The sequence below is a fragment of the Trichogramma pretiosum genome, unplaced genomic scaffold (assembly GCF_000599845.2).
Source record: "Trichogramma pretiosum strain Unisexual culture from Peru unplaced genomic scaffold, Tpre_2.0 scaffold33, whole genome shotgun sequence".
NCBI lineage: Eukaryota > Metazoa > Arthropoda > Insecta > Hymenoptera > Trichogrammatidae > Trichogramma > Trichogramma pretiosum.
The window spans coordinates 1474701-1596596 of NW_019641610.1; the positions used below are offsets into that span (position 1 = coordinate 1474701).

Genomic DNA, 121896 nt, shown 5'->3' on the forward strand with positions numbered 1-121896 from the left:
ATGATTGACGTATTTCAAATTATAACACAATTATCTTGTTAGATCATTTGATCGAATTTATCGAAGAATTCATCTCAAGAGATTGAAATAATTTTAAGTAGGGAAACGAAAATATTCATTGTTCTGCATAAAAGAGTAAAAATATTAATCATCAAGGCAATTGCATATGATTGATCTGCATAATTTTTTAAATCTTTTTTTACCACTGATCGACTCCTTCAGCCGCATTAAAAATTGGGTGCATCTTAAACGTAGCAGGAACCTTTGACAATTTTACTTTTTTACATAATTAGATATTTTTTCTGCAATATCATTAGTTTGCAAGCAGAAAACAGACTAATCATTAAATCGCAAACTTCTCAAGCTAACTGAATCCTCATCATTACTCTGCATCATAGTGATAAAAGAATAGAGTGTGTAAACTGACCAATATTGCAGCATTAAATTCATCAAGTAATCAAGGCGCAAAAAAGTGTTGAAAAGAGATCGTGTAAAACATAAAATTTTGAATCGATCTTTTTTCTAGACATCAATTTTCACGAATTTCATAGAAAAAATAAAAAACTCCAAAGATTGACGCTTACGCTCAAAACATAAGATTTTCTAGATTTCATTGTTCTCTGGTAAAGTGTCAAATCCTGAAAACAATGAAAATATTCTGATTAAAAAACAATAATTATAATAGTAAAAAAATCTGCAAGAGTAGATAGGATGGGGAAAGAATAGTCTACATTTATTGAAGCTAAGGTCAAATCCAGACTTTGATACGAGTGTTCATGCACGCACGATCTGCATTTCTAGAATGCCAATTATCAAAACAGTCACGCGGAATTGTTGGTTAGTATATATAGCCTATAATTACGAATAATTGGGCACAGGAGGCTTACGCGTGCGCTTTATAAAGGTATACGTTATGCACGCATCCGTAGGGCAGCAGATTGAGCAACCGGCAACAACAGCTCGGAGTCAGTTTTTTGTCGGCGATGACACTTCTTATCTCACCCCAAAACCTCCAGAAAAGAAAGAAATCAGGTGCACGAGTACAAAACTATCGGGTAAGAATATTTACGATACTTTTAAATATAGATGTAAAACTTGATCTTTTGGACTGCTACAATATCTATCAATATTTAAAAAAAAATTTTCTTTATTAAAAAATGTACTAAAGTTATATAATATTGCTGACGACAATGCACAAGAACATTTTTTATGGTACCTATTTTAAGAATGTAAACATTATACATTATTACCAATGATGAATAAACCTTATTTAAGAGATACCAATTTTAGGTCAAAAGTAAAAATGTACAAAAAAAATTTCGGATTTTATGTTATTTTTTTCGAATATTCACTTAGAATACTTTATAAAAAAAATATTAAGTAGAAATCACAAAAGACTTTACTTTAATTTTTATATTTAACCTGACATGGATGTATCTTCTAACTTCAAAATTTTCGTCATATATTGTCATGAAAAATGGATTTTGAAGTTCAATTGATATAAAATATAATGTCGATATTATCGTTCAAAGTATAACATAATTATAAACACGACAGATTGAGGAATCTATTCTGATCGATATATTAAAACTTTTATTCATCAAAATCTTCATTATTCTTCCCACTGTGCTATGAAAAAAGCCCATCAACGAAAAAGCAAATACAGTACGAATCTAATTCTTGTCCGTCACATGTTGACATTCGTATGGAACAGAGGAACAACATTGTCATTTGGTTAGATAAATAAAGCACGTTGCCAAGCTATTTCATATACGCGAAAATCCTATTCAAGGGGGAGCATCTTTATACTGGAAACCACAGTCAGAATGACACGTTTTGACATATTTATTCGCCTGTTAGGAAAGTGCAAAAATGTTTGCACTACCGATACACAAGTTTCTTTGCAGTTTTTTTCCCAGCCATGCACGTAATTTGATTATGTACATTAATAGAGTCAGCGTGTGTCAGCAAATTGTCCATGCGCGTCTTTGTACTGGCAAGTGTGCAGTTGCACGTTCGTAAAATGATAAACTGCATTTCTTGTTGATTTTGTGGTCGGTATTAATGGTAAACAAAGCCATATAGGCATTTTTTATTTACGGTTTATTGACCGTGTGTATACAAAGTATTGTTTGAGCATACCAAACAATAAAACAAAAAAGGTAGTACCGTGGAGTTTTCGTTCATTTTCGCATGAAGTACGCAGTTTTCACAATTCTTGATTTTTTTCAGTTCAATAAAATGTTAAACAATACGTCAAAGCATTGCGAATAAATTAGTAGCGAGCATAAAACATTTTTGCCGTGTGAATGTAACTATAGCTGGTATCAAACTTTTCAAACCTTCGCTTCGTTTCCACAAATCTATCTGCCGTTCGCTCAATCTTCTTCTCCTGCAACTCCGTTTTGGAAATTTATTAGAGCTATAGAGGAAGCAGTTCTAGCACTTCGTCTTAACTATCCCTCAAAACTTTTAAAACACTCGCAGCTAGAATAGCAAGCGCCCACTTTTCTTCTTTGTTACTCTCTTTATAGCCACTCAACGTTGTAATTCACGTTTCATTACCCTTTTGTTCGTGATAATCATCGCATAAATTTCTACGCACACGTTCAAGAGAAAAAAAGTAAAGGTAAAAGCACGAATTTTACAGACGATTTTGTACGCACCTACATTATATAATAACATAAGATTATTGTTTTGTTCTTTTTTCGTCTTACATTCGACCCTTTGACCAAAGCATATGCTTTGTGGAGCAACAGTTGCTCGATGTAGTTATCATCCCAGAGCCTACCTTGGTTTCACTTAGCAAGAAACGGAATATCATTTCAGAGAAAGATTCAAGTTTTAATTGGTTTTCAACTTGATGTGGAACTTAAAAATATTTAATGTATAGAATTTTAGTAAAATATTAAAATATTAAATGGTACATTGTGAATCGAAAAGAAAATTTTACACTAAAAGGTTTTAAATTTCGAAATCGAAGGAATGAAATAATAGAAAGTTATAATTATTTCTATAACTACAGGAATTATATACATTTTCAAATATCTGTTTGCCATATTAAAACTTCCAAATTTCATCATATTTTTCAATAATTAAATACTTCAAATGAATTTTTTCACTCCTTGATTATATTATGTAAATAAAAGAATGAAAAATGTATTAAACAAAAATTCATTTACAAAAATAGCAATAAGTCATGATAGAATTTCGAAGAAAAATGAACAAAGACGCATCGCAGGTTGTAAAAGTCGTTACATTGCATAACATGTAGTTACAAAAACAAAACTTTTGAAAAGAAAATATGCCTCTTTAGCGTTCAGAAAAGGTTTTCTTCGGTACAAGAGAGCCCGACAAAACCCCCGTATGAAAGCGCAAAGCCTCACGAAAAAAGAGTTGAGCAGTATTCGAAGTTGAAAGTAAAAATTGCTTCATTCAAGAGTGAAAAACGTAAAAAAAGCAACTCGATGGCAATAGCAGACTATTGTAAGGGCACACGCAAGACCGCAATGAATCGCACCAGCGGCAAGCAACTATATATATATACACTTTGAGTTCGAAACGCACGAACGCGGGCACAATTCTCATCGTATTGTGCGCGCTCGGATCCACGCGACAGAGCTAAAAAACTAAGTATATACATAGACCATGTATACGGCCAAAGATGAAAGCGTCAAAGAAGGAGAGAAAATGGGAGTGAGGGAGAAAGACGGACGAGTGTCACAGAGATAAATTGAAAGAGTTAAGAGAGCATTTTTTCTCGCTCTCTTTCTCTCTCCTTTGCGAAGCAGTAAAGAGCAATTTCAAAGCTAAATATTTGGAACGTGCTTGTGTATACAATGGTAACCTTTCTTTTTGCACCTCGGTAAAAATGAGAAACAAAGACTTACTGTTATTTTCTGATTAATTGTCACTTTGTGGCTTATGCCGCTCTTATAATAATGTCATCATTTAACTTACAAAGCCGTGTTTTCCTACGTCAAACCTCTCCTTCTACATGTGAATAACTTTTTACATTTATTTTCTAAGTTCATTGATATAACAAAAAAAATTTAAATACAACAGTTAATTTGACTAGAGAAAAATTGTTGCTGTTTTTTGAGTTAATGTACTTTGTTAATCTACTTCTTTCTTTAAAGAAAATAGTTTGATAGTTTCATTGAAATAAACGAGTAGTGATTGGTCTTTGGATTTGGGTGCATATTACACATAGCATGAAAATAGAATAGGCATTTTACCGTACACCAGGGTCCAAAACGCTTTTTCGTAATACTATTGCATAAATAACTATTATATATTAATAATACCATCTCAACTTATATCACAAATGTTTTCCATCAAATGTTAGATAAAATAAATTTAATCATACAATCAAAATGAATAAACAAAAACGAGAATAGAATTATTTATTATTGTTTTGTCTATAAAACTATAAATTGTAATGAAAACCATAGCACATTAATATTGAAACGAACTACACTTCGATGTAATCACAAAAAATTATTCGTAAATATATACTACTTGAAAAACCAATATCACAGATCTTGAATAAAAGAAACTGATTCTACATCAGTTCATCAACTAGTATTCATGACAATCCTGTCCGCGATTATCAATTGCGCAGACCCCAACACACAATCAACTACTTTGAGAACAGGAGCAGCCACAGCAGCAGGGATTGTATAGTGGAAAAAGAAAGAAAGAGCGCAACAACGTGAGTCTATGGGTGCGGCGCAAGCCTGCAAGAATCAATCTGTTTTCAAAACCTATCCATCCCTCGACGTGCAACACACCATGCTACGAAGATACACACATAAATATGCGCGGTGTTCGTCTATCATTATATGCGATCTCTCTTTGAGATGCGTACACTTTTGACATAATATTGGATCAATACTACGGAACGTCACTACAAACGTCTAATCACGATAAGAGTACGTGAAAAATCCATAACTAGCTGAATAGCAAACCCGTCAACGTCAGGCCAGATGAATTTTCATTTTTTTTTCTCCCTCTCGCGATAATCACAAAGCCAGAAAATTTGTCTAAAAAAATTCGGACATCTTTGACTAATGAAAGTGAAACTAAAGCGTTTAACTGCTTGCCTAGCATAAATTTATGAGTACTTTAATTAATCGAAGATCCTCGCGTAAAAACGATTAAGTACTTTTCTATATTTACAAAGCTCAAACGCGACTCGGTATTCCACCGAAGCACGCGTGCATATCATACATGTATGTATAGTCTTATAGGCAGCCTCTTGTAAGCGGGTCCCTTGCGAAAACTTTCAATTTTGCAGCATCCCTCTATATTCGCACACACAGAGCGAGACAGCTCGTCGAATGCTTGTGCACGTCCGCGCGAGCTCGCTCCTAAAGCAACTTATACTGCACTCAATCTACGCGTTACAGTGTGTACGAAGAGAAGCTCGTAACGCGGCGAGATCCCGGATTATCGCACACAACACGTTGAGGCTCATATATATACACACTCACACACGTTTGCATGAAGACTCGACGCGACCCCCTTCTCCCAATACACAGCCGTTGTAAAACCTTTTCGACTGGCTGGAGCTTTAGTCCGGATAGTGCAAGGGGATGGTTGGCCCGAGAAAACAGGCGGCGCACATAAGTGGACTCCGAATCTACGCTTACGTACACGCACGTATATGCCGGAGAAATTAATTGTGTAGTAGTATATAGAACACGTGAATACGCACGTACGTACACATGTATGCTGACGGTACAAACCGTGTTACGGGCTGGAATACTCGAATGCGTGTACGGCATGCGGCGACGAAGCAGATTAGGGGCGCTCTATCTTGGTTTTTGTTGAATTTGCACAACAATGACCGGATCAGAGCCGTGGCGGCATGTGCGTAGTCTTCGTTGCCGGTTATAGCGTGCGCGCGCTTCGACGGACAGCCGCTTTATCATCGTACCGCCGTTGCTTCAGCACGCTTAATATACGCCTGTATACAATGTAACCTGGCCATCGTCGGGCTTTACCTTTTTTAATGATACATGACAAAGCTTCGAATAAATTAATGATACGGACAACTAGTTTATTATCGTGTCATTATTAAAAAGCAGTTTTGCACCCGAAGTTATGATCCCTGAAATCTCTCGATTAGGCAATTCTCTTTTCTTAAAAAAGTCATGAGCGATTTTGCCGTTTGCGCGGGCAACTTTCCGGGATAGCGATTGGATGTTGTAGTAAGTCATGAAATCGGTGTGAAGTAATTGGGATATTTTTAAAAGCATTTCAAAAATCACATATTAATGTCAATTTCAGACACTGTATTATAAATTAATTTCTTACACTTTTTCACTGTATTATAAAATAAGTTTCTCGTAGAAAATTTTGTATGCAATTTCAAAATCGATTCGAAATCCTGATTAATTTCATAAAGACAATTCGTTAATCTCGAACAAACAAGCCGTATAGAATCAGATAAACCCTGCAATATGCAAAGCAATCTCATAGACAAATCGCCTAAATTCTGACCCTATTACTTGCACATGGGCACTGATGTACACACTAGGCCTACGTATATATATATATAACCAACAGATCCAAAAAAAAATCGGTGTCAAAACAAAATCCGCGTGCAGCTATATACGCAGCGAGAGCTGCAGCCAAAGCGCGCACCCTTCGATATGTTTCAAGAGCGTATTCGAAAGCGCGCGCGCATTGACGGCTCTTGGCGAACCGCCGAGGGTCGTCAACTTAATCCAACCGATGCTCTCTGGTTTTATACAATTCAATGCGCGATAGCGTCCCCATATTCTTATTTGAGATGGATTTTATTTTCATTTCGTTCAGCTCTTTATCTCTCTTCCTATATCGTACGCGGCATACGCGAACTGGATTCGAGTTGTAGCCTTGTTGAGAACGTTTTTTTTTTTTTTGTACACGAAAGTATCAAGTCCAGTGACGCGCGATTTTAGCCATAGGGTTGAACTAAAAGTAGTATGGTCTCGCGTGTCCCTTACGTTATGCGATTAGTCATATTTTGATTTAATATATGAAAGACATTTGTTAATTTCTTCAAATGTTTTATATTTCCGTTGAATATAAATCATAATTGATACATTGTGGAATATCTAAATGATTTATTGAAATTTTCCATAAGTGCATATTTTTCATTTATAACTCGATATTATTAGATATTTTAGTTGCATTTATTTTGAACTAATTAAGTTTTTGCTTGGCCTATTGACCAAAAAGCGTCGGAGAAACTCAAAGAACGCTAGCTATTTCTTCTTCTATTTAGAAATCCTCAGCTACGTAAGCATTATCCACATAAATTATCGTGAAACTTGTTAGCCGCACTCATCGCACTTTCATCGGATGAAACAATACGCTTTTTAGCCACTTTTATTTCTTCTCGATACGGCGATAATATAATACGCATGCTGGAAACCAAGATTATGCGCACATGCATACTCACGACTCTTAAATCCTGAGCAAGGAATGCCAAAGTTGCCGTAAACCCCTTATATCGTATTTTATAATGGACCTACACTAAATAATAAGACAACCAAGGTAAATTCCATCCACGTAAACGTATAGAAGAAGCAGCGGTACACACGCATTCTCCAAGCGCCCCCGCAAACTCATGTACTTCCGTTTCGACATTGAACACAATAAGACAGGATTGTTTCAAGTTCTAATGTCCGTGCTTTTTTACATTATAGAAAATGCATACCAAATAAGTAAAATATTCAACGGTCTATAACATAGATGTTTCCACGATTCCTCGCAGTAAAAATTATTAGTAAAATTTAGAAAACTTAAGTTACACTAAAAAATTGACGAGTTTTTAATTAAATGGGAAGAAATCCCTCGAGAAGGATAAATAGTTTTGACGGATTGCAGGGTAGAAAGTTCATTTGACTCTCTAGCCGTATAAAAGTAAACCCATACATTTTTTCCGTGAATACAATTCAAACCTTTGTAAAATTAATTAAAAGCAATCTTTATGAGGCTGGACAACATATAAATATACGGCATCGCTTAAACCCTGCGTGGGTAAAAATTAATATAGCGAATTTCTCAGGGATTGAGACATCAAAGTAAGCGAGCAAACGCGCACGGACAAAGTGCAGGGCTAATTTCGTTGTTCCAAAGCGATTCGCGGCCGACCGCTAAATGAAATTGTTCTCAAAGCGAGAATAGAGAGAGAGGGAAAGCGAGGAACGCGGCAGCTCGTCTGTCCCTATATGTCATCGGCAACATCAGCAGCAGGACCACCGCAACCATGAACGTACGCTCATACGCACGTTTATTGAGCACATCTCGAGGGTAAGGTGTAGCCTGCGCAGCTCGTCTGTTTATACACACGCACACACGCACCTATGGATATCTATATCTTGTACATACGCATACGCGAACGCAAGCGTCACATGATGCCGGAATTACGGTCATTATTGTGCAAATGAGCAACTGGCTACACGACACCGCCATGCGTGGAGTATGGTCCTATGAGGATTTGCTATATCCATACTCCTGTATTATACCATTTGATGATGGACATTTACTCTAACTGGATAAATATGTACAGATCTCTATTCGTCAAATTTTATTATGGATATTAAATCAAAATAATGAAATTTAAATACAGCAATACTAATTATTGATATTGGTAAGTTACTTTTTTTAAAACCTCCCGCTGAATACAAAAAAAGCATTGTTAAGATCATTATAATATGACTATTTTTTGTATACTTCAAATATAATTATACCTTATTAAACCACAGAATTTTAAAAAGCCAGTTTCACAGTACAGTACTTCAGAGTACAATAACGTTTGACAAAGTAATCGCGTGCGTTGAAATTCACGTATATAAAATTTTCCATTACTGATTGTTGTTTTTTCTGTACTTACTTACATAAAATAGGTATACTATGGAAATTTTGAGCTACTAAACTGGTTGAATGTCGTTTTATCAAAACGAGCAGCTAATGAAACCGATTGTTACTTGTCAACCTTTTCGAATTCAATTTTTTGTTCACATACCAAATTTATCGACGGGAGTTAGATTCATTCATTTTATTCTATCTAATTTTTAAATAAACTCTTGCGTTAGATTGTAAAGAGTGTTTAAAATATATTTATGTTGAAAATTAATGCAAAATACCTAGGTACACGTATTCGTGCTCGCGGCAGACAAAGTATAGCTGCATAGTACCAAAGTTCTATCAAAAGCTGATTGCAGCACGTACACGTAAAAAACTTTTCATAGTCTTCGAAAGAGGGTTTGACTCAGATTTATCCATCTATCGATCTGACTAAGTTGCAAAATTTATTTATTTGCATGCGTGCATCCAAGAATCTGTTAGCCTTTGAATGACGTAAAATATTTTTACATTAAATTTTAGTTCATTTCTTCTGAATATGACTAAGGTCTAGTTTTCCTCAATTTCAAAATTACTAGGGTACTCGGAATAAAAATGTTAAATATACGACAATTGGCGACAATATATGATACACACATGTCAAACGAGAGTCAGAATACAAATAAAAGTTCATATTAAAAATATGAATCAAAAGACACAGTAGTGGGTACAAAAATGCGTTGCTTAGCTCAATATATTTTTATCACATTATGATCGAATGAGTAGAAAATTTTCATTCGAAATGTTGTTATTTTTGTATGAACTGGATGAAAATGTACTCTACTTATTTTTTGTGGCAATATACTTTTATCATAATAAATTCTGTGTGCCTTGAAGATCGCACGTACGAGATAAGGAGATATAGGGTTTATCTACATTAACAATCGCTCAACAAGACTAATCACTTGATCATTGTTCGATATAAAAGTATTACCGTTTTTTATAGAAATTAATAGCTTTTATCGAAATAATTAGAATGTATTGAAAATTTTGTGACCTAGATTATTGTAGCCCATTGAAGTGAATAGTCAGTTTAAATACACTTTATCAAAAAGTGCATAATTTAAAAAAGTTTCAAAATTTGATAACATTGCTTCGATGTAGTGAGCTGAAGGTACATTCAAACATAGTTTAGAGAATTTATATAAATTATACATATTAATGAAAGTTTAGTTAACTTACAAGCTAACGATAATAAAGAAGATCGATATCGCAATCGAAAAAAACATATTAACGTATCGAGGTTTCTGATTGACTCGCTCATTGGAATTGTAATCGATAAGCTAACTCTCAGTGTTACTGTTTGCGCGGAATGGAGCTGTTCGTTTTCGTACTTGCGTGCTTCGTCACGCTTGTATCAGTCAATGGAAGTTCAGGTAAGGGTTAATTTTTACTTTTATAAAATAAAAATTTCGTTTCGAAAAAAATTGTTTATTATTATAAACTACAAATTCCTATCTTCATTGTAAAACAATTAATCTGCTTAGGTTTCTAGTTTTCATATCAAAGTTTACCACTCCTAAGTAGATAGTATTTTCTTTGGTAGTAGTCAAAATTTATTTTAAAAATACTTAATATCATGCGATATGAAAATCTAAATAAAGATTTAAAAAGTGATAGTACAAAAAGAAAGTGTCATAAAAAATAACTAAGCTAAAGCTCATTACATCATCACTCACATCTATGAAAAATAAAAACCGATCACTTTTGACCTCGTATTTAATTTTATATTTTTTTATTATTTTTTATTTTATTCAATTTTTTTCAGTTCAACGTACTAGGTATTACGGAATCGGTGATACCGCAACTATAGGAGAGTATCATGGCGTACGAGACGATTATGATAGTCCAATATCTAAGTGTGAACTACGTCCAAATGGCGAAAAAGATTACTTAACATTGTATTCGAAAAATAGCAATGACGACAAGTATTATGATAAATTTGCACTTGATTATTATGAAAAGTGCAAAGTTTCTATATATTATTTGAATAAAAATGATACTGGGCTGTGGTCAATAAAAGTACTGCAGGAGTTCAAAAATGGAACAGAAAAAGAATTCATTGAAAATTATGAATTGTTTGTAAAAAACGTAAGAATAAATATTTTATACTTTACATTAGTTATATACCGTAAAATTGTTGTGATTAATTAAGATATTTACGTAAAATATTCAAGTTTATCTAAAAATTAAAAAGTTACTATAGGTATGGTGAAACACAATTTTTATACGAAAGAAAAAAAAGTAATGTTCTCACACAAATGAATGGATTTCGTAATTTTTTTTTATCTCACAAAAAGACTACTTACCCTCCAAAACATGGGTTCGTTTCAAAAAAATTTTCGTGGTCTAATCAACCAAAAATACGGGTATGATGCACCTTTTTCGAGTAAGGAGTGTCCACAAAAGTCGAATCAATGTTTCGGGGATCAAGTGGTCTCCTTGTTGGATTTTTATTATACGTTATTCTAATTAAATCCTTATCTCATCAATCTGTAAAATGGTGTTTAGGTATATGACGAGAAACCTTCCGTTCCAGATAGAAGTGTTGTAGTTTTTCCTGAGAGAGATTTGACAATTAAATTTAAAGATAATTTGAAAGAGGAAAAATGCAAACTTTTAAATCCGAAGGTAATAATGGTTGAGATAAGATGTGACAGTTATTTAATTTTTTTTCTTATTTTATCAACAGGGATTTTTAGCAGAAGATGCTCAAAAATTAGATTCTGGTTGCGGTTTTAAAATAAAAGTAACAGACGATTCTGCAGGAACTTGGACTTTAATTGCAGATATAAATAAGACTGTCAGTTATTACTCTCACAAGAGTGTTTATGTTCAGAATATGGAAAATATGAAAGTCAAAGAAGTAAGTGCTCATTGTTTCCATCGTAACAATTACTAAATATTTAGTTGAAAAAATGATTAGCTATAATTTTTACACAGATGAATTATACTTTGAGAAATGGTAAAACCGAAGCAATCGATGTAGGACCTGAAAATGTCAAATTTTGCATTTTCGAAGGTCCTCAAGGCGAAAAATATCCAATCAAATTTGGTAGATGCCATTATCAATTGGACGTTACAAAACTTCATGAAGGTACCTGGAAAATATATTACGCTCTTCAAGGATTGGAAAGTCTTGTGGAACAAGTAGTAAATGTACACGTATACGGTAAAAACGAAAAGTAACGATTAATAAGTCAATTTCAAAGTCCCATTGATTTACATGAACTTCCTCATTTTGAAGATCCCGTCAATTTAAAAAACGAAGTAATTTATAATGCAGATAATAGTATCAGTTTGTTGTGCCAAGTGAGTAATTTACCGGCGTTCTGTTACTTTATTACGCCCAATCGAACGATTATTCACATGACACCTGGAATTGGCGATGAAAAGTAAGTCTACAAATTTTTAATTCAATTTATGGACGTAAATAACTTTTTATACATTCAACAGGTACGAATATTATGGAAACGGTTCCAGCAGATACAATGATTTAGGATCAAAGTATGATTGCGGCATTAAAATTTTACAACCTAATCCTACTTACGATTACGGTTCATGGAAGTGTATGACTGAAATGGATGGTCGTATAACTGGAACTATTTTAAAGGTGCAGGGAAAAAAGACAAATTTTACAAACACAGCTGTTTCAGCAGAGAGCGTCAAAGCTAAAATAGGTACTTCGTATAAGGTAAGTTACATAGTATCAGAAAACACTGTAAAACTTAATCCAATAGATTATTACTTTGCAATAGATACATTTTTCACATTGTTTGTACCTAAAAAAATTTTCTTTTTTTAGTTAAAATGCGAGGCTAATGAAGTTTTAGATTATTGCTGGTTCCGTAGCCCTAATGGGTCGTATCATTCAGTTATTAAAGGGGAAAAAGTAAAATTACCCGCTTTAAAATATGTCGGTCTAGGTCTGGAACTAGGAGATTGCTCAGCTGAAGTGCCAGTAGCAAATGAATCAGATAATGGTCAATGGTCATGTCACGTGGGTATCGCAAATAGAGATGAGGTCGTTCGTACTTTTGACGTTGTTGTTTCTGGTACGTTTTAAATTTTAATTATCTATCATCATTAATTTTGAAATTTACTTAATTTATGCTTCTTAAAATAATGAATGAATACTTTAATTTTTTTAGAAACCGAGCTTGATGCTGAATCTTATTTCGTAAAAATTGAAAAGAAGAGTAAAACTGAACTACTTTGTAAACAGTTACCCACTTCAAACAAAGTCATTGATTCTTGCCGTTGGGTTAGTCCCAGAGGTCGAGGAATCAACAGTGATTTCATAGGAAGATACAAAGTTGAACACAACATTTCATACTGCAAGTTAACCATCGATGGTAAGTGCAATTAATTGCAATTAATTTTGTGGATAAAAAGATGAAGTATTTCATGAATAATTTAATGTTTAAAATTTATCAGTGATCAACTTAGTGGAAGATGTAGGAGTCTGGTCATGTTATACCCGATACGCAAACGTGAACGACAATAAAGAAGAACTAGTTGAAGAAGGAAGGTCTCAGATTATGGTTTATTATCAAAGTAGCTTTTCATCGTCGAAATTAATTGCAATCAATAGCAGTATATCTGTACTCACAGCTGTGTGTGTATCTGTCCTGATTTATTATCTTTGGAAGAAAAAACGCGCTTTGCGCCAAGAGCAAGATACTGTAATGCTCACAAAGCCAGCGAAATTTCCGTAGGTGAATAATATTTCATTTATTATAAAAAGTACTCAATGATTAGAAACACCATGATATTTTACTTTGTTGATAAAAATAAATAGTTTTTATAAATCGAATAGAACTATAAAAAGCTATAGATCTTTCATAACGATTCTTTATTATATTGTATATTTGCATTTTTTCAATAAAAAGCAATAAGATCAAATATTTCATACTTTATATTATTTGTCATCAACACCGTAGCACTTATTATATTTGATTAAGTAAATAATAATCAGGTAAAAATTAATTCGTTCAGCTTTTCTTTATTATGTATTTTTAATTTAATTCTCTCTGAGCATTTAAAGATTTTTTAATAATGAATTACGACGTAACACATTATACTTCAATTTTAAGTCGATATGAAAAAAATTATCAACACGAAGTGAAACATCTTCGCAGTCAAACTGGAGATTATACTCATATAAATTATATATATGTTAAAATTTCAATTGAGGCACTAAAACCTGTAGCACCACAAATCAAAAAATATACACTTTGTACAATACTTCAAAAATAGACTATTAACTGCATTTCATATTTGAATAAACATCGTTTTACACAATTATACTTTTATAATAATTCAGGATAATTAAATTCGATTGGATCCAATGTCAAAGAGTCATTTGAATTTGCTACTATCACATTTATGGGAGATATGAATTCTTCTACGTCACATGTTTCTGAAATAGTGTTAGCATCCTAGGAAAAGTTGAAATTAAAGTCATTTTGCGTGAATTTTTTCGGAAGTATGACGGTATGATATCTTACCCGTATTTCTATATTTTCTTCGAACGAAGTAAGCTGTTCATTTTGAGGTATATCTGCGCTTCGCAGTGGTAGATCAAATATATCTTCATTGAAACTCAATTCTCTGGATGAAAGACAATTTTCCTAGATTTTTCATAAAAATGAATTCAAAAACAAGTTTTATAATTATAAGCATAAACTCAAAAGCTTACTTACCTCCGCGTTCAAATTTGTATTCTTAGAGCAATGAGATCCAGTTTTATTTTTATTATATACTTTTCTCCAAAGATAAAAAAGATTTTCATCTGCAGGATTCCCCTCCCATTTATCAACATTTAACAAACATCTAAAAGTGCTTAATGTCAAAGGGTCAATCAATTTTTCTATTGATTTTAAAAGTGTATTTGATGATGATGAACGATGAATTCGTTCATCATCTTCTTTTTCGTCTTTTTGTAAACTGAGGTTTGTATTTTCAATTACAATATCGGATAAAGGGTAAAGTCCTGATTTTTGAAAACTTTCGCTCATTAACTCGTCCATACTAATATTATCAAATAATTCTTTTAATAAAAGAATAAAATCGATTGGTCTCACATAATCCATTTTATTTTCAATCTTGAAAATGTGAACTATTTTTTCCCAAAATTGTTCAATGAACTTGAACAAACCAATATCCAAAGGTTGTAAAAATTCCGTAGTATTATAAGGTAAAACAAATACAGTTATTTGTCGATTTTGAAAAAATTCTGTAAGAGGTTGAGTTAAAAATTGAACGTGAGAATCAAGGTATAAAATAACTGGAAATTGAGTATTATTTTTTACGAGCCAAGGATAAAAAATATCTTGTATATATTCTTTGAAAATTTCCGAATCTAGCCAAGCTCCATGACTTTGTCTAATGACCCAATTTTGAGGCGACTTTGTTAAATCATCCGTAGATTCAAAATCAAGAAGTATCATTGGTGGAACCATATGTCCAACAACGTTTCCTGCAATGAGCACTAAGCCTTTTCGCTCATAAATACGATTTATTTGAGAACTTTTTGGATTTAGAGGTAAAATAGTCTCACCAATATTAAACACTCGTGTTGGATCAATATCAGTAAGATTCATCACATGTAATTGATTTAAAATTCTATCAAACCACCTCATCAAAGTAATTTTGTTTGGTTCGCATTTTGACTTCACAGCACTTTTTTGCATTTTTTCTTTTAAATTTCCATGTCGGCGGTAAAAACATTCGCACCAATAATCACATGGTCTACCAGCATTGTAAATATTCTTTTTTGATAATTTTGCCAAAAGAGCAACACTATTTATTAAGTGGTCTTTTGTAACAGGTCGCTCCAAAGTAAACATATAATCAAACCATTTGATCAATTTTTTTTCATCTTCTTGAGATAAAAGAGGAGTAGATCCTGGCTTATGAATATCCAATGTAGAATATACTTTAATGTAAAGAGTTGATCTAGGGATTCTGTATTTTCTGCTAGCTTCATTTACTGATGCCCCTGCTTTAACGGCAGTGATAGCTTTTTCTAAATTTTCTTGGGTATATGAGACACGTATTCTTCTAGCTGATTTCACCATTTCAAATCTCAAATTCAAAAATTATTTTTTACATAGACATTGAAGTATAAAGTAATTTTCCGATATGTTAAAAAGAAAACATAGTTTTAAAAAATTGAATTTTATAAAATTATTTTACATCATTCAGCTTTCAAATTTAAAACACTTTTTTAATATTCAGTAAACACTTTACTTAAAAACTAAAATATTCTAAATTAAAAATCTTGAATTTTGTTACAGTACCACACGAAACTACTTATATACTCCTACAGTTTATTTTCGAAGTCATCGTTTTAATCTTTATAGTAGCTAATGTCACGACCCACATGCTTCTTGCACAATAAATGTAGCACTAATTTATGTCTTTCTCTTTCACTCACTTTCACAGAATACAACTCTTAAAAAATCTAAACTGCATGTGTGCATACGGAAAATCAGTGAGTAAAATAAGCTGAAACAAATCAGCTTTTCATTACTTAAAACAAGAATATTTTGTATGTGACGTGAACACGTACTAAACTCTGATAAAGAATCACAACAGAGAGAATGGAACTTCTTAGACTTGTTTGCTCGATGTTACGTAAAAACAGACCCCCACCGACAGCTCTCTTTTCCGCTGTAAGCTTTTATTCGTGATAATATATCAGAAATTTATATTAGATATATTTTGCGACAAAGTAAATGCTACAGACCAAAGCACGATTTCAGAAATTTACCTAATCTTTTAAAAATAACTGTCGATATTAAACAAAACACTTTTAAACTTAATTTGGACGTTATTATAAAATTTTATAACTAATAAGAACATGATATATTTTTTCATGTATCAAAATTCTTAGGAATCATTCAAATCTATAAAACGTATTTATTGCTTTACTTCACAAATTAAAAAAAATTAAAGTAAATATATTTGTGTCAACAGTGAATTTATGTAGTTATATTTATATGCTGGTTGATTTCAAATAACTGCATCTGTAATCCTACTTTATTTTTGATAATTATCGATCCAAGTAAAAGTATAAAGCCACTGTAAAAAATGTCACTTCCATATTATTTTCATGGCACTCTTTACAAAGCAATCATACATTTGCTTAATTTGTAAAAAAGTTTTGGAATTTAAAAGTCTTATTTTGTAACAACAGCCTATTATTTTAAATTGAAAGCAACTAAATATAAAATCGATACATTGGTAACTCAATTAATTTTAATTTATTATAATTGTATTCTGTCATTAAACTTTATTTCTGTACGGCATTTGCCTTTTATCTCCACTGCAGTTCAATGACATAAAATGAAAAGTACAATAACGAAAAAACGTGTAAAGTTAATTATTAAATTTTTGTAATTTATTGATTAATTGGTTTAACTCGTTTATATTTGAACTTGTTGAAGTAAATAAAACAGTGAATTCTAAGTAATTATTACTTCATTGTTTTAAGTCGCTTATATTTGTATTTTAAATCTTTATAAAATTCTTTAGTTTTTTAAAAAATTTTCTAAAGCACTAAAAACTGTAAGAATTTTAGTGTGTGAAGTACGCAACGCTATTATTTAAGATCGAGCTTTTTGGTATGGGGCCTTGTTTTTCCGTGAAAAATTGAAAAACATGATTATACCTTGATTTAAATACACTAGATTCACTCGTGGAAAAATTTCAACTCTTATACTAGCTCTCCAATATTCAAGTTGATAAATTTTACCTTACACGCGATTATGCTTACACATGCAGAAAAAAAATTGCCTTTGAACATTTATTAGAACGTTGTAATTCGTTGCCTTGCGCATGCAAAAGTCTAAAGAAACCGCTTCAGCTTACTCCCTAACTAACATCACCAACTTTGAATAACGTCAAATCACAATTTCAGAAATCTCCCTATGCAAAATTACTCAAAATTTTTTGAAAAGAAGTAGTAATTTAATATTGCTCATCAAAATGCGTAGAAAGCATTATAACTCAGATGACAAAGTATTTTCATAAGCAGCACGAAATAACTCATGGAGATTGGGCGATAAATGTAAAAGTGTACATAAATGTATGTGTGAGGATGAGTTTGCACACTTATACATAGATTCGAGAAACACACTGAACAGAGAGAAAACCGAGCTATATGCAGAAGCAAAGAGCAATTTATGCATAAGCGGATCATGCGGTGTGTGCGTTGCTTTAGCCAGACAAACTGGTGAAATAGTTTATTTACGCATGAAAGCTTACCTCGCGTATCAGGATACGCGCGAACAACCATATCGTTGGTGATGATTCACGCATACACATAGATGCATATGCATCGAACATTTTCACTCGAATACAATCGATTTCATTTTGAGAATTATGAGTTTGGAGTTTTTCGAACTATAACGATTAAGAAAATTCGAATATTTTGTTTCCCATGAATGCCGGTCAAAATTTTTTTTATTTTTATTGGAAAGCGGATTCCAAGGAATCAGATTATTATTATTATTTTTGTTTTTCATTGGTTTTACGTGTGCGTGTGAAAATATTGAGCTATTTACAAAATTTTAAAAAATTAGTTAAATTTTGAAACTGTGAATTATTATAGATGTGCTTCTGCGGAATGCTTTTTTCGATTAGACTAATGAGAAAATTAACAAAACAAATTTAACCGTATTCAAAATTTCGCAGATTTATTTATGTACGCGCGCTTACAATTATCCACGAAATACAACAGAGGCAAGGTCCTATGTGGTAGTGTCGTCACGTAGCAAAGCGAAAAGTCGATCGCGTAGCAGGAGCGAAGGCGTTATAGGTGTAGATATAGCAGGTTCATACATACGCCTCCGCAGTACCACTGATTTCCGTCGATCGTGCGAGCTGGAAGCTCGAAGCGCAAGCCCTCATAATCCGTCGTCGAGGAAATGAGTTTTGGCGACGGCATCGGCATGGCGAAGCACGAGCTAGCCCGAGGAATGCGATGGAACTCCCCGGAGAACTCATCCACCCACGGCCGGATTCGTCTTGGGGCTAAGAGAGCTCGAGCGAGCAAGAGAGCGAGAGAGAAGATTGCAATTCAAACTGACTAGATCGGATTGACAGGCCGGATGAAGAGAGTTTGTAATAGTAGCTCAGGGCGACATGAGCCTTAAAAGTACGTAGCTCAAAATGCAGCCTTGTAATGTCAAGTGATAACGATTGGGTCTTGTCAAATAATCAGTAAAATGTTTTGAGAATTTCGAGAAAAAAAATTTGGTGAACTCATTCGGACATGCACTAATACTTTTGGCTTGCACCTGTCCCAGTCCTAATGAGGGGCGCAGATTGATTTGAAATTATTGGGTTTCCTACATCCCCTAATAAGTATACAATATATATAACACAGTGTATCACACAGTAAAATACGTGATGTAGTACATGATCGTCTAGAGCACTTGATCAAATACACAGCTAAAGCAGAGCCAAGTTCATCAAACGCAAACAACACTCAAGAACTGTCTTTACCTACAACGTCATCTCTTGACTTCATAATTTTCATCAGATTGCATACTTCTCTGCACATATAGACCTCCTCTCTGGCAAGACAGGCGTAGCAATAGATATATAATATAAGTGCGCTTTCTCGTTACCCGATAACTGGAGCCCTTCAAAGAACTAAACAGTTTAGTCAAGCGTGTATTGCAGCTGATTTTCGAGACGATGCTAACACCTATTGTATGAGTTTAATTTGGATATCCAATAATGAACTTTGAAAAATAATTTAATTAGTTTGACTTGTCAAAAAAAGCTGTTCAAAAAAATCAGAGATTGACTAACACTCAGTGAATATAGCCACTTTTTAAAATACACTATAAAAAGCCCCTAAAAATATATTTATGTGGATGTTATTTAATTCTTAAAACGATAATGGATGAAAATGGGATACAGATTTTAATTTTCTCAAAAAGAAATTGAGTTTTCAAATATCAATACATTTGTTTCGCGTCTAATTTCTACTATCATAATTTTTCAGAATTCTGCAACATAACAAAAAAAGTTGAGTTCAGTAAAAATGTATTAACGTGGGTTTCACGGACACTTATAGCCTATTTACAATTCCAAATAAAATAGTGTAGCAAAAATCAATAAGTCTCAATTCAAATAATAAGTATATACACATAATTTTATTATGGTACATGCATTTTACATCAAATTGAGCGTCGACAATTTGCGGGCTTTTTCGATCGACATACTCCGCAAAGAAAAAAAATATATTACCATTCCTAGGATTATGCAAAATTCGCGACGAGAGTCATACCATAGAATCAAATTTTTCTGACAAATTCCATTTAGTAGCTGCGTGAAGATGACTCGATAGATTCTTTCTCGTCTGGCTTTTTAGCATAACGAAAACGAGGAATCGATGAGCTACCACATAAAAATGTCTCTGCTGGGTTCGACGTGACTACACAATGTATAGGACGTATATATAATAAACGACCGAGAAAAAGCTTGAAATGCCTGGGGTACAAGAAGGGAAAAAAGCGATTAGACGAGAAAAGGGTTGGAACCTCATAAAAGATGAAAAATCCGTTGCGGCAGAGAGAATTACTTTTTAAAAGAAAGAGAAATATTTCAATAAATACTGTAATTTAAAGTGTATATTTGAGAACATACAAGTACAATAATTATTAGTCAGATTAGTCGCCATTTAAACATGTATGAATTTTATACTGTCATTATTTATCTATTGATTTTTATTGGATGATTTTAATTATAAATAATGAAGACGAATTTATTTTTAGTAGTAAATAATTTCAAATATTTTCGTTCTAATAATTGTAGAAAACGATAGCTAATTAATTGTCATTATTATTTATTCACCTTCCTTTATATGATTGAATACAAAGACCTGCAAAGGACAAAATGGCCGTGCATAAGGTCCATTCAAGTTATATGTTGCATTTTTCTCGGCCATTTATATATTTTCGAAGACTATTAAGTCGAACGTCTAAGATTAAGCGGGCATGAGACTTTTATCAGCAAGTAACTTTTTCGTGATGCAAAGTTGTAAATCGTAACTCGAATTCAAGACCCATTAAGTCTAACGTTAAACTTTGCCTAGCATTTTTTTATTTAAGACGGACATTCATCTTGAAAAATCTTCATCTTCAAAACGTATGGATTTTCAATAAAAAAAGAAAGGTTAAAAATTTTGTTAAATCTATTCATTACATCTGTTTTATTTGAATTGTTTTATCGGTAAGAATTTTTGTTGTGTCTCGATGCATAACATTCTAACTTTGAAGAGTTGATGTATATATGACCTGAAAGCAAACTAAAAAAATTCTCTTTTTTTCATCTAGACGAAGCAATTAACCTGAGCGAGCTTTGGCATGCATCGAAAAGTTCACGCCCTTGGCTGTGCAGCTCGTAATATATACCGCATGCACCAGCACTATGCGTCGCGCGCGCGCATCTTTTATATTTATACCAAGTTTTCAAGAACATCGATCAATCACGCTGACACGATTGATCGCACGAGCGTATATGTATTGTATGAGCGAAACAGAGAGAAAGAAAGAAACGGGAGACGAAATGGGCATCGTGTGAACACCATGAGAATATTAAGCCTTGACCAGAACACGAAGGGTATATAATTATTACAGTCATTAGCCGTCTTCTTGCGCACGAATCACCTAATCTGAGGTCATCTTGTGCTTGCGCACCAGAGCCAGGGAGAATTTCGATATGCTACGTCTGATGAGCAAGCAGATGACAATAATTTCTCTAGGCCTTAGCTTCAAGCTAGTTTAACGAGATGCTTTTACATAAATTGAATGTAAGGCTTAATAGTATTCCAAGCTCCCCGTGTTTTATAGCTAATTTGATGATAACTGAACAATGATTGATAAAAACTGCATTATTCGTTTACATTTAAATTTTTTTAATTTTAACTTAATTTTTCGTCCAGGAATTTCTTAGTCTACAGTTCAGTCAAACTTGATTTGCACTTGACTGCCGTTCGATATCATGTAAAGATTGTAGAGTACGTTACTCAGTAACAGCAAAACTGCTACCAAGTAATTAATTTCGAGGTTTGAGGTCTAATTAAAGTTCATGTTTGCAACTTCAAAACAGCTGCACCTGTGATACATTGTTCGAATGAACATATCAATAATTCAATGCCATTAGCGAGAGGCATGAAGTAACCGTGGTATATCTGCCACAAACGGCTTTGAAATATGCATCGAGCTTTTGGAAGCAACAGATGCATGCGTCATTTCGATAATTCACGTACATCAGTCACGTGCTTATTATAAACGTAGATATACGAGTGCGTTATGTTGAATCTTGCGTCCGAGCTTTTTACATAAAAACGACATTTTTTATTACCAATAGCTATCTTTAAATGTTCAAGCATGCTTTATCACGCTTAGCTGTATATATTATAACGGAGAAATTTGAAACACAAGAAAAAACTGCAATTCTCGTTATGCGCACTCTCGTTATTCGAATGTTTCAATTACTTCAATATACACATTATAAAAAAAACGTACTTGTGCGTACAATTACATACTGCCCTCAAGTGAATCAAAATGACATAAAAACAAAGTTGATTTGAACATAAATAACTTTTTGCTAGCTGCGTTAATGCATGTCCAATGGTTTTTAGTCACGCGGTGTCGATAAGTGACTCGAACTGCATATACACACATTGGTGCATCGAAGATAAGACGCGCAATACCAGGACAACTATAGTGCCTTTTTGGTAATTAAGACTTTCGCATGGCCTGAGGCGTCCGCTTATCTCACAATATAGTCCAACGAGAAGCACGCATTCTCGGAAAGGATCAGTGGACCTCGAGTTCGATTTCATATGCATGCAATTTTCGAAATTCCACGAGTAATTGGTGATTTAATTACTCGGCATGATAAATATTTACGTAAAATGAAGACATGGGTGAAGTTTTAAGTAAAGTGCGCGAATAAAGTCAAAGGGACGAAAAAGGATGGTCTCGATAAAAATGTAAAATATTACGCTGGCGACTGGTGCGAGCATCTCGCTACCCACGTGAAATGCTGAACGGAGTAAAAATTAATATCGTTGACGTGCGCGTCAAGCGCGGGCATATTTAAAAGCGAGAACGTGTATACGCAAAGTACGCATAGGTATGCACAGTAGCCTGAGCTGCGTGCACCGAAGCGAACAGCAGCAGCAGTAAGAGCAGTGGCAACAGCGACTGCAGGCGTTATCGTATATCCGATTATACGCGAGCGCAGAGCCTGTGCGCTTATCCGCGCGCCGCGATGCAAAAAAGCCTCTCTGTGGCGGAGCCGCTCGAGCGCGATTTGATTTTCTCTTTGCGGACACGACGCTTTGAGTACGCATACGTACCAAAGCCGGCTGCGCATGCCGAGGAGCGATTGGCAAATAAAAACATCATTCCATCAAGGAGGTCTCAGACCGAACGTGCCAGATCACTTCTCGGCTACCACGATACCGATAAACCATTACTTAAAATTTTTAAGTACAAAGCGACGCATCTGCCGTGCGGCGTACTGCGGATGATTCTCGGGCAAGAGTTTTACATTTTAATCACTTCTGCGTATATAAATGAAACGTATATACACTTCTATAGAGTGAGTGACATTGATAACTGATTGAAATAAACGTGCTGTACATGGGATTTTAATTAATTTTTTATGAAAGACGTTGGGATTGGTCCTGAGCTTGAGTATGCAATAGCTTTAGCAAGTGTGCTCTTCATTGTATGAGAGTGAGTATATTTTATTAAGCGCAGTTGAAACAATAATTTTCAACATACCTTGTCAGTTATTTTCTTTAATTTGAGAAGAAAAATTTATTAAGAAGCAATGAATAAGAGTGTATCAACGAGTTTTATTTTCAATTGATTCGTTAATATTTAAAAAGAAAAGATCATCTAAAATTTTTAACTTTTGATTAATAAAAAAAACGAATGAATGCAGGTAGAGAAATGCTAGATACAGTATACACGGATTGAACAGACGGCTCGAGCATTTGTTGATTACTCGTCATCAATATAATAACAGCTTACGCTTATGCATATCGCAGACGTGAGAAGTTTATGGGTACCTGTACATGTACACTGTACAAGCACAAATATGTATACAATAATGTCGGCACGGATATAATAGAACAGCACAAGCTGGACCGAGCAAACATGCACAGACGGCTGTGCTCACGGCGATATGGCTGCAAAGTGCAAGGCCAAGCACCAGCAACTGCAAATACACACACGTACATATAGTGTATAGCGCATAGTAAACCGTACGTACGACACCCATCTAGAAGCAGAAAGATTTAGTCGATCGTATATGTATAAGTACGAGGTTTGGACAGCGTTAGCCGAAACTGCTCGCGTCCACGACGCTTCAAATAGCCTCCTTATACGCAGTTTCAAATACGTGATCTACCAATTCCGTTGTGGCACAGCTATACAGATAGCCTATTAAGTTATTAAATAGCCCATATAGTCCAGTAGTTCTCCGGGCGTAAAACTGCCTTCGCGTTTCGCTCATGCCATACCAGGGTACAACACACGTCGAGACGTGCCGTAGGCCACGCCGGAGTGATTTCACGTGCAGGCCAATGGTCTTATTGCAGTCTGTCTCGTGCGCGATAACCATCCATAATATACCATAGCTTTACAAGTGTATATGGTCCTCTCTCTCACACAACTGACAACACACATTGAAACACGCACACGCGCGCGCGAAAACGTCAAATAGAATATGATATTATTGAAAAAAAAGACCGATCAATTTTATTCAACTGAGAAAATGTTGTGTAAGCAACTGCGTGCGTCCAGTTTTTACAGATACATATTCCGTGTTATGTGCACTTATCATAGTATTTATATTGAACAAAATTCGAGGCGATGAAATTTTACGTATACACCGGTCAAATTTGAATAATCTATCAATCTTATTGGAAAGCACATCTTGATGAAACTGCAAATGCCCCATTTTTATCAGAGCTTCCGATTTGCATCAAAACTATAAGAAAGTTTATTTATGCTACACTACAAAAATGTTAAAATATCACTTGCTATTTTACTTATGCCACTTACTTTACGAAAAGGAAAATTCAGATTTTAACGGATACATTCATGTAGCATAATTTAGTTGCATTTTACCTTTGCGTACCATGTCAAAAATCATTCTATACGCATGAACTAAGTTAATATACAATTTTTAAACAAAAATTAGCTAACTTCATTCATCCACATTCCACGATCAATCGATCGAATCCATTAAAAAAATTTTTTTGCGATTCTTAAAAAATCAAAAAATTTAAGGAATGTTCTTAATTAACCAAGCACGAGAATTAATTGAAAAATATATTCATTGAATATTTAATGAATTCAGAAAACCTGAAAAAAAGTAACTGAACATCAAGACCATAATTCATAAGCTTTTGCTTCAAAACACCAATAATTAAATATACAATTACTATAAAATATTTTTCCACAATGTATTATGCATGTCGAAATCTTCAAATATAGTCCTAATACTTAATCATAAACTTCCAGCTTCTTTTGTCCAATATTGTTTTGGTTTTAGGAAAAATATACGTAAAAATCCTGGAAATCTCATGGAGTGAGCTTAAAAAAAAGTTAAAAACCTCATATTCGACGTATTTTTCAACGAAGAATACAATAGTGACCTTGAAAATAACCTCTAACCTGCAGCAAACCAAAATCAATTTTCAACACGGTGACCCCCTTATTTTATTTAAGATTCAAAAAGAGCTGAAAATTTCATGTTCAAATATGTTCTTTGTTTTTTTTTTCATGGTGATGGTGATTTTAAGGGCGCCACAATTTGAAAATAAACTCTTTAACTAAGCTTAATATTAGGTTAAATTTGGGCTTCATTTTCGAACTGTGACTCCCTTAAAATCTTAAATTTGAAAATTAGTATTTTTCGATGCAAGTGTCATAGTAATTAACATTTGTGACACGAGTATCATACTTCACAATTTTATAGCACTATGCTAAGTTCACTTTTATAACCCCTTTCCCGAGTCGTAAGTCGCACTTTTTCATATCGCGGAGTACGATGCGAAAGACGCCTTCGGCTCATGTTGCAACCCCTCGTTTTGAAGAAAAAAAATCCACACCCGTTGGATAAGGTACTATTAAATCAATATGTTTATTAAATAAAAAATGTCTCTTTTTAATTTTTCGTGATTGACTTTTAACTTTATCATGTAGTTTAGATTTCGCGCGGATTCTAGGTAAAAATATGGCTGCAGTTGAAATCGCAAGCTTTATTCAAAATGTAACTAGTACCAGTTAAAACTCCCTATACATTGCGAGCAGCCTATATTTTTTACTACTAATAGTCCAGAACTGCCAAGGTCCTCATAGGTGATTGTTAAAATAGCTTTTGATAGGCATTGACGAGTGAAAAAAATTACTTTGACTAAAATTATAACTTTGTACTTTTAACGACTCTTACTATTTCTAATTTCATATATTACAGGCCTTATAGTTTCAGACATGGCAGGGAGATGTATCTTAAAATGTGTGCAACCCAAAAATATTATACCACAAATATATATTCGCTGTGCCTCCACAGCAGGATTGTCTGGATTTGAAATCCAGCACAAAACACCAACTATAAAAAAAGTTATGCCGATTCCTAAAGCTCATTACGGTGGACGTCATACTGTCACTCTTTTGCCAGGTGCTGGTATTGGGCCTGAGTTGATGAGTTATGTCAAAGAGGTAATACTTACTCTTAAACAATTATGAGTGAAACATTTATTTGCATGTTCAACGGTATGAAACACATATTTTCGATTCATTTGAGCTACAATATATGTGAAAATAATAGTACTTATCACATAGTCTTTCAAAAAGCTATCAAGTAAGAATGAAAGATTATTGTGCCCTTTCTTTCAATATTTCTTTTATTTAAATTGCATTCTCGCCTAACTTATGATTCTTTCAATTTTGCACAATTTATTACTCTTACACAAAGTTACTTTTAGGTAAGGTAATCAGTACAAGAAGCATAATCCTTTGGAAATTGAAGGATTTTACTTGAAAATTTAAAAATCTTGTTATAACTTTTATTGCAAATAATGTAGTTAACACATAAATAAATAAAAAAACTAAAAAAATTTACTATACAAATAAAACTTCGATTAATTTATTAACCAAAGAAAATTAACCAAAGAAAAAACAATACAATAAACCAAACATGTTTTTAATACTGATAAAAACATAAACTTAAAACATTATTGAAAATAATATTCAACAATTGCCTAAGTACTCACTTTCAACATAAAAGCACACTATACAAAATAAAAACAGTGATTATGTAATCAATATATTTTGTACGATTTACTTATTTTCATTGTACCCTAAAATTTATCTGCATTAACATTATAATGTGTTTTAGATATTTAGATATGCTGGTGTACCAGTTGATTTTGAAGAAATTCATATCGACCCCAATTCAGACACAAATGATGATTTAGATTATGCCATAACTTCAATTCGTAGAAATGGAGTTGCTTTAAAAGGAAACATTGAAACACGAAGTAAAGATGTTGGAGTAATATCAAGGAACGTAGCTCTTCGCAATGAGCTAGATTTATATGTCAATGCTTTGCATTGTGTATCTTACCCAGGTGTCACTAATTCAAGACAAAAAAATATTGATCTTGTTATTATACGACAAAATACAGAGGGTGAATATGCTATGTTGGAACATGAAAGTGTTCCAGGTGTTGTAGAAAGCATGAAAGTTATAACACGATCTAACTCTGAAAGATTGGCAAGATATGCTTTTGAATATGCTCGAAGACATGGCAGGAAAAAGGTAGGTTGATAATTGAACAATATTGAGTATATTAGAAGGTACAAAGTTATTTTTTATGAATGATTCTCTTTGTTTAGGTCACCACAATCCACAAAGCCAACATTATGAAGCTCTCTGATGGTCTCTTTTTAGAAACTTCCAGAAAAGTTGCAAAAGAATATCCAGAAATTGCTCTTGGTGATATGATTATTGACAATACTTGCATGCAGTTAGTTTCAAATCCACATCAATTTGATGTTATGTTGACAACAAATTTGTATGGATCAATCGTTTCAAATGTTGTTTGTGGACTTTTGGGAGGAGCTGGTTTATTAGCTGGTAAAAATTATGGAGATCATTATACAGTATTTGAGCCAGCGACACGTAATACAGGTGCAAGTATAGCTGGAAAAAACATTGCCAATCCAATAGCAATGTTAAATGCTGCAGTTGATATGTTACGCCATCTTGGACACAAAAGTCATGCAGCTTTGATACAAAATGCAATTAATAAAACAGTAAATGCTGGTATTATAACCAAAGATTTAGGAGGAGCTTCAACTAGCAGGGATGTTATTGATAACATTTTGAAATGCATTAAGCAAGCTCAAAATTAAGAAGACTGACTGTCACAAAGAAGTCTCAATTTTATTGTAATCAATTTGTGATATCTAACAACAAGTAATTTAAAACTCTTGCACCTGTTCTAAGCATTATTTGATTACATAAAAATAATAATCGTGCAGTATTGATTTTTCAAAAAAAGAGAATATGCTTTATTAAAATATTTCATGGTCAAATTAGGTTTCCATGACATTAAATTAATTTAAAATAAGTATCAAAATTTATCTGAATACCTAAAATTTTGGAATTTTTATTCAATCTACTATACATTTTCTGTAAGTATTTTCATTTATCCATGAATAAGTTATCAACATTGTACTCAGTCAAGTATTAAACAACAGCAATAAAAGATGTTGAACATCTTATTTACTAATGTAAGAATAAAATAAAAACAAAACGAATTCAACTTTCTTACTGAATTTAAGTCTTTTACCCACTTGATAATTAAATAAAAATTATAAACAATGAGTAAAACATAGTTATTCCTACCTGTAACTGATTATGATCAGAGCCAACTATCTTTTCAACTATATTAATTTTTAAAAAAGTACTGATACTAAAACTAGATCAACAGAACTACAAATCGATAATGGTGAATTAAAATAACTTTTGTACTATATTAAACGATTAATTTAAATTATTTTTTAAATTTTATCTTACTAACTCAACTTCTTAGATGGGCACTGGCGCCTGAAAAGGCGTCAACTGTCGGTAGAAGATACTGAAGTAACAAGTAGTAGATTCGAAGATGAACGTTTGAATAAACATTTAAAGAAAATTAACGTTCGATCTATTCAAATTTACAACAATCAGTGTTCGCTATGAGGAAGTTCTCTTTTCCCGCCATCACTATTCAATGATTAACAGCTTTAGGGTTTAGATAAGCTAAGTCAGCTAAGTCATCTCCACAGGAATTACTGATAATTTAATTTAAATACTAAAATCTTTATTAAACTGAATCTTTATTAAACTCAAATAGTCCTTATACCTTCTTCAGACGCGAATTTTGAGCACTTATTACGACTAAACTTAGTGACAAAATTTAAATCGACTATAACTCTAACGAAAAACTGGTATCAACTGCAGACACTGCCTGATGTGGTAATATTACGAATGAAACGCGTCTGATTTTGGACAACAGCATGTATATAGTAACTAGTGATGTATTTGTATTTATTTTTACTATACCATCAAAATCTATATATGTATAAATACCTACCCAATATCTTTGATTGATATTAGAAATTAAAGTGATAACTGATAATAATTTTAAAAGAATTGTAAACTTTGGGTAGTTGATTCACAAACTTCGAGTCACAGGTTAATATTATTAACGAATTTTATAGATAAAAGATTTTCATTTACATTTGTCAACTTAACCTTACTTTGAAATTTTATTTTTCATGTCAAATTTATTTAATTACATTTGACTTGCATATTTTTTTATTATTCAACAATTTTCATAATTTAAAGAAAAATTCTATCCAATTAAGAATTGTGATTTTTCCAGGGCAAGTAAATAAATGGCCTCAGCTAGAATGTCACCTCAAGAAGATGATGAATTGACTCTTCCTAGAGCATCTCTTAACAAAATGATCAAAGAGATATTACCTCATATAAGAGTGGCTAATGAATCTCGAGAACTCATCTTGAATTGTTGTACCGAATTCATTCATCTACTTTCATCAGAAGCAAATGAAATCTGTAATCAACAACAAAAGAAAACAATTAATGCTGAGCATGTACTGCAAGCACTGGAGAAACTAGGTTTTACAGATTATTGTGCTGAAGCAGAAGCTGTTTTAAGGGATTGCAAAGCAGTTGCAGCAAAGCGCAGACGGCAAAGTACAAGATTAGAAAATTTAGGAATACCAGAAGAAGAACTTTTAAGACAGCAACAAGAACTGTTTGCAAAAGCAAGAGAAGAACAAGCAGCTGCAGATTATCAAATACAACTAGCAGCTTTAGCACAAATACAGGCAGTTCAAAGTGTACAAGCAAAACCAATTAAATTAGATGATGACGATGATGAAGATGATGATTACTGTTAATCATTAATTTTGATTTTCTATATTCATATTGTAAATTATATTTTTTAATGAACTGTTGTTTTGGCAAATCATTTTAAGTATCATGATTATTCCTTAGTACATTGATTAAGAATGTTATAGAGTAAAATTGTATATTGCTGACTAATTAGAGTACTCAAAATGAGTTGTAAATTAAATATTAGAATCAATAAAATATTTTCTACCTATATTATATAATTTTCTTATACAATTTTAGTTCAATAATTATGAAAACAAATTTGATTAAATATTACCTCCTGCTTCTAATATTTCCATCCAATAAGCCAATAAAACTTCTTTCAAGGTAATAATCGACCATATTCTGAAGCCAAATGACTCTTTTTTATACTTTCCAATACTTTGTTAGCATAATGAAACCTAAAAATAATTGCATGATTGTTTTATCATTAAAAATTGTTGAAGTGATTAAAACTTTAGAGAAAACATATAAATACCAATTTTTTTCAGTCAAAGGAACTGGTGTCATTGCACGCTTGGTAACTCCAAATATTTTTCTCCTCAAAAAGTCAATTTGTTCTTCCATGTCTTTATAAAATGTGCATTCATCTGAATCTTTTTCAAGTGGTAAAATGAATAGGTTCAATTCATTTTTTATCAACTCATCCTTCATATTAAGTCCGCTATGAATTTGTAATCGAGAAGAAGCGAAGGTCTTTTCGTAAAAATCCTTCAAAATCAATAAAAAAAAATTACACAAAGTTTACATTTTTCAGTAGCACTATTGTATAAATTTTAACATACACTCATCATGTCAATAGTATCATATTCAAAGTCTTGTGCTTCACCTTTATTTTGTAAAAAAACTAAATGTGGATAATGTTCTACATAATTTTGGTCCATAGAAGTTGATGAGGAAGGTTTCAGCATTTCCGCAGCTTGAAGAAACCTAAAATACATATATACAATTTTATTTTATTTTTTAAAATTTTATTTTTAAATAATTTTTTTATGAATAATACAAATAAAAAGTACCTTATTAAGTTTGGATCAACAAACCAATCTTGAACAAGAATGACAACATGACAAACTGAAAACATAAACGCTAAAAATTGTAAGGATTGTACTTCTAATGTTGTTTCATTTATAACGTAATCGCCTGAATTTTTTTTTTGTTCAAAATATGTAGAGTAATCGGTTACTAATCCTGATAAAAAAGGCTGAGTATCCAAATAAATAACTCTGTTTCTTGTTACAAAAAAGTCAATGCCACTTGTACAGTTAGAGCCATTTTCATGATGTGACAACTGCTGAGTTTGAAAAACATTAGGCCTAAATTCATAAAATTATTCAATCAATTGATAATTTTAATGGTAAAATTAGTATTATAAAATATTGAACATTATTTACTTGTAACTAGATGCTAACTGTGTTAAAACAAAAGACTTTCCAACACCTTGTAGACCCACACACCCAACTACCAAAAAGTCTTGTTGATCAGTTAGAAAATCAAGTACTGTTTCACATAACTGCATGTGCTCATTCATAAATTTTATACAGTAAGTCATTTCAGGTCCCCACGATAAAAGACTACTAAATGCTAATAAATAAAATATTTTATATCAAATAAATGTTAAGAGCGTTAATAATAATTACACAAATTTATCACAAATCAATAAATTATTTAAATACATACTGCTGCTAGGTTTAGTCAAGATACAAGAAGCAGTATCATCTTTTCTGTAAAATCAATATGATAAAAAGTTATTGTATACAAAGAAATTGAATCCAATAATTTTTATAACTAAAAGATTTGCAGTACTTATTTTCATTTTTTAAACTTGGAGAAACTGCTCGGCTTTCGCTTTCTCTGGTTTTCAAGATAATTGTTGGACGATCCATTACTTTGACAATAGCCCTTATTTCATTCTCTTCAAAGTCTAAATCTTTGGTATCAATTGGAATAACTTTTTTTGATGCCATTTTATTTTGAATAATTTTAATTTCAAATAATTTTTATAAACTTGATATTATCTGAAACAGAAAAAATGCAATTTGCATTATGTGTATCATCATCATAGTTTAAAAAATCTCAAAAAGTTATTAGAATTAAAACATTTTGTGTAAATTTTAGAAAGCAAGTAGAGAAGGTTTACTTTTTTTTTATTTAAAACATTCGTGTGAATTAAATTTTTTGGCTTATATAGTATAACCTACACTTGATCTGTCAATAATGTATGAATTGTATGTACACAAACGTGAAACGACAGATAATTGATTCACGTGGAACTAGCCGCAAACTGCTATGCCGACGTTTTAAGCGAATGTTAAATAATAATAATGACTAATTATTAATAATCACGGGACGAAACGTGGAATATTATAAGTAACAATTCCACAATTTGAACAAGGAATAAAATTAATTTACAACATCGTACAAAAATTGAAGGTCAAAATTACAATGAATTTGAATTATCTATATATTACCTACAATCAATAACAAATTCTCGATTCAAAAGTTCATCACTACTGGTCACAAACTTTGCAAAACAAATAAGAATATTCCTTACCACATATCTAACACTGCGGAGTGCGGTTTGTTTTATTCGACGGATAAATCAGTAAAGTGACCAGTAGCGATGACTGTGAAAAAGGAAAATAACATTTTTTGGATTTATTAAAATAAAAATATAATAACCACTCTAATATTGTATCAGCAATCATATTTTTAATTTAATACATGCCAAAAAAAATTTTACAATAGATATTTTGGATTATATCTTTACAAGAATTTAAATTTGGCGCTCACCGGCGAGTTGTCCACACTCACAGTCCACATCACACGTGCGCCAAATTGCCTTAATTTGCCATGTGTGCAGTGTGCTACAGTGAGATTCGAGAGATGCACGTGTTTTGTTTTACTTGTCAAAAGGTTGTTGAAGTGTAGTAAAACAAATCTTTCTAAATTATTGTTAAACATGTCTACCAATAAATCCACGGCACCGGTTCTGTTTTCGGACCTACAATTGTCCGCAAGCACATTAAAAGGGTTGAATGAGTGCAATTATCGGGAGCTAACTGAAATTCAACGTAGGACAATCGGTTGGGCACTCCAAGGATATGATATCGTTGCAGCAGCTAAAACTGGAAGTGGGAAAACGTTGGCTTTTTTGGTGCCGGTAAGCGTATCTATCGATCGTCCTGATTTGTAAATTGTAAATCATATTTCAATTTTCAATTTTTCAAAGATTATAGAACATTTATATAATGAAAAGTGGGAGAAGAACCATGGACTCCGAGCGTTGATCATTGCTCCCGTTCGAGAACTGGCGCAACAAATATATGATGTACTTGGAAAAGTGGCCAAATACCATGATGTATCAATAGGATTGATCATCGGTGGAAAAGGTTTGGGTAGAGAGAGGAAAAATATTGATTGTTGCAACATTTTAATAGGTACACCAGGTCGCATTCTGCAACACATGGATGAAACTTTTATATTCAATTGTAGTTATACAAAGGTATGTTAAAATTATTTTAAACTTGAAAATTTATTTCCTGTAAATAAACTTTTTTTATCATAGTATGTAGTTTTGGATGAAGCAGATCGATGCCTAGATATGGGCTTTAAGCAACAGATGGATTCTATTATAGAAAATTTACCAGCTGAACGTCAAACACTATTATTCTCTGCCACTCAAACAAAGTATGCAATTACAGACAAAATTAAAAAAAATTTTCTAAATTTCATTTGTTGAATAATTAATTTTTATATGTTTTTGAATTGAAAAATAAATAGATCTGTTGAAGATTTAGCTAGACTCAGCTTAAAGAAGAATGCTAAGTATATCTCTGTGCATGAACATGCAACTTATGCTACGCCAGATGGCTTGCAACAACTGTACATGATTTGTAATTTGGGTGACAAACTTTCTTTATTATGGTCTTTTTTAAGAAGACATCAAAAACACAAAATTGTTGTATTTTTTTCAACCTGCCAACAGGTATGTACTTTTTAAAATCCTAAATGAAATGAATAGATTTTCTCATGTCTTAATAAAAAATGTCATATTTCATTGTTGTACAGGTCAAATTTGTGCATGAAGCTTTTCGACAAATGAAACCTAGACTGACAATGGGTTTATTGGCTTTATATGGAACCCTTCATCAAGAAAGAAGACTGAAAATTTATGCAGAGTTTGGTAGAAAGCAACATGCAGTTATGTTTGCCACAGATATTGCATCTAGAGGGCTTGGTAAATATTAGTGTAGACTGTATATCAACTTTTATATATTAATCAATATAATATACTGATATTAATTTTATTTAGATTTTTCAAATGTGACCTGGATTGTACAGATGGATTGTCCAGAAGATGTCCAAACCTACATTCATCGAGCTGGAAGAAGTGCTAGGATGAATAAAGGTGGAGAATCATTATTGGTTCTTTTACCTAGTGAATTAAAAATGATTGAAAAATTACAAAGCAATAATGTTCCAATCAAACAATCTAAGTATGAAATATACCTTGTTGAATGTGTTTATGAATATTCATATTTATTTTTAATTATCTAATGGCCATTTTAATCTTTTAGAGTCAACCATAAAGAATTACAACCGATTCAAAAACAATTAGAAGCATGGATTGGAAAATATCCAAATCACAAAGAATGTGCTCAAAGAGCTCTAAAGACCTATGTTAAGTCAGTGTTCTACATGAAGGATAAAAGTATTTTTGATTTTAAAGCTTTAGATACTGATTCATTTGCAAGGTAATTTAAAATAATTTAAATAAATAATTAAATGACAGTTTTGACAGGAAATAAAACTATTCCTTAAAAAATATTATCTTAACATTTTCACAGATCTCTTGGCCTATCAGAAACTCCGAGAGTCCGAGCTTTAGAAAGAAGAGAAAAAAATGAAGCGAAAAAAAAGAGATCAAAGAATAAAGATGGTGAATCGAGTGACGAAGATGTGAAAAAGATCGATATCAATCATAAAAACGAAATTTCAACTTGTGAGTATACTATTGATATTAAATCTGCACTCTCTAAGAAACTGGTTTTTAATTTAAAGTTAATACTTTATTAATCAATATAAGCAACTTTTGACAATTTGAACAATACATTTGTTCTGAAAATACATTTGGAAATAGCTCTATTTATGAATCAATTATTTCAGTCCATGATGACGACGATGAAAGTGATGATTGCCTCACAATCAAAAGGAAAAATGTCCAAATTGATGATAATGAAGATTCAGAACTGGAAAATACTTGTGTTTCTAAAAAAGTTGTCACCAAAGCTGCTGCAGCTAAAAAAACTTTAAGGAAGAATATAGTTCCTAATAAAAAAATTAACTTTGATGAAGAAGGACAGGTAAAAAATCAAAATAAAAACTTACATCATAGTTTTCTTAATATAATAAAAATTTTTAATTTTAGGAAATAATTGATCCTGCTAAATCAAAAGTGTCAAATTTAGGAAGAGAATATGAGAATGAAGAGACTTCTGGTATTAATATTACTGTAGCAAGAGAAATTCTTAAAGAAGAAGACAAAGTAGATAAACTAAGATACCAACAAAAAATTAGAGAAAAGCATAGAGAAGAAAAAATGAAACGCAAAGCTTTGAAAAAAGGACAAAAAGATGAAGAAGATAATGATGATGCTGATGAATCCTACGATTCTGGAGAAGAGAGCAGTGAGTCTGAATCTCTAAACCAATTGATAAGTGATTTACCAGATCCTGATAAAATTTATGGTAAAAAAGAAAATACTTCAGATGAAGAGAGTGATAATGATGGTGAAGATGTAATTCACAGGTATCTACAAGGTTTTAATTTTATTAATATTATTTATAATTTGAGAAGACTTATTATTCTGTATTTTCATTAGATCAAAACGAAAACTTGTTACACTGGATGAAATTGAAAATAAAAGACAAAAATCAGATTCGTCGGATGACGAAGATGATAACGAGGTTCAGCACAGTTTAAAAACTGACGAAGAGCTGGCTTTGCAGCTTTTACGGGGATAAACGATTCCTTTTTAATGGAATAAATAAATGACTCTTCAATGAATTATGTAAAATTTATACTTGTATATATATAATCAATAATATGTTTGTAAATATAAAATGTTTTTTTATTAAAAAAACTTGAAAAATTTAATCAGATTTCTTATGCTACATGACTCATTAATTACACAATAATTTCTATATTTCACGCAGATTGTAGACTAAGTTTTAAAATGAATACGATTGGAATTACATTCATTTCTCCATTTTTTACTCGAGTTTCGCGAAAAAAATGTTATCAAAAACTTAAAAGCAGGAGTTCAATGTTTTCAAAAAAAAAGTCTGAGTGAACAGTTCTAAATTCAAAATTTCGTAATTCAAAATTCGCGCAATATTTTTATTCCACAGCATCTTCGGAAACAGACCTTTCAGAGATGAGAGATCGACAGCAAAGTTGTTTACGTCTGTGTATATACATACGCGCAAGCTTTCAGATTTGGCAACCACGAATTATATGCACTTTGAGTTTTACAAACGTTTTTCAATAATTTTATTTACATAAATGAAATTGTGATAGAGCTACGGCTGATCGCGCATGTAATAATTGATTATTGCCCGAACCGAATTTCCAGTTGCAAAATTTTGTTCAGGATATGTTAATGATTAGCAAAATTGCTTGTAAAGTTATCGATGCACAGTGGATTTTTCACAGAAAAATCAAACTTCAAGCCTAGTGAAATGGGTTTTGTATGTATTCAATAAGAAAAGGATTGAAAGAAAGTAAAAAAGTAGTGCTTCGACAAAATTAACACACAATACATCTTCTAAAATAAAATGTGCAGTTCAGTGTTTGTTCGATAATCTGCATTCGGCAAGCGTATTTTAACGAAGCATTATTTATTACATGTTTTATTAAACAAATTAAAAAAAAAAAATCAATTATATCCAATAAAAACGCAGTAATAGATATAAAAGTAATTCTTTTATCATTTACTTATTGGAAAGTGAGTTTTTGAAATGATAATGAATTTTAAGTTTGGTTCAATGATTGTCGTTGTTGGAGTCATTGAAAATTCTTCAAGGAAATGAAAAGGAAAAAAAGGTTATGTTAAAATTGAGACAATGATTGCATCCTCAACATGTATCCAATATGAAATGGGCAATTCAAATCGAAGGTGTGTTCCATGTACTTAGGCGTCAAAATACGAACTTTTGAAGGATAAAGCAAAATAGCATTAAAAGTTTATTTTTCTATTCTTTTGTTCCGTGGAGCACGAATTTCTTGAAAATGGCACAGTTTTGGAAAAAATTTACCTACTGGCTGTCGGAGAAATATTCATTTCTAAAAATATTATTGATCTATCAAATCCTGTTGTGTCCAATGATATTACGCGTAATCTGCATACTGTTCTCAAGACGGCACGTCGAAAAGAGGCGAAAAAAGGCCATCACCGTGGGCTTTTTTCATCCGCAATGCAACGCCTGCAGTCCCCAAGAGAACGTCCTCTGGTCGGCCGTCAAGGCCATCCAAGTGGAGTACGACAACGTGCAGATCGTCGTCTACAGCAGCGACAAGAGCTCGACGCCGGAAATGATTCTGCGCAACGTCGAGGCAAAGTTCAACATCAAGATCCACCCGAACATCCGCTTCGTCCGTCTGCAGCAAGGGCCTTGGATCAAGAGCTTTGCCTATCTTGGCTCGATGCTGGTGGGCTGCGAGGCTCTCTATCGGCTCAAGCCGCACATCATGATCGACACCGTTGGCTACGGCTTTCCCAATCCGATCTTCAAGTACGTCGGCGGCTGCAGAGTCATCGATTACATTCACAATCCGATGGTGACGATCGACAAGCTGAAAACTAGGCATGTCGTGGTCTACGGAAATCAGTACGTCCTTGCCAGGAGATCGGCAAGTGCTCTGGGCCTGAGCAAAGGTACGTTAATTCTGTGATACATGAACTCGAAGATCGCCAACAAATTAAAATAGCTAATTTGTAAAAATATGACTTTTTTTACGCAGGCATAGCCTACCTGTATGGTCGAACTGGCAGAGCGGCCGATGTCGTCCTGGTGAACTCGGCCTATACCGAAGAAAACATCAACGCGATCTGGAAGTGCCCTCAGATTACGCAACTCATCTATCCGCCGATCGGTTTGGAGCTGCTGATGGCGCGAGCCGACGCCTACTCGGATATCAAGAAGGAGTTTCGCATACTGAACGCGAGCGAGTTCGTGCCCGAAAACAATCACGAGGTCATCATCCAGGCCTACGGCAAAATGTTGAGCAAGGCCAAGGACCACGTGTTGGCGACGACGCGCCTCATCCTCGTCAATCTGCAAACGAGCAGCGACGAGCTCGATCACGCCTATCTGCAGAGCTTGAGAGACCTGGTGAAAAATCTGGATCTCGAGGACTACGTGAAGCTGCATCCCCAGAGCATTCACCCGAGCCACCTCGAGGAGGAGCTGATCAAGGCCACTTACGGCATTTACGCGAGGCCCAACGACGAGTTTGGCTCGGACTTGCTGGCTGGACTGGCCACCGGTCAGATCATCGTAGCCCACGAGTCCGGAGCCAGCAGGCGCGAGCTCATCGTGACCAAGGGCGACGAGCGCAACGGCTTCTTGGCCAAAAGCGTCGAGGAGTACGCCTTCGCGCTGGTCCGGGCTCTCGGTACCTCGCCGATGGAAAAACGCCGGATGCAAAAGGCGGCCCGGAGAACCGCCGATCAGTTCACGCGAGCCAATTTCCAAAAGGAATTTCTCAAAATTTTCGACTATTTCTTTGAGTCGAAGCGTCTGTGAATGATTGCCTTTCTGTGCAGTGCAAATTCAAAGACAATTGTAAATTTACTTAATTTTAGCTTTATGAAAATATGTGCGATCTCGTTACGTTTAATTCTAAGATGATAAATGTATTGAAAAATTAAGTTTATATTACAACTTGTTTTTATTTAGTGTCTTCCACGAGAAAAAAATCGATCACGACTGCTGTGACCGTTATAATTATTTTACTTGGGTCGAAAAAAAATATCAATTTATCCAACGAAAACATATTATAATTGATTCTATATATTTTTTAACTAAACTTTTACAATGACTGCTAACGAATGTAAAAATTTCAAGATTTTTATAGCGACTATATTTATGTCGAATAAGATTAGGTGCAAAAACGTCGAAATTTTCTTCGATTATTAATTATATATCACGCATGAAATGTGGCTATACTTTAATAAAAATATTTATTGTTTTTTGAATATCTGAACAATTTTTTTGTCCGAAAAGAAAGAAAAAAAAGAAAATGAGAATTTCATTCGTGAAAATGTGAGAAATTTCTCGCAATTTCTTTGTGCAACTAGCGTCATTCGCAAGGGTTCGATGTAAAAATAGCCAACGCAAGCTATAGAAGTCAACAGCACCTTATAGTAAGCGCTCATGTTAGTATAGTAAAAACATTAGAAACTTTTATTACACCACTGTGCGTGAAGGGCTATTTTTATCTCGAATCAGATAAATACATGTCAAGCATTGGCATGAAATTTGCACCAGGCAGCATATCTGTGTATATATATAAAAAATATATTTTAGCTCAAAATAACTCAAAACGAATCGAGTCGCTTCTCGTGGACTCTAGAACCACGCTCTCATCGTTTTTATACTTGCCGAGATGAATGCGTGGCTCAGTAAAGTTTGAAACGCCAACACTAACGAATACTTATATATTGAACTTTTGTTTAGTTCAATTTTAAATTTTAAAGAACAGTTTGTTGTAGTGATTTTTGATCGCCAAAATTAATCATTGTTTTACAACAGTTATTATTTTACATAAGAGTTAGCTATTGGTAAGATATAAAAAGTCCTGATTGCTTATTAATACTTTTTCATACTTGTCCTTAATCTTCAATCTCATCCTATAAAAAATAAGCCTACTTATAACAATTCCTCTTCAATTAATATAAAATAAAATATAGAGAAATATAAATGAAAAATTAGCTCCTTACCATATAAGGCGAATCGACGAGCCACCGGACAATTCACCACGATAATAACTTTGTTTCGAGTACGGCACTTTTATGGGAGTTTAAAAAATACCCACGTTTCGTTACATTTTTAAACTAGGGAATTGCGATACATTTGCGTGGCAATAAACAGCTGATTTCTGCTAACCCGATGCTCTAAATCGCCATATTTACAAATCATAATCTTACTAGAGTCACTGCTCATTAGAATACATACAAGTGTCAGACTTTTGAATCGTGAATTTTTTTATTACTCTTTTACAAAATTAATAACTAGCATATATTAGAGAGATTAAAGTGTTTTAAAGTATCTCGAGTTTTTATTATTGCATATGTATACCATTAAATTAAATAGTTCATTCTAAAATCATTACTGAAATATCAATTATTAAATAATTCTAGAATAAACTGATAAAAATGACGAAAAGTGATCTGACTGCTAAGGAATGGAAGGAAAAGGGCAATGAAGAATTTAATAACGGGTTTTTTGACGAGGCTTTGAGTTGTTATACCAATGCCTTGAGGCTCTCAAACGAAGATAATTTTGATAAGGCTGTCTACTATAAAAATAGAGCTGCAGTTTACCTCAAGAAAAAAGAATTTCAAAAGGTCATAAAAGACTGTGATGAGGCTCTAAAGATTTCACCAAACGATCCCAAGGCATTGTTTAGAAGATGTCAGGCCTATGAAGCTTTAGAAAGATTTGAGGAAGCTTATCGAGATGCTAGAGCTGTTATAGCAGCTGATCCAAGCAATAAAGCTATTCAACCAACCCTAGCTAAACTTCACCAACTTTGTCAAGAAAGAATGCGTGAAAATTCTAAAACATCTGCTAAGGTATTTAAAGTATATTATTAAAAATAATGAAAATTTTAAAAATCATCTACAATTAAATTTTTTATTCATTTTACAGGTTGCACAAATGTTTGAATTGGCATTTGACTTCAAAGTTGACAAAGAAAAAAGGGAAGCTGCTATGAATAACTTACTTGTACTAGCTAAAGAAAAAGCTGGTGCAGATTTGATGTATAAAGCTGGAATGGCAATGAAGATCCATACACTTCTGAAAACAGAAAAAAATGAAAATATTATAATTGCAACTATTCGCATACTAGCAGAACTCTGCAAAGATAATATTGAAAGAACCGAAAAAATATTACAAGACATAGGTATTCCCTGGTTTCTTGATATTATAAACAGTAAATCAGAAGATCGAGTGAATGCTGCTCAATACTGCATACAAGTATTAAAATTTTACTACTAAACTTATGTACATAAAATGTAATAATGAAGAAGTTGTCACAAAAGTTCTTTATTATTTCAGGTTGTATTAAATAGCTACAGTAAAATGGACAATAAACCAGATTCAAAGCCAGATAAAGAGTACTGTGAAAAGTACAAAAAAGAAATTGATACCATTCTTTCTAGTTTACTTTTTTGTACAACAAATCGTACTTTTACTGGTGAAGGGAGAGATGCTGTTATAGAAATAATCATGAGAAATATTCATTACGATGCCCTGAATTGGGCTGAGCGACTTGTTGAACTTGGAGGCTTACAAAGACTAATGGAAGTTGCTAGTGAATTTGAAGAATACAAGTATGAGTCTGCTATGAATATTACATCGTCAACTAGAACAGTTACAAGCGTTTGCTTAGCTAGGATATATGAGAATATGTATTACGATGCAGCAAAACAAAGATTTGTAGATGCCATAGACGAATTTATTAAGGACAAATTGATATCTCCAGATATTGAATCAAAGGTAGGATGTGAAGGCTGCTTATGCTAATGAATATTATTTTTCATTGGTTGAAACCAAAAATATAAATGTGCATTCATTTTGATTATAGGTCAGAGTAGTTGTGGCAATTACTACATTATTGTTAGGACCATTGGATGTTGGAAACAATGTAGTAGCTAAAGATGGAATTTTACAAATGATTCTTGTTATGGCTGGTACAGATGACATTTTGCAACAAAAAGTTGCATGCGAATGTATCATAGCAGCAGCTTCAAAGAAAGATAAAGCAACCAGTATTATCAATCAAGGAGTGAATATCTTGAAAAAACTTTATCAATCAAAGGACGATTCGATTCGTGTTCGTGCCCTAGTGGGCCTTTGTAAACTGAGTAGTTCTGGTGGTACAGATGTTTCTATTCGGCCATTCGCCGATGGAGCTTCAAAAAAACTTGCTGAAGCTTGTAGACGATTCTTAATTAATCCTAAAAAAGACAAAGACATGCGAAAATGGGCTGTTGAAGGTCTTTCTTATTTGACATTTGATGCTGAAGTTAAGGAAAAATTAATTGAAGATAGAGAAGCCATACAGGCTATGATAGAACTATCAAAAACTGGTGATAAATCAGTCGTCTATGGAGTTGTTACAACATTAGTAAACTTGTGCAATGCTTATGACAAACAAGAAATTCTTCCTGAAATGCTTGAGCTAGCTAAATTTGCCAAACATCATATTCCTGAAGAATCTGAACTAGACGACCCAGACTTTGTTGCTAAAAGAGTCATTGCTCTAGCTAAGGCTGGAGTTACTTCTGCTCTTGTTTCCCTTTCAAAAACAGATAGTAAAAATAGTAAGGAGCTCATTGCTCGTATATTTAATGCAATTTGTGCACAAGTTGATGTTCGAGGTACTGTAGTGCAACAAGGTGGCGCAAAAGCTCTCATACCTCTTGCTTTAGATGGTACTGATAAGGGCAAAAAAACTGCTTCTCAAGCTCTGGCGCGTTTAGGAATAACAATCAATCCAGAAGTAGCTTTCCCAGGTCAAAGAATTTACGAAGTTATTCGACCCCTCATTAATCTTTTAAATGTAGAATGCAGTGCTTTAGAAAATTTTGAGTCAATGATGGCTCTTTGCAATTTAGCAGGCGTAAATGATTTAGTTCGTAAAAGAATTTTAAAGGAAGGTGGTTTTCCAAAAATCGAAAACTATATGTATGAAGAACACGATCTATTAAGACGAGCAGCTGCTCAATGTATCAATAACTTGATGATGTGTGAAGATACCATTAAGTTCTATGATGGTGATAATGATAGAACTAAATATTTGGTAGTATTGTGTGAAGAAGAAGATTTGGATACATGCTTAGCTGCTTCAGGTGCATTGGCTATGCTGACAGGAGTATGCAAAGCTGCATGTTGCAAAATATTTGATTCTAAAAATTGGCTTGATGCTATGAAATATTTATTAGCCAATCCTAATCAAGATGTACAACACAGAGGAGTTGTCATAATAAATAATATCATGAATTGTTCAAAAGACGTTGCCACGAGGATTGTACAAACTGATATCATGGAAGTTTTAATGGCACTCACAAAAAGTGAATTGGTTGAAAATCAAAAGATCAAAAAATTAGCAATGCAAGCATTAGAAGCTGCTGCCAAATGGAAACTCATGGAAAAATGCCCAGAATCATCCCCAGTAGTCCCTGCTCCAAAACAAGTGGAAAATGTTTTAGATAAAGTAGAATGAATAATTATTTATTGCACTATAAAAAATTGTACATATAACACTCAACACTATTAACTGAGTATTGCTATGAAATTAGTAAAATCGTATATAATGTTGCAATCAAAACAGATCGTGTTTTTCATCTATAAAGATAGAACAAAAATTGGTGCCTTACAAATATTCTAAAAAATTGCATTTCTTGTTAATGTAGAAAATGTTTATTTAATATTAAAAAAAATAAGTGTTAAATAAATATGAAATACTACTACCGCTCTTTTGTAAATATAAATTTATATCCTTGTAATAAAATTACTATGATTCAACTTTAAAATTTGTTGAAATAATGTAAATTCTCACAACTTACCCTATTTTTTAGTTTCCATCCATTAGTCATTCAAGAAGGTAACAGTATTCAAGGTGTGAAATAAAATTTAGAAGAAAAAAATTAAGTAAAATTTTTCAAAAGTTTTATTTACATCTCAAAAAATGTACATTACTTATTAAATAATGATTCTGTCTTTAAATTAAAAGCAATACGTTTTTTTACAATAATATTTAATATCATGATCGTAAAACTAAAAATATATTTAAATATTTACAAATTTACGTTATATCAAAAATAAATGACTTATCACGATGACAACCTGTTTTTATTTGTCAACTTACGAAATTCGTTAAAGTTATTACTAGGTCGGGAATTATTATTTCCAAGATCGGATGCTGGTGGTTTTGTCAATCCAAATGATTTCGTTACTTTATCTAAATCCAAATTTTTTCTGTCAAATACATTTTTCAAGCGATGTGACTCGTAGGATCGTATGTATGAGTGGAAAGCTTGTACAGCCATAGGTCTAAAGTAGTCATTTCTTGAAATCACTTTCTCCAACTGTAATAGTTGTGATTATTGATAACATTAAAAATTTTATTTTTAGTAAGTCAATCAATTCATTCTACTTACTAGAATTTGTTTTTCAGGTTTTATCCTATCAATCTTCTTAAATTCAAATTCATTTATCGGAATTTTAGCACGTTTTAAATATTTTAAAAATCCCAACTCTTCAGGCCGAAGAATCAAAATTGCGTTACCACTGCTGCCTTCGCCTCGAGCGGTTCTGCCCACTCTATGAATATATTCCTTAAAAAAATTGTTGAGTAAAAATTTGATTCATTTATCCTAATAATTCTTTACAAGGTACATACTTTTGGATCCTGTGGAGGATCGTATTGAACAATCCAATCAACATTTGGAATGTCGCATCCTCTTGCTGCAACATCTGTACACAGCAAAATGCCAGATGATGCCTTACGAAATTTGTTAAATGTTGCTGTACGTTTATTTTGTTTTTGGTTTGCCTATCAAAATGAAATGATATTTTTTTAATAATACTGAAACTCCTGGTAGGTCTGAATTATTAAAGCAACTTAAAATAATTTCTTACGTGCCAGCCCATAACTGGTAAATCTATGTAGTTGAAAAGTTTGTAATGAAACTCTACAGATGTACATGAACTAAAAAATACCATTACTTTATTCTCAAGTTTTGTTTTCAAGAATGAGAATAACATCCAAAATCTTTTTTCACTAGGGCATTCAAGATATCCTTGTTTGAGACCTTTGACTGTTGCTTCATTTTTATGATCATCTACACCAACATAAATTGGTGATTTTTTTAATGCAAGTGCTTCCAAAGCTACTGTTTTTTCATTTTGGGTAGCACTGAATAACATTGTTTGTCTTTTTTCTGGAAAGCAAAGTTTAATATTTCAATAAGTCTTGAACTTAAATTTTAATCATAACATAGATGGCACTCAATTTACTTGGAAGAATTCTGATGATTTGTTTTAATTCTTCTTCAAATCCAATATCTAAAATTCTATCTGCTTCATCAATAATTAAACACTGGAGATTTTTGAACAAAAAATCTGTGGTTTCTTGTAAATGTTGAAGTAAACGACCAGGTGTTGCAACAACTATATTCACACCTTTTTTCAACTTATCAGCTTCAAGTTTAAAATCTCCGCCACCCATTACAAGATAACAAGTATGATTATGGTATTTTGTCAATCCCTTTAATACTTCATAAGTTTGCATTGACAATTCTCGAGTAGGTGAAATGATTATACATCCAGTACCTGAAGATCAAGTAAAACTGTAGAATTGCTGTAACAACATAAAATGAACGTTTTAATGATTTAACTTTTCTTACCATTACGAGGTTTAAATTCAAGTTTATAAATTAATTCTACAGCTGGAATGAGAAAAGCTAAAGTTTTTCCTGAACCTGTTTGAGCATTTCCTACTAAATCACGTCCTTCTAATAATGGAGGGATAGCCTTGGCTTGAATGGCAGTCATTTGTGTAAAACCCATTTCGGCAATTCCTTTTAAAGAACGCTCACAAACTTTATCTTTGAATGATGAGAAAGATCTATCATCAACTGATTGTTCTTGCAAGTCAGACATGGTGAAAAAGTATCTGTCGTAGGGTATTCAAAATATTCCAATGCAGCGATTTGTTTACTATAGTTGTACCACCGTCCACGTGCTTTTCATAAGCCGCATGCGTTCGGTACTGGTTGACGAAGCAGTAAACACTGTAGACAGTAGACGTCAATTGCCCTGCAACGAAACGCCGCCCAGGCGGGAACCGGGGTGTATGAAATTTGGTGCTGCCATTGCTTATGGTCTGCTACTCTGAATTCTAATTTTTCTCAATTAAAGGCGAGGCATTTCCACTCAGTCGGTATTTATTACCGAATTATTTTGTTCTCATTTTTCTCAATGTATAATGAATCAATCACCTTGAACATCGATAAAATTATGCATGTGAATTTATAATTTGTGATCGGCAAATCCAAAAAAAATAATTCAAATTTGTTTATAATCAAGCCATAGACCATAACGCAATTCTTATTCTTTCTAATTCTAGCACCCTTTATGAAGCAGACTTTACGAATGCCAGTAAACTATGGAAATATTTTTGAATCTCAATATTAGTTTTTTCCTTCCTACCTTTCAAGATTTTCTAGGCATCGATGCAAACATTTTGCAGAATGCAAACAATAATTACTTGAGAATATAGGTACAAAAACGTTTGGACCCATCGGCATTGTATTTCAAAAGTTATCATGCATAAACTTGAAAATTCGACTCTTAAAAATATTGCTGGACAGAAATCGTTATATACTAGGTGATTATGGTAAGTGGTAATTCTCATTTTATTCAAATTCACACTTCATGATTACAATTCGACAAAAAATTTAAACAGTTTTTATTGTAAGTTATAAACAAACTTATCTTCGAACGTTGGTAATGATTGAAACGTAAATGAATCAATTTTATCAATTCTGATTCAGCGAATACTTTTCGAAAATTTGATTTTGCGACTCATTTAGGAAAATTATATTTCATGAACATTTTAACTTTTCAAGTTATCAAGTGTTCCTACTATATACTCAATCGAAAGTTTATAATTTTATTTATTGAATGATATTTTTTTAACGCAGTAAAAGTAAATAAGAATACTGCACAAAGAAAAAATGGTAAAAAATGTTTCCAAGTGTTTGAAAACTATCTATCTCACCTCAATTACTGTCGGTCACTACTATAAGAAAATCACCATTTTTTTTAATGAATCATGAGCATTGAGTAGGCCACTTTAAAATAACCCACAAATTTGATTTATTTTATGTGTCGTTATTTCAAAAGCAATGCTTATGAAATAATTATATGTTTTTAATTTTCAAGAGTTTAGTACAAAAAAAAGCAATAAAAAGTTATCCAAACCGTCTGAACAATACTGTACGAGAATTTTTTTTTATCATCGCATTAAGCGCTAGAACTAGTTATTAGTCGAGTTCAATAATTTTGTATCTGTCTTTATCGATCGAAACGGATTTAATTCATTAATTTTGTAAACAAAATTACAATTGCAGAATGTTAGAATTATTGTACTTTTTCGAATATCGCGCTTAAAAAAGTTCGGTTCACAAGTCTACGCTTTTAGCGCGCTTTTCAGTCGTTGCTGTTGAATCATGAAATGAACAAACAAGTATACACATTTTTTGTTTTAAAGTGTTGAAAGTCAAGATGAGTCTAGAAATATCAAAAAATAATTCCAAAGAAAATGATATCGATGAAAGTTAGTCTTTACTCATTTGATTGCTATGAATTCAAACACTACGAAAATCTCAATGGAAATCTTATTGCTCGTATTTGATTTTTATTTAACCTTTTTTATCAGATCGCAAGGACAAAAATGTGCGCTATTTACTAGAAAGTGTTCCTCAATTGGAAACAATTTTCAAAGTTATTGGCAAAATTGGCGAGGGTACATTTAGCTCTGTATTTTTGGCATATCTTAAAAGCAACCCCAATAAATATTATGCTATAAAACAATTAGTACCTACAGTTTCGCCTAATCGTATTTTACGCGAATTGAAATGTCTCAAAGATATAGGGTGAATTTTAAAACATATCCATAAAAAATGATATTTATTGGACATGAATTCATTTTCAAAATATTGTTGTTTTTTTAGTGGCACAGATTATGTAGCTGGAGTAGAATTGTGCATTAGAGAAGCTGGAAATGTAGTATTCGTTATGGAATACTTGTACCATGACAAATTTGCTGTAAGTACTGTCAATTCTTGCGAAGAAAACAAAATGAAATTTATAAAAAAACGTTGACTCATGTTAATTATTTGGAATAGGATTATGCACTCAATATGCCTATACAGAAGAATTAAGAGATTATATGCGAGCTCTTTTAACAGCTCTACGCAGAGTACATCAATTTAAAATTATTCATCGAGATGTTAAACCAAGTAACTTTTTGTACAACAGACAAAAAAAAAGTGAGAATTTTCTTCATTCCTTTAATAATATAAATTTATATCAATATATTCAAAAAACAATTTCGGTTCAATGATTTTAGGTATATGTTAGTAGATTTTGGCTTAGCTCAATCTCTCGACAGTATAAAAAGTAATCCTTCAATTTCTCGAAACAAATGTCCTGATGAGGTATAACAATTTATGACTTTAATTATACTTGAAAAATTATGCATTTTTCAACTAATCAAGTTTTCTTAGCAGAATAAAGTCAATAGTTTGATAAAAGATACAAAGAAATCAACAGATAATAGATGCATATGTTTGGGAAAACCCAAAGTATGTTCCATCTGCATAATGAGACCAGAACAGAATGTCAATCGAGCTGGTACTCCAGGGTTTCGAGCCCCTGAAGTATTACTAAAGCATCATCCACCTACTATGGGTAAGAAGCTCAATAACATTAAGTTACTTACAAATGTTTAAGTTAGTTAAAATATCTACTTTGTTCTAGCCATTGATATGTGGGCTAGTGGTGTGATGATGCTTTTTATTTTAAGTTCATCGCATTGTTTTTTTCGTCCACCAAATGATATAGCTGCACTTGCTGAAATTGTCGCAATTTTTGGCACTGAAGCTGTACAAAAATGTGCCAAAGCACTCGGTAACTTGAAAAGTGTCTGCTTAATGTAGTTGTTTCTATTTAAATTAACAGTACTTTAAATTGATTCTCAATAGGTAAAAAGTTTATATGTGGTGCCGATACACAAGCATTAGATCTGAGGGATACTTGTCAAAAATCACGTAAAAGAAAAAAAAACCCTAATAGTAATTCAAGTTCATCTGTTTTGGTAATATTTTATTATAATTTCACACAAATAATTATGACCATAAATTACTATAGTTAATTTTATTTTAGCAAGAAGATTATCCTGACGCAGCTTACGACTTACTTGAAAAATTGTTGGACTTGAATCATTCAACTAGAATTACAGCTGAAGAAGCTTTAAATCACTCTTTTCTGAAATCATAGACTGAAATTATTGTTTATTAAGTTTTATTAGATTCTAAAGAAATCATAAAGAGAGATATATTTATTACTCAAAATAAAATTAAAAATATATATGTATTAGGACATGAATCAGAGACGTAATTTTATATTAAATGAATTTGTAAAGTTTTTGATATACAGGCAAACCTCGTTATTCGCGGATTCGGTATTCGCGATTTTCCATATTCGCGGTAACCCTGTTTGTGACCTCACTTCAGTATTCGCGGTATTTTGTTTCCGTATTCGCGGTTTCTTCGCTCAAAGTTAACCTTTTTTTCGCGCATAAATTTCAAAAAAAATTTAAAAAACTTTTTTTTAATTATGAATTGCCCTTCGAAGAGGAATAAAAAAGTGCTGAATTTGGTGGAAAAATCAAAATTTTAGATGCTCTGAAGGAGGGCGAAAAAGTGGCTTTTCTAGCGCGAAGATTTAACGTCAATGAATCTACAATAAGATCGATCATCGATCGATCGAAGCATCGACGAATTTGATGCAATCGTGCAAAATACAGCAGCTGAAGAAGAAATGATTGCAGATGAGGAACCCGAGCCTGTTCTTACTGCGAAAGTAGTTGGAAATATTTTGGCTGATGCAGAGCGTCTCATTGAACGAGCATTAAATTACGACCCAATCATGACTCGAAGCCTTCAATTTAGACAAGATATCGAAAAATCATTAGAGTGTTATAAAAACTTGTACAAAGATCTATTGCGCAGAGCAAAACAAAAAAGTTTGAATCAATATTTTACTACAAAATAAAAAAATATTGATCAAAACTTTAATTTTTTCTCATAAAAAATTTTTTTACTAATTGACATTTCAGTCGGACGAGGAACCGAACCCCCCTTTTCCCATAAGAACAATGCTTCGGTATTCGCGGATTCGGTATTTTATCGGTTGTAAATAATCAACGTTACACAAGTATAAACTAGTATCATTGACAATGATTCCAATTGTTATTTAAAAAATTATTCATTATATACATAGTTACTGTTTCAAATCACTTAACAGTAATTTATTAAAAGTAGTACAAATTTATTGGGTCAAGAGGTGCGGTAGCACCAAGCCGGCAAAGTATAAAAAAAAATTATTAAAAAATTTTTTTCAAAAAAAATTATTTCAAATTTAAGTTATTTAGATACTTGTGTTGGATCATCTGGAATCCTCCCAATTATCCTCAGGCCATCCATCTGTATAATTTTTTTTTTCACGACTATCGATCCGGGCATCCAAATCTTGGTCTAGCTTTGCAGCCAGTTCTGCACGATCTTCCTCGGTGTAAACTTCTTTTTCGTGTTTTCGCGCATCTCCAGAAGCGTTGTGACATATTTTAATTTTTGATTTCAAAAATGTGAGAAACTTTCACAATTCACAAACTTGATGATTTATAAAGGCTTTGATAAACAATTTGAGAAAATGTTTGTTACTGCAACGTAGTCACACGTTATGATCAACAGCCTAGTTTCTACGAGCGTTTAAATACGTGCTCTTATGCATCCAAAACACCAGCTGGGCTAGGACAAGTGATAAGTGTATTTTCTATAATAAAAATCTGATCATCCAAATCTGAATATCCCGAATAATATATAAGTGATAATAATTTAAATGACTTTTAATGAATAACGATATTTTGAAAAAAAAGATTGATACTTTTAATATAACATTATCACTCGAATGAAAATGCCTGTTTATAAGGAGTATATTGGATTCAACACCTGCAATATTCAAAATAAAAGAACGGGACACTTTATTGTTTGTTATTTTTGATTGAGAAATAAAATAAAATAGAGTCGGAACTCGTAGCGTGACTGAAGAAAGAGAGTCAAAATTATTGATTAATTTACTGCAACAGTACATTTACTTATAAAATTGTCGGGCAATAAATAAGTAGTAAAAAACACCCTTGACAAACATCTGTAAGAAGTCGGAACATTTTTTTAAAAATTAAAACAATATTTTTTTATACGTTAAATGTGAATCAACAAACCAGGAGAAAAGTTTCACAGCTAAGCTCAAGAGCTCCTGCGGCACTTAATTTACATTTTTTGTTACTTCTCATCATGATTATAAGCAGCAACTTCATTGCCCTTTTGGATAAGCCATACCAATTGCAATGAAAACTAATGGTAATATTCGATATTTAGTTATTCAGGTTGGAATAAAAGTTACTTAGTTATACAAACTTTTTAAGAGGATACTCAAACTTCAAACTGTTAATGAAAAAGTAAAAGTTTGTCATATTTTTTCAAGATTTTTATTTGAATATTTTTTAATATCTTTATAATGACTGTTTTGGTTTTTCTTTACGGGGTTTGAATATCCTCTTTTGCTAATTAATAGATTAATTACTACTTACCATGCGTCAGCGATCGCCGTACTGTGATCAATGATATTTTGTCCTCGAGTGAATATATTATAAAAGTATATAAGGAATAATAATACTGCGCTTGCATACCTAACATAATCGACTAAATTGTCTAAATTGGAAATCTAAAAAATTTAATGCAATGAAAAATTGTTTAAAATTATGTGCTTGATAAGTTAAATAAGAATTTTGATTGAAAATTACGATCAACATCCCGTATCCCATGCAGGATAAATTTTGATATATGACAAAACCCCAAGGCACATTGAAAACTTTATCAATCGTTATTATTTTCCTATGTACACGATCAATTAAAATTTTAAACTTTTAAAAATTCCTTAAATATTAAAGCACGTAGTACTTACTTTATGATATATTTGTGAAATTTAACAATATCTATTATATGGGCACAAACTTCACTATCAGTGTAATACATCGATTGATTATTAAAAGTGGGTATTACTTTTGATATTCTATTTAACCGAATTCTAAAGAGAATAAAAAATTATTTTAGGCTCCTAAAAATTCACTGATTTCTTTTCAAACTCACACTATTATTTTGAGTAAAGCACAAGTATGTTCAGTTACTTTGATGAAAAATACTTCCACGATCGTAAATGGAACTGTTACAATTATTGAAACGCCGACTATATGACTCAATATCAAGTAGTAATATTTATCTTGATCTATAAAATATTCTACGAATAAAGGTAATTGTTTTTCTGCAGGAATACCTCTAATATAATTTTTTATCATTAAAATAACAGTTGGCAGTGTAAGAAATATCGTTGAAAGTATACAGTTAACAACTGTAAATAAAATCGCAGACTATTTAATGGTTTATAACATTTTGGAAAATGAATTTTTTATAATTTTATCGATTTATTCATTCAAAATTTTTTTTTAAAAACGTCCTATTATTTTAACAAATACATCGATAAAAAAATATTTTTATAAACAGTGCTATAGTATCTGTATAGTTTTTACTACCTATTAACGATATTAGAATTCGTGTAGCAGAATTTGAGTAATTATGTAATAATGATCTCTCTTCTTCGTCGTTAATTTCGTCATATTCTTTAAATAACTCAGCGTAGAGTTTTTTTCGCTAGATTTAAATATTATGAAAATATTGGTCATCCATTAATGTCATTAATATAAGTCAATTTATGAGTATGATTTTATTATATTATTTTAAAATATAACTTCAATTTACCTGCTCTACTTTCAAAATACTATCAATGACTTTAATTATCACTGTATTATGTATGCTGCACACAATCAAGTTTTCTACAACAATATGCTCATTTACGTCCATTTCTTGTATCAATTTAGCTACCTAAATCAAAAATTTAATCATATGATTTTCACATTAGTTTTTAATTTTTAAATGTTTTTACCAAAGGAATTATTACTGATACGCTGCAAAATACATAAATAAGTATCATTAATTTTTGTATCTTCTTGTCCGAAAATGGAGATATGCCTGAAAGTTTATCAAGAACCATAAGAATTTTCCAACATTGATCGTATTTAAACTGCATTTCTTTTAGTTGCACTAAAAATTATGGAATAGGGTGTAAAGTTGACTTTAAAAATGAACTTTTTGCAAAGATATTAATCTCCATTGTTGTAGTTTTTGCCGTTCACCGCGAAATGATTTCTGCACGTGGAATAGGTGAGAGTGACTAGTGCATCATTAATGTAAAATGTAAATAATTTCTAAACTTCGGAACAAAAGTTCATAATAAAGTGGTCTTCGAAAGGAGCGTAAAATCAGAAAGCAATCAATTGAATTACATTATAAATCACCTCACTATATCAACTTTAATTAAAATTATTATTATTTCAAAATATTGAAAGTTTAAAGAATATAAAATAATTTCTCCAACTTGAGCCCATAAATAATAACGTAATGTACAATCAGAAAGCTAACGTAGTGTAATAATCAATGAACGTCATTAATTTGTTTACGAAATTATACACATGATTTTAAAATATTAAGATTCAATAATAACAATGGAATGAACACGTTTGAACAAGTTAAATAAATAAATTATAATTTAGAATTTTATTAATTTAATTGTTTGAATAAATTTCTTTTATAAAACACGTTTTCAAATTAATTAATAAAATACAATAGTATGAATAACAATATATCTAGCACAAGTATTTATATTACAAACTATTTCAAATACTTGTGTTAGTACTGTCAAAATTTGTTTACAAGAATTTTTTTTACTTCTTCGAAGTATACCATACAAAAACAATGGCACTATACAATTTTTTATTTTACAAAAAAATTATTATAAGATCTAAGTCAGATTGCTCGAAAACTATTTGCTAAGCTGTTTTCATTCTTTTTCATTAATTGTAGCACCTGGAATAAAAATTAGCAGTATGTGACTACTCCACGCATTATGCTATGCTATACGAATTATCGACGTCGTATGTTTTTATAAGTTGAAATACTCTTTCACAGAAATGAACTGTTGACTCATAGACAATTATTAAAAATTAATATGTACATTATCGTTATGCCTATCACATTAGTAATAGGTTTACCTTATTATATTAGTAAATTAAATAACAATCTAAAAATTAAGTTTGTGCAGATCCGTAAGTTCCAGTAGGTGGTCGATACTGTTTTGGTAGCGTCATAATTTGTAGACTATTGAAAGCGAATTTTCTTACACCAATATTTTTCCACGTATTTTCTCGTCGACATCCTTCACTGTAAATCGATTAGGAATTAACGGTGATTGTATATTTCAAATTACATACATGGAGATTGTAAGAAAATTATTATATGCACCTTCTCATACAATCCAAAGCTTTTGCAAATTCATGCTCGGCCAAGTGATATTCTGCAGACAAAATATTCACTTGTTCAAGTGTTATTGACATACCAGTGCGGTCTTTAGCACTTTTACAACTTGTGAATCTTAAACCTCGCATCCGCCTGCATATTTGTGAGGTTAATTGTAATACTTCTACGTTTTTATTAACTCTAGCTTGCACAGCTGTTTTTAAATTTGCCATCATTTCCGCTAATGATTGATATATTCCAAGTCGAACTCCATCTTTAGTAAAAGAAACGTATACGTTATTAGTTTCTATAAATATTTAAAATATTATACTATGTATTATAGTAGGTAATTTTTATTACATCTCGTTGAAGAGCTTTCCATTGGCATATTAAGTTTTTTATATTGCAGATAATAGTTGTTAAGTCTATCAAAATTATCTTGATTACTTTTTTCTTGGGGTTTTGTAGTTCCAAGACTCTCGGCCAAAGAAGCCATTTCATTAATCCCTATATTAAAGAATACTGGTGTCACGTTAAAGGATAAAGTCGTTTTTGCAGTAGATGTAAGTGGAAGTAAAGAATATATCGAATCTGGCACCGGAAGAAGCACCGTCAATGCTGATCGTGATCCAGTCACGCGAGGCAAAGGAAATTGAATGTTTGGTGGTTTACCGTCGACATTGCTAAAACAATTTAGTAATATTTCATTTCAATCTTTGCCAATTTTAAATTCAATCGTGTATATAATAAAAATAGAACATTACTTTGTTTGAATTCCACATCTCGATAATGTAAATGTGACGGTATGCATATCTTCGACTGCCACAGTCATATCGCCCCACATGTCAATTTCATCGCCATAGTAACTTAATAAACCCTCAAATGATACAAGTGGACCCAGCGTTGATAAGATTAGCAAAAACATGGGATCTGGTCTTTGGCACCAAAGTTTTGCCATTAGTCCAGAAACTAGAGCTGTGAGCTAAAACATCATAAATTAAATAGATTGAAAACAATCGAAACGTTTTGATAAACTAAATTAGTAATATGGCTAGTTCGTTTACCGCTTGGCTGAAGCACACATCTCGTCTGTATCTAACATTGCACATTCGCTGTGCACTCTTGGCGTCTTCCTGCACTCTGAATACGGAATGCGTCAGTCTTGCTGTTTTCAATAAACCGTCCATAGCTTGCCTGAGTTTTTTCATGCTTGGTCTCAATTCGCTTGGCCAATCGTGAATAGATGCAAAATCCAAGCCTTCTGTGAATTTATTTCTTTGAACTACACTAGGCTTGGATGTTCGGGGAGTTGCATCGTTGCCTTGGCACATTTTTTCAGAGTATGAATTAGAATAGATCACAGTAGGATCTAAAATGAAAAAAAAAAAAAATTAAATGATGATAAATTACTATCAATGAGAAACTTATAAAATACGAACTATCTGTCGAAAAGCTTTCTGAATTCAGCTTATTCAATTTTTCAAAACGAGTATCATTTTTCGTATCATCTTGTTTTATTCCATTTTTAGCAGGCAATCCCAGATTAGTAGAATCAGTATTAACGCTGTTACTTATGCATTTTTGGTGTTTGTCGATTCCATTTTTATTTCTCAACCTAACCGCAGGACTGCTACAACGGCCGCATAAAAATTTAACTTTTGATACAAGACACATGACACTTGCTTCAATATTTAATTGAGTCAGATCCCATGGCTCCGGTTCGTCCGTTGGCTTATAATAATTGGCAGACGGTGAATTACACATTTTTTGTGTGTCAAGAAAGCGTTTACTCTGATCGGTGTCATTCAACCGATCAACGTACGCCTTACCGAGATCATCATCAAGATTATTATGATTATTGTTATCTTCAGACTTGTTATTTACATTGCTGGTTACTTCAGTGGTGTCAATTTCTTTTGGCTCGTCATCGACCTAAAAAAGTGTGTTTTTTGCACAATCGAAAAAAATCCATAAAAAATATATGAATTGTACTTACTTCAGGAAATATTACAAAATTGTTATCTGTCTGACACTTTTGTATGTTGCTATTAATTTCATTATTTTTTAATGCGAAATTGACCAATTTACTCCTAGTACTTTCTTTTGCCCAGAGATCTTGCACGCACACTGGTGTATCTGGTGTAACGAATTCATCAAAATCTGGACTTTTCAAGTCAAAATTTAATTGCTGTGTGATTCTTTTAAAAGGAGAGAGAGTTTGATTTGATCTAAAATCGAGGGTCATCGAATCGTTACTAGTATCCTCTTGAACTTTAGGAACTTTATGTTCTTCTAGAAAGGACAGAGCCTCCTCGACAAGACCTGGGTCCCACAGACTCAAAAGTATTCGTGTCTTTGTGATCATTTCTTCGCAAATAGGAAGCATCCCACTTGTCTGCTTATCCTTGGCAAGTTTCATGAGCGTACGCATAGCATCGACTATGTCACGTCGAAGTTGTTTAATGGCTTGAATTGCATCATGAGCCATCGAAATTTTTGATGTGCCTTGATAAAGTTGACTACATTTTACTGGAGATTCTTTCAAAGCTTGCACTAATCTATAAATAATAATGTTTAGTATTTTCAAACTAGCCATCAGAGTTCCAATAAGAAATTATTTACCTAAGAAGACCACCATTTTTACTTTTGTGTGAGTGAGCAGTAAAAGCTCCCACACTTACAAAATCATAGAGGCCACATTTATTGAGAGTGTCATTATGAACCCACATCCTTTGTAGGTGCAAATTTAAAGGCGCAAACTCTAAAGATCTGTCATTTTTCCGCGACGATTGTTTGAAGTAGCTTCCTGTAAATTATCAAAAAACAAAAATGTTAAATCAACACATTGCAAAAGTAGGGTGAATGTCCCGTAATTCAGACACTTAAGAAAAAATCTTTCTTTGCTCATTTACAGAGCTTGTAACTAACGTTTGAAACTTTTTCTAAAAATACTTTTTGATAGTCAGACTTTTCACTCACTTATCACACTTTTTAAAAGTGTTAACAGTGCATATTAGATTTAGGTATACCTTTAAACGCTGCTAAATTTTCCTTTGCTTGAGAATACAAGTGCAAAAGATGCAGATGTCTGTCGAGAAGTTCCACTTGTTTCGAGTGCCAAGGTTCTCTGAGCTCGCCCATGCCAGCAACTTCTTGTAAAAGTTCTTTTTCTTCTTGAATCCAAATACCTCTGCAAATGAATAGTGCATTTTTAGTAAAATGAAAATTGTTACTCATATGTCATCAATAAAACATATCAATAAATAATTACAAAACAAGAGTACGTACAGTAATTGTTGTGGAAAGAGGAAGCACAGTTTGCTTTCAGTCATAGTCTCGTGAACGCAAATATCACCGCCTAAACCCGAATGAAATCTGTAAATAAGCAAAGAATAAAATGAGAAAAGTTTTCTAATGAAGGTTCAAATATAATCTTTACCTATATGTCTGAATAAATGGATTGGCAAACAAAAGCTTCAGTTGTCCCTGATGGGGGAGTTTGATTTTTGTACCTAATCTCGGAGGAAGCGATTGCGATCGTCTGTGGCAATAAACCGGATTAGAGGTACTAGTTGGCACATTTCTGGAAGGAGTACTTTCTGTACTGTTCCCTTTGTCTTCGACCTCGAGATTCCAAACATTGATTGTGAGAAAACCGACCGTAGTCGATTTTGCAGATTTGAGTGGTATGCGCAGTCTAAATATATAATTATTAATTATTACGTGCGTGAGAGTAAAATATAACTGGAGTAAAGTAGGAATGAAAAATTGAAAGTCTTACCTCGGAGTGTCCTGCACCGCACTGAAAGCTATGACGGCGCTACCAATGGGCGTTGCCGTTTGACTGACCCTCTCCCTGACGTCGTGGGCCGTAATGCGTATTCTCGTCTCGGGCCCGATGCCGTCACTCGAGCGAAAGCTCACCGTCGTCAGGAAGCTCGGATTGCTGCTGCGCTCAACGACTTCGCTACGGGCGTACTTGATCCACATGGAGCCAGATTGTACGGTTCGTATGTCCACCTCGAGGACAGGGTTCGGTGGTCGACCGTGCCCATCGCAGAGAAGATTGTCACAAGACAGCGACACTTCGCACAATGGAATTTCCGAAGGATCTGTCAACATTCAAGTGGCTCATTTTTATTATGACTTATACATGTTCTTCAAGCTGCATACATAGATGTTCGAACGGTATAGAATATTTTTTGGAAAAATTAAACTTGTAGTTTGATAAGGTGAATCATAACAAATAACCTCTAATGAATAATATTCTGAAGGTAAAGTAAACAAATGCGTTATCACACGGGAGAAATGATTTTGCTATTACGTAGAAATATTTACGAAACACATTTACGGAACATATGAAACATTTCCAGTTAAAATACTATTTCTCCGAACTTCACGATCAATGATGTAGCATTTTTCGTGCTACAATAAAGAATTGTTCTTATAGGACAGGTATATTAGCCAGCAAGGATCGATCGTCGCTAAAAGATTTGGAACAAAAAAAAAAGCGACGCGACGGAAGCGGAAAACTCACCGGTGACGATGCCACGCTTTAATCTCAGCATCTGTATGTCGGCATCGTGCTTGTGGCCGCAGGTGGTCTCCATTCGTTGCCTCAATGCCAACAGCTGACTGCGCATACACTCGTAGCTTGCCAATTGCAGCGACTGCAGCCAGCCATCGCGTTCCTCCGAGGTGTTGGCGCCCAATTGCTGATAAACGCCGCCGTCGAAGACTTTGCGATTATGAAAAGCAGATAAGAAAAAGTAAATAAATAAAATCCGCATCAGGCTGTTGCTTTTTTTTCATAGCTTCTACATTTTGAGTACTGAGAATGACATGAAATTTTTATAGACGTGGGAATGTAATGTACGCTAGATATTAAGTTGCCAAACACATATTATACTTTCGCGGTTTGTCAGTAATAAGTACTGTTTTCTGTATGATTATTGTGTTTATTGAAAATTGCAAGTTTTTGGCGAAATAGATGACAATTGATCGTTCGATTAAAGTTATTGAATGACTATAGAACGTTATGATCGATGGTAAAAATTACCGTAATTCGATTATATATTAATTACGACACTGAACGTGTAACGTAACGCAACCTATTGACCTCATCGGGAACAATGCGCGCGGCCACGTTAGTATATTTCAACTCGCATGGATATACAAAAGACCCTATTAGAAAAAAATGGATAACGCCACTATTCGTCTTTATATGATAGTCGTAGGAAATGCGATGCGATATGAAACTCACAAATTAGACTCCAAGTGCTTAGTTTTACAATTAGAGTACAGTTATTCAATCTCATGCGGAGATTTGAAAGGTATTCGTAGTTTCGCGATTCCACACGAGTCGAGTAGGATGGAACATAAACAGATTCGCGCATTTTCCGAAGCGAGAAAACACCAGTGCGAAGGTTTAATATTACGCCGAATCAAACGAATGAAAATAAAAAGATCTCTGCAACGGAAGTCCATTGAAATGTGTCACGATATCTTCCTTTATATATAATTAGCGTCAGTTTGACGTACAAAAGTTCATAAAATTCCTTCAAATCAGAGTCGCGTCTTTTTCGTTCTAGCTCCTATCGCCGGAAACGCAACACTCGAGGGCCTCGAGTCGAGGCAATATTCGAACCGCTAGTTGTGGACGCTCAAGTCGTTGAAGCACAAATATTACAACACATCTAAATAAAGTAGAATATAATCGGTATTATAAACATTGCGCGTTCGTTTATTGACACCTACGCGCATCAAACGTACAAGCGTAGAGACAGTCGGATAAGCCGCTGCACCAAGACAATGTGTGCACGCGTAATACAGCCATTCTCATAAATATCGCCGCGAGGAGATTCGATCTTGCGTAATCATATCCATATAAATGTGTCGAATCTGAATTGCTCCACAATCACGACGTTTATTTTCGTGCGCGGCTAACTTTTTCGGTATCGATTGTAAAAATAACTTTTACGAGATGAGATCGAGGAAAGCTGAAACTCTCCGCCCGTGCGATTAGTCTCCAATTTCAGTTCACAGCAAACAGCAAGATTTAATACGTTTTAGATAATGCTATTATAGCTTCATAGTTTAGTCGAGCTGCAAATGGGGTAAGCAATTGTTTTGGAATTTTCGAGTCAATTATTTGACTTACCTATGCTGAATCCGTAAGGTATCTGGGGGTTGGGCGCCTCGACTCGTATGCTAAATTGTTCGAGTATGATGACACCGAGAGGCTCGGACCACTGCTCCCGTGACTTGAAGTAAAACAGCAGATTTCCTCGCAGACGACACCAGCGCTCGAGACTTACTAATCGTACAATTAATCAATTTTCATTATTAAAAACATTTTTCTGTTAAATATATTATTGCTTTTGAGGAACATTGAGGATTTTCAGGATATAAATGGATAAGTACTTCAATGTGGTCGAGGGGGACTTTTCTATAGGGATTTGGAATCGGGATTATTGATGACTATAATGTACGGTACGGTGAAAATGAATTATCCACAGAGATAAGATAAATGTGTCGGAATGTACATAATAATAATAAAAATAATAATAATGATAATAATAATACATGTTCAGCTCCTATTCGAGTAGCACCTAAGAGGGTGGATCGATCGGAAACGAGTGATAAAGCAAAATTAGATTGTATCGAATCATTCGCGTATACGTAAAAGTACGAATATAACGAGTGGCACCAAACCCACTGCTCACAGACAGGTAATATCCGTCAAATGCAATTATCTGCAATTTAATAAGCGAACACCGAAATAACATCGTGTCGAGTAGTTGGCTCGTGCATGGATCGATCCACCGTCTGCTGAATAGTGCTGACGCTCGTTCAATGCGTAATAACGATATACAATACTTTGTTCATAAGTCATTCACTACTTTAACTAATCAAATGAGCTGCATGCTCATCAACTTTTCGAGCAATTTTTGCTAAAACTATTCCAAAAGCTCATCTACGGAGATAGGATAAATGGAAAAAGCAAAAAACAAGCAGCAAAGCATGCATCGATAATTAATACACGAAAGTAAAGCGCATGCAAAATTCTTTGTTGACAAGCCAAGTAATTTTCAAGCACCGTTGCAAGCTTGGTCGCAAGTTCACTGTACCGTGTTAGTAATACATGATCCACATATTCGTCCGTATTAGTCGTCGCTGAGCTACACATTATGGCATTTGAGCAGACCATCTTGAATCGGTAATTTGTAAAGTATTACTTTTGCTGCCTGCAAAAGTCGGCGAGCTTTAATAAAATCGCCAGATCTACGCAATATGTGCAGGGTGCTGGCACGTGACACATCACACGCGTTTCCTATTTATAAAAGCGAGTTATTTTAAACATATTTTCCAACCCTGTCGTCGTAGGTGTCGTTTCGTCGTCGTCGTTGTCATTGTTGGTTCCTTTAGGATTATGAATTTTCATTACGCAGGATGCAAACACACATTCTTATGTCGAAAATTTGATGCTTTTTTTATGTTACGACACGAGACTTTGCCGAAAGTGGTCTCGAAAAAATATTGGAAAACGCTCAAAGTTCCACAATTTTCAAGTAAAACTTCAAAAATTTTTTAGGAAAATCTCACAACTCGGATATACATCAATATTATGAACTTACTCGGTCCAATTTAGACATTTTCCATGACATCATGATTAATATGTATATCCTACGATATATATAATTTAGTGTGACGATGCGATGCATGATTATCCTAAAGAACGTCGTTTGCATGTAACAAGCTTATGTTCCACAAGCAAAATAAGCCCTACTTAGAGATACCACGTCAGAGAGAATAGCTCAAGTAATCAATAATTTCCTTTGATTTCCGATTGGAGGCTGATAAATGCGATGCAAAAAAAAACAATACTGGAAAAATTGCATGGAAGAAAATGAAGTACATATAGAATATTTCTTTTTCGTGATATGATATTTTCAATGCTGCAATATGTAAGTGAACGAAATAATAGATACTGAAACCGAGATACGTGTTAGTCAAAGAATCCCAAAATTTGTTAGTATTGAAAGTACTTCTTTTAGGAACATATTTATACTTAAAACAATTGAATAGTGAGAATACTTTCAAGGATACTGCTTTCAAATTTTCCGTTTGAAACAATTGAAATAAAGACCTTTTCACAAATTAAAAATTATTTCATAAGTTTTTTTAACGACATTTAACACTATATTTGAAAGTAGCATCCCCAACCGGAAGTTGTGGTAAAATTCGCTCGGTTGTACCTTTACTCGTGCTGGCTGAAACGCAACTGAAGTCTCTCAGAATCTTATGTTTTTTTCCTTTTTGTTTTTTGGTCTCAAGATTTTTACCTGTACCTGGAAATTTTATGGAGGTACTTTTTGTTATTAACCGTGCCCCATTATGTACAAAATTATATTATAATTATTAAGGAAAAAACATGAATTTACAATAATCAAGTTTTCCTTTTGAATTAGAATTGGATTGAATGAAAAATTATACTCATGCATAACAGTATTTGCAATGAAAAACAAATAAAATGCTTAGTATTGTGAACGCGGGTATAAGTCAATATTGGCATTTGGTTGAGAAGCGCGAAAAAATTTTCTGAATTATTGTGCTGCACCTTCGCCAGTTGATTATTTAAAAGTGAAATATACAAACATATAATTTTCATTTTTCAGTTAATTTTTATGTAATACGCGAGCAATCTTCAAACAGTTTCAATTGATTTTTTGAATTTTTATCATGCCACATGCTCTTTTCATCAAAGTACGAAACAGTTTAAGAAATTTATTTATCCAGCAATAATTATAGATACATAATATTATTGAAATTATTTAACGAAGTTAATTGCTAGATGTTTTTTTGTAAAAATCGTTGGTTAAAGATGAACTCAATTAAAACAGTTTTAAATAAAATATTACATTACACATATTTACAAAAATGTTTCTTGTAGCAACAAATCAAGTAACCAAACAAAATCATTAATTGATAAACAAGGAATATAAATTTAAATGTATTTTTACTCATAATATGAACAGATATTATCATAAATTTTATGCAAAATATACTATTATTATAATACTCATTATTATCAAGTCAATATGGAAACATAAAAGTAAATCATTATAGATTAAATATCAAATTAAAAACTGTATTTCACTAAACATTTTGTTTTGTTTACAAATTTATTTTTAAATTTTAATTTGTGTAGATAATGAACTTAGTTTTAGACAAACTGTTTTAGATTTCTATTCATAAATTTTTTTGGAACAACTAAAATTTGAAATGAAGGATATTCACAAACTGGATATTCATAAAGATAAAATTTATTGATATCTAATATAAATATCTAAAAATCTAATATCTAAAATTCAATTCAATCAAATGGTGTTGCATGAAATACAACAACATGCATTTATTACATTTAAATTACATGTAAAATAAATTTTTTTTTGCAAAAGTAAACTAATTAATGAATAATATTATTCTTAATTCTTTACTTCGATATGAAAAATGACTTACTTTCTGTTCTGCGAAAGAAGCCTTCTTGGCGTTCTCGTACGTAGAGTATGCCTTCCTTCTCAAACTTTTGAGAGGGTTGAGTAGCTAATGTCATTAATTCTTGTTTATTGAACCTCATCTTGATACAGGTAACGACATATTTTAAGACTTGAAGCAATTCATTTCACACTAAAAATAACATTTATTAGTAAAATTTAAATTTAGTTTTTTCTTTAAACAAATTTTTTCATTCAATAGTTTTTTAGTTCTGGTTTTTAGTAAATGTGGTAACATCTCTTTTTAAGAATATAACTTTTTTATTACAATTTTTATAAAAATTATTTAATCTTTAGTCATCAAATTCATCAGCAAATTAAAAAAATTGTAATTTTTTATTTCAATTGAAATATTGAAGATGTAAATGACAAAGAGATGAATTTCGCAAAAAGCGCTGCTGAGTCGGTATGCCTACACACCTGTCAACCTACACTCTATAACCTGTCTCTTCCTGCAGAAAGGATGCTGTGGTATCCGTATTCCGTTCTATAAGCGAGCATAAAATATACAATGAACTCACATTTATAGGCAGGAGGCACGAACACACGCAGCCGCGAGAAAGAGAGATATAGAGTTAGAGAGAAAGAGCGAGGCGAGAGAAACTAATCGCGCATATATAGAGGCATTATAGCATCTCGTGAACATGGAGAAATCCATTCACCTGATGATCGCTTGCAACGAATGTCACACTTGAAAAACGTACACAGGTATACATGGAAAGGAAGAGGTAGATAGGAGGCGGCTTCGCGCATTATTATGATACAGGTGTATATCAACACAGTAAAATCTGTTTTATATACTCGAGTTCGAACGTCAGACGAGGAAGAGTTGGAATAGAAACATTCAAAGATACTCTTTACCTATAATAATACGAGAGTAAGAATATATCGAGAAATAAAAAAGGATCGCGCCTGACTCACTAGTCACTGTTCTCGGCGTTCGTCAGGAAAAAAGATAAGTCCACTTACAAACTGTATGAAATAGAACGTAGTAGTGTAGGTATACAGTGGAAGAGGGTATATTTGTGTACATAATACGGACCTAATGGATGTTTACGCGAGGAAGCGCTTCAAGTTTCACAGAGAAGAGGAAAGATGCGCAATCTCACGAGACCTTGGCACTTTTTTCGCACAGCCGATAAAATTGAACGTCGAGTCTCTCGTAGTTGTCTTGGTCGTCATGATTTCTGTTGTTGTTTTGGTCGATCATAAGTGCATCTTGGAGTTTGGTTGACGCAGAGAGGTGTAGCAGCGCGCTTTTCTAGCGCGAGCGCACCTTCACGCACACAACGACCAACTGCCTATGGCACAGGCTCGAGCCTCGAGTTCAATCAGCTGTAACTGTGGTACTGGCGAGTCAGCGCACTTGCGAGAGGCAGTCTCGCTGTAAATGTACATAAGGAGCGTCGCTAGAGACTACAGTGGTGCGGCAGTGGTGGCAGAGCAGCGCACGCCCATCGCCAGACTCTATGTACAATAACAAAAATACACGCCTGATATATCTATACAGAGCACAAAGTCACACGCACGCACACGTATGTGTAGGTATATAAGAGTACGCGGCATGGGTACACAAACTACGAGCGCATAACATAGGTCGCTGTATACATAGGTAAGTACCGACTGCAGTACGCTTCGAGCCGAGTTTATAAATACGTTATAACCTTCGTTCTTCGTGGCGCGCTTAGTCGAGTGCGTCTGCTAATGCTGTCTTTGACTCGCTGACAGGCGCGGGGAGGCGATTTTTTAATCATTAGGTAACTCGTGTGTATACAATACTTAGCGGACGGACTCGAGCGTCGATTAATGTTTCACGCGCCGAGCCGTCTCTCGAGTCTCGACTCGCTTCTTTTTACGCTCTTATCGCGCGATGACGTTGCTCGCTCCTACAGTATCGAATCGTATCTGCACGTGCAGTCGAGCTTTCAATACACTACAGTCATTGACAATTACGCAACTGCGAAACCTCGTTCATTATCGGAAGCGAAATTGCGAATGACCTGCGATAGCGACGCGCGACCGACCGCCACGATTCTCACATGTATCAAGCGAAACTTTGGGCAGAGCTTGGCGCGATTGGCGCTCTGATCGGTCCGGCGCGAACCTGCGGCTTTTACTCATCACTCAGCCCACCCGAAAACGACCGGCGGACGATTACGTAAAGTCGCGCGGTCGGTAATGAAACGCGCACGCCTACCGATCGAAGATGTGCCGAGTCCCCGTCACAGATGCCGTTGCGCGTCGCGATGAGTTCGTTACCGTTCGTTATTTTTCTGGCCCTTCTATTCGATTCTGCGAGCTTTTTTGACTGACGCAAGAAAGTTGACTTGGCGACAGGGTTTCTGAGTTCATCACAATGATACATCGATCGTCTGTTTTCTTTCAGAGCTCAGAATTTGCATCTATCCGATTTGGATCCAGCCATCCTCGAACGACTCAAATATTGCTCGATTTCGGTACTTGTCACTCGCCAGGATCATGGAGTCGTTTCTCAGCTCATCCAAGAATCGTCTGGTAAATTACTGCAATTATGTTTCTACATACTGCTACTATACTCTATATTCAGTTCGTATCGAGCCCACAATACATGCCAGACGCGTCAATTCTTTCAGTGAGTCGCACGAAGAGCGTCGATAACGCAATTTGAATAGAAAATTCTTCCATCCTGTCGTTATCACGTGCAAGCGTCGCTACTGGACTGGGCATATCTGCGTGGTATATACGTACACGAGCTCGCAAGCTCGCACGCGGTTCGACCGGCCTTTAATAAATAATGCAAAATCATTTCGTTTCGGGCTCTGATCACGCGTCCGATCCCGAAGCGAGCTCGGCTCCGCAACTACACATTTTATGTGCCATACGTGAGTGCCGAAATGAAATTTTACAAAATAATATCGAATGAAAAAAGAGAAGAAAAAAAAGTGAAACAGCGGTTGCGCGAGGCTCGGGCATCGCCATTGCGCGTGTTTTAAAATAAAATTCCGATAAGCACGGAGAAGTGGCCGATGGCTTCCGTGCGCCAGCAGATACGCTCGCACTCGCTATACACACGTGAAATCATTGACATTTTTATTTGGTAAAATCGGTATCGGAGGGGGTCTCGTTGTAATCTATGCTATTCATAACATACCCGCGTTGAAGAGTCAATATAATTTTATTTGTTATCTTAGATAAGTAATTTTTTGGGTTTTTAATTTTAGGTAAGTAGGAGCTGCTACAATTAATCTATAGTATTATTATAATGGAGAAGCGAGCATGAATTACGAGTGGCAAGTTCGTTGTGGCTTGCAGCGAACGAGCTGCGTGTCGCGGTGCATTCTCCGCCCAGCTAACATCCCGATACGCGCCAGCTCAAAGTCGAATGCGACTGCTGCGTATGTATGCGCCAACTGCCAATTACTCTGTTCAACAATGCCCTCGCGCTATTGTCCATCGGTGCAACACAAAACGTGCCGCTGCTTCCCTGTATGCTTATATACGCGCTGCAATAGTCATAGAGAACTGCTCTGCCTCTCCCTCTCTTTCCCTTGGTTGGGGTAGGAGCAAGGAGCGACTCGCACAATGGCCAATACGCACACAATAATATAATACTTTAATGTACATATGACGGAACAAGAGCCGTTGCGTTCGTTCAAGCCATGAATAACGAAATGTACGCCCACGCTTGTTTTCCAGACGAATTGGGGTTGCTCCAGGACCGGCGACAGCCCGAGGATACGAGCTTACCTGGGCAATCCAAGTTGCGACCTCGATTCGGCCGTGTGTGCCTTGGCTCAGGCCTATCTCGAGTACCAAATCGCCAGAGACGGGAGTTCGGACGGGCGTAGAGAGCCGGATCACGTCTTCCTGCCGGTGCTCAATGTCAAAAGGAATGAGTTTCGCACCAAAACCGAAGTCCGCCACCATCTACGCGAATGCAACGTCGATGTAGACTCGTTGACTTTTCGGTAAGTCGCAGCTCGATATTTTTCAATAGAGCTCGCTGATCCGCTGCTGCTTATTTCTATTATGATACTGTAGGCAGAGAGAGAGAGAGAGAGAGAGAGAGAGAGTCAAAGAGACAGCTCGAGCATGGGCTGTTACAGCCTATATAGGTACGTGTCGGAGAGCGAGAGCGATTATCCGAATTGAGCTGACGGCTATAGCACCAAAATAGATACGTCACAGGGATACACAGACGATGTACAGGTGCAGCAGCGGCAGTTGCGACTACTTAGGAGCGATAAGTGCGCGCCTCGGCTATTCCAGTAGCCGCAGATGCCAAGGATAATTGGAGCTCGGCTGCGTGTCGCGCGCGTTTACATCTCTCCTCTCTATAGTCCATATAGATCAGTGGGACTGCAGGGGGATCTCTCTCTCTCTCTCTCAATCTGGTAGCGTCGGTGCACGCGTGAGTGGCTGCGCGACCGACCTCGTCATTGATTGCGAGCCTATATATGTAGTCCGGTGTCTCCCTGTAGAGGAGCGCGCAACGCGCACTCTGACAAATTAGCTCGAGTCTGATATTGCGCGTCGAATGGATACGCATGCGATGCTCCGTGTAGATATAACACCCGTCCGGATGCATCTCTCGCCTTACCTCACGAACCCGCACGAACCCGATACATAGGCTAGCTACATATTATATAATATATATACGCGCATTCGATGTTTACAGTTGCAGAGCGTCGCTCGTCCGCTCGACACGTTGACGCGCTCCTACGAATTAGCCTTCCGGAATATTAATTCGGCCATTACACCTACGTATACGAGCGATTCGTGACGACTTGATTAAATTCGCGATTGATCGAGGCTCGTCCCTTTCTTCTCCTCTACCAAAAAACCGGTAGCCATAACGAGGCTCGCTCGAGCTCCGCTGCGAACAAACACTGTGCCGAGTAATATAACAAGTATTAAATCTAGTACATTTTTCAACTTAACGCTCGGCCAAAGAGCCGTCTTTATAGCTCTCGCTTTCCCGTTCATTTTTATTTTTTCTCCTTTGTGTACGGCAGCATAGTATAGCGGTCCCTGCCAAGGCTGATATAACACGTCTGCGCGCAAGAGAGAAACCTTACTCGCACCGCTATGCCCTACGCCGTCCTGATTAATTTACGCCTAAACTTGCCGCTACGCGTTAAGCTCTACGTGGCGATTAATATTCAACGCCCTGCGCGCCCGCTACTACTACTACTACTACTACTACTACTAGTACTACTGGGCTCGCTGTAACACCAACTCTTCCACTCTTTTACCTTCTTTTTTTTTGTTGTTGCTCCCCTTCTTGTAGCAAGGCCCCTTGCTGAAATCCCCGTGCATGCCTTCGAGGCTTGTTGTCGAACGGGCGAAAAAACATGGTCGGCCTGCGAGAAAAACTTTATCCGAGCCGTTCATTTGCGTTCGATGATTGATTTTCCTATCATAATGCCCGAGCGGTACGTGCACGGGCTGCTTTTTGCTCCGCGCGCGGCCGACATGCCAAATATCTGACAAAAAAGAGCTGCGCTGAAACATCGATGAAATTTTTTCGACTTTAGTTCCGTCGGTTACGCTTGGGAATGGGTAATTTTGGGGATTGCAGCAGCGTCGCCTCGGAGCAAAAACAATGCGCCATCCTCGCTGGTAGAATTGCAATAAAGACGCGCACTCTTGACGCACTCGAGAGTCGCGTTTTCACATTGCTCGCTTGGATTTTAATCGAGATATCATCGGCTGTGATCCAGTTGGCGATGGAGACACACGCGGAGCTGGTTTACGTGGAAAAACAATTTTCCTACGACCGCGCGCACGAATGAGAATTCAATAAAACAATGGATAAAGGCGACATTTCATGCTGCTATGAGCCGTATAATGTACCGATGGCCACTAGACTTTGTCGCAACTCTTTTCGCTCGTTTCCGAATGGATCCCGATTGGCGTTCGCGGTCCAATAAATTCGTTTACACGCTCGCGCTCGTCCTCGGTCCTTTAGGCTCGCGTATAATACTCGACGAGCTAGGCCGCTGCGCCATGCTGCAGACGCTTCTTAATTGAAACATTTTTTTTAGCCCCCTTCCTGCCGACCAAATGAATTCATTCAGTCGATTGCAATATATGTATAAGCCGACGCTCGGAGTAGAGATAGAGGGAGAGACATCCTAGCCGAATATCATCGAATTGATTTGTTTTTCAATCGACTCGTGTTTTATAAAATACATATCGCATAGCACCGGAGATTTCACGTTTTAAGCTATCAGAGCCATTATAACTACAAAACGTCGCTCGTCCGTTGCGACGCTCATTTTTATACCTTTTTTTTCATAACTGATCGAACCCTTTCACGTGTCCCATTTGCTATATGTGAATACCTATATAGGTGCACAAACGCCGGCCTCTCTTTGTACGGCTCTACAGGCAGTAGTTTGCGAAATGAAATCGTCAAGCGGATATAATACCGGCCGTGTAAGAGCAGTGTACGCACTTAAGCAGAGAACTGCGCCAGTAGCTTCGCACAACTCGAGGTATTGCCTACACGTGTTTCGGACAGTTTGCACTAATGTGGAATCTTTTGATACGCTGGGCAAAAAGCTCTCCTGCAGCTATACATAAATGCGTAAACTAAAGATCAAACTCGCCCGTGCCAATAGATCGGTATAACGTAAATTACAAAGCTAGCTCGCGAGTTAAGTTTGTTTTTTGTCGATACATCAAATTTTCCGTCGATCCGGATTCATTCTCCCGGTGTAATTTTGCTAAAACTCTGCATACGTAGCTGCTCGATTTATTTTCAACTTTGTGCTGCATTGGAAATGATCGACGCGCACACAATACCTTATTCAATGGTCATGTTAATTTAACTAATTAAATACTTTCATTAGCATTATTTATGCACGGCAATACTTTGCGCGTGTATTTATTACGATCGCAATTCGACTATTGTATTACTTGGCCCAGCAGTGTTAATTATTTCGTGTATACATATGTACACATATTGCATGCATTAATGTTATTTTACCTTTTCGGCGCTATCGCGCGCGAATGCCTGCATACGTTTCGGAACATTTTTTAATATTTTTTTTTCACGTGAATTCGCGTACACATATCTACGTGCCTGAAATATTCGATTGATCAACAGCTATGTATTCGTGCATTGTAATTGATGACGATTGAAATAAAAGCACGTAAATATGTAGTTGTAATGCGTGATACACGTAAAATAATGAACGCGCACGATATTTTGCTGCGCAGCGATCGTATCGATGGTAAATTGATATTTATCCGAATATTTTCGAGGTCTTCCTTGAAAAGATTCAATTTTCTAAAGCTTAATTTCACGTGATAACTCTATATTACCCTGTATTTTTTCAATGATTTTTTCCAAATCAAATATTGTACTTTTGATTAAAATCCTGATTGCATAGCAATTTATGATGCGACGAGACGGAAAATTCTGCCATCATTGTATAGTTTGTATATGAAACGTTTAGAGTCGCGCGATAAAGCAACCATCAAACATGTATTTTGATATTAAATAACCTCGCTCGAGACAAAAAACTTTTTCCTGTGCAATATTTCATTGTGTAAATATTTTTTTCCTAGCTCAGTGTGATATACATTTTTGCGCAGCATGAAATCGTCGGCGTATATAATAGCTCTCCTCATACGATTCGCATCTTAAATCATCATAAATCCATTAAGCTCGCAGAGTCGCAGCCTCTCGCACTCATATACGAGGTACATTGTGTATTGCTCGCACAGTTGCCATGCAGTCATATAATCATCGAACCATCATCTAGGCCCATTACTTATAAAACCATCATCGTGTACATACAATGAAAAGTGGCGTAGACAGTTAGCCCGGGATATTACAAAAAGATGAGTGCTATGTATGCACCCGTGCATCGTAGTTGCATCTCCAGCTTTCAACTGCCACGCATTGACTCGAGCGTGCGCTCGTGCGATTACGTAGGTAAGTCGTCGAAACGTTTCGAGCGCGCGTGCCTGATAGACTCGGAGGAGAAAAGCTCGACTGTTCTCATCTCTCGTCGCTCGACGCCTTTATTCCCTCCGATGCTTTCAAAGAGCTGTCGTCCCAATTTTTTCGCGAAGATGATGTGTTCTCTCTTTCTAGAGTCGTAGTCACTCTCCCGATGCCGCCTGTACATATAGCGACACTTCGGAAGATGTCGACTGTGCCATTTCTCGACGTCCTACATCCTCTGTATGCAACTATACACACACACATATGCCACGTACGTGACAGCGCGTAAAGCGTATGACGCGTCTTTGTTCCTGCGGATGCATGCCTGCGTCGTCCTTTTTTTTACCCCTCAACTCCGCCCGATGAAGAACGAAATTACGAGCGAGTCGCTGCACCACACACATACCTCCTCGCGCCTTTTTCTATATCCTACGTGCGCTCGAGTGGAAAATATCCTCTTCTCTCTGCCATACTTATAACTCTGCACGGCCTCGGAATATTTTTTGCCACTTTTCAACGAAATGATTTTTCTTTCGCTGTCGCAGTACGAGAGTACATCAAAGACTTTGTAATCGTACGTTCACCTTTTTGTTCTATATATTCTACTGCATATTTTAACCAAACATCATAAATCGACTTTTCTATCCGTACGTATCAATGTCCATGGAGTCAAATTTTTGTATATGAATACGCTCGATTCATTCGATGCTTTTAAACGAGCATAAAGCCGAAAAATTTGTCAATAAAAGATTACTGCTACATTCTCTCCTTTGCAGCTTTCATTACGCTTTGAAACTTAATCTACCATAATTGCATCATGCGAACTTCATTATAAGAGTTGGGATATAATGCTTGGAGAGATTGTCGGGATGAAATAAATGAATACAACACTGTCATTTTATTTAAGATGAAACAAAACTTATTTATTGAGTTAAATAATTCAATCACTCGCAATGAACATACTATCTATCTATCTATCTAACTCGTTACTAATATCGCAATGTATGATTACATTCGATGAACTACAACAGGGATGAGATTCGAACAACGGAGAGTCTCACGAGGAGACGCGCGCGCGTATAGATCACAGTCGGAGGACGAGAGAGAGAGATGTGACTGGGCCCGCGGGTCACGCGCCCCCACTCTGGCTGTAGCTTGCTGGCCGTCGCGCCTGCGTCGGTAAAGGCGATCGTCACGCTATACCTATCAATAAGCTAATTGAAAATTTTTTTCTTAATTATTTGAAATGCACTAAATAACAATTGAAATACTGCCTGTGTGCAGACGTTGAAGTTCATCTTCTGCTTTGAGCTTTTGCACAGCCGAACTAATTCATTTGAAATCGTTACTGAATCATACTTCATACACTTTAAAATAAAATTTTCCTTTCCTTACCTCGGTTCGTCGTTTGTGCGATATACATATACATCGGAGCTCACTTATTATGTTGATTGGTAAGACTAGTTAATTTTAATAATTTCATGGCAATCGGGCCCTCTCAACGTTTAACTCGCAAATTTCGCCAAACCTAAAACGAAAGGCGGGACGGGAGTCGGAATAGGGAGAGCGAGAGGTAGAGAGAAAGCAAAAGCTTTCAGTTCGGAGTTCTCAAATTATATATCCGCACGTTATGCTATATACGGACGAGAATTACATGTACAAGATTCTCTCGGACTGAAATCTAATATTCATTAGGCGGTTAATGAGATTAGCGTCATCGCTGCGACGGAAATTCTTCGTCTTAAAAGATTTGGACATTTTATTTGTAAGCTATAGCGTCGAGGTATCAATTAAAAATAACTAAATTACATTTATATCGACGGAAACCAATGATGTTTTATAAGTTGCCGAACCAAGACATCCAACAATTGAAAATAAGAATTCCGACAGAAGACGTGGCATTTTTAGGTCGAAAGTTAAATTCACGTGAGAAAGCCATAAAAAAGTCCATGAAAACCAAACAAGTTTTAGGAGTAAGCGCCGTGAACGCAAAGAGATGCATTGTTTATTTATACATGTACGCGCGGCAGCGGAGCATTCGTGAAACAGCATTCGCGTTTATACAGCGTGTTAATTTTACATTTCGATTTTAATCGAATTTTTCTCATAAGCAAGATTACAGTGCCACTGTATATGCACTAATAAAAGAGACAGTTATTTCACAGACTGAATTTGTACGGAAAGAGTTGGGATAATTTTTTCGTCTTTGATTTCATGCAGTTCGATCATTAATTTATGTAATTTGTTATGGATCAGTGTATAGAGATAGTAATTGAGCCATTTATTGATAACCGAAAACAGAAGATAATTATCATGTTTTGTTTTACCGGACGGAAGGATAACTGATGTTTTCAGCCGAGGTAGTCAAAATTCACTTTATTTATCAAAACGTTTGTAATGTTTCTTTTATAAAAACATAGTTTCCTATATTCCCTTTCATGCGTAAAACGAAAACATGTTTATAATACAGGAAGATAAGCGCTTTTTTCAAAAAGGTAAATATTTCGTTGAATCCTATTCAGACGTGGGGAGTATATATACCCCACATCAATTTCACGATGTTGCTGCGAAGCGAGCCTTGCAAACGAGCTTTTACCTTAATAACTACTATCTATATACGCGTTGCATTCAAACTTTTGCAAGGGATATTTTTCATACTTTCGTATTGTCCTTCAGTCTACGAAGATATACAGAGGAAAAAAGCTTGGTTTTTTTGAATATACGAAGTACGTACGTATATTACAATGAATTTTTTCACACATACAAAAATCCATTTACACGTTGGGTTTGCACTTACGAACGAAGCTTTTAACGTTTATTTATATTAATTGTGTTCGCGAAACCGAAAAATCCATACGTTACATGAATCATGAAATTAATACTTTCGCATCATGTGAAAAGTTATAAACAAAAAGCGAATTTCTCAGCTATAAAGGCTCGGAAAAACAAGTGCTTCCGCGACACTTGACACAATTTCACGTTTCCAATATAACGAAGTCGACATTGTAATACAGTTGTTGGCTACATAAAAGTTGTAAGGACTCGAAATTTCTGCCTCGTTAGTCGTTTTTTCTCGTTTATCTGTGAGCGTCTCAGTTGATCGCTTCGCTGTTACTTGACCCTTGTGGATTAGTACACACGTACACAGCATTATGAGGCAGGCTCGCGCGCGTTTCTAAAGACGAATCTGTATATAGGGGTATGTTGTAGAGCTTGCGATGCTCCAACCGGCTAGACCTCATTCTCTAATGCGGTATCTCAACCTTTTGCTCTTAACTTTCGCTTAGAAGTACGCTGCTGCGCACTTGTATGTATGTGGCTGCGGCGGCTCTATATGTGTGTTTATGTACATGAATATTCGTGAGCTGAAAGCCCAGTAAGCCGATTACTTAGCGCTCTCTCGTGCACCCGCTCAAAAGTTATTTTTACTGGTAATCTCATATTTTCCAAGCTTGCTGCTGCCACGCGCTCTCCTTCTTTCTGGGCCTGCCTGCATTTGGTTAATTTATAATTTTATCAAGACCGAACTTTACATAACGGATACGCGCAAAGAGCTTAACTTCTCGATGTCCTTTTTCCTCTCTCTCTCTCTCTCTCTCTCTCTCTCTCTCTCTCTCTCGCTCTAAAGGGATTTGCATGTGGTATTTACATTATTGGAGAACTGACGGCTGGATCTTTTTTCTCTCGCAGTGACGAAGTCGACCTGCAGCGCATCCACGAGCAGGGCAAACTGGACCTGAGCCTGCTGGACCATCACGCGTTGACGGGTGACGACTCGGGGCTCAGGGGCTCGGTGCGCTCGGTAATCGACCATCGTCCCCAAGACCGCGATTGGCCGTGGCTGGACTGCGATCTCGTCCTGGAGCAGGTGGGCAGCTGCGCGTCCCTCGTCGCCCGGAACGTGCTGCGTCGCCGACCGAGCAGCATGTCGGAGCTCGGCAAACTCTTACTGGGTGAGTAATGCGCCGAGTATGGCTGTGTATGTGTGTGTGTGTGTGCATTCGTGACCCGTCGGCCGTGCACAGACGTTAATGGCGTTAGCCGCGCACTGCCCGTATATATCGTACAGTTATACGCACGTCTGTAGAGCAGAGCTGCAGAGTTGTTGCTCTCTAATGGTCATAGAGACGGGCGCGAGGAGTACCAAGACTAGGACGATTTTCAAGCGCCAGTGTATTCGCTCGCTCACTTGTTTTTGAGCATGCGGAAGTTGGAATACTGCGTGCGCGAGTCCGTGCTCGTCTCTCTCTCTCTCTCTCTCTCTCTCTCTCTCTCTCGCTCTGTTCGCATGGCAAAGTTGCGCGAATGGAACGGATGAAGCTCCCGTGTATAGGGTCAATTTTGCACTTTGAGATTACTCTGTTTATATGCCTCTATGCTGTATGCGCTACCTGACCTGCACGGCGCCAGTATAATGCATATAAAGCTTTCTCGTGTGACGCTGCCAACTTGTCGTTTGTATCCGCAACGTCGAGGAGTTTCGACCTGGCGTCGGACTCGTTTGTTATAATATACTTATGCTTGCTCCTTCCTCGCTGCGCAATTTCACAATTCAATTCTGACAACTAATCTCGTATCGAATTTTTACCTGAAATTAAAATGCGCACCAACAAGTGTTTTGCGTATAATCTAATGCTCAAAGCGAGCTTGGACATTTTGGGAAATTATTTACTCTCGTTCGACGAAAATATCGAAACCAAGAAAGAACCAAGATGGCACGCTTTTTGATCCTCTTGATGAAGATAAAACACTGGGAATTTTTTTCTTGTCTTATAGCTTTGTTCGGCCTAGGCGAAAAATGTTGGGGATTCGATTGTATACGAAGAGGATGGATCTTGAATACGGCGAAAATAAGGGGGAAAAAGGCGAAAGAATGTCTTATACGCGTTAGCGAGGTATTTTAGGATTGCCCTACCCCGGTGTCATAGGGGAAAGGTGTTGAGTTTGTCCAAAGCCTCATTCACAGCTCAACAACGAAGCCGTAGCCGCTTCGCGCTGTGCGTGCGTATAAAACTTTGAAGGCCAACACATTTATCAGCAAAGCCACGTCGATTTATACTAACTTTCTGCAGAGGCTTTGGAGAATATATCAAAGCGAATTACATCCCCACCGAAATGTTGACTACACACAATCTACCTATTTTACGCAACTTGATTTTTTTCTTCGCGCGACCTTTAAAAATAATATCAAAGTTAGTAATATGTCCGCAAACACATGGCGTAGAGCCTTTTAACACTTGCAAGTTTTATTCGTTTCGTCGCGCGCACAACGCCTTCGTGATTTTAGTATTAGGCTTATGCGCCCTACACTACGTGATTCTTTACGATCGTTTTGAGTTACGAGTTTGATTAATTAAAATTTATTACCTACGAGCCATAAATTACATTCCTCAATTTTACCCCCCTAAACATTCCGCAGATTCAGTGTCCTTCTATTGCTCGCGCTATGCGCCGGGCGTGGCGATAAAAATAAAAATACCAAATAGCGATCCCAAACGCGCGAGCGACAAAGTGTTTTGCCACAAATGCCTAATTTGCAAACGTTACAGATTTTTTTAGTTTGCTATTTTTTTTGTTATGCAAAATTTTCTTCATTAAAACCGAGCCGTAACATACATAAACATTGTGCAGCCTTAATGCTACCCATAACGCTTAAAAATATATCCATCATAATCCTTCATTACAATGCACCCCATATGAAAATGGCCTGCTGCGCTCTCCATCTAATTAATCGATGGGCGCAATGTCGCGGCTCTCTCTCTCTCTCTCTCTCTCTCTTTCCCTTCATTTCTCTCCTACGAGCTTCTACATACTATATGCATATAATACTCGATACTTTACCAAATATTTTGCTTCGCTAATTAAAACGAAAATGCCACGCGTGTCTGTGTGGGTATGGTGCTGGTTTTCCTCCATATATGCCTCAAATAACGCATCGCTTGTTGTCGGATCTTTTGTACGCTCTAATGTGGAGGCAAAAAAATTCTAAAAAGTAAGCAATAATTGTTCTCATAATTCTTCTTGTCAGCGGGAGCGCGCGATTCAACGTGGCTTGGCTATATCGCCAGCCACCCCCTGCTGCTTCTAATTTTTCACGGTTTTCTTTCATTATTACTTTTTAAGTTTACAGGCTCACATCTCTTTGCCTCCCGCATGGTTTTCAGCTATACATATATAGCCTAGCCTAGACTCGTGTAATATTACAAGACCCCTCGAACCGGGCTTTAAATATTTTCCAAGGCCATTTTCCTTCCTGTAGCTCGATAAATCATCAGTTTAGTCTCGGCGATTCGGCACGATTCGCAGAATATGCGCGTCATTCCAGCAACAGTTTTTGATTCGGCTACGGTCGATGGGGAAACATTTGGTAAAAACCGACTTATTCGTCCAAATATTAATATCTGCGTTATACCAACAAAACGCTTCGTTTGCTCAGGCCATGTGTACATGTAAAATGCAGCGGCTGTGTGTTGGCTGAGATTAGTGTTTGAGTAAACAAGAGGCAGGAAGAAGACCTATTGTAAAAATTGATGCATGATGCTCGCTGAAAAAGTTTTAAAAAATTAAATAACTGTAGTATAATTTTCGATTACATAAAACAATTATTTTTATTGTAGTTACGCAAATAGAGTATGATAAACCGTCGAACTTTGACTTCGGTCCCGAAAAAACTTGGTTGGATCGAAAAATTTTGGGTACTGGATTTTTTTCGAATACTCGAGTTTTTATCAAGTACTCACCTGTTTATGAGTTTTAGTTTTTTCTTTTGAAAAACTCGTTCACAAAAATGTTGGCTAACATGAATTAAAACTAATTATGAGTATATTTTACAACAGGTACATTTATAGCACAATACTTTGTTTTGCTGTTACTGCTGTAGTGATGAGTGCGGGTGGTAGTTCTGAGTTTTGCCTTTTCTGTCTCGATATTGTCTCTCCAAGGTGTAAAGATCGAAGGTAGGGTGGCGATCAATCGAAGATCATCAATCAATAGAATTTTTTTTCCTTTAGGTAGTTGTTAATGAAATTCATCAGAGAGAATTGAATTTTTAGTACCTTTATTTATAGTGCGAAGAAAACATTTTTCATTTTCAATCTTTTTCCCACAAATATTATCTCTAGCATTGTGTTAATTGTATAATATCGTTCATGAATTAAATATTATTCCATAATTCATTCTTTTGTAAAGTAGGCTACTGTATCTATCTCATTGGAGTAAGTAATTTTTTCATTTTTCTCGATTTTTTTATTATTCACGTTTGCCTGTATTCTTTCGAAAATCTCTTTACAGTATAATCCAGACTTCCTTTTTTTCACATTTAACATGAAAACGTATCAATTGTAACTTCCAAAGTTTCACTAAATATATACGGTTTTATAATAAAAATAATACAATTTTATGTTCACGAGATTGTGAGGTAGGTTCGTTTAAAAATGAATGATATAAAAATGAAAATTTTTGAACGAAATGGTTTTAAAGTTGTTCTTTTTCATATCTATCATAAAAAAGCTCAAGATTTTACAATAATATTTTACGTAGTATACTGCATAGAGCACGAATCAGTCGTGTAGGCTCCGTTTATTTAATAAGCCGCGCATAGCTGTAAACGTTTGAATATAATATTTATTAAACAAACTTTCGTGGTATGTTAACGTGAAAAGAAGAAGGTGTGTGTATAGAGAGAGAGAGAGAGAAAGAGCGAGAGGGAGCAAGAGCGGCCACGGGTGGGCTGCAGCGAGGGAGGAAAGGAGAGATATAACAAGTTTCGAGTTAACAGGAATTTCATTTAATTAAGAGCTCGTGCAAATTTAACTCAAAAGTCCTTTGACGTTACGTCGTGCGTTTAATGTGCGTATGAAGCGCCCGCGCGTATATATACTCACTTTGCAGTCACTCACTCACCGCTGTTACTGCTGCTGCTGCTGCTGCTGCTGCTCCTGTTGATGATTAACCAAATGTGCAAGTTTTTGTCTCATTACGGCAAACAACTTGCGCTGCACGCGACTTTCTGCCTGCACATACGTGCTCCAATCGCTCGCACTGCGTAGTGCGCGCTTCAATGCAAATTTGCATACTAGCGGAGCTGCGTTGCAGACTCGCGATATCCTTTTTTTTACGAAAAACGGAACGCTCGAATCTTTCCGAGCGAAAACAAATATTTCCGATCAATCTGAAACTGGCGTGTGTTGCGCTCTTTGTGGAGTCTCTTGCGTGTCTGTACAGCGCACGATGGCATACAGTACACGCGCTCGCTGTTATTTTCCAATTTGCAAATTGCAAACGGTTAGTCAAAGATACCAGCTGTTGCAGGGGGGCTCCGTGGCGCGCACTTGTGCGATGCAGCGGCGCATCTATCACTCGAAAAACAAAAATCATTATTCAAAGCTCTTTGGTCGGGCTTGTTTACGGGCGCAGTCGGTGAGCGGAGAAAGGCATGCATCATCTTCTTTTTGGCAAAACCTATATGTCTTGTTGATTTCCTTGCCAGCTCTAGCTGCGTGGCGGCCTATATATTTATAGTCGTCGGAGCTCGGGAGAGCGCGCCGAGTATTGTTTTCGGTATAATTGAACGCGCAAGCAGTACACGGGCTCGAGAGCCAGAGCAGCTATGCACTAAGGTGTATAAGGTACGTATATATACGTTATACGTATACATATAGCTGTGTGTGTGTGTACACTATGAACGCGGAGTCAGCCGTCAGCCGCAGAGTTATTCCCTCGGGACCATGCGAAAGTTGCCTTTAGGGCTCCGCACGCAACTTTTCGCGCTGAAAGAGCAAGAGACTATAGGTACACATATAGGGTTAAGAGAGTATACATACAATCTCCACCGCCCCTCTATCTCTTTTTCCTAAATAGAAGCGGGTATGCACACACATACTGCAGATCGCCCGCATTAAGCTCCCTCCTTTCCAGCCTCTCTCTCTCTTACCGCCCACGCTTACGGTCAGGTCATGCTGATGCTCTAAAGGGGGTCTCTCTCTCTCTCTCTCTCTCTTACTCTCGCTCCTTCTCTGTACACAGATGGGGTTGAGTGCTGCCGCTCCGCACGCATTATGTCTGTGCGGCTGATATGCTCGCCCAGAGTCGTTAGCTCTCTCTCTCTCTCCCTTTAACCTTAGCCGGCTTGGTGTATGGAGCGCGCGATCATTGTGTGTGTCTATCCCCTCAATGCGTGCCCCAACTCGATTCTCTCTGTATACCCATGCAATTGGCCCTTTCTTTGCCCGCGAACGAATTATACGCCGCTGGAGTACTAATGTTCCTGCATCGCTGCCCGTCGCTCTCTAAAGCGCCTTGATTAACTTTGACGTTATGATTTCATGAAAGATTTATCATATATCCCATTTGAGAACATCGTATACATTGTTGAGTGCTTCCAGCTCTTGTGATTCCATTTCGATCCAGTACTGATTATTATTTGACAATTTCTTTGTTCAGCTATTCAAACTTTTTATGAAAATAATTTTTTGATAAAAAATGAAGTATTTAAAGCCATTTAATCCTAGTGGTATTGCTGAACTTATAGAATGTTTGATCTTACGAGCAATTAGCAAATTAAGCATTCATTATCGTACTTTGGTGCCTAATGTTCTCTCTCTCCCTCTCTCCACCGACCGAGGGGAAGCGAAAGATCCTAAAAAGTAGTCTTTACCCAAAGTTTATGTACTTAAGTGGACCCTGAAGTGAACGAATTTTCATCGATGGCGATAAGAAGCCGGCGTTTGCTCCTTTGGTTGGAAATATTTCCGATAGGATCTAATAAAGAGTTTCATTACTTTAATGAATTGAAATAATACATGCACGAGCTTTTTCTAATGTAATAAATACAACATATTTTTGGGGTTGAATTTACTGTACATGTATTACTACTAGAAAAAACTCGACTAACTTGTTCATTTTACTTGTAAGAGAAATATTTACTTTCTACAAATTGGACTTTAAAGGAAACTTTAAATCATCAAAGCTAAACCGAAATGAAACAAACCAATGCGATTCCAATAGTATTACTAGCTCTTGCATGACTGATTACATTATTTATATCAACTTGTAACAGCTGGTAGTATTTACAGTGCCGGCTCACAGAGATACCTTTGCAATCTCGTATTCTTTGGCAACTCCTCGGTTTCACGTTTTTATTCGCGAACAAGAAAGATTTTTGACGTTTATATTATACTTTATTTAGTCTTTTTCAATTTTTCAAGATTAACGTAAAAATTACAAGCATAGTACGATTTATATTTAAGTATAGAAGTGGTAGCTTAAAGTACAGGCAGCAATATCAATTTTAGCTGCGCATTAGTAATGACCCGCGGTTTGCGATGGATTTGTTAACCTACCTACATTCTCGACGACAACGCAAATTTGAATATTTTAGTCTACGAGGCTGAAATGAGATGCAAAAATTGTTGCATACATCAATATGCGATAAGAGGCGTGCAAGATCCAAAATCAAAAAATTTGCACACAGGCGAACAGTGGTGACGCAGCTTGGAACAGGGGCAGCAAGCAGACACGTCTGAACTGGTATTTATAGAAAGAGGATGAGAGAGAGAATACGAGAAAGGGTAGGAGGAACTGATCGCAGGTATACCGAGGGAATTTCAATTGACCGTCGTCGAGTATAACGCGGCAAAGGTCGACTATACAGCTTTTAAGCCCTTCACTCCGTGATCAGACCGTGATGTTTTTCCAAGGGTAAACGCGGCTGGCCTCTGATGTCGATTCGATTGAATACGCTTTTCGCGTTGAAAAGCAGAGATTAGTACTATAGTAGCGGTGTTAAGATACTTTGATCGCTCCGAATTTCATTGACTCGTTCATTCGGAAGATTCGAACTTTACGTCGTTTGTTTTTGTACTTTAAACGTAAAACGATACATTTGATAGGAAATCATTGTTGTTACGAGACGACGTTATATGTGTGTGTGTGTAATTAATTGATATTTTTTGTAGATTGTATGTTTTAAGTATTTATCATTTTAGGTCCAATTCTTATCGACACAGCAAACTTTTCGAAAGAGGCAGACCGAGCCAGACCGTTGGATCGCGAGATGGCAGAGGAAATCGAAAAAATTTGCTGCTTCAGTGCTTCAGAACGTCGCCAATTGTACGAGCAAATTCTCAAAGCAAAAACGGACATAAGTGAGCTGACCCCGGACGATCTTTTAATTAGGGATCTCAAAGTCGTCAATGGCGTGTCAATACCGGGATTTCCTATTTTAGTTCGGGTAAGTTTTACTTTCTTTTACTTCCTCGTCAAGAGCCTTTTTTATAGCAACTCCTTGCAGCCCTTGATCTCCTAAATGAACCTCCTCATCGCAAATCAGTGGAAAAGACCGATGTTTATCAATGTTTATAAAAAATATTAATTTATGTATGAAAACATCCTTGCGAGCCATAAAAACGTACATCAAAATATTGATGCACTGTGGAAAAAGTTCTTGCTCGCTCTCAAAAAGTCAGTCTTATCATATTATATTGAAAAAACCATTCAGGATTTATAACAGCTAATAAATCCACTCAATCGAATTCAGCAATCACTGAATGCGTAGGCTGGTATGCAGTGCTCGTGACGACGGCCAGCATTACATACACACATAAAACGATAGATAACTCGCGCGCACCGAGAGGCATTAAATAATCGAACGGCGCGCTTCTATCGCCAGCTCTCTTTCTCTTCTTCTCGGCGGTGTGCTTTCCGCACGCAAGAGCTGAGTAATACAAAGTTGGGATCACTTTCCTTATTTTCATCAGGGATACTTTCCGGGGGTAATCAAGTCGCGGATTCTGGCCTGTTTTCTCTCGTCTCGAGCCCCAGGAGCGACGACGTGACTCGATTCCTCGATGACGTTTTCCCATGCCGTCGAGGCTCGAGCTTGCTACTTTATTCCCCGATCGCTTTCGCTCTTTCGTTTCTTCTTCCAACGCTCGCCTACACACGCGTACACACGTTTTATAAGCACACGCGATTCGCTTTTCTTTCGCCGCTTTTCGCAGTTTCTCCGTCTTTTTTCTCATTCGCTAATCTTTCTCGCGCCGCCGCCGCTCCCACCGTCGCAGTTGGTGCTGCCTTTTTTGGACTATTCGCGATCGCACGAGCTCATATCTGTGTCTGTTTGAGTGTGTGTATCTTATAGGGCTTTTATTTGCTTGTTTCCGTTCAACCGCGTGCGTGCGCACAGCTCACACTGTACGTCGCGCTATCTTTCTCATTCTCGCTGCGCATTGGCCGCGCATACATCCGCATTCCACACTGATACGCGTTATATCTGTGTTTATCTCCGCGCCTATGTTTTTCTGCTCTTTTTTACTTTTGATTTCTTTTGTGTACGTATCCGCGCGTCGATTCTTTCCTCGTTTACGCTTTTCGACCTACCCTCTGCCGCGTCGCTCACCTCCTACGCCCGGGGATGCTTGTTGCTTTTTTGTATTATCTCTGTATGGCCTTCCTCTCCTTGCTTATACGCGTTTGTACAGACGTGGCTGTAAAAGAGATCAGGACTGCTTCAAACGTATATATATTTTTTTATTTCATATATGCGACCATTCGCTCACTCCAACGTCGTCGTTGTTTGCATGAGTTTGCGACTTTCAAAATGATTAATAGTATTGTACAGTGTTCTGGCGATATGTCTGCACAGTTTTATGCTTGCGAATAGTATTTTTCACTGCTAATTCAGTCGTAGGTAAACGATGACTGATGCGCCTTATTTTTTACACCGAATTTACTTACATAATCGACATCTAGGATATTAAAATATGTTAAAGCATATGACAGATCTGCTAGGAACTCCCTGACTTTGAAGGATGAAAGATTCGATTGATATGGATAATCTATCGTACTTATTTTTTTTTAGTTCTTAAAGTTTTAACTATTGTTGAAATTTAAATATAAAACACACATTTGTAAAAGAATATTTTAAAAATACAGTTAAAAATTTTCCTTTTTTTTTTTAACTAAAATAAATATGATGATAAATATGATAAAAATGATGATTGACAGGATTGAATCGATAATTAAATTTGAAAAATTTAAAAACTAAATTCCAACTTTGATTTATTATAACTGTGGTAAATGTACACTTGCAGTAATTCTTGCCAAGAGTATTTGATTTTTCGTAACTGTGGATAAAATGGAGAAATAAAGAAGGGCGGTGGGAGATGCTTTAAAATCGGCACACTTCACTGGCAGCTGTGAATGACAAAACACCCCGCTTTATCGAAGTTATCAATTCGTTCCGAATAAAAATAATAATAATAATAATCACTCGAGTTGGGTGAAAAAAAGTGAACGTGCACGCCCGACAAAGTCTGCAGCGCAGAGACAATCTCAAACTGCTCCGTGTGTAGCAGCGCGCGAACAGGAGCTTCAATTAACATAAAAATTCTTCCACCGTATTAACTTTTCACTCTCCATTCACGGATTCACTCGTTTTTTCCTCTGGTACGGTGCCATTAGCCATCCCGGTTAATCTCCCTTTCTCTCTCTCGCTCTCTTGTTCTCCTGCAGCAGGCTGCGCGGCGCGTGGAAACAGATATTCTTCCTCGCCATCGATTGAATCTCGCTCTCCCGTTCACTCGCTCGAACCCTCTGTAGATGTACATGTAATTCGTGTACATGTGCGTAGGTACATTTATTCGGGGCCAAGCATGAAATCGCGCCCAGGCGCTTACAACGCACTCGGGGCAGCAGACAGGCAACGTAGCTCCGACGACGCGAAGGCGACGCAGCCGACGACGTGCAAATGGACCGCGTGTGCGAGCAGGAATGCAGCCGATGATAATTGAAAAAGTTCCTCGCGCACGAGCCAGAGTTCTGTTTCGTTTTTCCGCCTCGATGCCTGTTATGTAGCTACAACCTCCTCCCCTCTTCCTTCTCTTTACCCTCTTTCTGCGCGATCTCTCCCGAACAGTACATGCACCCCTGGCTGCTCTTACGCTCCTTTTTTTTTATCTCGCCTCCGCGCGCGATTTCGTTTCTATATTACTTTAAATGGGGTGCGCGCGAGTTTGGCTTTTACGCCGCGCGCATAAGCTCGCTAAGATTCTCTTGTATACCTGATATATATAGAGGAGCCAGATGAGGCTGAAGGGAGGCCATAAGAAAGTTTCTTTTGTGCTGTGCGGTTATTCGCGCTTCTTTTAAGGGGGGTTCCCGGCTGCAATTTTACCGACTTGATCCAACTTTCGAGTTTTGATTTCGCTCATTTCTTATCCCCTTGTAATCGATATATAGCCTCTATACGAGTAAGAAAATAAAAGAAAATGTGTCAAATTGAAGAATTTTTAAAGAAAAATTAATCATGGAAAAAAAATGTATTATTAAATTATTCTGTTTCAAAGGTTGGTATGATTTTCAGCGGCGGTCCATTTCTCTATTTTTTTTTAGAATTTTCAATTACACACCGCTGTAGCAACGGAAGTGGAATAATTTTGTGTTCGTTCAATTGAAGACTTTTATTAATTTTATTTTTAATTGATTTTTGCCTCGGTCCAACCGTCTCTGCTTTCATGTACCCAGGACTTTCTGCAATTGAAAGGCGCATCGGAGGCGCTTCGAGCTTTCTGCGAGGCACGAAATTGTCACACAGTCGTCCTTATCGGAATGGAACTGAAGGAAGAGCGACTGACAAGGGACATAGGCGTCTACTCATTGGACGCCGATCGAGCGGCAAATAAAGTAAGTGGCTGCGTTGCAATTCTCGCACCATTCTTTTTTTTATTTCTTTTTCATTTTTTTTCCTCTCATTCTCAGCTTTTCTCGGCTCTTCTTTCCCTTTTTCGCGCTCGCTCGCTGTTATATACGCTTTTTCACCCTCGCTACAAGCTCGAATTATTGCATTCGTAAAGATACGAGAGCGCGAGCGAGAGAGAGAGAGAGAAAGAGAGACTGACAATAAGTCCTCGGTCTCGTGGACCCACGCGCCCGCTCGTGTAATATAAGTCATACCCTCCGCGCTGCTCAGCGCTGACGTTTATTGAAAAGCAGACAATTTTATTTTCTCTTTCTCGGTGATACTGCAGCCTGGGTAGTAAGATTTTCTAATGAAAAAGTTGTAGCTAATGGCTTCATCGGTTACTTGACGGGCTTATATATTATTTATATAAAATAACAACCACGATCGGTTCGTTTTCTAAAAGCTTCAACTTTTCAATTGATTCGATACAATCGAATCACAAATTATTCTGAAACAAATTTAATCTTAAACTTTCAAATGAAGAAAAACGTGTACATGTTCGTCAGCCGATAATTTCTAGAAACAATTGTTCGATCTTCGAAGGAGGTACTTGATCGAGCTCGACTAGCGCGCGCATATCGCACCAGATACGATGCAATAATAGCAGCCATTGCCTCGTTGCTAGTATAATTGTAAAATCGAACGAGCCAATGCTCCGAGATCCAGAAAGCTTGAGGGCTCGATTTCGCGATAAAAGAAAGCGACATCGCTGTTGCAATGAGTCGTCGATTTCATCCTTTTTACTGAATGAGCTTTGAGCGATTGCACTGCTCTTCCATAATACGCGATAACAATTCGACAACTTCATACCAACAGCCTCTAGTCTTTTTCTCCTTCGCTACGATCATTGGTGTATTTTTTGAGATTCGACTTTATGCTAAAGTAGCAGCAGCATCAGCTCAATCGCAAGTAGCAGACCTTTTTATTCTCAAGCTCGATGTCTTTTTTCGTTTTACTCAGCCTTGGCTATATGCTCGAAAGTCCATTGGCGTTGATCACAGAAAGTAGCGCTCGCGAGAGCTGAAGTACTGCCTTGTCTGGACGTGTTTCTGCTGATACTATATATTCTACATTGCCGTGTCAACGCAATACGCGAATCAAGCTTAGCGTGTCTTCGTGCATATAGGTAGATGTAGCGAACCTATATCTACGCGAGTACGCGGTAGTATTGCAGCTATGGTATATAAAGCAAGTGCCGGAAATTAAAGTCAGGATGTTCCATATAAATGCGCGGAAATGAAAGTTACGATTTCCCATTCTCTCCTTTGGGCGCATCGGTGCCAGACTATATCCTGCCTCCTTCGGCTGCCTACCTTACTGCTATAGAGTATTCTACGACGCCGACGATGAGTAGGATCCACGCCCACCTTTCAAGCCCTTCAAGCCCCTTTCTACCGCTAAACTCTCAATGTGTATGTGGGGGGCACGATTGGCTTGGCGTGTTTCTTGCGCTTGAAACGCTCCGCGACGATCTGCCGATGAATATACAGTCGTAAGTAAGTATACATGTACACGAAATCTCGCGCGACTCGTGATTGTCGCTCATGGGCTGCCGTTACTCTGTTATGAATTGCCGAGGAGACAAGGCTCGCAGCATTCATTCCTGAATTACGAGCGTCGGCCAACTTTGTACATTTACACGTGTGCCATTCAATCCCAGCCAATGCATTTATCATTTTGGAGCTTTGTGTTAACAATATACTTAGCTCGTGGACCGGCGTCACCGCCTCTTCAGTTATACTTTGCTAATCCGATGCATTCCGAATAAGCGCGTTGCGCGTGATTAATTCATTTTGGTTCACGCTCGAATTTTGCACGCTATATTATACATAAGAAGACATCGGACTATACTTTTTGCTTCGAGTAAATGGTCCGCCCTTCGTTTCATTTTTTTTGTTGACGAAACAGAACGTCGTAAATAAATTTCAAAATGTGCAGAGCATCGCATATTCCGAGCGCGCCGCCGTGCGTTCAAAGTACTCTCAGGCAACGCCGCGCGGCAACTTTTTCCACAATTCATGCTTCCGCGCGCTCGTTATTATGTAATCTCTTGCCCGCTGCAACTCTCTCACTCTCTCATAAAGTCTAAAGTAAATGTGTACATACACATAGCCTAGTTCTTCTTACATTCATATAAATTAGCTAGTGGTTGCTGCTTTTACTGTTGTACCTGCCTCTACCTATATTTATGCTCTGTGTGTGTATGCGCAAACTTGCTGCTTCCTCGCGGCCAAACCGAAAGCTCCGCTCGGTGCGCGTGTTATACATGCGTGCGTCGGCCCTATATGCATATATGCTATGGAGTGTTGACGTGTACATCGGCACTGTTTAGCAAACGGACAACCTGACGTAGGCGTGTCTACGATCTCGTTTCCGTCGCGTCAACCTTCAAGCTTTTTTGTGCCTCTTTTTGTGCGGTCATCGCCATTAGGTGGCATACTTCGAAGCCATTGGATCACAGCTTTTTCCCCCTTTTCTATCAAAATTCATCATTTGAATATTGACGACTTAAAAATGTATAGAACTTTCACTCGACTTTTGAAATGAATATGAAAAATGCTTATTTGTATTACACTCAGCATTGTGTTTGTTGCAGTTAATCGAGGCATTGAAAAGCTCAACCGAGCCGAAACTCGAGCTGACGGAGGTGAAACGTAACGAACAGGACGAGCATCAGCGGCAAGAGACTAGAGGCAGCAGCAGCATCAGCAGTGGTGGCGGCGAGCTCGACGGAAAGTTCTTGGCTCTGTACACGCAAGCCAACGTACGAGCATCGCGCAAGCAAATACTGCCGATTATTCAGAAGGCTACCGCATCATCCTCTTCCACTCATAGCTAGATTTAGTTGCTTCGTCGAGGTCGTCGTCGTTGTCGACCAAGCGTTGGCGGCGGCAAAGTCGGCCTCTGTAGAAGCGCTGTATATGGTTCATTCTCCAGAATTCTGCTCATTACGTGCTCACATGTCACGTTCCTAAACTAACGCAAATAAACCAAAACCAAGTACGTCGGCATTCGCTCGATATCATTGTATTCTTCCCGATTCCACTGAAAAAATTCAAATTTTTCTTTACAAATTTGCGTTTCTCGAATAAGCAACTTTCTGGAGAATAAACCATGCACAAAGCAATACGCGCAAACAACGACGAGGATTTGTAACGTGAGCCGCACGCCCAAAACTTCGAACTCGGCGTCGCGCGTACAATAGAAGCTGCCATCGATGCTGTCTCCAACTCCCTCGTTCTCGCTTTTCCTCCCTCTCTTTCCCCTCGCCTGTACTCAAATAGACTAGCTTGCCTCCATTTAACGAATTAACATAAGCTAATCTTTGGTGTGTGAGGATTGGAGTGTTCACAAAGAGAACGAGGCACGAGCAAAATATTTTTGCTGTCTTGGTTCCTTATTACCGAATTAATCTAATATTTGTATTGAACTAACAAATAAATTATACTCAAGCATAACCGCTTTAGAAACTTGTTACTGTTGAAGTCCTTCTATATGTTGATTCAGCATATTAGTAGGGTGGCCACAGCTAAGGTGGAATGAAATATTGTTCAAATATGTTTGAAATTTTTCACTTTTTACTCAGAATTAGGCACTGCCCTGATATAAATAAAATGTATGATTTTTATGAATAATGTTCTGTATTGTGTTCATTATTAGGAAATGGCTCCACAACACTAGGTTAATCCTATTACTGCATTTTAGATTTTAGTAGTACTGTTAAAATTTTGTTACACTCTTTTGCATTAGATTAAATTAGGATTAAAAATGATCATTTTGTCTACTACAATAAAAAGTTAACAAATATGAAGTATTTACAATTTTCATTAAACTCAAACGAACAAACACGCTGGTTAATTATCCATTCGCTCTAATCCTCCTGCAGTATGGGGGAGTCTTCGTTGTCGGTACGTACTGTATGTTCGTCTTGAATTCATAAAACTCAGCGTTTATACCCATCTCGGAGCACGTCTGACGCGTGCAAGGCTTCGAGATGAGCTCCTTCGTCTCCTTGTAACTGCTATTCAATCGCCAGGGGTAAGCGTAAAACACGCATTGATTTCCGAGCGTCGCCTGCTGCACCGATTCGATGAATAATGTAAAAGCCCGATTGTGGCTGCATTGACCATTCGCCAAAACTTTTAAAACAATGTTAAAATGAGTAAGCATGAATTAATTCATTAATATGATTATAGACTCACTATGATTAATCAGTTGAGTGTAATCTAAAAAGTCCTGAAGTTTCGTCTTTGGTTCGCATCCAGGCTGTCGAACCCCACCGTTAACGTAAAAGTCTGCATGGCCTGTAGAAAATAGTTTAATAAATTGTCAATATTGCAAAAACTTTTGTATAAATTCATCATATTACTTCGTGCAAAAATAGTTTCTAAATATATATTATAAAATCACAACTTACCAATGGGATCGCGCAATCCGAAAGCCTGGTTGATGCTTGTCGCGGAATCAGTATGAATTATATCCACAAAACGCGCGTCGGTTTTCGAGAGTCGCAGAGGAAAGCCAGGAACTTCAAAGCACGGTTCGGCCGGATCCAGGCCCGTGATTCGATCGACCGTGACGTTCTCAAATCGTCTTAGCATTTTACTAGCTTGCCCGGCCACGTGAGCTCCAAGGCTGTGACCGATTAAGTGCAAAGCTCCCCATTGCTCGAATTTTACATTTCTACGATCCCAGTAGAGTATTAAGTGACGGAAGAACCTTGAGGTTTAACAAAACATTGATTGTTACTAATTTACTTCAAGTCTAGAGGATTAGTAGATAAGTATCAAAGGGTGCCCATTACTACAATAAAATTACTGCATTTTTCGAAAATATTTTGAATAATATTGATGAAATATATTTTGATAATATTGATGTCCCTAACGAGGTCCTGAGCTATTTATAATTATCTATTTAAAAAATATTAAAATTTACTTTCGTATGATGATGGCTACGTATTCTGTATTAACTGCAGCTTGATGGTAAAAAAGAGCATTCGAACAACCATTTTCCCATCCGATTTGTAACACATTCATATCTTTCTAAAATTGATTTGAATCAAGGAAAATATTAGGTCCAATAATCTGATGTTACAAATTATTAAAATGAATTACCCATAATAAAAGTTTTTCTTTCAAGTCGTTCATGCGATCTCCAAGGCCGTTACCCATAAATCCATGTATAATAACTGCCGTTCTTTTAGTTGGATCGAAATTCAAAATTTCAGGACGAATCGGTGAGTCCGATGACACTAGCTGTATTTGCTTGTCCCGCGCAGAAAGATAAATATTCACTTTGAATCTTTCATAGTTTAAAATCTCAGACCAACAAGACAGCTTCATTGGGGTTTTAACTTCACCAGCAACAATTGAAACTATTACGAGTGTTATAAATGAAAACACCAAGTTATTAGTACTCATCCTTATAATTTGGTTGGACAAGTACTGCAGAAAAATGACGACGGAATACATGAATGTTTTTTTATCAATCGCTTTTATATGCAAAAACTCGCACGATTGTGACATAAAATTGAGCAAGGAGCGAGCGATACTGAGAGAAACCGAAGAAAGTAGCCGATTTCGTTGTTAGCTCTGGCGCAGCCCTGAAATGTTATGAATAACTGTTTTAATTTATTACCTTGACACGATTAGCTTATCTATTATTCCGGTAAGGAAATAAGCAATGATGTTACTGTGTAAATGTCTAATGCCATTGCCAAGCTGTTCAATGTTGATTAATTATAAATAAAATAATCTTTCCTTAATAAAGACTATAAATCGCGTGAAAATTTCTCAATTTGGTAAGTGAGTAAATAAAGCTTACAAATATTCTATAATTTCATCAAGTCTTTCATTGACATCCGACACATGAAATTTTATTTTATAGGTTTTCCTTACTTTAACTTTTACTATTTAAGAAGTTCACAAAGGGTATACATTTCTTGAAATACGTAAACTTTTGAATTTAAAAAAATATCCATAATTCATTGACTAAATTTGTATTTTTACTTTTATTTTTTTTTTATCAATGCAACGAAAGATATGAGTGTAAAATTTCTCAAATTAGTATCGTGTTATTGACCCTGTACCCGCATTTTAACACAGGATTATGAATTATAATTGGGCCATTATTCTTTCCATTTAATGCGTTTTTTCGTGATTTTTATTACGCGAATGTTTTTTTTTTTTATAAAACGAATTCATTATAAAGTCGTAATATTTTTATTAATGCTAAATTTACGTACAAAAATTTTTATTAAAAAAATACCCCCACAATGTTTTAATCTTATAAAATTATAATGATAAAATTAGCCTAATCACACCGTCGAATTATCGTACAATAAAAAACTCTCATTTTGATCATTTGTTCTTCGAGTTCGAGACAATTTAAAAAATCATACTAAAATGCACATCCAGGTCGTCTCAGATCCGTCCTGACGTAAAATGTACTAGATTGCGGTTGATATTTGTAGCGTTCCGCATTTATTCCTACCTCGACGCAATTGTTTTCATTACACGGTGTTCGAAAGATTGCTCTAGCTTGATCAGTATTGCTGCTGTATTGCCATGGATGAGACCACAGGTTGCAGCGCCCATCGAGGGCCCGTTTTAAGGACTCCACGAAAAGAACAACCGAGCGAAAGTGTCTGCACACTCCTTTGTCCAGTACTAAAACAATATTGGAAATGATTGAGCTTTCAAATTCTAGCTATTCATGCTGTTTATGAAGTGATTTAACCTATTAAGTCCAGGAGGAACACAATTTGGATATTTTTTTCAACCGTCGTACTTTCGCTGAAAATGGGGTCTGGAGAACTTGCGAGTAGGTATATTCTATGCAAAATTTAATGAACTTTCCGAATCTGGTATCAGATTTTTGATATAATAAACAGGTCAAAAGTTATGAATGGTTTTATAAAAAAAAAGTAATTTAAAAAAAAAATTATTTTTCTTTTCGAATTTTCACATGAAAATCTTTTAAATCCTTGCGTCTTCAGTACAAATAAAGGGTCCATTGGTCCGTCTCTTAAAGTTATGATGGTTCCAATTAGTGAAATATGATTTTAAGTACAAAAAATGAAAATATACAAGGAAAACGAAAATATACAAGGAAATTTTTGGAATTTTTAACTCAAAAGCGATAGATTTGAGGAAAAATTTTTACTGATGAATGAATTCGTTGAAAAATACTAAGATCCATCGTGTTTGAGTTAAAAATTCCAAAAATTTCCTCATATATTTTCGTTTTCCAGTCGCCATTTTTTATATTTGAAATCATATGTCACTAATTTGAACCGTCATAACTTCAAGAGAGGGTCCCATGGACGCTTTATTTGTACCAAAGACGCCAGGATTTGAAAGATTTTTATGTGAGAATTTGAAAAGAAAAAAAATTTTTTTTTCGAAATCACGTTTTTTTTTATAAAACCATCCATAACTTTTGACCTGTTTGTTATATGGGAAAGCTGACACCGGATTCGGAAAGTTCATTAAATTTTGCGTAGAATATGCTTACTCGCAATTTTTCAGACCTCATTTTCAACAAAAATATAACGCCTCAAAAAAATATCGAAAAAGTGTCCGTCCCGGACTTAATGGGTTAAAAAATGATGTGTAACTTACGGTGAACAAGTACGTTAGGGTAGTTCATCATCTCCCTTTTCCTTCTTCTGTACATTAAATTTCCTACTTTGCATTCAGGTTGCAATGTTCCACCGTTCAAATAAAAGTCAACGTCACCTTTTTAAGAACAAAAGATATTGTTTATAAATGCTAGAAAGTAGATAAACTTCAGCTGTTTAATGTAGCATACCAATAGGGTTTAGAAGACCAAACGCTTGATTTTTGGTACGAGCTCCGTCGCTATGTATAACATCGACCAAAAGGGCATCACGCCTGCTCAGACGTAGTGGCTCTTGAGTTTCAAAACAAGGCTCTGCCGGATCGAGGGCTGTGATACGATTGATGTGGAAATTGTTATACCTTTGCATCATTTTTCCTACTTGTCCGGCAACATGAGCACCAAGACTGTGACCGATTATGTGTGTGTATCCCCACTGATTTGGATCAACACCTCGATCCATCCAATATTTCATCAATTGTGTTAGCGCACTGAAGAAAATGTCATTAATTTTAAATTATTTTTATGAAGTATTTGCGATGAAATCATAACAATTTTTTACTTACTTTCGAATTTCTATAGCCGCGTACTCAGTATTGACTGCTGCTTGCTGATAAAAAGCAAAATTGTTGCAGCCTTGTTCCCAACCAACCACAATTACATTCATGTCGCGCTGCACAAACCATTCACAATTTTCACAAATTATAATTTGAACTATCGAAAGTAATATTTAACCCATTAATGCGCAAAAGTGCAATTTTGTGGATGAATTTTCCGTTGTAAAAAAATTATAGATAAAGTTAAAATATTTTCTTGAAAATCCATACCCAGGGGTTTTTGGGTATGCTCTTTCAGTATCCGGTCTTATTTTTGCGATAAATAAATATTATCATCGTTTATTTTTCCATTAAAAACAAAAAACGTGATTTTTTGACTCAAAATTTTTTTTCAAAGTCGATTTTCTACCTTGCCTTGCCTTCGGAGGGTTCCCATAACACCAGAAATTGTGCACTTTTTCTCTGAACCTTCAAAAAATGCGCTGCCGCGATTTTTATCTAGCCCCTATATTTCTAAAATGGCGAATTTATACCGGGCAGTGGTATAAAAATTCACTCATTTTTTACTCAGAACCTACTTTACATGCGCTAAATATGAACTCAAAAGTACAATTTGGAGTGTAAAAACTTATTTGAAATCGTTTAGAGAATACGTGTGATTTTTTCAGAATTTTTCAGACCACTTTGAAAATTTTGCAAAATACGACCATTTCCCGGCCTGTCGAAAAAATCCAAAATGTTCCAAAAAAATCTGAAAAATTCTGAAAAAAATTATTAACAAATTCTAAAAAAAATTCACATGTATTCTTTGAACAAATTTGAACACTTTTCATTATATGACTTTCTTTTATAAAGTCAATAATTTACAAATAAAAAATAAGGCAATTTTCATATCGCTGCTCGGTATAAATTAGCCGTTTTAGAAATATAGGGGCTAGATAAAAATCGCGGCAGCGCATTTTTCGAAGGTTCAGAGAGAAAGTGCACGATTTCTGGTGTTATGGGAACCCTCCGAAGGCAAGGCAAGGTAGAAAATCGACTTTGAAAAAAAATTTTGAGTCAAAAAATCACGTTTTTTGTTTTTAATGGAAAAATAAACGATGATAATGTTTATTTATCGCAAAAATAACACCGGATACTGAAAGAGCATACTCAAAAACCCCTGGGTATGGATTTTCAAGAAAATATTTTAGCTTTATCTATAATTTTTTTACAACGGAAAATTCATGCACAAAATTGCATTTTTGCGCGTTAATGGGTTAAAAAAGGTGCATCAACGTGATCTTACCCACTGAAGAAGATAATCTTCCATTTGTCTAAAAATAAAATCTTGTCCACTTCCCAAAAAACCATGAATTAAGATCGCAGTTCTTCGTTGAGGATCAAAATCCAAAATACTTGGATTAAATTTATTTGAATCGTAGGCAATCCAGTGGTCCATCCGTCTTCTCGATGAGAAGTACAAATTTATTGGTACAGCTTTCGCGCTCAAAGGCGATGGCCAGCATGCCAACTTATGTTCTGGCATAGCATATTTCAAATCGTATAGCGATTGAGCACTTACCGCGCACAGAAACATAAGCAAAGTCGTAAATACTAGACAAATCATTTTTTAAATAATCTAAAATTTTTGATTCGACAGTACTAACTAAAATCTAAAAAAATATGTCTTGTAAAACGAATGACTTTGATACAAAGTTGAATCGAGAACTCGCGTTCATTACACTAACCGATTTGGTAAATCGGCTCACGTTTATATGAATGATCCAAAGCAAAACGTAAATCAGTAGAGTCGTGACACAAGTGTAAAACATTAAAGTCATAAGAAATGATATGATAATATTTATTAGTGTATCGAATGTAAACTTTATTCGATGCATCTCTGCTACGAAGCGTGTCAAATTTTACAATTTAATTGAGTAATGTTTAAAAATTCCATAGACATTGCATTTATTATGAATATTTATTTATACGGCTATTTACAATATCATTTTCCATTAATGATTGCACAAATTGTGCCAAAATTTTTTCCATGCAAATGCTACGAAAAATATTTGCTCACGCGCGGTAATAAATCAACAAATTAGTATTTTTGTTTTATTGCTTTTTTATTTGCGATGTTATATAGCAATAGATGGTAGCTTTTCAGTACCTAGACATAATTTGTAATTTTGCATGCTCAATTGCGACGAGCAAACAACTTCTATTATTTCTAAATCTTTTTGTTATTTTCACTTTCTAACTTTCTGTCTCATAATACTGCCAAAGTTATCTTATAATACTGTCAAAGTTATTTACCCAGACAAATGATTTGAAAAACGAGAGGTCTCTAAAAGTGCATTTAACCTTGTTGAAACGTTATATCTTGAACAAGATATTTATATTTTATTCAAGTTTATTACAATTTTAAAAGCATATAAACTAATAGATTTAATTTTACAGGTACTTTTTTCGAGTAACGTATTTTTTCTGATCCTAGAGTATTATTATAAATTACAATTGGTCATTACCGGCCAATCTGCAATTTTAGAATATATCAAAAGCCTCACATTTTTTATTTTAAAACTTATTTAATTTATCGTTAAATCATCCAGATTGAAAAACTTATCAGTTTGGTTAACTATATAATAAATTGCGAGACCGTGGTAAATAAAATTGACTTTGCTTCACTCTCCCCTCGAAACCATTGTTCCTCCGAAAATTGTTTTTTTGTAAAAATGTCCTTGTTCCCTAAAGATAAAATTCTGTAAATTGAGATCAAAATATTTTATCAACTGTTTAATCTAAAATTTTATAATTGAAGGAAAATTTTCTAACAACTTGGTATCAAAATCTGTTAGCGCAGTATCGGCAAAGCCGCTGCAACTGAATCGTATTAAGGTAGTATATTCCAATTGCCAAACAATGACTATTACGTTTATATACGTTTTAATCTATATAAAACACGTTTTTAGTTGGCTGAGTATCGGGAAAATATTGGTTGTACTGCCTTGTACGCACTCCAAAATCTTTTGACAGCGACATACAACATTATCTTATAAATTATTATGATTAGTCGAGATTTAATTTCTGTAAAATGTAGTTTATTTTTCATTCAAAAAGTATTCATTATTTAGAATTCAATATTTTAAAATATTGAATTGTGTCAAAGATTTTTGAGATAAAGTAAATTAAACAATTTTAAATTAGAAATATGGTGACAATTTAATTTTTTGAGTATTTAATAATTTTTTACTATTAATTACAATAATTATAGTAACAAATAGTTTCAATTGATTTATCTTGTTATGGTGAAAGACGTTTTAAGAAATTAAACATTTAAAATTATTATTTAATTCATAGAAAATCTACAAAATTATTTGTAACTACTTTCAATCATAAATTGGAATCTGTGTTTGGCATATTAGCTGATCGGTGTTTTTTAATTGCAGTGAGAAGTAAATAAGCAAGATTCTACAGGGTGACCACCAATCTACGAACTAAATCAATTAGAGTCGAGTTTTTCAAACCAATAATTTGTTGGCACCGGTGAATCGATAGCTGCTCAAGAGTAAAAAAAACGAAACTTTCAACCAGCGTGCAAGAATGAATGGCCAAAAAGGATGGGCATTTTCTCAAAAATAATTAAGGTGACATGATGATGTCGACAATTCATTAAATGCCCTCAACGTATGTGTACATCGATTGAAGAAGAAAAAAGCTCTAGTATTGAGGTATCTACGATGCCGAGTAGTAGTTGGTATTTCTACGTTTTTTCTAGAGAATGAAAAAGGGGATGGAGAAAGAGAGTATAACGGAATAGAAGAAAAACGGAGAAGAGCGAAGGAAAGGTGGAACTACGTCATAATGCGAGTTGCAGCTGAGTACTATACAATACTCGTTGTACCAGGGTCGGAGTTGATGCGGTCGTTTTTGTTTTCTCCTCGAGCGTCTTGTGTTTACCGGCGCTATTGCTCTCCCACGTATATATATAATAATAAGGTCGCGCAGCAATTTCAGCAATATTTATTGCAGTTTTTGTCTCGTAAGCATTTTTAAGTGTACAGCATGTTGAGCTTATTGAGTGCATGTGGGGATGGAATTTTTGTGTTATCGTTTTATCGGATAATTTACGTTTAGATGACATTTTTTCTCTTTCGATTCTCACATATATTTTATGTATTTGTTGTATGCTAATGATTGATTGTACATTTTTGCAGAGATATATTCACATCTCGTATAATAATTGTTGTCAATAATCATTTTTATTAGAAATTCAGGACTGAAACATTATTGTTACAACGTAATCAATAAAATTTGTTGAAATAATGAGGCTGTCGATCGATATTCGATCTGATTAAAGACTTAGTTTCGTTGAATTGTCTAAGAGGACTCAAAGTTCACTTTTCTCGTTCATTTTCTCGTACATAAAAGTTGGGCCCTTTAAGGCAGATGTTAAATAGAAAAGACGCACAGCCGGAGAGAAAAACCACTGACAAAAAAAGTCAGCCGCGCACCCTCACCGCTCCCTTTTTTCACGAGCAAAGAAACGGCGGTGAAGGCAAAGAAAAGGGCTACTATGACAAAGCCACTGGCTGACAGCTGGGAAAACCTCGCGATATATGTATGGCACGAGATGGGATGGTGATGGTGTGGCGTCTCTGCGCTCTTATGTAACGTCGTCATAGTCGTTGTCTTGCCTTGGCATTTATCAATAAAGGCCACCTAGTAGCAATGGCATTACCATCGCTGAACTGGTGTATATAATAATATATGTATTCGCAAAAGCTCACCCGATAGTCAGGGCTTGTGTGTGTGCACGCGAGAAACATATTGCAAGCGTCCCGCAGTGCGATGGATGAGGCTCTTTGCTATATTATATACACTTGGGGTTGTGCACATCTAAGCTTTTTTCCTTGATTTTGTAGTAGTCGTCGTCGTCGACGTTGTCATTGTTGAGAAATATACCCAGTTTCTTTCAGGCGTGGGTTAAGATTTATTAACTATATAAGCCGTTTTTCGCCACAATCGTATCAATTTTTTTCGCCGTAAGGCATGAAAGCTCGCGTACAGGAGCTGTTTGGTTTTTTTGCCCATTGTAGCCTGTCGGATAGGTACACGGAACGTACACGAGCCTGTGTTGCACAAATCGCATGTAGTCGCAGTCGCTCGTGCGGCTTTATAAATTCATATATTTTTTGTGCTGCATTTATCGCGTAAAACACGGCGGAATTTAGATGTAACACGCTAAATCGATTTCCAACGCGTTAATAAATCAAAAGGTTGAGTTTTTTCTAACTGTATTTGTCGAACGCAGGCGGTGCCGATGCCGGCCAATGCTTGCATGAGTAATCACAGCGAGTATAACCATTCGCGTGGCCTATCAAGCCAAACCGACGCGCAACATTTGATCTGATCGCTGCTGCGCGCGTATGTGTGTGTGTGTGTGTGTGTGTGTGACTGTGTGTTTGTGCCACGGGTGTGTGGATTGCGCGGGTGCTTGGCTGCGCACACGTTTGTCGAAAATGTCATGAGCTTTTCGCAACGCGGCCCGGCCACTCGATCGATGCGCGAGCGCGACCGTGTTTAGGCGCAGGGCGTCTGCACCTGTGTGTGTACACGCGAGCGTTACCCACAGCTTACGTAGCTTACAAAGCGAGAATCATCGCACGGCTCATTGATAACGAGGTTTCGCGTAGCTTTACGCACTGCACACGCCTAACCGGCTACGTGCAGACTTGTTTATATCGATTATGTGGTGTACTTTGAGCCGCTGTTAAACGAATTTCACTTACAAACACGTCCCACCGTGAGAAAGAAAAACTTTGCGACGAGCTAGTTACGAAAATTAATAATTCAACCTGCATTTTATGCGCACTGAATAATGTATTAATTAAGCTGATACTATGTTGTTATCGAATTTTTTCAACATTTTTATCTGGTAAAAAAGAAAATATATTTTACAAAATCGACCTAAAAAAGTTTTAACCTTACTTAATAAAAAATCGCTGCTAATACATTGACTATGATCTTTTCCTGAAAATGTAAATCATAAATAAAAATTGTCTTATTTCCAAATGGTAAATTCCATTCTAAGATTTATAGAAATACGGATAAATGAAAATTTTATAAAAGCTCGATGTAGTTTTAATGATATGTAAAAAGCTTTATAGATCGAGAAGCTATCATAATCGCGGGTTGACTTCGCTAATATCGAATAAAGCTGTAGCGTTACAAAAAAAGATTAGATGAAAATATAATCGTAGATTTTGAGTGCCAAAATGTTGCTACTGATTTGAATAGCTATGAGTACTCAATGTGTCTACGATACTTAACGTTCGAAGAATCGGGTATAAGTAAGAGCGAATAAAAATAGTCTCGATGAATTCGACGCAGTTGGCGTGTCACGTCGTCAATGCGCTAGCCATTGATGTGGTGATTCAGGTTGTTGAACGATCGTGGAGAGAGTTCAATTTCGGCGAGACGAGGAAACAATCATTCGTCGGAGCTCATGTAAGCCAAAGTACAAGCTACTACTGCGATTTATGCGTCGCGCGCAGTGGCGCTAGTCGTAGGTAGATAGGTAGATACGTATATACATACAGGCAGTCCAGCTCCGATCCGGAGCCGTGCGCTCAGCAATACAACGGCCGACGTCCGATGGCCATGATCGCATGCGACTAGGAACGAACGACGTGTCTTTGTCAGAGCTTTTGGCCGCTTCTGCATGTATACACTGCTACTGTGCGGTCGTATAGTTTCTCATTGGCGCGCATTGTTTTGCTCCGTCGATATAACGTTGATCGGTCTTTGATTAAGGGGCTATATATCTCATTGTTTTTGGATCGTTAGAGCGCGCGCCGCATGCCGATGTACGAGGAGCCGCGCGACCAGCCGGCCGGCCTCGAGGCAGCAAAGCCACGTTATATTTCATCGATGCAATCTGTATGTTTTATCGATTTTCCGACAACAAGCTGCTCGACGTTCTAGTTATTGTCCTTGCGTACGAGGCTTTTCATGAAAATCATCGCCAAAGACGAGAAAAAGAGCTTAGATGTTGCGTGCTTGTTCATCAGTTTGCGTGTAACTTATGGAGTAGCATCGGTGCTTTTTGAAGAAGTGCAAAGGAAATTAGACAACTTATGTAAATGCTCCATTCGTAAAGGTGCATCGCGCAGGTTATTACATGGATGCTTCGGGACACTCGAAAATCGTAGACTGCAAGCTCGTTGCGGGCTCGTAACTCTTCGTGTCTCCTTCCTCACGTATAGTCCTGGAGTTATAGAGGCAAAAATTCGCGGCCAACTCGAGTGGCCGTACAAAGGCCATTAAGCGACCACGTGCATCCGTATGTATATACGGCAAGTCAGAGACACGTTCCTTCTAGCTGTTGATACTGCTATATGGCGTTGCGCGCGAGCCAGGGGCTCCATCGTTTATGTATTGTATATACACATATATACACTCGCACACGCTTAGCTACAACGCACGTACGATGACCGCAGTGTTCTGTTTACGAATGGACATTATGTACAATACGGGGCTGCACGATTGTATGCGTGTGTGTGTGTGTGTGTGTGTGTGTGTGTGTATATGGGCATAGAACATCGAAGAGCAGCAGCGGCAACGACAGGCCGCCGCAGGCCTTTTGGCCGAACGCACGTTCTGCGCTGTCTCGTCCCTCTCACCCTCGTCGCACGCCTTCTCTATATAGCTAACACAATGGTGTTGTCTTACGGCTGTGCCGAGCTATGTAGTACGTGTGGCCTATACGTATATATACGAACGAGAAGCGACGGCAGTGCTGGGGGGTGGCGGTGGCGGCTATTGGCGTACTGCGCGTTGGCTTTGCAGCGTGTTTCCTAATGGAATTTCGTTCGAGGCCCAACGCGCTCTTTTGACGTCGATTGCTTTTGCGAGCTTGCGTGTGTTTATGAGCGCGCAAGATACATGCCTGCACCGCCTCGTGGCTGCCGTCACTGCTCATTATGCACCTCTCGCCATTTTTCCCTTCGATATTTCACAGCGGAAATTTTAACAACATCGGATTTCGTATATCGGATGTGGATACATCTATCTCGAGCTACATAATTCTATACCATTAGATAATCGGAGGCGCGCGGAATTGAATATCAGTCGAGGCAAATTCGCGTAAACGTACAGAAAAGGCCGTTCCAAGAACACAGCATACATGGCGCATACATATTCCGGGCCGGCTATTATCCGCGCTCGTTGGCTCCGACTACATTTGTCCATTGGATCAGATGACCGAGCGAAAGACAATAGACGTACGTAAGCTCTGTAATGCCTTCCGGTCATCGTCGCCGCGCAAGCTCCATATCGTCTCGCTCGAGCCGCCTATGCAGCATATCGTACGGCCACGCGTTCAACAAAGGCCGCTCTCATGTTGTTCGCGTACATTCGAGCCAAATTAAATCGAACTAATTAGTATGTAGTCATATGCTCATGCAAACCTATGCTATAGCATTACCGAATAGGAGACACAGGGCCGCTCTGCGCATTCTTGTTCTCTAATGTATCGAGCAAACATGCTGATTTCCTAATTAATCATTCAATTATTACTCCATACAAGTCGATGCGCATGAATCATCGTGCGGATTTCGAAATTCGATGGAATATGTATTTAATATTTACAATTACACCAAACTATATGAATGTTCTAGAATACAATTATATCGTATAATCATTCGCACTTTGAAGCAGATAATTGTTACGAATTCGTAATTTTTCCAAATTCGCAATCCAAATAAATTTAATGAACTGGAATAACGCCTAATGCTAGATTGTGATGACTCTGCGTTAATGGAAAAAAATGCACTCGAGCGCACGAGTGTTAAAGTCAATTTTGTCGTATCTACAGGCATGTCGCTATTGATTTATTTTTATCGAAATTTCACACCAACTGATCCCGCAGAGTACGTTCAACCGTGCGAGTCTTTGTAAGCTTTCATCGTTGCATCGACACTTTTTGGGCCTAAAACTCGAACGATGATTGTTTACTGTAAATAAGAGTGCGTATAAAAGAAAGGAATTAAATTTAAAAAATTGTCAAATAAAAAAAACAATGGTTTTTTATTGGTAAAGAGCATATAGACATTTTCAATTATACGGGATCACTTGAAGCGTTGATCGCTATTCGTTTCGCCGTATCTGAATGAGGTTCAAGCGAATACTCTGATTTTTTCAGTGCTCGAGTCACGTGTATACGTAAATTAAGTGCAGGTAGTAGCACTTCATAATTATAAACCGTTGCATGTTTGCGTGCAGTCGCGTGAAAATTAATTTTATCAGCTTGATGACTGCTGTGACATATCCATTATATGTAATCCCACTTCGATAATTGACTCATTGAGGATGTTATTTATAACAATATGACCGATACAATTAATAATAAAGATACGTTTTGCGTCGTATTTAATTATCTAGTAATCGATTTGAATATTGCAAGCACCGTTGAGATTAATATTGAAAATTCAAAGCTTCTGCTTACCTTAGCGATGATGTGCTTTTCGTTACTTGCTTCTTTGAATATTGAAATTTTTTTCACCTATGGAGCTCAAACGTGACACGATTTCGCAAAACTTTATATTTACATGTACAAGTAATGACGACATGACGTAATTAAATCTGAATATTTTCACAAACAGAAAAAATTGCAAAGCAAAAAAAATTGTGTAAAATCCGAGCATGTTCAGATTTTTATAAACAAGTGGTGTGCCCTCAGCACTTCGAAGAGGCAAAAAAAAGTACGGTGTATAAAAACGAGAATGAATATTTTTGGTTCTTTACACCCTTTGCGAGCACTCGAAGAAAAAAAAACGCCTGTATACATGGAATGAAGCGCCTACGTTGTCGTGTATCAACGCAAATCCTTTGCTCGGGAGCGCACAGCAGTATACTTTTGCGCACTGGCGTTCAGTTAAAGAGAAAGAGCTCCGGAGTGAGATTTTTTTCATTCGCTATCTTATTTTTCTACGCTCAGTGCGGGTTAAAAACAGGTGGGAAGTGAAAAATATATCAATCGCTGCAGCAGTTTCGAGAATAAAAAAACCTACACTCGTTGATGTATGATGTATGATTAAGAAGTTTCATATATTTTGTTAGTGTAAACACGAAAAAAGGTGAAATGCAACGTTTATCTTGTACGTGGACAAATTTACCAATAAATTAATAAAAATGAAACATTCAAAATGTATCGTTTTCTTAGTTTTATTGTCAAGAAGCCATAAATAATATAAAAAAATAGATGGTTTTATTCATAGTAAAATTTCACTAAGCTGATTCATTCGAGAGAATTCATTTCGAAAAGAAGAGATATTTTTGCGATGAGATCTTGGTTCAGCAGATGTTCAATTTTATATGCCAAAGTAAAAACGTTTGCCGCATTATCATAGAAGTAAACAATTGGAACTAATTAATTACTCGCGGTTACGACAAGTGTATGGATTTTTCCGCAAACATACATTAATTTTTGTACTGCTTTCCGAAATTCTGACATGTGCATACTGTCAACATTTGAGAACGACGTAAATCAAATTTTATACTAAAATTATTTTTTAATGATGCGTAAACTAATTTATGTCGCAAATAAACAATTGACAGTTGTTGAAATTTTAAGTTTTCGAGTTTTAATGATTTCCCTTTTAAATTTTCACTTTTTGATTATTCAATATCATAAAACTAATAATTTATTCACTTTAAAATAAAACATTTGATAAACATTAGTTTTGCTTTCTCCAAGACAAAGCTTTGTGATAGACTCAAAAACGAATTTTCGAAGCAGATGCGGGATAATTTTGTTTACATTTTTGTGAACTAGTTCTGATTTCCGATATACTTCATGAAACGTGTGTCTTTTTTCAATTTTTCAGAACGTTTTTTATAATTTACTAGTCATTCATCATTTTGAAATAGAAAAATTGTATTAACATTTACGCGTAATAATTGGAAGAAGACTGCTATTTTTTTTAATTTAATAATAAATTATAAAGCATGTGAAGTAAGTGTTCTTTCAAGAAAACTATAATTTTTAATTTGCAAAAAATTTAAATTTCATGGTAATGTCCGTTTTCTTTAAACTCGCTTACTATTCACTTTTCATTCCAATCCTTGGAGGTAAAATGAATAGAGTTATTTTCTCGATACGATTATGAGGAAATTTCACCACAAATAAGTAAAATGCTGTTTAAAGAATGGTGAATATAATATTATTTGAGAAGTTGTTGAAAAATTGCGTCATCTACAGCGGCTCCAAGTTTTGTAACGTAAAGGTGTACGAGACTCATCATTGTTAAGAGCAGGTATAAGCCATCATGATGTTTTATAAAACTTCTTCTTTCCACTGTCTCTCGCTCTTTGTTGCTCTCACTGAAAGTCAAGATAATGACATCTAGAGAAGTGGAAATAATAATTTAAAAAAAATAATTTAAATGAAAATGTGAAGCTCGGATGAGAGAAAATTACGCAATCATCCGTGATCTGTCAAAAACAGAGGAAGAAAAGTATCAGACTATAGTTGTGAAGGTAGCTTCATGCTTGTAAAAGAGAGCAAAAGAAAAGCTTTACGCTTGCCTATACATGAGAGCTTTCACGGGCTGAGTGACAGAGTCCCACGAAGCGAGTAAAAAGAAGGCATACAGCGACGACTACGGCGCGCAGCTAAGGGAAATCCAAGAGTGACGAAGAAAGAGACGCGATCGGCATAAAAAATAAGCGTTACCGCTCGAAGTAGTGCGAGGGGTTGGCTAAAAAGAGATGCGAGCTGCAGTAGCGGTGATTGTCACGGATTTAAACCTACCACTGCCTATCCTTCTCGTGCTCGTGCATAGCTCGACGTAAAAAGTTGAATATGTTGACTGAGGAGGAGCTTTTGACGAAAACAATACCCGAGGAACAAAAGGCTGCATCGCTAACTGCGGCTAAGGGCATGGAGGGCGTGTACGTGCATGTATATATATTATTATACACATTATTATACGTATAGAGCAGATAGGAAGCCTCCCTCCCCAGATAAGTCCCGCAGAATAGAGTGCAACGCGGCATTGAAATTAAGTTTGCTTTGTGCATGCGCAGTCGTAGCTGTACTGGCAGTTGAGCCGCGAACAGCGATGAACTATTCCGCCAGACTTTCGGCAATAATATAGAGCTGTTGCTTGGTATACGAGTCGGAGAATATCACGAGAGATACAGATGGATAAGTGGGAAAATTAATAAACGTCGGTTGAGGATATCCGCAACACTGCAGCTTCTGCTACCGTTTACCTCGTATACTAATTATTTCTGGTACTTAAGTGGGCCGGGGGCGATTTTTTACGGTTCTCTAGTTTTGTCATGAAAATATTTCTCTTAAAGATTAATAAGAATAAAAAACGATACGACAGTATTGTTTGCAAGGATATATCACCAGTCGCGTTCTTGCGTGCAAGACAGTTATATAGCGTAGGAAAATACTCGTCTCGTTGGCATGATCGCGGTGGTGGCATGAGCAGCAGCAGCAGCTATCTCTTGGTCGAGGCTCGCGCAATGAGAAAACAAAAGTGAGTAGTCGAGAAAGAAAGAGCGGCGAACTCGCGAGCTCGCCGAACATCATTCCTCTCGCTATACTAAAGCGCCAAGGTATAAGAAGGATAAGCGTAGGGCGAAAGTTTTCGCAGTCTTGCGAAGCTTGGGAAATGGATTTCCCGCGCGGAAACTTATAGCCTTCGGAAGAGAGAGAGAAAGACTAACCCTCCTTGCTTCAAAAACAGACACGTCACACCGGTGTACGCGCATCTCTCGAGACGACACAGCCAAGGCAATACTAGAAACGGCAGCGGCAGAACGACTCTTTAAATTTTTACGCTCCGTTCGCTCCTTCAAATATACATATATTTTTTTTCTCTTCAAGCCCGCAATTCGATTGCTCTCTTTGGACTTTTTATCTCCGAGATGGAAGCACATCTGTATATCTTATTTGTACATCGGAGCAAACGAAGAAGGGCCAGTTACTCTTTGTACTTACGGCTCAATCTGCTCCATAGAGTTTGGAATTTTACTCTAATGAACTAAGATGCTCGAGCTTGTCAGTTTTCAATTTTATTCACCAAAAATGATATTCACAAAACTCTGTAAAATCAAATACCTTCAAAGACAAAATTTCTCAAAAGTAATATTTGAAAAATATTTAATAATTTTTCAGTGACGTCGTCAAGTTCAATATGCGTAAAAATCTAACATGGAAAAGTACGATTGAATACTTTACGAGCAGTCGAATAATAATTATTTCACGAGGGAAATTTTCTGAAGCTTTAATCATTCAAATGTATCGACACCCACCGATATACATAGATGTAAAAGACTGCTGTGTGGAAATACGATTCGTTTACCGAAGTTAAATTGATACATAGTTGCGTCGTCGTCTTGTTCGTTGTCAGCGACGATTTCCAAGTCCGTCTCGATCGGCCGTGCACTGTATCTCGCTTCTTATACCTATACACGCCTTTACTTAAACATATACATGGGGAATTTAAACCTTTAGGTATACGTTTACTTACAAGTTTACTACAGATTGAAGCTCATTAATTGGGCAAAATGCGCTCGTGTATTTATGGTCGCTGACTCATTAAAAGTAAAATTCCTTACATCGTTACTCGGTGTGTATACAAGTCGTGTATGTATCTTCGGAAAGCTTCGGAAAATAAACTCTCTGGACTTATCTCTCTCTCTCTCCTGCTACCTTTTCCTTTCACTCTTTGCAGCTTATACGTTGTGCTTTTTCGTTCACTGTGCAGCCGCAAGACTTTTGATGCGGTGGCTCTCTCGAACGGTGACAGTCGAACTTTTTTACCCATCGACGAAAAAAAACTCACACACGCTCGCTGTACACAAGTTTGAGAAGTAAAGTATCCTTAAGCCCGATGCTAACCGTTGAAGAAAGCTCGGCTACAAAGTTTCGTCGGCGGGGGGTCAGGACTCTAATTAAGCGAGTTTGCTCGAGAATCGCCTGGCAGGCAGTTCCTCGAGGGCGCGAATCGAGAAGTGGTCAGTGGTGCTATAGCATGGCCAGTAGTGCTAGTCGGCTGTATTAGTAACGGACGTCGACTAGTTGGTCGGATCAAACGATACCGACTGGCTGCCGAGAGTCGCCCGAGAAGTCGTCGGAGTCAAAGGGCTCTGTGGTTACAATTGCTCTCTGTATCTGGCCCCGTCGCTTGGAATTCCTGATGATGCTGGTTTCTTGAGAGTAGATACATATGTAGCGCCGTGGAAGCTGCGAGTCAGGGAGCGAGGACACTCCACTCAAGATAATGCTGAACGAGAGTATGCGCACGAGTGTACTAAAACCATGTGCGAGAGAGGGAAAGATGTCGTCGGGGCTTTAAAGAGCGACGACGAAAGCTTCTGTCTTCTTATACTCCAACTCCTCGTCTCGAGTTTTCAGTCATTTTGATGATTGATGTACCCTGACTTTAGAACCCGTAAAACTCAAGGGATACCAGAGGGACGTAATATTAATACATATTTCACTTGAAATTATTTAAGTTTTTTTTAATTTTCGGTAGTTCAATAATAATAACAAATTAGATAGACAGTATGAGAGCATCACAAATCTGTACATAATTTAATCATAACATTCGATCGATGACTGAATAAATTTTGAAAATACCCATATCTACAATGGTTGAAAAGCTCCATTTTCGTTAATTATACAGCTTCAACGCAGAAAAAAATGTAATGAGATGATACGAAAACATGGCCAATTGACGCTACGCCATATGTATGTAATAAGTAAGTTTTCCTGAAAAATGTCTCGTCTCTTGGTGCATGTGGAAGTTGAGCGTGCTCGCGTATACGTAACGCATTATAACGAAGCTAGTGAGCGAGCGAGCGAGAGAGAGCCTCATCAAGTTGGAAAATTTGTAGTGTACCGTCTCAGGCGATGCCTTAATGGCACTCAATTTCCATAATTACGAGGTCCTCCTTCGAGAGAGGGAAAGCAAGAGAGAATAGAGAATCTCTATATAGAAACACAGCGGCAGTGGGTACCGCAAAGCCGCACGACCAGCTTGTACACGACGTACACGAAGAGAGAGAGAGCATACATAGGAGAGGCAGCTACGCACGATACCTTTCGAAGCTGCAGAAGCGAGAAAGCAAGTGCGAGAGGCATCGATCGCGTTTCCGAATAATATACTTTTCAACCCATATTGTTTACAATTTTATAAAAAATATCCACTGTAATGTGTCGCTTACATATAATTTTTATCGTAATCTTTAGATGAACATTATCAGTTATTACTTTTTTTGCTCATAATTATATATTAGTTAAGGTAAAGGTTGAGTAAGACTGATAAGATTTCAGAGTGATATTTTCACAGATCTTACTACCTCCGTGCAAAAGCGAGTCACTTTTACTAAAGTACATAAAGCTTTTCCCGTTCATGGTGCAGAAGATCGAATTTTGTAACTTCAGCTGTGGTTAGTGAAAGTTAGAAGTCACTATTAGCTGTGAGTCATACCAAAATACTGGGTCTCATACCAAAATATCTTAAGTTTATAACTTGCGCGTGGCGAGTATAATATATCTGTACAAAGGCAAAATAGCTGCTGCATTCATTTCTCTTGCTGCTATGTGCAAATCAGCAATCATCTGCGTGTGTCTTCTCTCTTCCTCTTAACAATAGATTGTTCGACTTGGCTTTTACCATAAATATTGTCTTTGAGCCTAGTGTATTACAAACGCGTAGAATAATTCGCGGAACAACGCGAGCTGCAGGTGCGGATGCATGGGAAGCTGGGGGCCGGATAATTCTCTAATTCATAATTCGCTTGCATGCGCGACATTGCATAAGCTGTAAATATTATACAGTCTATTGAGGAAACAGCAGCAGCAACGAGTTGTTCTGGTAGTTTGCCAACGAAACTATGTAGGTACGGCAGGAATGAATCTCTTACTCCTACTCTAGCTTTGGTCTTCGGCTGTAGCGCTAGATATGACTATATATCTGTGAAGCTAGTGCCGCGAGAGTATGAGGGGCCAGAGACTGGCATGAGAGCAAAGGACGTTATTGCTACTAGTGCGCTGGCCTGTTATCTCGAACTCTAATTAGCGTCATTTTCCATAGCAAAACAAACCTCGGCGGATGAATGGCTTCATTAGTTTTGCCTGCTGCTGCGTACTGCAATCGCAGCTATCTTGCTATATTGCAAAGCTGTGTGATCGCTACCGACCTCGTCACCATTGCTGTCATGGGATCGGTGGGTCTCCTTTTTTGTACAATATAACCCTTCTTCGTGATATAAGATAGTTCTATTCTGTTCTAATACAAACAATATTGTTTTAGTTTTACTCAAATGAAACTATTCTTCATTTTTTTATCATAAGCATGCAATATAAAATATTTTCAGTAATACTCTGGAATTTTAAAGAAATCGGGTTATAAAACTTTTTAAGATGAGCAAAAATAGTTTATTATGTGACAAGTGCGTGAAAACAAATGTCTCATCCAGAAGTCATTTGGTGAACACGCCTACATGAGTCCACTTCCTAGTCCATCAGTTAAATATGATATGTTTTAACAACACAAGGTCAATGGAACAGAATTTTCATAGACGGTCAAAGTTAGAAAATTCGACTTTCTCGCATGAAGGGTTAAAAAAGTAGTAGTATATTATTAGACGTCGATTATTTACGTAGCATCCAACATACATCCACCGTCACCCAATAGATAATATTTTAATTACTCTATGTCACCCACGTTCTCACCGGTGAGTGCAGCTGAGATGTAATGCAATTAGTGTACCATACTAAAGGCGGTCGACCATCTAATCGTTAATATCACCAACATGAGTATTCAATTCCTCGTTGCAACCTCCTTGAATATCGGGAAATTTGAAACATTAAAACTCTAAGAACAAGATGTTTCAATTTTTTTGAAAACTACAAAAATGAAGAAGAAAAGAATTCATATTATAAAGAATTTCCGAAGAAAAAAACGAATAGAAGTTCCATGAATTGATAACGTAACCCATTTAAGAATAATTCAAGAATTGAGATAACAAAATATATTTATAATTTCTTATGTAACAAGTCTTCCTCCTCACGCACTAGATGTATACCATATTTTTTAATATTCCGTGCGAAAAACGTTTTGTTGTCGACGTTTGAGCTGAGTGTATCGAATTATCTTGAGCCTGCTGTTGCGCGTCGTGACTTCAGGCAGCTCGACCCACTGCGTTTCAATGCTGAATTGGGCTCGATTGACTCGATTTGGACGATATGGTCGAGACTCTTACTGATCGGCTGAATGGGTTGTTTGACGCGCACGCTCCCCTTCGGACGATCGTGCAAAAGAAGTGCGGTAAGCCTTGGTTAGGCGCTAGCCTTAAAGCCATCATCAGAGAGCGTAACCGGGCCTGGCGACGCTATTGGCGTCTTGGCCGTCCTGACGACTTGATTGAGTCTAAGCGTCTGCGAAATCATCTGCGTATAGCTGCCCGTAACGCGAAGGCGGCCTACTATCGCGCCAGACTCACCGGATGCGCTCCTGCACGGGCCTGGAGGATTCTCCGCAGTCTCAGCGTGAGTTCTTGCACTCAGGACTCCTTTATGCTGCTGGTGGAAGTGGACACGCTGAACGAGGGCTTCGTGCGTGGTGGTAGTCATGTTACTGCGTCTGTTCTTCATCCCACTGTAAGGGTGGCATCTGAGGTGCTTTGCGCAGGACCAAAAAAGGTGGTCTCCATGATCTTAGTTGCATTCACACCCAGGAGATGAAGAGAGATTTTTTCTAAAGCTAAGTTATAGTGGTTGCTGCGTATACGACAATAAAGAGTAAGTTGTTTTCTTGTGAGAGTAGATGAGATATCATTGAACCAGGTTCTTTGTGAGTTATTATGGAAATTATTACAATAGTAGATACCTTTATCAGTTTCCGTGTTGGAAAAAAGTCGTTCAAATGAGTTGTTGATAGCTGTTTACGAGTAGGTAGAAAATTCGAGTGTGGTAGTAAGTGAGGGGGGTAAAGTGCCAGATTTAATAGCTTGCTTGGCAAGGCTATCCACTTTCTCATTTCCTGGAATGTTTAGGTGGCTGGGGATCCATGTAAGAATGACTTGCTGATTTTTTCAATGGAGTTCATGCAGAAGGGTTTTGATACGAAATGTGTAGAAATGGTTTGTTCCAAGGAAAACTGAGGTACTAATAGTCAGTAAAAACTATTGCGTGAGAGGTGTTTTTGTGTAAAATTAATTCTAAAGTTAGTTGAATTGCCAGTGCTTACAGCGTTTCGTCTGTAATGCTTTGCAAGAGATCCTGATTACAATTTTTTCGCAAATTCTGGCCAAGCATCTTTTATATATTTGGGTCAGATTCAGAATTATAGATGTCCATTTTCTATCTATATTTTTTCTGAAGGCCTGAAGCACTCGAAAAATCCGAAAAAAATTCAAGATTGTTCGGATTGTTGAAAAGTACCTTCATGAATTTTTTCAGATTTTTCGATTGTTTCAGGCCTTCAGAAAAAATATAGATAGAAAATGGACGTCTATAGGGGTGGAGGAGGGTAGGAAGGGGGGAGGGGGTCCAAAATGTTGGTTTTGGCACTTTTTTATTATGTACTATAACATACCAAAATTTCAGGAAAATCCGTGAACCACGCCCGCAGGTTTATTTGAAAAATTCTGAATCTAACCCATATATTTCTTTATTTCAGCCAATTATTAGGCCCAGAAATGGACTTTACATTATTTTAAATTATATTACAAGCATATTTACATAACAAACATTACTTAATCCTAAATAAAATCAAACCTTAATATTACCAACACACTTTTACCAATTTTATCCTTCACGCAATATCTTTCACTTCATATACACAACATCCTTATATCTATTGGTCATATCAGAAATGAGTTGATAGGTCCAAAAATGGCCTATCAACTAAATGCATTTCTTATAAGTACATGAAAAAACCAAACTTTTCATGTGTTTAAAAAGTGCCATGGTTCCTTCCTTCAAAATCTACAGCTGCTCAAAGTTAGAATCTGAAAACTAACTTTTTTCTCCATAGGCCCAATGTAGCTCTGAAAAATAAATCAAACATAGTATTTTTATGTATTTTTTGATTAAAAATTCAATGGTGATATGTAAAAAGTGATTCAGATACTCTTACACCATTAAAAATCAAAAAAATGCATTTTAGGCCCAAAATAGATGTGTTCGTCCTCTTGGATTTGCCTGAAATTAGTAGAGTATCATAACAACATCAAATTAAAGCCCTCTACCAAGTGGCATTATCGGTTGGCCAATATCAAGGAAGATATACTATGAAATGTGGCTATCATTCACTTTTACATCATGATAGACTGAATGTCGACTATCAATACTGCCTAGAGCAATGAACTGCATTAAAAGCAAGCTAGAAACACTAATTTATTTTTTTAAAGTTCAATCACAAGTACTTTCTGCACAGAGTTCATATTTAATACCACTGTGTATGAAACAAACAACTTATTCATATGTAATCAATTAATAACTTCATTTATGCTAGATAAGTAATACTAGTATGCACTGTTTGGATTAAATATTACTTTAGCGTTTGTTTCATACACAGTGGTATTAAATATGAACTCTGTGCAGAAAGTACTTGTGATTGAACTTTAAAAAAATAAATTAGTGTTTCTAGCTTGCTTTTAATGCAGTTCATTGCTCTAGGCAGTATTGATAGTCGACATTCAGTCTATCATGATGTAAAAGTGAATGATAGCCACATTTCATAGTATATCTTCCTTGATATTGGCCAACCGATAATGCCACTTGGTAGAGGGCTTTAATTTGATGTTGTTATGATACTCTACTAATTTCAGGCAAATCCAAGAGGACGAACACATCTATTTTGGGCCTAAAATGCATTTTTTTGATTTTTAATGGTGTAAGAGTATCTGAATCACTTTTTACATATCACCATTGAATTTTTAATCAAAAAATACATAAAAATACTATGTTTGATTTTTTTTTCAGAGCTACATTGGGCCAATGGAGAAAAAAGTTAGTTTTCAGATTCTAACTTTGAGCAGCTGTAGATTTTGAAGGAAGGAACCATGGTACTTTTTAAACACATTAAAAGTTTTGTTTTTTCATGTACTTATAAGAAATGCATTTAGTTGATAGGTCATTTTTGGACCTATCAACTCATTTCTGATATGACCCCTATACATACGATACTTCCATACTCTCATTCACCATACATTAATAACAAATACAAATACAAGTACAAAAAATAATTTCTTAATTACTCTTCCATTCACCTTTAGCTTCCTCCTCTCTTTTCTTTCTCACCAATCTATCTACAACTTTTTCCTTATTTACTGCTTCAGCACTTCCCTCATGTTTCATAATCTCTTCAACCTTCCATACTTTATCAACTATTTTTTTTCATTTTTCTTCACTTCTGCGCACTCATTAAACAAATGCAATACACTACTATCCTTGCTTTCACACAGAATGCAGTTTCCTCCTCCTTTTTCCAGAACCTATTCCTCTCTCAATATTCTTCTTTTAAAGTCCCCTTTGCACTTCTTTTCTCCTAGACTCCATGTGCTTTTTGCTGCTACCATTCCCTTCTTCCTAAATTTTTCTACTTGCCTCTTGAAGTTACCTTCTGCGTTCATAACAACTCCTAGATATTCGAACTCTCTCACCTCTTCTAAAAATTCTTCCTTCCATTTCCATTTTTCCACTATTTGATTCCTTTTTTTGTTGAAAATCAGTACCTTCGTCTTTTCCACACTCAATATCAGTTGTTTTTCTCTGAAGAACTTCTCTGTACTCTTCAGCATATCCAGCATCGCTTCTCTATTTTTGGCCAGAAGCACTACGTCGTCTGCGTACGCCAATGACCAAATTCTTGTCCTACCTATTTTCACTCCTTCTACATTTCCTTCTTCATAATACAAATAGATACAAAACAGTATCGGGTTCAAAATACATCCTTGCCTCACTCCTTTAACCGTCCAAAATTCTTCCGACATTTCCATTTCCCATCTTACTTTTCCTTTCGTTTCTTCGTAGAGCTGTTTAATCCTTTCTATTAAATAGTCGCTTATTCCTACTCTACCCATACATTCCCATAACTTTTTCCTATTAACTGTATCAAACGCCTTTTTTAAATCTATGAATGTCGCATAGATCTTTGCCTTTTCTTTCTTAGCCTTTTAGATTATATATTTCATCGTGTACAGATTGTCCATTGTCGATCTTCCTTCCCTAAATCCTGCTTGTCCTTCTGGTTAAATTTTAATTCCTCTAATTATTTCTGTATATATCTTATATGCCGTTGGCAGAAGCGAAATTCCTCTGTAATTACTTGTATTATTAACATCTCCTTTTTTATAAAGTGGCACAATGACTGATGTTCTCCAGTCCTCTGGAATCTCTTCATCTGCCCATATCCTATCTAAAACACTTTTGAATTTACTCCTTAGTTTTCCACTGTTACTCCATGCTTCGTTCTGTATTCCATCAATTCCTGGTGCTTTTCTCTTCTTCAGCCTTCTTATTACACTGTTATATTCTTTTTCTCCTATTTTTTCTCCCTCTTCTCTCACCACCTTTCTTCCTTCTCCTTTTTGACACATCTCTGAGCCTTCTAGCAGTTCCATGAAACTTTTTTTCCACTCCTGACTCTTTATATTGCATCCAATCTTCTGTCCTTTGTTTCTTCTTTTTCCTAGGAATTTCCACACCTGCTCCTCAGTCTTCAAACTTCTCAGCACTGCTTCTTCCTTTTCCTTGAAACACATTTCTTTTTCTATGCATAGTTTCCTCCACTGTTTTCTGCTCTCCACGTACTGCTCTCTGCTCACTTCTTCTTCTGTCCACTTTCTGTACATGACTTTAACTTTCCTTTTTTCTTTACCACACTCCTTGTCCCACCATCTCTTCATCCCTATCTTCCACTTTTTCACTGTGACTTCTTTTTTGACTAGAGCCTTGTCCACCATCTCTGATATTTCTTTCCATTCCTCGTCAACTTTACTGCATCTCAGCCGTCTTCTTCTTTCTTTGCCAATTCCGCCTTTATATTTTCTTGGTATTTGATGCTGTCTTCTTCTGTCCATGATGCATACTCCCTCTTCTCCACCACCTCCTTACTCACTTTTTCCTTATTCCTATACTGCTCATATAACACTGCCACCAGCGGTTGATGATCAGACTCCGTCCTTTCGCCTACTTCAAATTCAATCACGTCCTTCCACACATCTTCATTCACAATCACATAGTCGATTACTGATACTCCTCTGGGGCCTATGCATGCGAATTCTCCTTCCTCGTCTCTGTCTGTATTGCCATTTAAAATATTCCATCCTTTATTGCACATCACCTCAATCATCAGCTTTCCTTCATTGCCAATTTTCTTGTCCTTACTTTTCCTCATTTTTCCTTCTCTTTCATAGAATCCACTGTTTCCTTCCTCACCAACTCTAATGTTAAAGTCACCACCTATTATCACCTTATTCTCTTCGTCTCCTTCCAAGTTTTCAAAATATTTCCATATCTCTTTTAGGTCTCCTTGGTTATACACTGAGTACACATTTAATTCATTTCCTATGGACACTTTCACCGTTCTTTCATTGATTATTTTCATTTCATTTACCTTTCCCTCTAACCATTCTTCATTTATACCAATCAACATTCCTCCTCTGGCTCTTCCTTTTCTTTTTTCTCTTTTAGCTGCAACACACCACCACTTGAATTCTTTGATCATATTTTTCTTGTATCTTTCCCATCCTTTTTCTTCCATCCAAGTTTCCAGCAGACATACAAAGTCAAAGCCTCTTACGTACTTCCAAAATTATGTCCTTGTTTAAAATACCAGCCACATTCCACCACAAAAACCTTCTACCTTCCTCTTCTACTTCTCTCACACCTTTACATTCTTCCTCAACGATGCTCCTATCCTCTTGTCCTTCGCTCCTTATGTTCTCACTATCACTTCTACACCTCCTCCTTTTCTTTTTAGTCTGGGCCTCCTCTAGAAATCCACCTCCTTCTCTTTTGCGTCTTCTCCAGCATTCGAAGCCTTCTCAAGATAGTTTTCTTCTTCCAATACAGTCGTCCCTGTTTTTACGTGGTAGTTCCGTACCAAAAAAGTACCGCGTACAAAAAATCGCGTAAAAAAAAACATTGTTCTTATGGGAAAAGGGGGGTTACATGCAAAGATGGGACAAATTTTCGATTTCCAAAACATTTTATTCAAAAATACATGTAAATGTTACTTAAAAAAATCAGTAACGCGTGTCTGTTTAGCACGTCTCATAATATTTTTGTGTAATTCAACGTAGGCAGTCACAGCAACTTCACAATCATGCTTAAATTTCATGCTACGCACCATGATCGGATCATACTCGAGGGCCACATGAATGGCTTCCTGTATCAAACTCAAGAGATTTTTTACATTTGCCACAGTAAGCGTCGGCTCCTCGGCTGATTTTACTTCGTCGCTTGTTGGTTTTTTATGTAAATCTGTAACGACAGATTCAAGATCTTCCGGGGCTAATTCAACAGCATCATTAAAAATTTCTAGAATCTCTGATTGTTGAAGATTTTCGAACCCTTCACCACCAATTTCCTTTGAAACGCTGATTATTTCAGCGACAGCGGTTGAAGCAGGTTCTTCTTTTTTTTGCACAATCTCAGGCCACAATTTTCTCCAACTGGCGTTTATGGTGGAAGGTGAAATTTCGTCCCACGATTCTTTAACGATTCGGATAGAATCAGCAATCGAAAATTTTTTCCAATAATTTTTAACGAAATTCAAGTTATGCTCATCGTATTGGTTCACAGACTGCAACATATTTTTCAAGACTTTTCGCAAATAATACGATTTAAAAGTCGAAATTACCGTTTGATCCATAGGTTGGATCAACGAGGTAGTGTTTGGAGGGTGAAACAAAATTTCTACGTTCGGATGAGCGTTAAGTAACTCAGTTGAGTGACAAGATGCATTATCAAGTGTCAAAAGAATTTTGAAATCTAGATTATTTTTTTGCAAAAATTCTTTGACTTCTGGAATGAACGATTGAACTAACCAAGCATCAAATATTTTCTTTGTTACCCAAGCTTTTCTATTGGATTGCCAGAACACTGGTAAATGTTCTTTGTTTTTCCCACGCAGAGCTTGAGGAGTTTCTGATCTGTAAACGAGGAGCGGTTTACATTTTAGTGTCCCAGTTGCATTAGCACAAAAAAGAAGCGTATATCGATCCTTTGCGACTTTGAAGCCGGGTGCAGTTTGCTCTTCTTTGGCTAAAAATGTGCGATTCGGCATCCTTTTCCAGAAAAGCCCAGTTTCGTCGCAATTAAATACTTGCTCGGGAGAAAAATTTTTTTCGAACATTACTTGTTTCAACTGTAGAGGAAATTCTGCGGCAGCTGCGTAATCTGCTGATGCTGCTTCACCGCTAAATTTAAGATTGTGGAGAGAAAATCTAGCCTTGAAGCCTTCGAACCAATCACTACTAGCATTAAATTTTTCTTTAGCAGCGCAACCGTATTTGTCGACAAGATATTTATACAAAATCATGGCTTGTTCTTGAATCATTTCCGTAGATAGGGGTATCTTTTTATGGTTTTTATCTTGAATCCAAAACATTAGCATGTCTTCTAGTTTTTCAATGTTTGTATTCCTGGTATACTTCGTAGTCTAATTGTAATAATATATACACGAATTAGTTTTATTTCATTAAAAATTATTACGCATTTGATAATAATTAATTCGTTATTTTACTTGTGCGTGACTTCCTAGCTGCTGTGCACTTTCGCGAATTTTCTTTTTATTATCTCGAATGGCCCTGATCGATGATTCGTTTACTCCGAATTTCCTTGCAACCGAACTTATTTTTTCGCCTGAATCGAGTAAATCGAGTATTTTTATTTTGTCTGCTAAACTCATAACTTTTTTAACTTTTTTTAATTTTCTTGGACTGCAATTTTTTGGAGCCATATCTGAAAAACTTTTATAAAACGACCCCCGTGACAGTTGTAAAGATTTCACAAAATGTTGTAAGGTTTTGTTGACATTCGGGAAACTACATGAATATAGCTGATTAACAATAGAATAAGCGATGATCATTGGCGCTACTCGCGAAGGAATCCGCGTGAAATCAAATCAGTGCGCGTAAAAAAATTTTTCGGTCTCAATTCTGTAACCGCGTATAATTGAAATCGCGTAAAAAAAAGCCGCGTAAAAACAGGGACGACTGTATACTCTCCCACTTTATCCATTTTCCTTCCACATACACTCTTCCTACGCCAATCTTAATCACTTTTCCTTTTTCTCTCTGCACCTTTGCCCACTTTGTTATCATCTCTTGTCTCTTCCTCTCCTCATATGACAGATCATTCTCAATATATATAGTTGATCTAATCAGCTTTGACTTATTCTTCATTATCATATCCTTGTCTTCATACTTACAGCATTTTCCTACTATTACCTGACCACTCTTCCAAGCAGCTTCCAGTTTAATTTCAATGCCCAGTTTACTTTTCAACATTTGCTCTATTTCTTCCTTCACATTCTCACCTAGACCTTTCATACCTTTTATTACTATGTTCATCCTACGTTCTTCTCTTTCCTTCTCATTTACAATTCTCTTCATCTGAACTACTTCCTTTTGAGATAAACTGATTCCACTTATACCACTGACTCCACTCCTACAACTTTTGATGCTGAATTTAGATTTTCTAGAGCTCGCCACACTTGTTATCTCATTCGCCTCCTCTTCCTCCTCTTCACACTTTTGTTTCATCAAGTTTAAAACTACCTGCGGCAAGTCACTCGCGTTTCCTACACATTCCTTCACTAATTGATCCATTCTCTCCATTCTACTTTCTATATCAGTTATCTTGGCTCCTAACCTCTCCAGCTTTTCCTCATATATTGTGTTTTTTTTCAATAGTTCTTCTCTCTTCGTATCCTCTTCTTTCTTCATCCTCAGCAGTCCTTCCACCTACTCGTTCAAGTCTCCTATCTGTTTCCTCACTATATCCCAATCCTTCTCGTTCACTACTTTCATGCCTATTAATGCCTCCTTCCTCTTTCCGTCCTCTTCACTCTTCTTTTTCTCTTCTGCCTCTCTTTGCGTCTTTTCTAATAACTTATCCTTAGCCTGTCGAAAAGCTACGCTTTTCCCCAAGCTCTTCTTTATCGGGGGTTGCTTCGGGTCTCTCCTCTTGTTCACGTCAATCAGAATTCCTTTACTCCTCGTCACTTTACCCTCATCCGTTGCTTTTTTCCGCGTTCAACGTTAGATTCGTTTTCACTTCTTTGTTGGCCATTATGCCCTAACCTCAATCTCCGTTCGCACCTATTCACCTTCTTCTCTTCCTACTTTTGCTTTCTGCCTTTCCAATTCGTTTCACACTCAATTCACCGCTCTTGTTAGCTCTTTTTTTTACCTTTCTTCGTTTCTTTTTCCCTCAGATTTGCTTTTATTTAAAGTCAAAATCTCGATTTTTTGCTCAGAGCCGTTAT

The 121896-nt window shown here is 36.1% G+C and overlaps 15 protein-coding genes across 24 annotated transcripts; 8 read left to right on the forward strand and 7 right to left on the reverse strand.

The window, feature by feature from the left end:
• The first annotated feature begins 10196 nt into the window (after positions 1–10196).
• On the forward strand, positions 10197–13763 carry LOC106648866. The gene is made up of 10 exons (XM_014366004.2): positions 10197–10277; positions 10670–10992; positions 11413–11532; positions 11594–11767; positions 11845–12073; positions 12149–12296; positions 12358–12595; positions 12707–12956; positions 13053–13256; positions 13339–13763. The coding sequence occupies exons 1-10, from the start codon at positions 10214–10216 to the stop codon at positions 13617–13619; spliced, it is 2031 nt and encodes a 676-aa protein (XP_014221490.1). The 5' UTR covers positions 10197–10213; the 3' UTR covers positions 13620–13763.
• Positions 13764–13892: 129 nt separating this feature from the next.
• On the reverse strand, positions 13893–16118 carry LOC106648865. The gene is made up of 3 exons (XM_014366003.2): positions 14607–16118; positions 14412–14534; positions 13893–14342 (listed from the first exon to the last, which is right to left on the reverse strand). Exons 1-3 carry the CDS (start codon positions 15981–15983, stop codon positions 14214–14216), a joined length of 1629 nt encoding a protein of 542 aa, XP_014221489.1. The 5' UTR covers positions 15984–16118; the 3' UTR covers positions 13893–14213.
• A 10122-nt stretch (positions 16119–26240) lies between these two features.
• Positions 26241–28784, forward strand: LOC106648818 (isocitrate dehydrogenase [NAD] subunit gamma, mitochondrial-like). Of its 2 annotated transcripts, none has more exons than XM_014365925.2 (4): positions 26241–26309; positions 26425–26669; positions 27349–27771; positions 27849–28784. In XM_014365925.2, exons 2-4 carry the CDS (start codon positions 26442–26444, stop codon positions 28365–28367), a joined length of 1170 nt encoding a protein of 389 aa, XP_014221411.1. In that variant the 5' UTR covers positions 26241–26309; positions 26425–26441; the 3' UTR covers positions 28368–28784. The 2 variants fall into 2 exon arrangements, with proteins under 2 accessions (XP_014221411.1, XP_014221413.1); XM_014365927.2 differs by having other exon boundaries at positions 26285–26345.
• Positions 28785–29261: 477 nt separating this feature from the next.
• On the forward strand, positions 29262–30636 carry LOC106648838 (protein Dr1). The gene is made up of 2 exons (XM_014365958.2): positions 29262–29694; positions 29885–30636. The coding sequence occupies exon 2, from the start codon at positions 29898–29900 to the stop codon at positions 30423–30425; it is 528 nt and encodes a 175-aa protein (XP_014221444.1). The 5' UTR covers positions 29262–29694; positions 29885–29897; the 3' UTR covers positions 30426–30636.
• LOC106648837 (protein SMG9-like) lies at positions 29994–32668 on the reverse strand. 2 transcript variants are annotated; one of them, XM_014365957.2, is made up of 9 exons: positions 32619–32668; positions 32224–32435; positions 32098–32141; positions 31812–32001; positions 31437–31733; positions 31206–31350; positions 30899–31131; positions 30698–30821; positions 29994–30076 (listed from the first exon to the last, which is right to left on the reverse strand). In XM_014365957.2, the coding sequence occupies exons 2-8, from the start codon at positions 32382–32384 to the stop codon at positions 30743–30745; spliced, it is 1149 nt and encodes a 382-aa protein (XP_014221443.1). In that variant the 5' UTR covers positions 32385–32435; positions 32619–32668; the 3' UTR covers positions 29994–30076; positions 30698–30742. The 2 variants fall into 2 exon arrangements, with proteins under 2 accessions (XP_014221443.1, XP_014221441.1); XM_014365955.2 differs by having other exon boundaries at positions 32558–32666.
• A 623-nt stretch (positions 32669–33291) lies between these two features.
• LOC106648858 (probable ATP-dependent RNA helicase DDX10) lies at positions 33292–36512 on the forward strand. The gene is made up of 11 exons (XM_014365995.2): positions 33292–33580; positions 33650–33922; positions 33986–34107; positions 34201–34405; positions 34489–34657; positions 34733–34916; positions 34998–35174; positions 35268–35422; positions 35587–35783; positions 35849–36228; positions 36302–36512. Exons 1-11 carry the CDS (start codon positions 33380–33382, stop codon positions 36441–36443), a joined length of 2205 nt encoding a protein of 734 aa, XP_014221481.2. The 5' UTR covers positions 33292–33379; the 3' UTR covers positions 36444–36512.
• Positions 36513–36848: 336 nt separating this feature from the next.
• Positions 36849–39406, forward strand: LOC106648864 (GDP-Man:Man(3)GlcNAc(2)-PP-Dol alpha-1,2-mannosyltransferase-like). Its single transcript, XM_014366001.2, has 2 exons — positions 36849–38356; positions 38443–39406. The coding sequence occupies exons 1-2, from the start codon at positions 37711–37713 to the stop codon at positions 39225–39227; spliced, it is 1431 nt and encodes a 476-aa protein (XP_014221487.1). The 5' UTR covers positions 36849–37710; the 3' UTR covers positions 39228–39406.
• A 622-nt stretch (positions 39407–40028) lies between these two features.
• On the forward strand, positions 40029–44165 carry LOC106648815 (protein unc-45 homolog B). 2 transcript variants are annotated; one of them, XM_014365920.2, is made up of 5 exons: positions 40029–40264; positions 40844–41278; positions 41355–41684; positions 41766–42206; positions 42295–44165. In XM_014365920.2, exons 2-5 carry the CDS (start codon positions 40859–40861, stop codon positions 43933–43935), a joined length of 2832 nt encoding a protein of 943 aa, XP_014221406.1. In that variant the 5' UTR covers positions 40029–40264; positions 40844–40858; the 3' UTR covers positions 43936–44165. The 2 variants fall into 2 exon arrangements, with proteins under 2 accessions (XP_014221406.1, XP_014221407.1); XM_014365921.2 differs by lacking the exon at positions 40029–40264 and adding an exon at positions 40284–40748.
• A 359-nt stretch (positions 44166–44524) lies between these two features.
• Positions 44525–46820, reverse strand: LOC106648702 (probable ATP-dependent RNA helicase pitchoune). 3 transcript variants are annotated; one of them, XM_023458570.1, is made up of 6 exons: positions 46121–46820; positions 45732–46046; positions 45441–45655; positions 45115–45267; positions 44873–45049; positions 44525–44800 (listed from the first exon to the last, which is right to left on the reverse strand). In XM_023458570.1, exons 1-6 carry the CDS (start codon positions 46374–46376, stop codon positions 44546–44548), a joined length of 1371 nt encoding a protein of 456 aa, XP_023314338.1. In that variant the 5' UTR covers positions 46377–46820; the 3' UTR covers positions 44525–44545. The 3 variants fall into 3 exon arrangements, with proteins under 3 accessions (XP_023314338.1, XP_023314337.1, XP_023314336.1); XM_023458569.1 differs by having other exon boundaries at positions 45435–45655; XM_023458568.1 differs by having other exon boundaries at positions 45354–45655.
• A 1125-nt stretch (positions 46821–47945) lies between these two features.
• On the forward strand, positions 47946–49886 carry LOC106648892 (cell division cycle 7-related protein kinase-like). Its single transcript, XM_014366040.2, is given in 10 exon segments — positions 47946–48054; positions 48157–48373; positions 48452–48545; positions 48626–48652; positions 48655–48768; positions 48848–48937; positions 49010–49190; positions 49260–49409; positions 49484–49596; positions 49665–49886. Coding segments are annotated over 10 exon segments (1152 nt in total). The 5' UTR covers positions 47946–48002; the 3' UTR covers positions 49779–49886.
• A 1610-nt stretch (positions 49887–51496) lies between these two features.
• On the reverse strand, positions 51497–52756 carry LOC106648703 (odorant receptor 63a-like). The gene is made up of 6 exons (XM_023458583.1): positions 52712–52756; positions 52527–52649; positions 52366–52456; positions 52153–52286; positions 51784–51916; positions 51497–51710 (listed from the first exon to the last, which is right to left on the reverse strand). The coding sequence occupies exons 2-6, from the start codon at positions 52595–52597 to the stop codon at positions 51654–51656; spliced, it is 486 nt and encodes a 161-aa protein (XP_023314351.1). The 5' UTR covers positions 52598–52649; positions 52712–52756; the 3' UTR covers positions 51497–51653.
• A 1501-nt stretch (positions 52757–54257) lies between these two features.
• On the reverse strand, positions 54258–65867 carry LOC106648997 (type I inositol 3,4-bisphosphate 4-phosphatase). 4 transcript variants are annotated; one of them, XM_014366255.2, is made up of 17 exons: positions 65570–65867; positions 64493–64660; positions 63229–63321; positions 61131–61286; positions 59508–59708; positions 58752–59082; positions 58410–58667; positions 58259–58345; positions 58000–58160; positions 57593–57776; positions 56967–57528; positions 56410–56902; positions 56035–56339; positions 55735–55952; positions 55331–55653; positions 54977–55244; positions 54763–54895 (listed from the first exon to the last, which is right to left on the reverse strand). In XM_014366255.2, the coding sequence occupies exons 2-17, from the start codon at positions 64608–64610 to the stop codon at positions 54763–54765; spliced, it is 3891 nt and encodes a 1296-aa protein (XP_014221741.1). In that variant the 5' UTR covers positions 64611–64660; positions 65570–65867. The 4 variants fall into 4 exon arrangements, with proteins under 4 accessions (XP_014221742.1, XP_014221741.1, XP_023314322.1 ...); XM_023458554.1 differs by lacking the exon at positions 65570–65867 and adding an exon at positions 64948–65376; XM_014366256.2 differs by lacking the exon at positions 65570–65867 and having other exon boundaries at positions 54258–54895; positions 64493–64610.
• A 109-nt stretch (positions 65868–65976) lies between these two features.
• Positions 65977–90841, forward strand: LOC106648999 (exopolyphosphatase PRUNE1). 2 transcript variants are annotated; one of them, XM_014366258.2, is made up of 7 exons: positions 65977–66139; positions 66914–67041; positions 68203–68474; positions 76157–76419; positions 83452–83696; positions 86990–87148; positions 89803–90841. In XM_014366258.2, exons 2-7 carry the CDS (start codon positions 67006–67008, stop codon positions 90043–90045), a joined length of 1218 nt encoding a protein of 405 aa, XP_014221744.1. In that variant the 5' UTR covers positions 65977–66139; positions 66914–67005; the 3' UTR covers positions 90046–90841. The 2 variants fall into 2 exon arrangements, with proteins under 2 accessions (XP_014221744.1, XP_023314323.1); XM_023458555.1 differs by lacking the exon at positions 86990–87148.
• On the reverse strand, positions 90681–92029 carry LOC106648705 (pancreatic triacylglycerol lipase-like). Its single transcript, XM_014365782.1, has 5 exons — positions 92025–92029; positions 91624–91925; positions 91409–91510; positions 91123–91345; positions 90681–90735 (listed from the first exon to the last, which is right to left on the reverse strand). Exons 1-5 carry the CDS (start codon positions 92027–92029, stop codon positions 90681–90683), a joined length of 687 nt encoding a protein of 228 aa, XP_014221268.1.
• A 1576-nt stretch (positions 92030–93605) lies between these two features.
• Positions 93606–113027, reverse strand: LOC106648706 (pancreatic triacylglycerol lipase-like). Its single transcript, XM_014365783.1, has 6 exons — positions 112898–113027; positions 96672–96904; positions 95393–95499; positions 95019–95317; positions 94829–94945; positions 93606–93874 (listed from the first exon to the last, which is right to left on the reverse strand). Exons 1-6 carry the CDS (start codon positions 113025–113027, stop codon positions 93606–93608), a joined length of 1155 nt encoding a protein of 384 aa, XP_014221269.1.
• Positions 113028–121896: the final 8869 nt, after the last annotated feature.

Coding starts and splice junctions, on each gene's coding strand:
- LOC106648866 (XM_014366004.2), top strand. CDS start 10,214: ATGGAGCTGTTCGTTTTCGTACTTGCGTGCTTCGTCACGCTTGTATCA. Junction 12,957..13,052: donor TTTTGACGTTGTTGTTTCTG/GTACGTTTTAAA, acceptor TAATTTTTTTAG/AAACCGAGCTTGATGCTGAA. Junction 13,257..13,338: donor CTGCAAGTTAACCATCGATG/GTAAGTGCAATT, acceptor AAAATTTATCAG/TGATCAACTTAGTGGAAGAT.
- LOC106648865 (XM_014366003.2), bottom strand. CDS start 15,983: ATGGTGAAATCAGCTAGAAGAATACGTGTCTCATATACCCAAGAAAAT. Junction 14,535..14,606: donor ATACAAATTTGAACGCGGAG/GTAAGTAAGCTT, acceptor TGAAAAATCTAG/GAAAATTGTCTTTCATCCAG. Junction 14,343..14,411: donor AAGAAAATATAGAAATACGG/GTAAGATATCAT, acceptor AACTTTTCCTAG/GATGCTAACACTATTTCAGA.
- LOC106648818 (XM_014365925.2), top strand. CDS start 26,442: ATGGCAGGGAGATGTATCTTAAAATGTGTGCAACCCAAAAATATTATA. Junction 26,670..27,348: donor TGATGAGTTATGTCAAAGAG/GTAATACTTACT, acceptor AATGTGTTTTAG/ATATTTAGATATGCTGGTGT. Junction 27,772..27,848: donor GAAGACATGGCAGGAAAAAG/GTAGGTTGATAA, acceptor CTCTTTGTTTAG/GTCACCACAATCCACAAAGC.
- LOC106648838 (XM_014365958.2), top strand. CDS start 29,898: ATGGCCTCAGCTAGAATGTCACCTCAAGAAGATGATGAATTGACTCTT.
- LOC106648837 (XM_014365957.2), bottom strand. CDS start 32,384: ATGGCATCAAAAAAAGTTATTCCAATTGATACCAAAGATTTAGACTTT. Junction 32,142..32,223: donor AGTTTAAAAAATGAAAATAA/GTACTGCAAATC, acceptor TTGATTTTACAG/AAAAGATGATACTGCTTCTT. Junction 31,734..31,811: donor CAGTTAGCATCTAGTTACAA/GTAAATAATGTT, acceptor TTATGAATTTAG/GCCTAATGTTTTTCAAACTC.
- LOC106648858 (XM_014365995.2), top strand. CDS start 33,380: ATGTCTACCAATAAATCCACGGCACCGGTTCTGTTTTCGGACCTACAA. Junction 35,423..35,586: donor TAAAAACGAAATTTCAACTT/GTGAGTATACTA, acceptor CAATTATTTCAG/TCCATGATGACGACGATGAA. Junction 35,784..35,848: donor ACTTTGATGAAGAAGGACAG/GTAAAAAATCAA, acceptor TTTTAATTTTAG/GAAATAATTGATCCTGCTAA.
- LOC106648864 (XM_014366001.2), top strand. CDS start 37,711: ATGGCACAGTTTTGGAAAAAATTTACCTACTGGCTGTCGGAGAAATAT. Junction 38,357..38,442: donor TGCTCTGGGCCTGAGCAAAG/GTACGTTAATTC, acceptor TTTTTTACGCAG/GCATAGCCTACCTGTATGGT.
- LOC106648815 (XM_014365920.2), top strand. CDS start 40,859: ATGACGAAAAGTGATCTGACTGCTAAGGAATGGAAGGAAAAGGGCAAT. Junction 41,279..41,354: donor ATTCTAAAACATCTGCTAAG/GTATTTAAAGTA, acceptor TTCATTTTACAG/GTTGCACAAATGTTTGAATT. Junction 41,685..41,765: donor CTGCTCAATACTGCATACAA/GTATTAAAATTT, acceptor TTATTATTTCAG/GTTGTATTAAATAGCTACAG.
- LOC106648702 (XM_023458568.1), bottom strand. CDS start 46,376: ATGTCTGACTTGCAAGAACAATCAGTTGATGATAGATCTTTCTCATCA. Junction 46,047..46,120: donor TGAATTTAAACCTCGTAATG/GTAAGAAAAGTT, acceptor CTTGATCTTCAG/GTACTGGATGTATAATCATT. Junction 45,268..45,353: donor TACCAGTTATGGGCTGGCAC/GTAAGAAATTAT, acceptor TCATTTTGATAG/GCAAACCAAAAACAAAATAA.
- LOC106648703 (XM_023458583.1), bottom strand. CDS start 52,597: ATGTATTACACTGATAGTGAAGTTTGTGCCCATATAATAGATATTGTT. Junction 51,917..52,152: donor ACGGCGATCGCTGACGCATG/GTAAGTAGTAAT, acceptor TATTACCATTAG/TTTTCATTGCAATTGGTATG. Junction 51,711..51,783: donor GCTGTGAAACTTTTCTCCTG/GTTTGTTGATTC, acceptor GACTTCTTACAG/ATGTTTGTCAAGGGTGTTTT.
- LOC106648997 (XM_014366256.2), bottom strand. CDS start 64,610: ATGAGGTTCAATAAACAAGAATTAATGACATTAGCTACTCAACCCTCT. Junction 59,083..59,507: donor AAAGCGTGGCATCGTCACCG/GTGAGTTTTCCG, acceptor GAATGTTGACAG/ATCCTTCGGAAATTCCATTG. Junction 55,245..55,330: donor GGAAAGCTCTTCAACGAGAT/GTAATAAAAATT, acceptor CTTTTACTAAAG/ATGGAGTTCGACTTGGAATA.
- LOC106648999 (XM_014366258.2), top strand. CDS start 67,006: ATGGAGTCGTTTCTCAGCTCATCCAAGAATCGTCTG. Junction 76,420..83,451: donor GCTCGGCAAACTCTTACTGG/GTGAGTAATGCG, acceptor TTATCATTTTAG/GTCCAATTCTTATCGACACA. Junction 87,149..89,802: donor CCGATCGAGCGGCAAATAAA/GTAAGTGGCTGC, acceptor TGTTTGTTGCAG/TTAATCGAGGCATTGAAAAG.
- LOC106648705 (XM_014365782.1), bottom strand. Junction 91,511..91,623: donor CGGATTGCGCGATCCCATTG/GTAAGTTGTGAT, acceptor TATTTTCTACAG/GCCATGCAGACTTTTACGTT. Junction 90,736..91,122: donor GAATTCAAGACGAACATACA/GTACGTACCGAC, acceptor ATTCCACCTTAG/CTGTGGCCACCCTACTAATA.
- LOC106648706 (XM_014365783.1), bottom strand. CDS start 113,027: ATGACTACCACCACGCACGAAGCCCTCGTTCAGCGTGTCCACTTCCAC. Junction 95,500..96,671: donor AAGATTATCTTCTTCAGTGG/GTAAGATCACGT, acceptor TGGTTTGTGCAG/CGCGACATGAATGTAATTGT. Junction 95,318..95,392: donor GCGGCTATAGAAATTCGAAA/GTAAGTAAAAAA, acceptor CATTTTCTTCAG/TGCGCTAACACAATTGATGA.